This window comes from Mesocricetus auratus, unplaced genomic scaffold (genome assembly GCF_017639785.1).
Source record: "Mesocricetus auratus isolate SY011 unplaced genomic scaffold, BCM_Maur_2.0 Super-Scaffold_100018, whole genome shotgun sequence".
Lineage (NCBI taxonomy): Eukaryota > Metazoa > Chordata > Mammalia > Rodentia > Cricetidae > Mesocricetus > Mesocricetus auratus.
Window position 1 is genome coordinate 22,211,071 of NW_024429199.1, and position 121,896 is coordinate 22,332,966.

The window sequence follows — 121,896 nt, forward strand, 5'->3', positions numbered from 1 at the left end:
CTGTAAATTAGCCAAACCTCTGAAACATACAGACCTGCAAAGATGAAAACAAATGTTTACTGCAAGCTGTTCAAATCTTGAATTTGTAACATAACAGCAATAGACTTATTCAGACAGTGAAACTAGATGTTGGATGTGGGAACACCAGACCTTGAGCAGAGACCCACTTCCCCTTCTGCCTGGGAGTTGGCAGCTGTAAGACAATCTAAAGACATGTTTGCTAAAAACAATACAATGCCTGGGGGCATTAAGTTCCTGGAAAAGGCCTGCCTACAGAAACCACCCTGACCTCGACCTTGTCCAAAGACTAACCGCCCCTTCTGCCACGCCCAGATCAGTTTCTGGGGTCAGGGCAGAACCAGCCAGGGTAGAGGAGAGAGCAGAAGCTTCTCTGGTGGGAGCCTTTCTTAGGAAGTTTTCTTGAACCTTTTTGGAGCCTGCTTAAAGTTTTCTTTACATCGTTGAACGAGTCTCTGTGTTGTCAATCCCCGACACCCTCCGCATGTTCTCGGACACAGGCCGCGCAGCAGACGCGACAATTGGAGGTCCTACCGAGATCATGACAGCGAGGTAAGTGGACGGGGTGGTCCCTTTTGCCATCCAGGGACAGATGGAGGAAAATAGGAAAAGAAACAATGGGAGATAGTCCCTGGAAGTTTAAATTACAGTATCACGTAAAAAAGTTGCTTGAAGAACAGGGGACTACAACCATGGCAGGCTTTTTAAAATGGATTGAACGAGGGAGCCCATGGTTCATTACTGGGGAAGGCTTAAATGTCCCAGATTGGGAGGATGTTTGCTATGATATTCAGAGAGCCGGGTGTTGGTGGCATACGCCTTTAATCCCAACACTCGGGAGGCAGAGATAGGAAGGAATGAGGCCATCCTGGTCTATAGAGCAAGTTCCAGGACAGCCTCCAAAAGGATAGAGAGAAACCCAGTCTCAAAAAAAAAAAAAAAAAAAAAAAAAGAAAAAAAAAAAAAAGAAATGAAAAAAAAAAAGGGGTAAAATAAGAAATAAAATAAAAAATCTCCAGTCTTTTACCTGATCCACTGAGGTCAGGAAAGTAAAGGGGAACTGAGAGATCTAAAAGGCTAGCCAGTAAGGCTATGTGGATGTGTTAAAAAGGGGTACCAAGCTAGGGGTACCGGATGAAATCTCCAGGCCTTCGCCTGACAAAGGTCAGGAAAGTAAGGGGACCCTGAGAGATCGCCCTCAGTTGGAGGGGGGATTGGATTAAATCTCTAGGCCTTAGCCTGACACTAAGGTGGGGGGGGAGGGGAGCCCAGAGATTGCCCTCAATTGGAGGGTGGATTGTGTAAATCTTAAGGCTTTTTGCAGGAGGGAATATCCTGGGTTGAAAGTTGGATTGAAAATGGGTGAATAGCCGGGCGTTGGCGGCACACGCCTTTAATCCCAGTACTCGGGAGACACAGGCAGGCAGATCTCTTGAGTTCAAGGCCAGCCTGGTTTATAGAGCAAGTTCCAAGACAGCCTCCAAATAATACAGAAAAAAAAAAATTGGTAACAAGCTGGGCGGTGGTGGCACACGCCTTTAATCCCAGCACTTGGGGAGGCAGAGGCAGGCGTATCTCTGTGAGTTCGAGGCCAGGCTGGACTGACAGCCTCAAACAATACAGAGAAACCCTGATTTAAAAAAAAAAATGGGTGAAACAAAAAATTTGTAACAGTAAAATGTTGGAGCCCCGGAGACCTTTAAGTTGTAGCAGAACTAAGTGGCAGTTTGAATTGAAACAATTGGAATTGAAAAGTTATTATGAACAAACTGGTCATGCATACATTGGTTCCTGGAACAGGCTAAACATAAGGTGTTCTATAAGAAATATTTCCTTCTGTACCCGGGCCCGGTACTTTCCATTGCCCCTGTCCTCATCCCCCGCCCTGCCTAAACTGCTTTATAAAAATGAGACCTTGCTAGCTAATAAACGAAGCCTTGACGCAACTCAGACTGACTCTTTCTTTACGCGCTTGGCTTCCACTTCTCTCTCCCCCCCGTTTGACTCCTACAGGTGACACCCGCTCGAGACCCAGTAAATAACCTGGCCTGCTGGACGGGACAGTAAAAAGGTACTGGTATTAAGTAAAGAAAAAGAAAAAGGCAAAGGTATATAGAATGGAAAATTTTGTTTACATTTAAGTTCTATTTTGTGAGTCATTTCTAAAAACTTTTGGCCAAAAGCTTGGCCTCTCTACCTTGCATCTACAGTTACAAGGAGTAGGTACAGCTGTACCCCATGACTGTAGCTCAAATGGAGGAATGATAAAGAACATACAGGACTTTTTAACCTTTTAGTTCAAGGATTGGCTGGAGTTGTTCTTTTACATAGATTTCAATTAAGGTAGCTTCATTGCAACAGACTAATCATGACCTAGGGAAAAAGGATGACTGAAAGATGCATGTATGTTCTGAATGTATGGTGTGGCCACACCGGTATGTATGAAATGTGATTGTGAATGCATGAGTGTGAACTGCTTATATGATTAAAAGGATACTTAAATCCCTTCAAAAATAGTTAAGAAGCTACCTAGATTGCTTGAAATATAGACAAAAGGAACATCCAGCCAGTCTGTTAATGTTTTAACAGAAAAATTTAAGATACAAATAAGGCCTTGTCAGCTAGTGAGAGCTCTATAGGTTAGATTGGGAAAGACTGCTCACAGACTTCAAATAATTTTCAAAAGTTATTTGGACACAGTATAGTTTACAATCTTTGAGTGATTTTCAGAAGTTTTTGGGAAATATTTAATGGATATGTCCTTTTTAATGGGCATCTACAAATAATCTAAGTAGTAATCCCAATTTACCTAGATAGTTAACCAAGGAGGGTAGACAAATCCTTCTACTGTTATGGTTCAGCTTCAACAGTTCAAAAAAGAAAATTTTTTAGAAAATAAAAAGGGGGAATAATGTCCCCAGTCCCCACATGACTCATCAAATAATACACTCCTCATTTAAAAATTTTATAATGTGAATGCCAGTGAGCTTCAGACAGATTCTGGCATGATGGAACTTGAGCAACCATTGCTCAGGTCAAATGGAGACATCCATGCACTAAACAGTGGAGAAGACCCTAATTTGGGGTCGAGGGCATGTTTGTGTTTTCTTGTAGGAAAAGAATAAAAGCTTCGACATGGAGCAGAGAAAAACTGGACCTGAGTCCATGGGAGCCTACCTAAGCCAGTTTGAGTGAGATCTCCTAAATCAGTGTTCCTGACCCTTGCTGTCATCGAATCTAGAGCCCAAGAAAGAAAGAAAACAGTCGGTTCGATATTTCCAGTTTCTCAACAGACCTGCTGCATCAACCTTCCGGACCCATGAGTTTTCATCATGAAGCCAATAGAGAAAAAAGGACCCATTTAAAACCTTTGGACATTGGTATGGACTGTGATGAGGGGCAAAAGCCTCTTTTAAGTAATTGAACAGGACATGGTCACTTGAAATATCAGACTTGATGGTTCCTGTTTCTGGAATCACGACTAGGCCAGTGTATTTTTCTAGAGAGGTGCAACTTGTCCTAATGCGACAAAAAGGAGACTTTGACTCAAGTCGCATAATCAGCTGACGTTAAATCAACAAACTGCATCACCACAGGAACAAATTGGTGCTCTGTGGATAGTGCAACAAGCCTATTGTTCATATTTTTCATAATGCTACATGTGTAACATCAATGATTGTACCTAATGTATCTGTGCAAGTGCACTTTCTAAATGCTTTCCTGAGCAGATCTTGGAACAATTGTAAACTTTATCAAATTGTAAATCTAAGTCACATGCGGGTTACCCTTGTAACAGAATGTAAATCACGGACATGTTACCCTTGTAACAGACGAAGGCTGGTAGAATGTTATGGCCCAGATCTGGTGATGGGTACGGTGATGGAGAGGCGCTATGTCAATGGGGGTCCTGGAAATGGTGGCAGTGGCGGTAGGCATTCTGGCTTTATGCCGGGCTCAAACGTGCCTTGTTCCAGAGGCAAGAGATCCGTAACCAAGTATTGCTTAGCCTAGCCCATGGCAATCCCGATAGCCATGAAGGTTGGTTACAGATGATTTAAAGTTGGGGTGCTCTGATGACGGGCCACCTGTGGGGAAGACCCCTCCCGCCTAAGACAGGGGTCAAGGTCCCCCAATGACGGGAAAGGGAGGGTGACCCTACTTGACCTAAGCCAGGAGTGCCTCATTTAAAAATAAAAAGGGGTGAATTGTGGGAACACCAGACCTTGAGTAGAGACCCACTTCCCCTTCTGCCTGGGAGTTGGCAGCTGTAAGACAATCTAAAGACATGTTTGCTAAAAACAATACAATGCCTGGGGGCATTAAGTTCCTGGAAAAGGTCTGCCTACAGAAACCACCCTGACCTCGACCTTGTCCAAAGACTAACCGCCCCTTCTGCCACGCCCAGATCAGTTTCTGGGGTCAGGGCAGAACCAGCCAGGGTAGAGGAGAGAGCAGAAGCTTCTCTGGTGGGAGCCTTTCTTAGGAAGTTTTCTTGAACCTTTTTGGAGCCTGCTTAAAGTTTTCTTTACATCGTTGAACGAGTCTCTGTGTTGTCAATCCCCGACACCCTCCGCATGTTCTCGGACACAGGCCGCGCAGCAGACGCGACAGTTGGATACCACTTATGTGTGTGTACAGATGCACACATATACACAAATCCACACATCCTACTAATAAAATGAGATTGAAGTTAACACATTGCCAAGTGGTATATTCTAGAGGACAGGGAGAACATCAGAGGAACTTGTGTCATCATAAAGATGTCAAAGAAGAATACTGGTAGCAATGAGCATGTTGCAAGAAAGAAATGGGCTCAGAAAAGGTCAAGTAAGTTTGCAACAGAAAGGAAATGACGATAGCTCAGACCATACAGTATTGAGGAGTGAAACTGCTTCTTGCAAAATCACAGCTGTGGTCATGTAGAAGTAGGAAAACAGCCACATTAAAGTTCAGATTTATAGCAAAAAGACCTGTAGCATCATGAAACACACACACACACACACACACACACACACACACACACACACGAAAAACTATGACTGTCAGAATTGTTCAGTGAGTAAACATACCCTCCATTAAGGCTGATGATGTGTATGATTTCGGGAAGCACATGATGGAAAGAGATAAGCGGTCCTCATTAGTTGTCCCCTGACATCTACATATACACTACATGGCATGCATGTATATACAGGCATGTGTGAATGCACACACACAGTGTATTTCCTCAACTTTGCCTTTGTTCTTTAGACTGTCAAAATTGTTTGGGGTCTTTTTTGCTATACACATGCTAAAACCTGTTTAACAATATCTAGAAGAAGTGACAGCACTTTGGTATTATAATCAACAATTTATCAATATTCAGCACTGATTCATCTTTCTATTTATTTAATTAAGGCTTCAATTTTCCCATTGGTATGTCCCTCATTTTCAGTACAAAAGAATATTTTGTTTTGGTAAAATTACTCCTAGGTATTTTCTGGTTTTAAACTGTTGTAATGGAGTATTTTAAGTTATATATATGGAACTGTCATTTACATTTTATATTGATTTGTATCTGGTAACTTCGCTAAAATCATGTGCTGCATAGCACTAGGAGTATGTAGATTAGCTTGAATATCTTCTGTATACAATCAAATCATCCACAAATAATGGTAGTCATATTCATATCTTCCCAATGTTTGTAAATTATATGGCTTTATTGTATTTTCTGTGAGTTATGAGTGGAGATCCTTGCCTTTCTCTTGATCTTATTTTTACAGCATATTAGTTGCAGATATTTGATAGATGTGTTTTATCAGTTCGAGAAAGCTTTATTCTTGACCTAGTCTGTTGAGGGGTTTGTTTTCACTGCTGAGGTATTAACTTTTTTAGCTCTGTTTTGATGGTTATCCTTGTTTCCCCTTTATTAATATGATAAATTACAATCTGTGATGTTCGCATGGAAATGTCACCAAATTGATCAATTTTCTAAAGTTAAGCCAAGTTTGATTTTCTTGGGCAAATGCCATTAGGTTATAGTCGAATATTTCTTTTATGAATCACTGCATTCCAACAATATATGTTTATGAGAGATAAGAGTCTAATATTCTTTTAAAATAATATCTTCACCAGATTTGGGGGACAGTTTTGTGCCACAAAGTCTAGCCAGCTTTAAGAACCAAGGACACACACTCCATCCTTACAGAAGGAGAGTTCCAAGAGATAGTGTGGTCTGGGCCTGGTGAACACAATCCCAGCTCTCCTGGTGAACACAATCCCAGGTCTTTGGAATGGGAGGAAGGAAGATCAAGAGTTAGGGTGCTGTTGTTGGATGCACAGAAAGTCCAAGGCCTTCTTGGGCTAAATTGAGACTTTAAACAAGAACAAAGATCATATGTGATCAGCTAGTTTGTCCCTGGCTCAATGGGCTTCAAAGTCTGTATTGCACATTGTAACTATGACATGATTTGTGTGTGTGTGTGTGTGTGTGTGTGTATATGTATGTGTGTGTGTGTGTGTGTGTGTATTCTGCATATCTGTTAATCTGTCTACTACTTGATCAGTCTATTGACACCTCTGATCTTGGGTAATTTTGAACTTGAAAAAATCTTCCTCTTTCCCATTTGAAGCAATTCTGGTCAGTTTCATCTGAGTTTGTGTAAATTACATTTTCTGAAAATGATTGCAAATAGGTTGCGTCAGACCACGGAGCAATCACTGACTTGACCACTGTGTCATGCAAGCCCAGGGACAGAATTGTCCAGAGTGAAAACCGCAAATGACTCCCAATGAACAGTTGTCTCTAGATAACACATTGAAGACAAACCTTAACCACCTGGGTTGACTCTGGGAGGGAGCTAGCATGCCACAGAACACCATTGTTTCTAAAGCTTGGCTATGGTTATCTGTGACTCATTCGTTAACATCTCAGAACTCATTTTATAGCTACATTTTACCTTTTGTCCTCGTCTTCCATCCATTAGTAATTTAAAGTGAAGTTCCAAATTCCTTTTCTGTTCTTTTGACTTTCACACTCCAGCATGGGAACATGGAACTTATGAGGACAGAGCAAGGAGCCTGGAGTTATTTAGCATGGCAATTCTGTTTCATGGTTTAAGGAAGCTATGGGAGTGGGAATCAAGATTCACTAGCTCTGTTCAGGGGAAGAAATTTTATTCTGGGAGAATGCACTTACACAGGAAACAGATGACTGCTATGGATTCCCGCTACAAGGATGCTGACCCTGCCAGCCGGGTGCTCTCCGTGACCGGAGCAGAAAGCGAGAGAGAGAGCTCAGAGCCTCACATCTAATCTTTATCACCAGTGACTTCCACACCTGTGACCACGCCTAAGAGAGCATGGTAGTGCTACAGGTGTGGAGGTGGATATCACTACAGGTAGCACCAAATTCATTGATGAAATCTATGTTTTATTTCTTTTATGCTATCTGTATCAGTTTTGGTGTAAGAAAATTTCAAAAATTTTCAAAAAAAAGGAATTGAAAATACTTTCCTCTTTTTAGGTTCAGCAATCACTTCAACAGCGCAGGAATCGTTGAGCCTTTGAAAGTCAAATAGAAGCAACCTGTGTATAAAATCACCCGGGCAAAATCATTAGAAGTAGAACTTGAGCAGTTTTCTTAAATTTTTCTTCAGTGATTACTGTTCTATTCAACTTTCCTACTGCAGTTGATTTTTTTGTATTCCTATCTCCAAGCAAATCAGCAGTTTTACCTTGGTTGGTAAAATGCTAGCCACTCGCAGTGTTTCTTGTACAAGGTAATGAATAATTTAATGATGCTTAGAGTAAGTCAAATGTGAAGGACAGGGAGGGTAAAATGAATGCACTTTAATGGCACTTAGGCAGACAGAACCTGCCCTGACTTCTGGTCAAATTGTTTTAGAGCAATTTTGAGCTTTCTGACTTCTAGGGGAAAATTACATGGAAGGTCGTATCTTAAAAATCGAGTTTGTGAAGTATCTTGTTATGCAGTGATCCCAGCACTCTGCACTTCGACTTCTGAAATGCAATCTCCTTTGTCCTGAAACAAAGGCAGATTCCTAATGGGCAGAAAGATGGTTATTGTCATGGGGGGAAGCCACTAGTCTGCAATTGTGTTTACAATTTAGGGAGAATAAGTGGGATTGAATTCTGTCTCAGGCCTCAAATGTTTTCTTGGTTTCAGATTCCTCTGGGAGCATAACATCTCTACGAATATGAACTCAGACAAAATAACACTTTTCTGGTATTTTATATACGGATAATGATTTATCTGCAGGTATGGCTGTCAGTTGTACTGACCCATGCTGCTTACATCGTGGCCACAAGCTTTAATTCTATCACCCACTTCAGTCTTCTGAGTTTATTCACATCGTTCTTTGCCAATCTGCCAATGTGTTTCTCATGAGACAACCAACTTCCTGGTCAGTCCCAGTTTTGCCCTCTCTGGGCCTCACCATCTTTGACTAAAGGCAGAAAAAGTAGGATTCATAGAGAGTAATATGCTAGGCACCAGCAGACTTTGCATCCTCCACTTAGCTGTTCATATTAATATACTTAGATTGCCTTAATAAAGAACCAGAGACTGGGGCAGGGTGGGGGGTGTGCTTCCATAGCACGCATATATTTTCTCATTGTTCCACTGATTACTCTGCTGAGGCTATTTGCCACTTCCTGCTGTGACAGACTTCTAAACGCTGACTCTTCTGAGAGCAGCATGGCTTATCTTCATCCCCTTCCCCACCGGCCAGCAATGACCTTTCCGTGATGATGCATGGCTACAGCATGGCTACATCATTCATGACATGTCCTGCTCAAGCCATTGTTGCATTACTCACACTGGACTTGAGGTCAGCCTTCTGGGGTTTTCTAAGATGAGGCTCATAGATGCAGGTACAGAAGCCACATGTGTCTGGTCCTGCAGTTTGTTTCTTCAGTTGAATACATCCCACCTTCTTCCTTATCATCAGAAGTGACTCCAACCAGTCTCTTTCTTCCTCTCATATACCTTTCCCCAATTTCATGGGAGCATATCTCAGCATCTGCAAGGAACTCTGTGTGTTCTGTTCTAGGGGGACAGAGAGGCACAGGACCATGGGCTTGTAGTGACAAAAGGTTGACATGTTTCTGTAGAGCACTGAGCTCCGCTTAGGCAGTAAGGGTCAGAGCTCTTTCTGAGCAGGATTTCTTGTCTGTAAAGATCTCTTTGGGGCTCCTTATTGAACTTGGGGTGGACATGAAAGGGAAACAGCCAGTGCTGTTCTTTAACATGGACCAAATGTTAGATCAGGAAAAGTCCCAACAAAACTTCTTAAAACTTGAAATCATGTAATTGATCTTTTCAAATGATGATAGAGCAGCATTTAAGATCCATAGGAAAAGGAACTTCAGAAGTCGTACAATTAGGACCAGCAAGATGGTTCATTAGGTAACTGAATTGGATTCCTCCGTTGCACACAGTAGAAAGGGAGAACTGACTACTATGAGTTGACCTCTGACCTCCATAAAACTCACAATACATAATACATAAATACTGAAAAATGTAGTTTAAAATATTTTACAAACAAAATTATGCAACCATGTGTAAATTAAACAATGCCCACCTAAAAATCCAAGTGGGTCAATAAAAAAATAAAACATTTAAAGTGTCCTGAAACAAATAAAAAATTGAATCATATAAAGCTTATGGCATATAGCAAATCAATTCTTAGGAGGTATTTTATAGTAATAATAGATTATACTTTAAAATTAGGAAGATTTCAAATTTCAAATAACTTGCTAATGTAATGCAAGGTGATACAAAATCATCTACATATCACATTCAAGTTGGTAGAAGAAAGTATAAATATCAAAGCAGAAATAAGTGAAATTGAAACTTAAAACATTTACAAAAGATCAATGAAATAATAACTTGTCCTTTGGAAAATAAAGTCAACAGACCTTTTCCTAGGCCAAGAAAAGGAGACAACCCAATCAAATAATATCAGAAGTGATAGCAGTCATTCAGCTGAATCCCACAGAAACATTGAGGATCATTTGGGATCATTAGGAGAAACTATTTTCTAGTAAATTGGAAACTATAGAATGAAAGGATAGTTTTCTGAGCATATATCACCTATCAAAAATTGAGCTATAAGAAAATATAAGACTTTTACTGGCTCATAGTGAGTAAAGAGTTTATAGCAGAATTAAGTTTCCCTCCAAAAGAAAAATCTAGGAAAAGATGGTTTCGATGCTGAATTTTAATCAACTTTTAAAGAATACCAATCCCAACCATTCCCAAACTATCATTTAAAAAAATTAAAGAAAAGATTTCTTCCACATTTATTCTATGAAGCCAGCATTATCAAAATACTCAAAGCTGGTAATGACAAATCAAAAAAGGGAGGCGGGGAGATTGCTGCCTCATGTTCCCTATTAGGATAGATTAAAAACAAAACAAAACAAAACAAAAACTCTCAATAAGAAACAATCCAATCCAATCAAATAGCAAACTAAAAACACAATACACAACGATCAAGTAAGACTTTTCCTAGGGATGCAAGGATGGTTCAAACTATGCAAATCAATAAATGTGTTGTGTTACATAAGCAGAGTGAAGGACAAAAGGTGTGATTTTGTCAACAGATGCAGAAGGTGTTCAATAGAAGTCAATGCATTTCCATGATGAAAACTCAATAAAGTAGCTACAGAAGTAATAGACTTCAACATGATAAAGGGAGTATATTCAAAAGCACAATCAACATTATAACAAATGAGGAACCCTGTAAGCATTTTCTTTAAAATTTGGAGCTGATGTCTTCTTTCATAGTTATTGAAGAGAATCCTGGAATCCTAACTATAACAACTGAGAGTGATAAATAAATAAATAAATAAATAAATAATCAAACAAACAAATATTAGTTGAGTCTGAGGTTCACAAGCTTAAAGTTCAGGCCTCAAGGGGCAAGGTCATCCAAGGTTTAAGATCAAGTCTGTTTTATATAGCAAGTGTCAGGTCATTCATGTCTACTTAGTGAAAACCTGTCTAAAGTAAAAACAGATGAACAAACAATGTGTACGACCAAGATATGAAGGAAAGAAGTCAGATTGTTCTTGTTTTCAGTTGACATGATTTGTACTTAGAAAAGCTTAGACTCCAGTAGACAAATGTTAGATTTGATAATGAATTCATTAGACATAAGCCCATATGTAAGAAAGTATTGCTGGCCCTTTCTCTTTGCTGGCAGTACAGAGATCACAAGATGCCTACAGTTACTGTGCAAGACATAAAGTAGTAGGAGTTCATTCTAGCTCTGGAAGCCTTTGTCACAAAGTCCAGAGAGCTGAGAGTGGGTGAACATAGTCAGGCTGGTCAAGCATAAAGAACTTGCTCTCTAGGATGAGAACTGGTTCTTCACAAGAGAGGCTAGATAACAAAATGAGCCCAAAGAGGGATGAATGGATTTCCTTGGGAAGGGGAAATAGAAGAGATCTCCTGGGTAAACAGGGGATGGGGGAATGGGAACTTGAGAGAGCAGGTTGGGCAGGCTGGGTGCAGGAGGCCGTTTGGGGATAGGATGGAGGGCTAGGGAGAAACCTGGTGCCAGGGAAACTCCCAGGGATCCACAAGGATGGCCCCAGCTAAGACCCCCTAGCAGTAGTGGAGAGGGTGTCTGACCTGGTCTTCTACTGTAATCAGATTGGTGACTGCCCTAATTATCACAGAGTCTTTATCTAGTAACTGATGGAAGCAGATGCAAAGATCCACAGCCACGCACTGAGCCAAGCTCCAGATGTCCTCCTGAAGAAAGGGAGGAGGGATTGTATGAGCCAGGGGCATCAAGGTCATGATAGAGGAACCAACAGAGACAGCTGACCTAAACTTATGAGAGTACATGGACTCTGGAACAACAGTTAAAGAGCCTGCAAGGGACCGACCTAGGCCCTCTGCATGTGTGTAACCATTGTGTAGCTTGATTTGTTTGTAAGGCTCCTAGAAGTGATATCTGGACTGGTCCCTGGCACTTAGCTGGCTTTTGGGAACCTGTTCCCCATGCTGGATTACCTTGCCCAACCTTTATACAGGGGAGGAGCTTGGTCCTACCCCAACTTGATGTGCCATGCCATGTTCAAGCCCATGGGAGGCCTTCCCCTTTCTGAATGGAGATGGATGGGGAGTGGGTGGGTGGGAAGGGAAGCAGATGAAAGGCAGGGGAAAAGGACAGATTTACAAACTGGTTGGTAATAAAGGGAAAAAATTCATATGTAAAAGAGGTGCATGCACTCTCAGATTTATTGCAGCGATAGTCAGAGTAGCCAGAGTCATCCTAGGTGCTCATGGAGGGCTGAATGGGCTAAAAGGAAAAAGGCATGGTACATATTTTGCCATGCAATATTCAGTCATAAAAATGAAGGAAATTTTGTCACTGTTGTCACTTGAAGCAGCATGAATGGAATAAAGTAAATTATGTTAAGTAAAACAAGCTAGGCAAAGAAAGACAAATGCTATGTATCTGTATTTATAAGTGGAAGTTAAAAAACAAAACAAGCAAAAACCTTAATCTCATGAAAGTAGGGAATGGAACAGTGGCCAGTAGAAGTTGGGAAGGGTGAAGGGAAAAGGAATAGAGAGATTTATTAAACAGTGGGCACCCAAACACAGTTAGATTAGTCATAAGTTCTGAGATGTGAGAGCACAGATGCTTGAAAAGTTTCCCAAAAAAAGTTCAGTATTTCTAGTTAATAAGATTGTCGAGGCCCGAATATGATATTTCAATATAGGCCTCAGCTCAATTCCAGGAGCTCGAATCTCCTGTGTCTTTTAGATGTGCAGCTGGTTACCTTCCGATGGCCTGGCCACAGTGGGGAATGACTTCTAGTTTGTGTAACAATAGACCTAGGCCCCACACCCTTTATGCATGTGTACATGCATTCTAGGACCATCTCAAGGGTTAAAGGAACTATTTCCTAGTCAGCCCTATATACATGATAATAGATGTCTCCTTCCAGTACCACCCATGACCACCCTCACCCCCAATCCCACTTTTAAAAAGCTATTTAAAAGGATGCTTGAATAAACTGGTGTCTCCAGTATAGACTGAGAGCCTCCTGAAATGACAACATCTCTGTGTTATTCTTATCTTCATTGGGTAGCTAGGACTTCCCTGATCCACATTCCCCCACTCAGGGTTGGACCGGGGCCGTTCGGCTGATTCTGAACACAGGCCCAAAGACATCAGTCCAGGATAGATAACTCTTGCAGCGTAAGACTGATACAGGTCAGACCCTGGCATAAGATGATTAAAAGTTTGTCACTACAATGAACTGTATGAAGATCTGGAAGTTTTAGAATTTGGATTTGATCATTGCATACTATACACATGTATCAGTTAATATACTGTAAATCATACATATGTACATATGTATATATAGTTATGCTTCATTTTGAAATTTAAAAAGTATGCTGTCAGGAAAGACATGTGAGAGCTAAAGATTCAGTGGTCACCATTAAAGTTTCTTCTCAGATTTTATTTTTATTATTTTTTAATTGTCTGCATATAGGGGGGTTTATGTGTATATATGTATACTACATGTAAGCAGTGTCCATGGAGTCTAGAAGTAGGTACTGGGGACCCTGAAATTGGAGATACTTCTGGTAATGAGCAGCCACGTGTGTGCTTGGAACTGAACTTCAGCCCTCTGGAAGAGCAGCAAGTGCTCTTAACCACTGAGCCATCTCTCTAGGCCCTTTGTGTGTGTGTGTGTGTGTGTGTGTGTGTGTGTGTGTGTGTGTGTGTGTGTGTGTGTGTGATGTACATATGGGCATTCACAGAAGCCAGAAGAGGATTCAGATCCCATAGAGCTTGAGTTATAGGCAGTTGTGAGGTCTCCTATGAGTGCTGAGATCTGAACTTGGGTCCTCTGGAAGAGTAGGAAGTGCTACTGAACCATTTCTCCAGCTCCAATACGTAAAGCTTTAAGATTGTATAAGATCACTAGAGAGTGTAGATATAACGGAATCCCCATGACCACGGTGTCATTCAATCACCATTAGTTTATGTGCATCCACAGTGAAGAAAGGGTGAGGATGGATATCTTACAAGAATGCTTTGTAGTTGTTTTTCAATGGAGTCACAAGTATGGTTGGCAAAATATTTCTTTCAGAGTTGAAAAGAGTTGGGGATCTGAGCCATTTCATATAATTGAAGAACTTGGAGGCCCATTTCCAGATGTCACACTGTGGCGGCATCTCTGCTCACTCCCATCCATCTCACAGGACCCATCTGACCAATGGCTACACTCTTTCCTAGCAGTAAAGTAAACAGGTCAGGCTTTGGGCATTCTGGTCAAGGAAAAACAAGCTACCAGTGCTACTGAAATATAGAAAGTTCACAGAAGACTGTGGGAAGGAAGTTTATGTTACTGAAGGTCCTCCCATTATGAAAATGATTGTAACCAACCCTGGAGAAAGACTGACATCATAGGTATCACAGGAGAGATCTGGTTCCTGTTTGGTATCCTTGAGATGTGGTGTTAACCAACACAGAAAACCACCCTGCTGTGGGAGCTAGATAAACATCCTTGTTCTATTCACAATTCTTGCACTCAATGGATGTATCATGAGTATGGTGTCCGGTGGGGTGTTCTTGGCCTTTGCTTGTTCTATGAGGCAGAGTTTCTCTGTGTAGCAATGGCTACCCTTGAACTCACTCTGTAGACCAGACTGGCCTTGTACTCACAGAGATCTGCCCCCCTCTGCCTCTTGAGTGCTGGGATTAAAGGCATTTGCCACCACGGCCTTTTTAAAACTATAGGGGGAGTGTTGTTGCATCTAAGTTTAAACTAACTACAATATTAGTAAGAGGCTATGACAACCTGCTCAAAAGATGAATGGCGATTGCTTGACTTCAGAACACATTTATAAACCAGCAACTTAGGTTAAATTCAAAGTGGAAAAAACTGCATAGAATTTTCCAGCAATTATAACACTCACATATGATAAATAACAAAGGACAAAAAGTAAAAAGAAAGTGCTTCCAAAATAAAGTAGATAATAAATGCTAGGGAGTAACTTAGTCAAAGTAGATGACTGTAACATCTGGCCATGACTTTATCAGACTCCATTGTCCCTGAACTCTGATTGTTCATTTAGTTGGCTTTGTGCATTTGAGCATTAGGTATCATATTCACAAAGCCATGTGTGCTTATTAATTCTTACCATGTGTTCCTTCTTACCATGCTTCCTGTTGTAGGTATAATTAATTATATGACAGATGAGTAGACCAAGGGTCAAAGAAGCCAGAAAGCATTCCAATGTTAACTCTTAGATTACAAGTAAGGAACTTTATATACAGTAGTAAATCCTAGCTATTTTGTCCCAACTGTATACAGTACCTAGCTTAAAGAGGTTTTCATTAAGTACTTATTGGGCGACGGGAGTAACTGAGTCCTCCTCAGTTCTACTGTAGAGCCACAACATACAGACCTATATTTAAATCCTAGGCCAGTTCAACACATTGTCATCACCTGAGATGATGGTTATTAGGACCTGTGTACAAAAGAAGAGGAACAGGGTATTTCTCCATATAATGTCTAATATACTGTCATTGGCTTTGTGCATAATAACCCTGGATATTGTCACTATGACAACACACTGTCCTTAGTCCTATTCAGACCATTAGGCATATGTTATAAATAGAATATTCAGTCTCCTATCCAATTGTGTCTTTACTTTTATTATAATAAGAGAAATAATAAATGACATTAACTTTTTGCTCTGAAACTCATGAATTTCATAAAGTTCTTATTTAATAAGTAACATAGACACAAGAGGCATATGTAATTATAATTATTTCATATTTTTCCTTAAGAATTTCAAACATCCATACAATGTGTTTTTTACTGTATTTACTATTCATTATTTCTTCTATCCCCTCTGCTAATCTTTTCTTAAAAAGTCCTCTCCCACTTTCATTAATTTTTTTGGTGTCTCACTAAATTTAATTGCAGTTGCTTGCATGATTGTGAGTGGGAATTTATTTACTGAAACATAAGTAGCTTGCCAGTGGTTACATTACTAAAGAAAATGACTCCCAGCATCAATTAACTGGCAACAGCTCTTCTGTCCCATGGTGGAATGCTGCTAGGCTCAGTCCTTGGCAGGTGTCCTACAGGTAACCACAGCTTCTGTAAATTCATGTGTACAATTCCCACTTTATGTTCTGGCTCTTACGTTCTTTCTGTCTCCTCTTACACAATGTTTCTGAGTCTGGGAGAGGGATTATTTCACATTTAAAACTTTTCACAGTCCCTTAATGAATGCATAATCCATTATCTATTCAGTGAAAAATTATTTGCCCAAAACACAAAGATAAGTACAAATGCCTTTGTAGTCATCAGGATATTGACAACATACAAGCCTGTGTTCCTATATATGGACTGTGAATCCCTAAACTTAAAATTAGAGATCATGTGGTCACATAGCATTATAACCATTCCCTGTAATGCTGACAAAACCAGTTATCAGCTTCTCTTTACATTTGTAGTTTGTTTTAGATCTCATTCAGAGAATCTCAGCCTGTCACAACAGTGAAGAGTTTGTAACGTATCAAACGACAAGCTGGCTAATTTAGGCAGGAAGAACAGTCTTAGTTCGAGTTTCTATGGCTGTGAAGAGACACCATGACCACAACAACTCTTATAAAGGAAATACAAACATTTAATTGAGGTGGCTTACATTTTTAGAGGTTCAGTCCATTACCATCATGGCAGGTGGCATGGTGGCATGCAGGCAGACATGGTGCTGGCTACATCTTGATAAGCAGGCAATAGGAAGTAGACTGTGACACTGGAGTAGCTTGAACGTATGAGACCTCAAAGCCCACCCCCACAGTGTTACACTTCCTCCAACAAGGCCATGCCTATTCCAACAACCACATCTCCTAATAGGGGGCCATTTTCTTTCAAACCACCACAAGCCCATTAACTCTGACTAGCAAATTGTCTTTGTTTCATATTTCAAAAATTAATTTGATAAGGAAACACCTTTATTTTTTAGTGAGATGTGCTCCAGGAGAGTGTTTGTGAGATTTTATTTTTAATTTTAATTATGTGTATGGATGTGTTTCTGTGTTGGATTTATGCACATGGGTACAAAGAGCATCAGATATCCCAGAACTGGAGTGCTTGTGAATCATGCACTGTGGATGCTGGGAACAGAACTGTAGTTCCCTGCAAAAACAATGTGTGAGCCATCTCTCTAGTTCCTAGGAATGACTTAAGAGGACAAAATAATATCAGTTACATTTTCTATTTACTATTGATCATCACCTTTCTAATTTTTCTAGGAATATCGAAGGTGAGAGCTGGGTAGAAGTGGTGAATAACAATTATTGTTGATGCATTGGCATGCATTAGGCATGATTATCTGTATGTTTATACTCATTAATCCTTGTAAATTGTCTACTGAGGAATGAATTATCACCTGGTTCATCTTGACAATGAAGAACCCAGAGTCAAAAAAGACTCGGTCACTCGGCAGGTTCCTAAGTGAAGAGGCAAAACAGGAAATCCTGGACTTTACTGATATTCATCTTCATTGATTTAAAAGTCTGTTTTTATTCAATTTCAAGATACAGACCATTTCTAGAACAATGTTTACAGGTGAATATTAAACAAGGACGTTTTGAATTATCTGTCGGATGTCTTGGATTATTTGCTTGTATGTTGGCATGAGTAAAGCCTGTTTCCTCTTATTCCGGGGAACCAAATGTCTGTGCCAGCCTCTGCATGGGAACCAGAGGTTATTGCTATGTTTCAGCGTAGGTTCTCTGGATCCCTGCTCTGCACATGACACAGTGTGTGCTAAAGGCTTCAGGTGGCAGTGATGCAATGGGCTTTGCTTAATGAGCCCATTAGTAGTCAGTACTGCTGTGGTGAATGCAAAAACAGCTCTCAGTTTGGGATTAAATCAAGATGCTCACTGTACATGAAGGCAATGGAAAGAATCAAGAATATTACTCTAAAAGGCACCGTTAAATTCCCTTAGAGACTCCCTATTGTATAAAGCTCATTAAAATATTCTATTCTCAACTTTCCATGACTGTGGCACACTTCTTAATGTTAAAATCTGAATCAAAAACCCCAAATCTAACCCGACAGCTAGTGGAAAGAAGTTTCGCTCAGAGTCTTGCTGATAGGGAAAGAATAACGATTAAAATTTTTCAAAATATTAAAAAGCAAAGGTCTTTAGGATTTCAGAGTAAAGGGTGAATTGCCAGAATTCTGACCACTGGAGAGTGACTAAGATGAACATGGCTAGAGGCAAGGCCAAGCATTCTGATCCATGATGATGCTGTAAGGGGCAGAAAGCAGACTGTACAACAGCATCTTCTCTTCCAACACATAGCCTAAACCAGGATTTCTCAACCATGGCTCCATGATAGTTTAGCTAAATAACCTTTGTGTGTGTGTGTGTGTGTGTGTGTGTGTGTGTGTGTGTGTGTGTGTGTGTGTGTATCCACATGTATGTTTGCACATCAGTGTGGAGGTTAGGGATCAACCTTGGGTATCATTCGTAAGAAACATCATCCACCTTGGTTTTGAGTCAAGAACTCTTACTGAACCTAGAATTTGCCCGCTAGACTAGACTGGCTGCCCTCCCAAGAGACTTTCTACATGGGTTCTGAAAATCTAACTGGAGTCCTCATGCTTTCAAGGCAAGCAGTTTACCAACTGAGCTCTCTCCTTAGCCCTAGGCCAGAGAATTTTTATTGATGGGTTGATGTTTAACATTATCCCTGGGTTTTGTCCAATAGATGCCAGGGGCATGCTCCTTTCTCTAGCCATGACATTCCACAATTCCCTTCTGACACTGTCAAATGTCCCCTCTGTGTCAGAAATTACCTCCAGTGGAAAACCACTGAGTCTAGTACCTAGGCTGACCCTACTTAGGAGACCTTGCTTTCCAGCAGCAGTCCAGTCGTGTCTCTCCCCTCCTGCATGTGGCTTGAATTTCAGCCCTTTTACATTCTGGCTGTGCAGCCTTAATCAAATCATAAAATAATAATATTGTCCCTCATTGACTGATTATTTGTTCACTAATTCAACCAAAATGTATGAAAAGAGCCAGGAAATATACAAGGTTTGGAGGGGCACAGTATTGAGCAAAAACAATGCTGACCACTCTGATTTCAACAACTTACAGTCTGTGGTAGTTTGGATGAGAATGACCCCAATAAGCTCATATTGCAGGGATTAGTCCTTAGTAGGTGGAACTATTTGGGAAGGATAAGGTGTTGAATAAGGTTTCAAAAGCCCACCCCAACTCCCAGTTAGCTCTCACCTGCCTCCTATTTTCAGATAAGGATGTGCATTCTCGACTACCACTATGGTTTCACACCTGCCTATCTACCGTATTGCTCCCAGTCATAATGGGGGACTCATTCAGGGAACTCACCCACTGAAACTGCAATCAAGGCCCCCAGTTAAATGTTTTCTTTCATAAACTGCCTTGGTCATGGTGAAGACACAGCTTAACAGTGAAAAGGATGTAAATGGAGTTCTTAATTGTTCTAAGTAATAAAATCCCAGAGTCAGATATAGAGGAAAAAAGCTGAGTGATGAGAGGGAAGGAGCAAGCCACAGCACACCCTACTTCCTTATCATCTCAGCAGACAAGAGAGTGAGTTCCTTTCTCCCTGCTTATATCTTGTTTCTGTCCATCTACCCCACTTCCTGTCTGTCTGTACAGACCTCCAGAACTCTATGGTTAGCTAGTGGCAAGCTCCTTTCTCTTACATTCAGACAGGCTTTATTTGTGCAAGCAAGATGTCACCACAGAAGGATACTAATCAAATAATTGTTCACCTAAGTGTACAATAGTTAGTCAGATGAGCTCTGTAAAGTGGGTGGTATTTCTAGTTGGAGAAAAAAGCAGAACAGCCAGCATTCTGAAGCATGAACATGGCATCTCCCCTTTGAGATGGTAGTTTTATATGAGATACAGTAAGGATATAATTTCATATTTTCCATATGACTACTTGTTATAGATTCCCTCCAGTCCCACTGATTATCACCACCTCTGTCATATAATCAGTAATAAGATATGTGGGGATCTGTGTCTAGACTACGTTTTTTTCTACTCTATGTCTTATCTTTTGTAACTTTGGCTTAATTATTCTAATTTTATAATAAGTCTTGATATCAGGTTGTGTATTTATTTATCTAAATCAGTATTCTGTAGGGTTATTTTTAATAACTCCTTTCAATGCATTTGATCCACGTTTCTTTTGTTGTTGTTAGATATGTTTTATTGAATATAATTTTTATACAATATATTCTGACCATGGCTTCTTTTCTCTCATCTCCTCCTTGTTCTGTAGTTCTTGGCTGTTTCTTTAATGTATATTTTAAGGTAGACTCTCAGTTTCTACCAAACAGGACTGGTATTCCTACTGAAATTATCATAAACTTCAGGATTAACTGAGAGGAGCTATATTTTAATAACCCACATGTGAACATGTATATCTTTCTTCTCACTGTTGCTAGCATATAAAAATAACTTAAGTTTTACATAGGATTTTAAGCATACTGGATGAACTCGCGTCTACTAAGATCCATAAGTTGCTGGTAGATTTTCTTGGGGTTACTCTGTAAACAGCCATCAATATCTGTAGAGTGAAAAAATTCACATCTCAGTCCTTTTGTGATATTGTAACAAAATGCCACAGGTTGTGTTATTTATGAGGAACAGAAACTTATTGCCTGTGGTTTAGGAGGCTCAGGTGTGAATCTTCTGATCCACGCTTTCCATGCTGGGAGGAGGAAAAGCCGTGGATATCAATATTGCATTTTTTTCAGGGTGGAACATAGACTGGCCACTTCCCTAAAGAGGGTTGAGCTAGACTATTCATTTCGCCGTTGTCTTACGTCCTTTTCTCAGTGCGTGGACAAACATGCCTGGCAGTAAGGAAGCATTGAGGGGATACAGTCCATCATGGTGAGGTGCTGGGATGAGAGATGGATGCTCACATTGCAGACACGCTCAGACAGCAGAGGAGGATGAGGGCTCAGCTCTCCATCTCCTCTTCCCTTTTTATTCAGTATAGGGTCCCAGCTTATAGTCCAGCTCCACCCCTGCTCAGGGTGAGTCTTCCCTCCTCAGTAAAACCTCTTCACAAGGAACATCTGAGACATGCCCTGAGGTGTTTGTCACAGGTGATTCTGAATACAGAAAGCTGACTGTGAATAGTAACCCTCACAGCCTGTCTTTGTCTTGCCAGACCACGGCAGATGGCCTTCATCCTTACCACAAATGTCACCTCCCATCCCATAGCCCTTTCCTCACAGCTTCCTGATGGAGAGAATTCTGCTAAGCATCACCACACTGCTCTTCCTGAGCAGGTGACAGCCCTCCCCTCCCATGCACGGTTACCAGCTTTTGATTGCTGTTCTAATTTGTATTGATTCTTGACTCCCATTCCTTTGGCTCACTGTCCTCAAATCATTAATTGGTGCTTTTACTTTGTCTGGGAACCCGACCAAGGCAGAAGTATATAAATTATCCATGCCATCCTACTATAACCTGGGTATGGATGGCAATCGCTTTAAATCAAGAATTTGTGCTCAGTGGAACATCTAGTAACTGTCCTAAGTGATTGAAATAATTGAGCTAATAATTACCACCTCTGATGGTATCAGAACTGTTTGTTCTGTTTTGAATTTTGGATTGCCTGCAGGGTCCAAGTGGGCACTAAATATGCAGCATAGTAAGAACCTCGAACGATGCTTGGGGGCTCTATAAATGTTCTGTAACACTTGCTTTGTTTAAAAGGGAAAATGAAAGAAAGGGTTGGGAAAGGGTTTCTGAAATACAGATCTTTTTTTGCTATCGCAATAATTCTCAAGCCCGCTGTGCTCTGCAAACTCAATATTACTGCCAGTCTGTTATATTGTGATGGAAATTACACCCCAGAAGCCAGATCTGGTCTGCAAAGATACGGGAAATTATTTAATGCACAGAAAGGAGCGCCTACCCACTGTACTGTTCCTCTTGGTTGTGTCAGCAATCTTTCTCATGAGTAATGCCTTCTCAGTTCATAGGCTGGGCTAGGGATGAAGCTTAGCAGTTGCCCATTTGCCCGGCATGCCCACCTGGGCTGGAGCCCAGAGACTACCATGGTGCCCAGAGAGAGGATAAGCAGGAACTTGAGACTCACTCATTAGCCAAGTGAGGAAACAAAGTAATCATTCATTCAGTGATGATCCGATGATCCTGATTCTGGTACCTTGTAGAAAAAGGATGAGGAAGAGGAGGAGGAGGAGGAGGAAGAGGAGCAGGAGGAGGAGAAGGAGAAGAAGAAGAAGAAGAAGAAGAAGAAGAAGAAGAAGAAGAAGAAGAAGAAGAAGAAGAAGAAGAAGAAGAAGAAGAAGAAGAAGAAGAAGAAGAAGAAGAAGAACTCCCTGCAAATTTTCAAGTCCAAAGTCCCAGACACTGTTATCAGGTTTGTCTCAGGAGTCAAAGTTCTCTGGAGAATAGGCTAGATGAAGATAATGACTGTGAAATGGTCACTTAACTTTTTAAAATTCTGCTTTTAATTACCAAATAGTATAATAAAGAATCTAGTTCAAGCCAGGCAGTGGTGGCACACGTCTTTAATCCCAGCACTCGGGAGGCAGAGGCAGGCGGATCTCTGTGAGTTTGAGACCAGCTTGGTCTACAAGAGTGAGTTCCAGGATAGCCTCCAAAGCCACAGAGAAACCCTGTCTCGGAAAAAAAATCTAGTTCAGAGAAAAAATAGCATATTATCAAATTTGGTAGTTTGCAGAAGTATTCAAGACACATAGATTCAAAACAGACAGAAAATAGTTTCACAACAGTTAAATTGATAGTTTTAAAAAGTCATAACAGCTAGTTTCAAATAGATCTTAGATATGGGGTCACTCAATTAGATCTCCGCGTGGACCACCTTCTTGGCCAGTATTGTCAGTTAATTACAGGGAACGTCTGATATTTCGCAAAATAACCAAACAGGGAAAAAGGTAGAGATTCCCTGGATGGCTTATTAAATATTACTTAAGGAACTGGTGGAGATGGCTCAATAGTTATTAATCACTGGCTGCTCTTCCAGAGGACCCAAGTTCAATTCCCAGCACCCTCCTGGCTGGAGGCTCACCACTCTCTATCTTCAGTTCCAAGGGATCCAATGCCCTCTTCTGGCCTCCAAAGGCACAGGCATGCAAGTGGTGCACAGACATACATACAGCAACACCTACACACAGACACATACACACACAATGATAAGACAACTCTGCCTAAAACAAAAGACTATAGTATAACATTGCACCCTCAGCAGAGCTGTGCAACAGATTATTAGTGTGACACTGCACCCTTTGCAGGGCTGTACAACAGATTATAGTGTAACATTGTACCCTTAGCAGAGCTGAAATGAACATGAACAGGAAATTAATATGTCTTTGAAAGCTACCCCTATGAATGGTCAGTGCACCTACTGTGTATGAGTCACCACATTTATCTTCTCCACATGCCACTGTCATAGAGCAGCTCATAAGAGTTGGCAAAAATAAGAACAGGGAGTGGGGTGATCAAGGGAGACACCAAGAGTAGTTGACAGAGTGAAAAGACTTAATATTAAGTAGAACTGGAATCAGATACTTTTGAAAACCAATTAAAGAGAAAGTAAAGAGATAGAGAGAAGCTAAAAAAATGAAAGACTAAAAAGAACAGAAAATATTTCATACTTTATAAATATCATTTGATTTGTATAAACTACAAACACTGTCTCATCAGATAGGAATATTGATCCTACTGCAGAGGTGGGATAATTGCAGCTTTAAGGTTTGGAATTTAGACTCATGTCCACTTAGTCCACCATCCACACAGTATAACAAAAGAGAAGAGCTAATAAAAATCCTGGTTATTGGGCTGATAAGATGGCTCATCAGTGAGAGGTGCTAGGTGCTAAGCCTGATGGCCTGAGTTCAATCCCCAGAAACCAAATGGTGGAAGAAGAAAACTGACTCCCACAGCCTGCTATCTATATGCTGCATGCATGCTGTGACATGTACATGTATACCACACACACACACACACACACACACACACACACACACCATACATACACGCATACTACCACATCACATATACACACACATAACACACACCATATCCCATCATACACATACAACAACACAACACACACACCATATACACATTCACACCCCACACATCTAATTTTAAAAATTAATTCTGCGTTATCTTTGAAAAGTTATTCATTCATCCAATGAAGGATGTGACTAGAGTAATGGAATATATTATCACTGTGACCATGTTTTCCTTTACGGTTTATCAATTTTTTCTCTACATAAATGCAAATCTTTATATTTTGAGTGCTTAACTAGACAAAAGATGCCTAGTTAAAAGATGCCATGGATGTTTCCATACATTTGTTCTGATTCCTAAAATTTTTGTGAGGATGAGCCTTTCAAGAGGCAGTGTATACTACCCACAGTTCCTGTCCATACTTAAACCGAGCCACCATGGAAATTAATAACCTTTTTAAGGACATGCTGCACCACCAGTAAAGTTTACTTGATTTATTTTGATAACTGCCTCTAATTGCCTAATAACACACATTATATGGGTAATAAAAGGCTTAATAACTTGAGACCTTATTGCTATTTCAGATGAAGTTATAGGAGTGTGTTTGTCAGGCATTTATGGGTTGGTGTGTGTGTGTGTGTATGTGTGTTTGTCAAGCATTTATGTATGTGTGTGTGTGTGTGTTGATCTTTCTGGCCTCCGCTTGCATGCATGCATATATATATGCATATATATATGTGCACACATCCATGAAAGCATAAAAACCCATACAAAATAAATTCAATGGGTTTCAATAAACTATAATTCATGTACACAAATTCTATCAGTTGTTTCTCTAGAGAGCCCTGACTGATACCAAGGGCATTTGTGAAGATGAAGACCAGATTGGTGTGATTGATGCTTCTGTAAACTATGGTGCTCCAAAGCCTCCAGCACACCCCCAGAAGCTGGAGAGAAGTGTTGAAGAATCTCCACAGCATCTCTGACAACGCTTTTCCAAGTCGTGTATATGTTGGGGATGTATTCAAGGATACTGGGGTTTTCAGATGTGAAGAGGTTATATGAGCACTCTGTGAAATAGTCTCCAGCAAGTAAATATTTCCAATTGTCAGTTGTGAAACACAAACAACGACTAAAATGTATTTTAGACTAGTCTTAATTTGTGCATTGGTCTTTTTGTGGGGATGTCTTATTATATGTTAATCTAGCGCCCTCTTGTGCAGTAGGTTTTAATAATAAAGTTTGAAAAGTTGTGTATTATGTTTCCGCATCCATTTACTAGAGGAGCATAATCATTAGACAATATTCTTCTGTCTTCTTTTTTTATTTTCAACATTATCATAACAAAAATACAAAAGTAAGCAAGACCAAAGTTTACCAAGTCACCTTCCTTGAATGAATTGAGACCAAAAGCCACTTTTCAGAATTAACACACTTTTCTCTTTAAAAAAACAGTTATTTTTGATATTATAATATAATGACATCAGTTTTCCCTTCCCTTTCTTCTCTCTAGCTCCCCCACATGCCCTGCCTCACCCTTCAAGGGAAGTTCTCTTTGCAATAGGCAAAGACCATCGCAGAAAGCAACAACCAATCAAAACGCAGAGTTGTGGAGCCAAGTCCTGAGGGATGCATCAAAACTTTTCTTAAGAAAATCTCTCACTCTCAAGAGAAACAGGGAGAGTTTTTTATAGTGCAATATAATTAGTTCTGATGGACTCTTGGAATTTCAGGGCAAAAGAAGGAAAATGTATTGCTCCAGTGAGAGGCAAGAAATGATTGGCACTTACCTTTCTTGTGTGCAGTTGCTGCGTGGGGCCAGCGCCAGCTATATTGCTTTGTTAGAGCTCCCTGCTTCTATACCATAGTGCCTAGCCAGAGTACCAGTTTCAGCAAATGTGATAAGTAATAGGAGGAATAACATGGCTGTCATCAAAGACAGGGTGAGCTCCTGTGTGCAGCACCCTCTTCTGGGTAATGACTGAGGATTGCGAGGTTTGTGAACCCTGGGGTTTTTCCCCATGTCACAACTTTAGCTTTTCCCTCCCATACTACCACAGGTTTGTCACATGAATGTTTCTTTGTCCCGGCAGGGTCCTGCAGCCCTTGAGCCCCAAATGAACACAGGGACACTATATTAATTATAAATCTTGCCGGTGACTGGGGCTTCTTATTGGCTAGCTCTGTCTTAATTATTAACCCATAACTACTAATCTACGTATTTTCACCTGGTCTTGGCTTACTGGAGAATGACGGACCTGCAACTCCTTTGCCTGCTACATCGAGACTGACTCTGCCGGTTATCCTGCCTTCCTTTGCCAGACTTCTCCTCCTCTCCTAGTCCCGCCTGTTTTACTGCCTCATTTGTCATTGGCCCAACAGTGTTTTATTCATCAACCAATAAGAGAAACATATACAAAAGGACATCCCCCCCTTCGTGGGTTGAACATGTGAAGTCCTAAAATGGAGTGTGATACTGCATTTTGTTTTGTTTTGAGACCATGTCAGACCATCTAACCCAAGCTACCCCAAACTCTTTGTTATCCTGCCTTAGCTTGCTAGAACTGCAGGAAATGGCCACTACAGCCTTATTTGAAGACAGGGTGTTTATTGGTGTAGTGAAGTTAAAATGAGGTCATTTGGATGTGCTTCAATCCAATACGGTTTATTAATAAATCTGACCTGAGTATGGCCAAGCATGCCTGTAATCCCAGCATCTGGAAGTGGAAGCGTAAAGATCAAGAGTTCAAGGTCATCCTTCAAGGTCATCTGCATTATAAGAGACCCCTTGTTGTGGGATATTTACCAGAGAACACTGCTCACACATTGGGTTAAGCCAATAGAAAGTGTTTATTAGCTGACCAAAGACTACACTGGGTGTTCAGGATCCCAGTGTAGCCCTGAGCTTTTCAGAGGATGACGTTCTAATCACAAAAACCATGTTCTGGGTTGACATACTTCAGTTAGCCAGAACAGTTAGCCAGAAGAGGAACTACAGAAGCCAAAAAAGCAAGGTTAGTACATTTAGAGACTTTCCCATAACTATGGACTTTGATGGATTAGGTCTTTGTTTTCATTTTGGAGGGTGGTGTTATCTATGTACTGAGTTTTACAACCCAAATGGTACTTCCGTCATGGTAAAGTCTGGGAGCCTACCAAGGTCTGGGTTCCTGTTATACCTGCCCCATAAAAAGGAGTAGGGGGATGTGATGGCTCTTCTTGGGTTGTCAACTTGACTACATCTGGAAAGAACTAAAGCCCAAGTGACTGGGCAAACTTGTGAGGGATTTTTCTTGACTAGATCATTTGCAGGCAAAAATCCACCTTTAATCTGGCCACGCCTTCTGCTGACAGGGGCATATTAGAAAGAAGCTTTTGCTCTTTTCCTGCTTGCTTTTACTCTCACTGGCAAGTTCATTTCTTCACTGGCATTAGCGCCTACTTCTTTGGAATTCCAACATATACTGAAGACCAGATGAGACACTTAGCCTCGAGACTAAACAACTATTGGATTTTGGAAGTTTCTGTTGGGAGACAGCAATTGTTAGACTAGCTGAACCATAACCTGTAAGCCACTCTAATAAATCTCTCTCTCTCTCTCTCTCTCTCTCTCTCTCTCTCTCTCTCTCTCTCTCTCTCTCTCTCTCTCTCTCTCCCTCTCTCTCTCTCTCTCTCCCTCTCTCCCTGCTTCAACCCCCTCTCTCCCTCTCAGTCGTTTCTCTAGAGAACCCTAATACAGAGACATCTGTGAAGATGAAGTCAGGGCTGGTATGACTGATGCTTCTGTAAACTTAGGTACCCTGAAGTTACCAACACACTCCCAGAAGCCGAAGAGAGGCACTGAACAGTCTCCAGCACCTGCTGAAGGAAGCATCTCTGCCAACCCTCGCTCTTGAACTCAAGCCTGCAGAACTGTGAGAAGGTGCATCTCTGCTGCTACAGGTCTCTCAGTGTGTGGCACCGAAGGGGGGAAATGTAAGGAATGAGGTGACGTCATGAAGGGCTCACCAGTAAACTCACTTTGAAAATATTAAGTTACACAAAAGTAAGATTTAGCTAAAGGAGCACTGTCTCTATCAGTTTAGAGCTGTCAACAATGGCTGACAGCCACTGATTAAATCTGCAACCTCTTATCAGGGAGAGCATAATTCTGCCAGGAGGGCAGGGTGACCCTGGCTAATAGCTGCCCTGGGAAAAGCAGCTGTGGTCTGTCTCAGAGATAACTATGGTAGTACTTTTACATCGTATATCACTCCATTTGTCCAAACAACTAAGCTGTGGAATTACTGTCCCTGTAAAACATGTTTGATTGCTCACAGTATAAGTTGGGGCTGTGGAACTACATACATATATTGTTCCAAGGTAGGTCCCCTTTTGTGCATTAGCCTTAGCCAACGGTGCCATATTATTAAAGAGATTTTCCTTTATTAGTCTCCGAGTTCTTGGAGTGATTCACTGGGAAAGTACAATAACACCTAACAGCACTTAGTTAAACAAATACATCACTTTGCCATTAGTGGCATAGTGTTTCCTCACTGCTAGGTGGAATAGCACAGCCATCCCAGAGTTAGGTTGAGCAATGAGAAGTCCCCGTAGATCCAGCTACGGAAATACTGGGGTATCTTCCAGAAAGACAGAGACTTTCTTGGCTCTTGCTGGGCTTTTGCTTGGGGAACTAGGGTGTCAGAAAATTCGACAGTGTCCAAAGCTAACTGAAGCTCGTAGGCTCTTATCTCTTGAATCTGAAAAATGAAATTCACGGAGCACAGAGGGAGAAGGGGCAGAGGGTGAGCAGCACCCCTGCTCCCACCCCTACATAGCGGGTAGCTAAATAGGAGGGCACTGTTGAGCAGCTGGTCTGGGGGCTTCTTAAAGGACTTATGGTAGAAACTGGGCAGAGGCCCGGGAAAGGAGATGAGCTGGTGTGTCCAGTTGGCCCAACCATGAGGGAGCCTTGCTCACTTTTAGTCATCATCCCACGCAGCCTCCAGGCAGGCAGAGAAGCTGGAATGGAAACAAGGCATTGCCATTCCTGGCCTCCAGCAAGGACATCCTCACTTGGAACTGTTGCTCTGGGATCCCTGCCCAGCCTGACCAGTTCCTTTCTCAATTTCTCATCAGCAAGGAAGCTTTCCAATACAATGCAAAGACTACAGTGTTCTGTTATAAAAATAACTCATTGACAAAATATTTTTTTCTAATTGCCTACTAGAATTCTTAAATTTATATGTGTAACACATTGTTTTAAAGGGACATAGGGCCATCAGTGCATTTCACCATTAATGTTTTTGGTTATTTCTTTTTAAAATGAAAGTGTTTTTCCTATGTATAGGTAAATCAATATTTTCTCTAATTTTAAATGAATTAGTATTGCATAATAATCAATCCAATGTCTTCCAAATGCTGTATATTTGGCTTGTTCAAACGATTACCTGTTTTAAGACACACCACATCTGTTTGTTGAGACCCTTTGACGTGGCTGACGCCTTGCAAAGAGAGTTGGCTCCCATGAAGAAAATATTACCACCACTGTTTTATTCTAGAATTGTTCAGCTTATTTCTGTAAACGAGACAGAAAGTCTGTATTCTGTTTAAATGTTTGAGACTAGTATGAGTCCTGCCTCGTGTGCTTCACTTCAGTGTCAGATGGTATCTGCCAACCCGGAGACATCTAGAGAAGCCACTGTGGTGGGGTGACATGTTCTTCATTGCACCCGGAAACCAGTCTTGGGGTATGGTGGTCCCAAACAGATGCCCAGTTCCCCAGAGTCACTTATTGAAGTGTCACCATTAGGCAAGAATGAAGTGTTGTCAAGATAGCGCTGACTGGGGGTCAAGCCGAGCCCTTTGGGTTGACCCAAGGTACAGTCTTTCTCAAAAGCGATTGAAGGGTAGTTGTGAGTTTAGTAATTGTTTCAATTAGCCAACAGTGAGGCCTCCCCTCAACCCTATGTCATTCCTTCTCATTGCTATCATTACAGACTCACAAGTTCTCAGCACACATTCTACGAACTTCAGAGGCTCCGGAAACAGGCCAGTTGGTAGAGTGCTTGCCAAACAAATACGCGTCACTGAATTCTATCCCCCATACTCCTGGGGGGGGGGGAGATGAAAAGGCCAGTTGTAGCTCTCGGGAGAGGAGAACTGGGGAATCTCTGAGATTTGCTGGTCAGTCAGCCAGCCTAGCCTAATCTATGATACATTATCCCCTAACCAGTAATAGACAAATCACATGGCTCCCGAGGAATGACCTCTGGTCTCCACTTGAGTGTATATATACACACAGGCACATGCATACACACGAATGCAGACAAACCCATACAAAATGAAATTCAATGGGTTTCAACAAACTATAGCCACAAAATATGAGTGTTGGCTCAAATTGTCTCCAATGGGAGACTCATTAAACTGGCTCCTTTCTATACAATTCCATTAATTTTTGGAAGTTTACTTTTGGTGAACAAGGAATACTACAAAAGTCCAAAATCCAGATTCTAAGAGAGGAAATTGTTAATGTGGTGACAATATTATCTTAGATGATTGCATGCACAAAATTAGAAAAACACATGTGTTTCATAGAAATATGAGATCATATCAATGTAACTTCCAATTCACATTTATAACTACAGTATTGCTTTTGAGATAGGGTCTCATTATGTAGCCTCGGATGGCCTGGAGCTTGCTATATAGACCAGGTTGGCCTTGAATTCACAGAGCAATCCTTGCCTCTGTCACTTGAGTGCTAGGACTAAGGGTGTGTAGCATCACATCTGATATTTTTTTCTTAATTTTATACATTATCACTTACTCCATGCATATTTGCCTAAAATATAAGGAAAACTCATTTTAAAAAAAACTGTATCAGGGCCTAGGGAAATGGCAAATTAGTGAAAGAGTTCATTGTGTGTCCCTAAAAGCTGCAAAAAAGAATATGTAATAACACACGTCTGTAATGCCAGTGCTTCTACACAGACATGAGAGTCAGGGATGGAAGATTTTCCAGAGGCTTGTGGGTCAGGTTGCCTGGTACATAGCAATGGACAACTAGAGACCCAGTCTTGCAAAGTGAAGGCAGGACTGACATTCCAGGTTGTTCTCTTACCTACCATATTGTCCTGGGAATCATGCAGGATTACTCATGCATGTGTGTGCATACACACACACACACACACACACACACTCATGAATGTACACACGCAGGCATGCGTATGATTAAAAAATGGGGTTATCCCTTGCAAATTTCTGTCATTGGCAATACATACTAAAGATATTTGATTTTAAAGTTACTTGAAGTTCCCCTAACAATTTATTATTACAACCAGGTTTGTTTGGTTTGTTTTCATTTTAGCAATGGTAATTTTAGTTAACTGGTACTAGTTAGTAGGCAACGACATGGCAGCAAAACCTAGATAGAAAAACTTTCTTCTACTTCTCCCGCCTCTGCCTCATGGCACCCTAACAAAGAGACCTACGTCTAACACTTTCTTCCTTCTCCTCCCTGTTAATGTTCCTCTTGGTTTACATCCCCCCCGCCCCAAGAACAACATATTATGCATTTATTTGTTAATATTTATTGTTTTTCCTTGTTTACATCCTGGCCACCTCTCCTTGACAGTTTACCATCTCATCTGCTCTTTTATGACTGCAAGTACAAATTTGTCTCACACAACCACTTCTCAATACTCTAGCTATGTTTAGAGAGTGCATGATTCCGAAAAAATAGAATCCAGAAAAAATAGATTCTCGTGCTGCCTCTTGCAACAGAGGCACACAGCAACCCTTAGTGCTCATTAAAAGGGGGTTCCCAGACCCCCACGTGTATGAGATCTACTTAGTGCTCATTAAAAGGGGGTTCCTAGATCCCCACGTGTATGAGATCTACTTAGTGCTCATTAAAAGGGGGTTCCTAGACCCCCACGTGTATGAGATCTACTTAGTGCTCATTAAAAGGGGGTTCCTAGACCCCCACGTGTATGAGATCTACTTAGTGCTCATTAAAAGGGGGTTCCTAGACCCCCACGTGTATGAGATCTACTTAGTGCTCATTAAAAGGGGGTTCCTAGACCCCACGTGTATGAGATCTACTTAGTGCTCATTAAAAGGGGTTCCTAGACCCCCACGTGTATGAGATCTACTTAGTGCTCATTAAAAGGGGGTTCCTAGACCCCCACGTGTATGAGATCTACTTAGTGCTCATTAAAAGGGGGTTCCTAGACCCCCACGTGTATGAGACCTACTTAGTGCTCATTAAAAGGGGGTTCCTAGACCCCCACGTGTATGAGATCTACTTAGTGCTCATTAAAAGGGGGTTCCTAGACCCCCACGTGTATGAGACCTACTTAGTGCTCATTAAAAGGGGGTTCCTAGACCCCCACGTGTATGAGATCTACTTAGTGCTCATTAAAGGGGGTTCCTAGACCCCCACGTGTATGAGATCTACTTAGTGCTCATTAAAGGGGGGTTCCCAGACCCCCACGTGTATGAGATCTACTTAGTGCTCATTAAAAGGGGGCTCCCAGACCCCCACGTGTATGAGATCTACTTAGTGCTCATTAAAAGGGGGTTCCTAGACCCCCACGTGTATGAGACCTACTTAGTGCTCATTAAAAGGGGGTTCCTAGACCCCCACGTGTATGAGATCTACTTAGTGCTCATTAAAAGGGGGTTCCTAGACCCCCACGTGTATGAGATCTACTTAGTGCTCATTAAAAGGGGGTTCCTAGACCCCCACGTGCATGAGATCTACTTAGTGCTCATTAAAAGGGGGTTCCTAGACCCCCACGTGTATGAGACCTACTTAGTGCTCATTAAAAGGGGGTTCCTAGACCCCCACGTGTATGAGATCTACTTAGTGCTCATTAAAAGGGGGTTCCTAGACCCCCACGTGTATGAGATCTACTTAGTGCTCATTAAAGGGGGTTCCCAGACCCCCACGTGTATGAGATCTACTTAGTGCTCATTAAAGGGGGTTCCCAGACCCCCACGTGTATGAGATCTACTTAGTGCTCATTAAAAGGGGGTTCCTAGACCCCCACGTGTATGAGACCTACTGATTCTCAAGTCTTTCAAATCAAACGGCATGAGATTTTCATACGAGTTGAACACATTATCGTGTATGCTTTACATCACCTCTTGATTACGACTACTTGAAGTACCTAACACAATGTGACGTCAGTGGTTGCTACACTGTGTTGTTTGGTCAACAGAGATTTTTGAAAAATCTGTGGATGGATGTTCAGTACAAAGATTTTTTTTCAAATATTTTCCCTCTACAGCAGGCTGCATCTGAAGAGGCAGAACCCATGGAGACACAAGGCGAATACAACATTCATTTCTTTGGTTCATCCAAACACTCTGAGTAGTAAGTGAAGTAGTAAGTGAAGTGTGTACTTGGTTCAGAAGGCTCTGCCTGATTCTGCTGTATCCTGTGTTGGTGGCAGCGGGATGTTTGGCTTTTGATCTGATCAGGTATACTTCCTGGCAACAAAGTAAACAGCAGCATCTGGTCCCCTGTGGGCAGTGGTTGCAGAGAGCGCCTCCTACTCAAACTTCAGGAGTGACATTTGGGTCCCTGAACTTGATTTTCCAGTCCACCTACTGTTTCTCTGAGCTTCCTGTGATCCCTCTAGTAAACTATTTTTTCCTGCTTGACTAAGTGTAGAACTCTGACCTACATCCTCTTTATGAAAAAGTTAGTCAATGGCTCAACAATACTAAAACTAGGGAGTAAGAAAAGGAAAGGAACACCCGCCCTTACTTCCTTGGTAATAAATTGACTTTGACCCACACTTGGTCTTTCCCTGACATTTCTTTTGTCCTCATTCTTCTGCTTAAAAACAAAGAAACAAAAACCCAAACCACCAACGGTATCATGACTTTCTTCTGTGCATGAAGATGGCAGCTGGAGATGTAAAAGGAGCTTTGGGCCTCTGTGCCCCCCCCCCCCCCCGTGTGTGTGTGCGCGCGCAAACACGCGCGCACATGTGCACACACATGCATCGATCAGATCCCTGGTCCCATGTATCTCCCCTGTTAAGCAGCAGAGATGGCCTTGCGTGGCACTGCATTCAAGAGAGGGCTTGCATGGAGAAGAGTTGCATGCTTGAGTTAGCATTCCTAAGAGAGTCTTATAAGTCTTCTGTCCCGCGCTACCGTCTCGCCAGCAAGAACGACGCGGCACACTTAGGATCCTTCTGCAGAACAGCTTTAATGCGTCTTGAGAGGGAGAGCATAAGCTTACAGAGCGGAGACCCGGGGAGCGAAAAGCCCAACCCTTATATAGCTCAGCAGTCCCCGCCTCGGACGTGTCATCTCCTGACTGGCTCCTGCTTGTCAGCCCATATGACGCCACGGGAGAGGCAGAGAGTAAGGGATAGAAAAGTAGCAGGCACATGCGCACCAAGGTTGTTTACTCCAACTGACAACGGATGTCGGCGCCATCTTGTAACGGAGAATGTGGGGGCGGCTCCCCACATCCTTCAGTAACTGATAATTCAGTCTTTAAAACATGACTTTTTGTGCCCTAAGCTAGATAATTGAGGCTACCAAGAAATTTGCTTGGCTAATTTCATAATTAGAAGTTGGAAGCAAAGCTAGGAGAATTCCCAAACTCACTGATGCTCCACTAAGATGTTGTGAGGACTGGGGGATGCCATAGGAAGGGGTTGGGTTTCCTCTTCCCTCTAGAGGAGACCTTGCTAGGGTGCTTGTGGCCTGGCTTCTTAAGATATGTGGAAGGATAGAGGAGAACTCTGTCCACCTGGATGCCCAAGGCCAGAATAGAAACAATCATCAAGAGATTAAAGAAAGATGCTCCTGATCCACCATATTTGTCATGGTTCACTCAGCCCCTTTCCTGGCTTGACAGAGCTTTGTGAAACTTCCTTTTTCTTTGTTATTGTAACTATTATTACTATGAAAACTCAGGATCAAGCCTTGGCCAGCACTAAAGTTAAGTACTAGCCTAATTAGGCTTCTGGAAAGACCAGTCACTAACTCCCCAGATTGCATCAGTGCAAAGTATCCTGGACAAATGCAGATGTGTTGGGAGGAGCAAAGTTTGAAATGAAACAGAACCTGGATTCTGGAGACCAAGAACTCCATATCCTAATAATGACTCTATTAGTCTCTGGTGCTGAGGGAACTTTCACTAGCCTGGATACGTTCAGGAAGAGAGAACAATAGAAAGTCCCATGATGCTTATGGTGCAGAGAGATTGGACATTTCTGAACCCCAGGTTCAGACCTGGGTAAAGCCTGATGTAATTTCAACAAGGATACATATCACCTGCTTTGTTCCTCTCCTATACCATATGGATGATCTAGGATGCTTGCTAATATCTCTACTCTCTATCCACTAACTCTTCCCTTGGGTTTAGGAATGCCCAAATCTGGGGTCCTCCAATTTGCACCTTGAACCTCAACTCTGAGTTTTCATCTCTTGATTCTTGTTATTAATCTGTAGAGATTGAACCACTTTTGGAGATCAACATACATGTTTATGAATGACAATGTCTGGGAACTTGTATTCCTTGTGAAGGGATTGCAGATCTCATGAGATGGGGAATCCCCCACCTATGACACACCTTACACTACATATTACACAGATTGATACTCTTTAAATGCTAACTGACGTCTATGCCTCTCAGTTCTGATACTCTGTTCTCAGTGTCAAAGGTGGAAAAATCAAATAGCACTAGATGTTCCAAATCTATTTGTTTTGCTTTCCCAAGAGAATCACCTTGCACTTCCACGGCAGTTTCAGCGGGTGGTTCAGCAAATCATAACCTGATCCAACAAAGTTTTCTGGCAAAGGACATTCTAGAGCTGAAGTTAATAACCGTTAGGACAAACCAGGGTCTCTGACTTCATCTACTAGGTCAAAGATTCAAGAATGCTTGTTCACATTTTCTTGTCTTTTTCCCACACTTGGTTTCATGACAGACTTTGCATTGATTGATGAAGTGGTAAGGCTTATATGACATACATATAAAATAATGAGCACAGCTTTGGTACCAAGAAGAAACTCTCGGTGTGAACAAGTCTTACTGTTTGATCTTGGAGAGGGCATTTTATTCATTGTTCCTTGATGTAATCCTATCCTTCTCTATTGGAGAAAAGAGAAATAGTTGTATATGCCATGATTAGGATTTTTATATGCCTCTCTATTTTTTCCCTGCACTACTTATATTTTAACACAATTGAAAATATTAACTCAGTAAGACCTACGGGAGAAGTAGGCACATTCTCTATGCATTATTCACAGCCTTCATCACCCGGGAAGAGATGGCCTAGTTTTTCTCTTCCTTAGGGACAGCCTGCAAAGTTCCTGTTCAGTTTGACTGATAGCAACTATGGCAGGTAGTATTTTTTCAGCCAAACCCACACAACCGTAATTTAGTGAGCAAGTAGGAGGCTCTTGGGAACTGCTTTGTAAGAAATGAACCGTCTGTTTGGGAAGACTGACATTTGGAGATGACTCTCTAAGGAGTGTGTGATGTGATTCAAACCAGGAAAATGTTCAAGGAACACTTCTTTGTATCACACTTGCTTATCCTTTAGTCAAGTAGAAAATGGTACCTTTTCTCACTAAAGAACTTTGAGGGAGACTGGACCAATCTAGTGATGCTCAAATTTTACCGGCACTAAAGCCACTTGGAAAGTTTGGGAAATCACATCATCAGGTCTTCTTGGGTAAAGAAGATTCACTGGGTAGGGGAGATGAAGGTCCTAGGAATCTGCCTTTTAAATCAGCACATCAAGCAATTCGTGACAGGTAGTCCACAAGCCCAATTGTGAGATACACTGGCCAGCTACAGCCACAGTTGTGATAATCACTGAGTGCCCAGGAGAAAGTGACACCACAAGTAACAAACAGTGTAAGCAGGGCAGCAGATACGAATTGATAACAGCAATAGTAATACCATCTTGCATTTGTTCAGCATGGAGTAGTTTTCAAAGCATCTCACCTGTGTTGTCTCTCTGTTCCAACTGTGTGAGATAGGCAGGGTGGTGACTGGCATTCCATGTTGTGTAAAAAGAGAAAGGGGAATGGGGAGAGGGAAAGAGAGAAAGAGAGAGAGGGGGGACAGAGATAGGAGAGAGAGAGAGAGAGAGAGAGAGAGATCAACTTTCCCAAGTTCTTATGTCTACTACATGAAAAACATGAATTGTACACAAGACCTTTCAAAGCACTTGCTGGGAGGCAGGAAACTATAGTTATAATTACACACATGTCCTGAGAAACAGGGCTGAAAGCTGTCCTGGGGGAACACTTATTGCTGTCTTTATCATACAGAAAAACTAGGGACACATTGTATGTGCACGCACAGGTCCCTGATTAAAGAAGAAGAAACAAAGTGACTATCATGCAGCCCGAAGTTCTGAAAGGTCATTTTTTTTGCACTGAGCGAAAGAGAGAAAAAAGAGGCTAGAATGAGATACAGAGTGTGGAGGGGAGGATCAAAAACAGGACAGAAGGAGAGAATGAAGGGTACTATTACTTGCTATTTTCTTTAGTAAATAAGTACCTTGAACACATCCTTCAACAGAACCTTCACTGGATCCTAAATAGAATATAAAATCTGGAAGATGATGTCTCCAAACAAAATTGTATGTGATTTTGAGACATAACTGATCTAGAAAAGGAAACTAAATCCCTCAATGTTTTTGTGAACATCCCAATGCTGTCTTACCTATAATTGTACTGCTTGCTATATCCTATTTCATGTATGTACCTAACAATAGCATAGTAAAGGTATTAGTTTATATACATTTTATATTATATAATATAAATAAAAATGTATGAATATAAAATATAATATACAATAGTTTTATATTATATAGTTTTATATTATAAAATAAAATACAATTTAAAATGATAAATAGTCTACATTATATCTTGAGATATAACACATTTAGAGAGAAGTTTTTTCCTCAATATGTTTTTATTTAAATTAGAAACATGAATTCTTCACATGTCAATCCCAGCTCCCTTTCCCACCCCTCCCCTGTCCTTCCCCCAGCCTCCCCCACCCCCCCACCCAATCCCCACATCATTCCCCAGTGAGGGTGAGGCCCTCCTTGGGGGGGATCTCCAGAATCTTCCATTTCATCCAGGGCAGGACCTAGGCTCTTCCCCATGTATCCAGGCTGAGAGAGCATCCTAGAGAGAAGATTTTTGTCTCATAGACGTTGACTCTTTGTGTGTTGAAACAGGATTTAGAGTGGAAGGAAGGAAATAATACGTATTTCCTTGGTAAACAACCCAGAAAACATTTCTAACTGATCACTACCATGCACCACGGTGTTGAGTCTCATTAATATTTACTGTAGGATTTGTCAAAATTGAGTGACATTCAGCTTTCAACCAAGCATTGTGTACCTGTGCTGGGTAAGCCATGGTAAGAAAGCGAGGTCTCCAGCCAGGGGAAGCTGGCAGACTTACCCTTTACTTTTCAAACTGCAACCAATTCTGTTCATACTAAAACAAGCATGGAAGCCCTCCTCAGTCTCTGGAACTTCATTTGAAAAGAGGCCCTGAGGTGACAAGGCCGTGTCTGTAGAGGCTCATTCATCACCATCATCATTATCATCGTCATTGTCATCGTCATCATAGTCATCATCATTTGTTTTGGGCACAGGGTCTCATGTATCCCTGGCTGGTCTCAAACCCATTGTGTAGCTGAGAATGACCTTGAGTCACAGGTGTACCATGATCAACCTTGAACCATTTATTGTTTTTAGCAAAAATGAAAACTGGGAGTGGTGGTATATGCCTGCCAACCCCACTCTTTGGAAGTAGATGCAGAAGAATCAGGAATTCAAAGCCAAAGCTAGCCTCAACCACATGGTGAGTTTGAGGCTAGCCTAGGTTACATGAGATCCTATCTCAGAAAACACAGACCAAACCAAAACACAAAACAAAGAGTTCTCTGTGAGTGATTGTCATTACTGAATTTTTTGAGAAGGGATTGTCAGCAAAAAGATACTATCTCACCTTCATTTATTTTACATAGACAAAACCAGGAGGAAAATGGCAGTCTAATTCCACATAGGTGACCATTTCTTAGCCATAAAGTCTGCTTAGGAAGCTGATGAAGGTGAGGAGAGTCCTTTGGAAGCACCTTCCAGTGGAGTGGTGGCTTCAGGAGCTCCTAAACCATCAACTGCATCAGTGGCCATCAGTAAATTAACCTTGTTCTAGAAGTTTGTTCTTGTCAAATGCAGATGAGGCAATATTTACTCAGCAAATATTTTTAGAGCACCTACCCTGCCCAAAAGCTCTGTGTTAGAACACACTTGCGTGTTTCAGTCAACCCTCCAGGCAATTCTGCTTGCTTGCACACATGGGTTTAACAACATACTGGTTTAAACAAAAAAATGTGTTACACTCAGTCTCTGTCCCCAGAAGTTCTGATTTATTTCATCAGATGTTGACGTTCAAACATGAGTGCATTGGAAACTTCTCTTGCACGTTCTTATAGACAGGCATAGTAGGGACTCTGTGGTTTGAAGACAGGAGGTGTATGGTCTTGGATAAACATTTCCAGTCTTACAAGGGGGAAATTCTTTTATTCACACTTACATGTCTACAGCTCTCAGCATGTATGATGCACTAGAATAGGACTCTAAATGTATGTAGTCCACATGGCAACTTCACCTCAATCACCAGGTTAATGTGGAAATAGGTACCAGGCCATTTCCTCCAATTAATATACTGAATAATAGAAGGATTTTCAAAGTTTTGGTGTTGTTGTTAATGTCTCCTTTATAGTTGTGGAGTTTTTAATGGAAAAAACTAAAACACAATATCTGAATGCTTCTTATGAAGCTACAGGATAGGAAATCCATTTTTGGGGCGGCGTCTTCTAACTTCCAATTGCTGCCCTGAGTGGAGTTAGATCAATATTTTGTTACTAAACAGCCACTCTGCTAACAATTTCTCTGAGACACATTTATTTCACAACTCATAGAGAAATCTTTGCTCTGAAGGGTCTCTAGGCTTTGGATTCACATGAGAAGCAGTTTTTTTTTTTTTGCAAGTCACTGCTATCTGGAATATTTACCTGCATGGGGCCACTAAGTCAGCCACACTGCTCACACACACACACACACACAGACACACACACACACACACTTTAGATAGCAGTCATTATTTTATTGAGCATTCATCATAGATGGGTACTGGATTATACATATTAGCTAATATATTCTTCACAAGAATCAAGTTATTGTTGCGGCCATCATTTTATAGGCAACTGTCTCATGTTACATACCTCACTTGCACTATATGATAAAACCCTCTATCCTATGCTGATGCTCAGAGTCCTGACATTAATATTCTACTCCTGCCATTGCTTTGGGTGAAGACTCGTGTGGCAGAACTTGTACTCCTGCAAGTGAGCAAATCTTCATTCTCTCTCTGTCTCTAAACCCTGTGGAGGCAGCCTCTGCTTTAAGCCAGCAATTTACTCTCATGGAACAGCTGTTGCATGAGAGCCCGTACAGTGTATTGATGCATGCATGTGTGGGACACTACTGGATTCAAGTAGCATAATGCTGGTTTAAGGATCCTATGCTTCCCTTGGCAAATTGAGGGAAAGTTAATCATATTTATAAAGAAACTACCCATTAAGGCCTGATGAATGTGATGTGTCTTCACATTATCTCTACAAGGCAGTTTTACTTCCTTCATGATTTAGGAATTGGGAATTTAGCTCGTGAATGGTAATTTACAAACTTTCAGTCTTACAGTGTTTAATTATACAGGTCCTTTTTGTTCATTACAGGAAAAATATAAAGTAAGTAAGTGACCAGTTTCTGGCATAAGAAAAGTATCAAGCAAAAATGATAACATAATTCCCATCTGGGATTCTTGCTTCTTTCCTCCCCTCCCTCCTCCCTTCCCTTTCCCTGCTTTCCTGAGGCAAAGTCTTACTGAGGAGTCCTGGCTGGCCTAGAACTTGCTATGTGTATCATGCTGGCCTCAAACTCAGAGAGAGTCTCCTGCCTTGGCTTCCCAAATTCTGAGGTTAAAGGCATGCATCATCACACCTAGCCTGTGATCCTATTAACTTATAACTCAAACTAGCTTGGAAATGCCAAATCCTTGGGAAAAGGTTATATTATCATTGTTAGCAATGTTGCTTTTCATTTATTTCACAAATAAATATCTATTTCTTACCTCAAAGAGTCTTTTCAGAAAATTAGAACTTTAATCCATTCAGTATTGCTTAAGCTACTAAATATTTTTTGATTGAAATTGCAAATATTTAGTCATAATTTTCTCTAAGCAATCTCTCAGACGATAGCCCCAATAAGCTTAAGACAACAATATGAGTTCACTATTAATGATGGTGTCAACTTACTTTTTTCCAGTCAATAGAAATTATTACATCTTGAGTTTGTATGAAATTGTTTGAAAACATAAAAAAGACTCTCTTCTCCAAGCACAAGCATTTCCTGATAATTATTTGTCATAGATTGGGAGCCAAATTCATGACCATTGCATAATAGACAATACTCAGAATTTTGTATTCAACTGCTTTCTTGGCAAAAGGTGTGAAACTCTTAGGATTCTATGCTCAGAAGCTAGGTCTCAGAGAAATATTAAACAATGAAGACTCTTAAATCTAGGAAAAGAAAGTGGTTTGGAAAATCACTTCTGTCTTTCACAGAAGTTACAGCTTTACCCATTTGGTTCATACTCGGGGTGTCAACTTCTTTCCCCAAATCTCTTTCTCCCCTGGAAAGGTAGCCCTTTTCAATAGATGCAAGCTAATTAGTTTATGATATCTCAAAGTAAAAAGTATCCTTTAAACACTTATAACTTGTTATTTGTTTACTTTTTGCACGTTTTTAGGCTAAGAAGAATTTGAGATTAATTTGGGGCCAATGTAAATATGATAACTAAAACAATAACCAGTTTAAAACTCAAAGTAAAATGTACACACATGTGCATACATATAAACACACACACATAACCCCCTTTACATACATAAATACATACAAACAAACACACACACACAAGTTCATCCAACAAATATACAAGCAATGTTGTCTATTGTCTAATTGTCTACAGGTAAAAATTAATACAAATTTTGGTTTTCCTGGAAAATAAGGCCAGGAGAACAGTTGGTTCCATATCATTTACTGTTAAAAAAAGAGAATGTAAGGAGTCTCCAAAGCCTGCCGTCCTGACCAAAATCACGCAGTGGCCTCCAGCCAGGAGCACTGATGTTGGGTGTGTATGACCTCAGTAATAATATACAGAGGATGCAGACAGAGTTTGCACAAGACTTCTTCCAAACAAGTCAGTTTTATGATATTGAAAAATAACCCAGGGATATCAGTCTCCATTGAATCAAGAGTCCAAGAGTGTAAGTTTTTAGGTTTGGACATAAACCACAACTGCATTAAACAATAGAAAGACGGGGTGTTTCATTGTTGGTTATTCATCTAACAATAGATGCTGAAATGAAAAGCTTTTTTTATGAAAGGAGATTCCAGATGAATACTGAAAAAAATCAATCATGCAGTGGGTTTAACATTTTTTATTTAGCCAATCTTATACGTAAAACCTGATTTTGCTCAAGGAAAGTGTGGGACTACTGTTGGCTGACTTACTTTTGGTGAATTTCTCTAAGGGTCAATTTGTACGCTTGGTGATTATACAGTTACCTACAACTAAATAGGTAATTTGAAAATATCTGTAAAATAACATTTGAACTGAACATAATTCTATTCAAGCTGCACTTCAGTTAAAAATCAGGTATGGGAGAGTTAACCAGTGTTGCTGAGCTTAGGAAAATGATATGTGATTGGATATCAAATAACATCCATAATTTGAAGGACATTTTAATACCAGCAAAACTCTAAGCAGGCACCAGGGACTGTGATCATGCTTGTTGCTGTTTTTCAAGATGACCATAGAACTTTGTTTACCTACAGTGATGGGTAATTTATGTGTCAACTTGATTGACAAAACCATTGCAGTGTTGAGCAAGAGTGAGTGAGAAAGACCTCACCAACGTGGATGGACATCATTCAGTCCCTTGTGAGCAAGAGCAGAGCTGAAAAGAGGGAGAGGTCAAGTTTCTTCCCAAGTCCATCTTCTCTGCCCTTGGACTTTGTGTTTTGGAATATCAGGCCTTTAGGCTTGGACTGGGTCTCAAATCATCACTTCCATAGTCCTCAGATTTTGAGTTTGGCTGCGAACTATGCTGTTTTTTCCCAACTTGCAGGTGGAGAAGCACTGATCTTCTCGATATCTAATCTTGTGATCCAATCTTTGTAATAAATGTTTTCCATATGTATATGAGTGCACACAGACATGTTTGGCCTGCATGCATGTTTTGTACCAGATGTAAGACAGAAAGACGCTGGCTTCCCTGAAACTGGAGCTATGGACGGTTGTGAACGAGCATGTGGGTGCTGGGAATCGAATCAGGATCCTCTGGGAGAGTAGCCAGTGCTCCTAACTGCCGAGCCATGTCTTCAGCCCCTTGGAAGAGTTTTTTTAAGTTTTGCTTAGATTCAAATGTAATTCAAGATATTGTTTCTGAATTCCAAAAGGTAATTTATAAAAGGCAGAATCTTCAGTAAAACATAAGGGTATGCCCAAGGTCTAACAGAGACTCTTATTCAAAACATTCGTGTGTATGTGTGTGTGTGCGTGCGTGTGCGTGCGTGCGTGTGTGTGTGTGTGTGTGTGTGTGTGTGTGTGTGTGTGTGTGTACATGTGCAAGCACTTGTGTGGAGGACAGAGGAGGATTATTTTCTACCATATGCCCTTGAAACAGGATCTCTCCCTTAACCCTGAGCTCACCCTTTTGGGTAGGCTGGCTGGCCGGTGAGTTTCTAAGAGTGGGGGTGACCAGCCTTGTGGTCATAGCCTAGCTTTTAAGTGGGTTTTGAATTCAGGTCCTCATGCTTGCATAGCAATAGCTGTTACTCACTGAGTTATCTCCACAGCCCCGCAAAAAAAAAAAAAAAAAAAAAGTCTTAACAGCTCTTCCTATGTGATATTAACATATTTTTGTTTGTGAAGTTTACTCCTGACTGGGAAGACATTTGGTCAACAATGGAGTTGCCTCTTGAGCAGAAATTCCTGAGTTCCAGTTTCCCAGAAAACACGCACAAAGCTGGGTGTGGTGGTGTGCCCTTGTATCCCCAGTAGGGGATGGCAAAATGGGAGCTGAGACAGGAGGTGAAGACAGGTGACTCACTGGAAGCTTACGGGCTAGCTAGCCTGACTGACACGGAGTTCCAGGTCAGTGAGAGACTCTGCCTCAAAAGATAGGCTCCTGATGAGCAATGCCAGAGGTAATCCCCTGACCTCCACATACGCCACACACGTACATCAGCACCCACATCCGAAACCCTCATACATTAGCACATCCTCCATCATGTCTCCTGTGGACTCTCCAGACAGAATTCCCCTGTCCCTTACTCTTAATTCCAGCTTGGATTTTGAGAGACACAACATCGAAGAGCTTCAGTAATTGCCTGATAAAAGTGGAATTCCCCAGAATCTTACCTTTTAATTTCTTTTTTTTATAAAATCAAGGCATTTTAGTAAATGGTTTTATTTTTAAAATCACAAATAAATGATATCATCAGTATTTCTGTTCACCTCTATCAAGTTTATAAAAATAGGATTTATTTTATTGAAGCCTCCTAAAATTCTGTGTCACAACCCTTTACCTGCCAGCCAAGAGAGAGTCTCAGTCATTTATTGGCAGCTCCATTCCCTACCCAATGCTTGCTCCAGGCCAATTGTGATTTCACGTGGTTGCCTATCTGGTTGTTGGTCCACACTGGTTACCATCATTCTGTCTGAATCAATGTTAGAGTTGCTGTGGGCTCAGAAGTTTCCATCTGTTGCCAACCTGTACTGGGAAGAAATTTTTCTGCTTTCAGTTGTGCCAAAACATCTCCCTTGTCTCTGGGCTCTTGACAGGAGAAGCTAGGAAGAGAAAAGAACTTGTTGTCCAAGAAACAAGACATCACCATCTCCATCCCGTGTTGCAGAACCCTATCTTCCTGGTCTCCATGTCCCAGAGGAGTTTCTAGGTTTGGGTTTGTTTTTGGTTTTTTTTTTTCCTTGAAAAATTATTTTCACTTTCCATTTCTGGGCCAAAACTCTTTGTCTTGACTCAGATCTTTATTTCAACTACGCAGTCCCTAAACCCACTCTACCCTCCAGACTTAGGAAATGAGTACTGGAAAGGTTTTCAAACACACATGTTCTCTGAGCAGCCACCTCCCTCTGATTCTCACAAAAAGAGAAAAATACAGTATCTCAAAATGCAACTCTCCCTCATCTGTGCCCGATTTTGCAGAGACTTCCTGGTTTGTTCTAACAATTTTTTTGTCCTATCAAAAATGTTGAAAGTGGTAAGCCTGAGTTCTGGTGCTTCCTGCTGTTCAAGGGTGATCTTTTCAAAGGTTTGCTAAAACGATCCTGTTCAACATAGGTTATTTTCAGCATCCCTAGGTCTTTCCCTCTCTCCCCAGCAGAACATTGATGTCTGTCATCCTGCCAATGCATAGGACTACTTGAACCAGCAGTTTATGATATTAATTTTAAATGACAATACTAATTAATTATAAGTTGTTTAATGTTGATTTATGCATATCCACAATCAGCCATTAAAAGTGAGCATTAATTGGGATGTTAGAATTACATGAAGTCTGACTGAAAGCAATGTTTTTACACTCCCATTTTTTCCAGCAAGCTTTTCCTGAACGACATTGAGAGACTAAAACTTTTAATTGAAAAGGACTAGGTGATAATTATTGCATTAAAATATCACACTTATGATAGGCTCTGAATAACTAAAATAACAACTGATGGTCAGTAAGCTACTTCAAAAATTCTAAGCAGTAGGACTAAATAAACTGATCACCAATAAGAACATATAATCAATAAATACCTTTAAATGTATTTCTCATTTAACACGTTTGTGTTTATTAACAATTGAACAATTGGTAATGAAAAAATAAACAAAAATCTTGCTGTTAGAAATTTAGAAGTTGTGGGAAATGCGACCTACATTGGACATGACCATCATCCTTTTGGGTCAGGATGACCAACAAGACACCTTGGCCCATAGCCAAGACAAGAATGTAAATAAAATGGCACATTAAGCTGATGGATATGGACACTAAGACTTAACCCTTCCTCTGGGACGCAGGGGCATGCTCTCTTTAAGCAAGGGCATCTCTCCATGGAGAGATGCTAATCTTTAGTTAGTCTCTGTTTGCTGGGTACCCCTTTCTTACCTACTGCCAGTTATTGAGAAAAAAATATACAAACAAGGAATGGCATTTGTCCAGTGTCACCCACCACTCTTCTAGGAACCATGGAGCAAACTGGAGTTGACGGAGTCATTCTCTGGGCTGTTGCGCCATGTTCATTTACAAGAAAGTTCCCCTTTTACATCTGTCTGGGAAATTCACACTTCCGAAATAATCACCATCTGAAAGGGGGCTTGATCTTAGGAACTTGCTCCCCAGGTCAGAGGCCACACCCCCAGCACCCCAACCTCAGCATCTCAGGACATACTTGGAGCACTCGATTGCACCCTACATCAAAAGCCATGCCTATAGACAAACATGTAGCCCATAAATGCCACTATTTGGGACAGATGAACTTAGACATTTGTCAACACAGGCAAATGCTGCAAGCATTAGTTTACACAATATGGGGTGGCTACCTCTGAAAGCCACAATGGAGTGTTACAGGTATGGGGAAATGCATGAGCAAACAAAATATTGTTTTTCACACAGGGCTTTCTGTCTCCCTACATGGCAGATTGATCTCTCAGAATGCATTGTGTCCATGCCTTCTATATGACTGTACTAGAAGGTGCACTATTGGCTGCCTTTTCAGCCAGCTGAACTTTTCCACACCATCAGCCAATTTCTTATTATCTTTCATCATCTAAGAACCACTTCCAAGAAGCCTATCTTAGGAGGAATGCACATTCATTTTATTCTGTCCCCAAGTGAGAACTCTAGATACATTAATGCAAATAGAAGCCCTGGTCAACTTTATTGACAACTCTCTACAGCAGACACATATGAGTACATTAATATTAAGACAAAAAACCATACAGATTGTTTTTTATTTGCTTTTTTTTGTTGTTTTTTGTTTTTTTGTTTTTTGTTTTTGGTTTTACGAGACAGGGTTTCTCTGTATTGTTTTGGAGGCTGTCGATCCAGCCTGGCCCCGAACTCACAGAGATCCGCCTGCCTCTGCCTCCCGAGTGCTGGGATTAAAGGCGTGCGCCACCACCGCCCGGCTCAGATTGTTTTTTTAAGACCAAGTGTAAGACCAAGTGACTCTACATCTGCTCACACCCTGGCCGTGGACACTTAACACTCGGCACTGCTTACTGTGTATACATAGCCAACAAGACAAACACAATGAATGCAAACTATTTAGATGTATGTGGTCCACCAACTTGAGCCACTAACCAACAACCAATGCCAAACTTTTCAAATCTAACATTTGTGTCATTTTAGAAATAAGTGGTTGTTGCTGCAGTCTATACTGTTATGACACAACAGCTCAATGCTTGCCTCTTAACACACAAAAACAGCCTTAAAGTCTTCATCTCCGACCCCAAAAAGTCCTTCTTAGAAGGCGGAAAAAAAAACAAAAACCCTGCACACACAAACTCCAAAGAGTGTAAAAGCTATGTGACAGAGTGGAAGGTAGGAAACTGGCCTTGAGAGTTTAACATGTTTGTCTGTCACTATTTGGATGCAAAAGCCATCAACATAACCAACAAGAGACTGTGACCCATAGGCAAGGCCGGAACGTAAATAACACTGTATGTGTGTAAGTGATAAGCTCTCGGTAATGAGCTTATTAACATCTGTGTCTCTGAAGGGGTGTGGCTACTTAGATACAGGATTCTGGAGGAGCCAGATATAAACTACCTCTGCCTGCCGCCTACTGCTGTGTAATAAACAAACATAGAAACAAGCAAGGGATGGCGGAGTGGTGTCCTGATATCACACTCCTCTATAAGGAACCTACTTGAAACTCACTCAGTAGGCAGCCTGGATTTGCTGGGCTCTTGGCACTCTCTCTGTAGAAGACATTTTTTACGTCTCCCCAGGAATCTACATTTACACAGCAGAAACCTAGCCAGCATGACACATATGACGATCATTTAGTCCAGTTAAGATGACGTAATATGTGTACTACTGTAGCATCACTTTGCTTATATTTGGAATGGCGGAGTCTACCGTTTTCACAATGTGTGCCCATCAGCTGCTACTTTATTTGAAGAACATAAAGCAGCATTTTCTTGAATGAATTCATGGTTCAGACATCTAGTTCAGACTACCCTTCCTATAAATTAGTGTCAATTGATAAGCTTTCTCTTAGTATACTTTCTCCAGTTATGAGAGGACCCTTCTTCCTAATTGAAGAGAGACACCGGGCTCACAGGCATGGTGGAATGCAGTTCAAGTCAATGAAGACTCCTGATTGAGGCACAGGTGCAACCTGTCAGTGTGCAGGGACAGGGCTTTCCACAGTTTATACTTGGTTTTAAGGAATTCAATAAGTTGAAAACTTTGGTAAGTCCAATTTTATAGGAAAAAAATTAAGAAAATGGAAGTTTATTAATATGCTACTACATATTAAATGCACATATTCAACATATACATTTTGATGAGTTTGAGTGTAAGCTATGGATCTGTGATGCCACACCAGTCAGGAGAGTAGAGAAGGCTTGGAATACAGCTTTGTGGTAGAGCAGCTGCTTGGCATGCAGAGGAGCCTGGCCGGGATCCCCAGGACCATGCATATGCAAGTTTTTAAAGGTAGTTAACACATCTACCACACCCACAGAGAGAATATTTTTAACTACTGTAGAGCAAAAACAAAGCAAAGAAAAATATTTACAACACGTTCAAGCAACAAAGTGTGCATAGCTTTAATGTGAAAGGAAGTTTTATTTAATTATTACTATTATTTTCCTATGTGCCTGTGTGTGCTCATACACCTGAAAGAGTGGGAACATACCACTTCCTGAGTTAGGAAGTCAAAGACATCCTTGAGTATTTATCCGTCATTTCCTTCCACCTTGTTTGAGACAGCATCTCTCTTGTTCACTGCTTCGTAGCTGGCTCAAAAGCTCTGGAAGTTCTTTTGTCTCAGTTTACCATTTCCTAGAGGGAGGAGTACTACTGCATTTGCCTTTCATGTGAGTACCAGGAATGTAAACACCAGTCATCCAGCTTGTATCACAAATGCTTACCCACTGAGCTCCTGCAAGGAACTTTTAAATAGTTCATTAAAAGTACAGGGAAACTAGATAAAAGCCTAGATAAAAATTTTGAAGAAGGAATGTACACGTCAAATAAATTACTAATAATTACAGTCAAACTTCCGATGACCAGAAAAGGAGTTAAAGTAAGGAAAAGCAAAAGTCTGTGATGTTTAGCTGTAAGGTCAGTATGAATTCACAAATTTAATATCTTTGCAGATGAACAGATACAGAAATAGAAATAGGGTGTGTGTGTGTGTGTGTGTGTACCTGCACAAGAGTGTCCATACATATATTTCTTAGCCTTATGTGCTGAAAGAGCACAGAAACAACAATTTACTGGATATTCTGGCACAGAGATCTGGCTTCAGCACTTCTTTTTCAAATGAAAGAGAGGAGCCAGCCTTCCTTAGACAAATGGATGCTTGAAGAATTATCTGGAGGAGGGATGCTGTAGATAAATTTGGACTACCTTGTAGTACTGGAAAGAAAAATATTACCAGATAGATATATTTGTTGTAATTTATGAAAAGCAGCTCAAGCGAAAGACACCATGTAACAGGGTTCAAACAGGGTTTTTTTTTTTTAAATTAGGGAAAGGGATCATAAAAAGGGCAGCGGGAGACAGCTTCTAGGAACAGGGGCAGCAGGAGAGAGGAAAGAGGGCCAGAGAGAGAAGGGGGAGGGAGAGAGAGGGAGGGAGATAGAGAGGGAGGAAGAGGAAAAGAGAGAGGGGGAGGAGGAGGGAAAGGAGGGTAGTAGGTGGGCAGAGCCCTTTTAAAAGGGAACATAGTGAATGCACACGGGTGACATTCTTAGTGGCTGCAGCTTAGGGCATATTCTGTCAGAACCCCAAGGACAGGCCAGTACAGGTACCTGAATACTAACAATGTGTATATCATATAAAAAGAAAGTCAGTTTAAATATTGGTGGGGGGCTGGAAAGATTGTTCAGTCATTAAGAGCCAACTCTGCTCTAGCAGGGAACCCAGTTTCAGTTCCCAGCACCCACATCACAACAAATACCACCACTTGCACTCCAGCCTTGGAGGGGAAATGACATCTCTGGCAATTGTATTCATGTGCACTTCCCCTACTCCCAACACAAAAAAACCTAACAAGTGAACATAACTTAAAAACAATGAACACTTTAAAACTTGATAAAATCTGGGACAATTGGAAAAGCAAAAGAAATGGGAGTAATTATTACTCATGCGGTAAAGCAAGCATGTACAAGTCCACAGTGATATAAATCATTGAACAGGTAAACAAATGGAAGAAAATAGGAGCTCTTCTTACTGTAGAAATCCAGGCAATCTATGTAAAAAATGATTGAAACAGACAACTGGCATTTGGCAAACACAGTAATAATCATTAGCGTTGAGAACTGTCAACAGATGCAGAGCCCAGGAGGTCAAACAGTAATGAGAACCAGAATAATCGCACATATTAAATCATTGGTCTGACACATATTAATCACTAAGATAAATATAGTAAACGTGAAGTAAAGAAACTTGTCAGGTCCTGCTTTAGCCAAGCGACTGAAGCTGGAAGTCAACATTAGCTGGCCTAATCAACACCTCACACTGCGTGTGCTGCAGTGAGTTCACCATGTTGCTTTTCTTCTGTCCTTTAAAACATGACGAAAGCTGCATTTAATTAAAGGAAACATCCGTGGCACTTTCGTTGGGAGATTCTTCCAAAGTCTGAAATACATATAAGACAGCAAACACAAAACAAGGCAAAACCAAAAAATAAAATGAGCAAACTGTGCCAGATTAAAAGGGACTAAAGGAATATGATGGTTTTGTACAAAGTGAGTTAAGGGTTTAATATATGCTAAAAGTCATAGAGACAAGCCCTGTGTAAACATCTTAGTGATGTTTTACATGCTATCATATTTTAAAAAATAAAAGAAGGCTAGGAAGATGGCTTTGGTGGGTAAGATGCTTGTTGTGAAAGCAAGAGGGACTGAGTTCAAATCCCTGGCACCCACATAAAGGCTGAGCATGGCCATAAGTGCCTGTAACACCAACATTGTGTATATGGGAAGGGGTGCTGTAGAGAAAGGTGGATCCTAGGAGCTCATCTGCCATCCAGCCTACCTGGAACACAGAGCACCAGGTTCAGTGAGAGACCCTGTCTCAAAAAAAAAATAGTTAGGATAGAATAAATAAGATTGAATAAGAGGACCATATCTGACATCTTCCTCTGGCTTCTGCATGGCCAAGGATGTGCCCTCGCCACTCAACCCCACATACCTGCGCATCCATCTCTCTCTCTCTCTCTCTCTCTCTCTCTCTCTCTCTCTCTCTCTCTCTCTCTCTCTCTCTCTCTCTCTCTCTCTCTCTTCACACACACACACACACAGGGGAAAGAAAGACAAATATAACAACTACTGGGAGAAGGAACTATACAAAGGTATAAACAATAATCGAAATAAAGAATTCATCAAATAGGCTTAACCAAAGAAAAATTAGTGAACTGGGAAACAAGTTATGAGGTGTTGTTCAGGATATGACATCAAATGACAAAGGTATTAAAAAAAAAAGTAAATGAGATTCATGTATAAATATAGAGGCTCTAACTAAATCTAAATACATATTTATGTATTTATTAATATTTATTTTAAGCATATATTTTATTTATATTATTTTAAACATATTTTATTTAAATAATTTAAATAACTTATTTAAAATACATATTTATATGTACATATGGAGAACAGAAGAAATAGAATATACTTTTGGCTTCCTTTAACAATTATAAATTTATGATAAGCACCAATCAATACATAGATACACTGAAAACCTCTTCAAAAAGAAAAGCTTGTATTAGCTTGTCAAATTTCCCCCAAAAGTAGAGTCTAGTGTATTTATCACTTAATTGACCAAACACACACACACACGGTTTTTCTCTCTTGGTTTGGGTAGAAAAATGATTACTTTTTCTGCAGAACATATAACCCACTATTCATTAGTTTTTATTTCTGAGTCTTCAAATCCCTTGAATCTCTTAAAAGCTGCAGAACTAACGTATAAGAGTCTTTCAAGTCTTGTGAGTATGGAGAGAGTAGACAAGAGAAAATAAACACTACACAGAAGAAGCCCAAACTGTGTTTCCCATTGTCAGTTCTAGGCTCAATTGGCTTGTGTGATTTGGTCAAGCCATTCCTCCTTAGTAGCCACAGCTATTTCCTGTCTGTGATTCTATGTCCCAGGCTGCATTTAATGATAGAGTAAATCTGACCGCCAGCAAAGGTCACTTGAGGTAGTCCTACAGCTCCAGTCCCTGCTCAAACGTGCAAGGGAATGAGTTTTTCTGTCATTTCCTGGAACACATCAAGGCGACTCTTTATCTGCTCATGAGTCTAGTGCTTTTAGTTGCCTTTCTCCATCTTGCTATTGCCAATCCCTCCTGAGGATCTGCAGTTGAAACCTCCAAAATGAGGAACTATCGTATGCAGACACCAAGGCCGTGTTTCAGGGTCTTCCTGGGCTATGAGCGGTCGTGTTTGCAGACCTCTGTCACCTGGTCAGGTCATATATGGCTGTCCCGGGAAAGCTTGGCTCCCAGAGATACAGGGGTGTTGACCTTCCATGTCCTTCACTCCTCGTGTGGGTGAGTCTGGAAAAGAGAGAAGAGGAGTCTGCAGTCATGTGGTTATGAAACCACCATGAGTCAGACGTCCAGAGCGAGCCTTCTGGTAGCCACTCATTCTGCTCTGGCTGCTACTGTGCCTCATGATTGGGAGAGTCCCTACCAGACACTCGACGAGATCCGAAACATTTCCACAGACCCATTGTTTCAGGGACTGCCTGTCCTTGCTGCATTGTGTTTCAGGAGTCCACACACCAAGTAGAACATGTCCCTTGAAATCACCCCGCTTTGCTGTATCTTCCAGCTCTCGGGGTTTCATCTTTGAAAGGTCTCATTTGCCAGCTGGCTGATAAAAATACAATGCTGGTATGGGCCACAGTTTGGAGCATCGGAGGGAAGCATGCAGGCTGCAAGAATGTTTCTCTTTTAGTCACTCAAATCATGAAAGTTTAAAATCCATGTATTGCGACTGATGTCCTTATGAGATAAGGTGAAGAAACAGAAATAGATGCAGGGAGAATGCCAGGGAAGGTAGAGGGTTAGAATGGTATACTTGTAAGCCAAACAGCACAGAAGATGGCCAGAAAAACACCAAAAGCTGAGGATAGGCAAGAGACTCCTCTAGAAACATGCCGGAGGCTTCAAATGTCAACAATTTTTAAACTCTGGTTTGTGGTACAGAGCAGGTGAGGAGATGCGAGGTCTGTGCCCTTAGGAAATGAGCTTTTAAAGCCCAGTGTGCATTCTCTACACTAAGGAAAGACTTGAGCTTGGGAACATAGGCTCTGATAGGAGGACCTTGCCTTCTTCCTTGCAGTGGTTCTTAAAGCCTTCTTAAAGCTGCCACCCTTTAATTCAGTTCCTCATGTTGTGTGACTCCCCCCCAAAAAACCAAATTATTTTTGTTGCTACTTCACAACTGTGGTTTTATTACCGCTATGAATCGTAATGTAAATATCTGTGTTTTCCGATGGTCTTAGGTGACCCCTGTGAAAGGGTCATTTGACTCCAAAGGGGTTGTGACCCACAGGTTGAGAACCACTGCTGTAGATGTTCTGGGAACACAGCTTTTGAGAATGCAAAGATAGTCCTTAGTGGAGGGTGGAGGATCTTAGGTAAAGGTACTCGTTGCCAAGACAACCTGAGTCTGATTCCCTGAACCTTTATGGTGGGACAGAATCTCTACAGGGGCACCATGGCATGTATTTATCAACACACACACACACACACACACACACACACACAATTACACACACATACACATATACACACATCACACACACACATACGCACATCATACACACCACATACACAATCACACACACCACACACATACAAATACACACACCCATAGACACATACCACACACACATACACACATCACACACACGACACACAATCACACACACACACAATTACACACATACACCACACACACATCACACATACACCACACACACAATCACACACACCACAAACACAATCACACACACCACAAACACAATCACACACACCACACACATACACATACACCACATACACACATCACACACACAATCACACACACCACACATACACACCTCCTACATATTACACACACACCACACACACACATGCACATACACACAATTACACACACCATACATACACACCACACATATACACACACCACATACACACACAATCACACACCACACCACACACACACATACACATACCCCCACATACCACACATACACCATACACACTACAGATACCACGCACACCACACCACACACAGCACACCCACACATACCACACATATACCATGCACACACCATACACACTACACATACCACACATATACCATGCACACACCATACACACTACACATACCACACATATACCATGCACACACCATACACACTACACACACCACACACACCACACACACACAATCACACACACCACACACACCACACACACACTCACCACACACGCACACAACACAATATACCCCCCACATAGCACACATACACCATACACACACCACACACACAACACAATACACCCCCACACACCACACATGCACCATACACACTACACACAACATACAACACACACACATACCACATACACACACACACCACACTATATACACTCACTCAGAGTAAATGAATATAAAAAGTTTTAAACTAAACAAAAAAGTACAGTTTGTGTTTATGACAGGAAGGAAGTGGTAATCATTGCGTGTCTGCATGAGGTCACCCAGGGTAGGACATGTCAGGGTCAGCTCATCTTGGGGAAGTCAGAGGACAAAACATAACTGACTAAGCCCAGCAAGACTGTATTGTTAGGAAATCAGACATTTCCAGACTTCCTTCTGTTGCTGGATGAACACGTTGTATTAGTCAACAAGCCTGAGATGGGTGACTGATTCGGGAGTTGGGCCACTTCAGGCTGAGGGTATCTGTGGAGTGACATGGCTCTTATTTAAGTACTTCCCTGCCCTTGGATTCCTCCAGGATCTAGAAAAGACAAGCAACACCAAATCTCTGTTTGATGGACTCGATGACTCCATCTACAACTGGACCTATGTGCTGAGTTCTGGATGGTCTACTTGAGGAGAACACAGGGAGGCCAGGGGATGTTTGAAAGGCAGTGATTGTGATGGCAAATTGTGCACTATGAGAAGCTGGTGATGTTTAGAAAGATACAATAAAGACCCAAGAAAAACAGGATAGAAAAGAAATCACGAGTTTTTCTTTATCAGAGAGTTAGTGTTGATCAATCAATCAGGAGATAAAAGGTTCTCTCAATCTGCCTAAGGAAAGACTTCCAAGAAAAGCCCTGCTGATGAGGCTTGACAGCTAAGCTCTATGAATTAATGTATGAAGTTAGCAAAAGCATACTCACCAACTCCTTGTACAAAAACCAGATATAAACATACGATCAACCAATTTTGAAAGGGAAGAGCACATGTTCCTTTTGTCCAACTATAATATCCACCATGAAGCCATACTGACAAGGCGTTATGGATTGGGGTAGCCACGGATGAGCAACCCAGAGAAAACTGGATAGAACAATGCTGACTTTTCAACTGATCTGTCCAGATCTTGTCTGCTGGACATGGGATTTGAGGACCTAAACATATGTGATGCCATAGACAATGTTACTTCAGTTCCAATGTACTTCTGCACTCAAATGGAAGAAAGCCAACAATGATACAAGGATGGTTGTTGGAGTTCAGAAAAACACATACTAAACATTATCAAGCACACACTAAACATTAACAGAACAGTCCTTTCGCAGAACATTCTCAAGACAGAGCAATTGAAACACAGTTGCCTGGCAAGTACTGTAGATTATATCTGAGAAAGCGTGAAAGAAAGGCAAAAGGCCATATCCAGATTCAGGGCACACTGGCCACCCTGGGTTCTACAGCTATATTCTGAAACCCAGCAAGAACAAACATGTCTTATAAATTGACAGTAAATGTTTAACACAGGAGGCACCAAGGCATGTCCAAGAACAATCCTGGGAACAAAATGCACCCGAGGTAAAAGGCCCTCGCCTTTCTGTCTGGAGCCTCTCACAGCTCCCCCGGGCATTGCGCACCATGCATCAATTCTTTTCACCATGTTCTGACAGAGAAGCACATCATTTATGACAGAGAACGTGGCATGTGATGGACAGTTCAGTGGTAACATGGGGAAGCTGTCTTGAGTTGAAGGGGAGATGTAGTTGGAAGATTTAAACGATACAAAAGAGTGGACAAAGACAACACTAAACTCTAAGTGTTTCTAAGGCTCAAACCTAGCATATCTCTGGTAGGCAAACAAATCCACACTGAACAGCTTTTTCCCCCTTTTCTTTTAACTTTGGAGAAAGGTTCTAAATTGGCCATGCTGGCTTCGAACTAGCTTTATGGCTCAGGCAGGCTGTGAACCTGTGGTCCCCCTGCCTCATCCTCCCAAATAGCTGGGATTCCAGGCCAGCACCAAGAGGCTCAAAGAAAGATACAATTTAAATCAAACAGAAGAAAATGTATATCGTACTTGTGATCTGGGGAGCAGGTGCAACTTGAACCCCCAAAACTTATTAGGAAAATTACCCAGATGCCCATTTGTAAATTAAGGATTTTGAATGACAGCATGCACAAAGCTATCCAGTTCTTGACAGATTAAAAAAAGTGGCTGGACGGTGATGGCATATGCCTTTAATCCCGGGCAGATTCCTGTGAGTTCCAGGACAGCCAGAGCTACTGTTACACAGAGAAACCTTGTCTTGATAAACCAAAACAGAAGGAGGAGGAAGAGAAGGAGGACAAGGAGGAGGAGGAGAAAAGAAGGAAGAAAGAAGGAAGAAAGGAAGGAAGGAAGGAAGGAAGGAAGGAAGGAAGGAAGGAAGATCAACATCTTTAGAGGCTAATACTTAGGTCATATAAAGAATACCATATCCAGGTGCAGTGCTAACACCAGGATTCAAGAGCTTGAGGCACGAGAACCAAGAGTTCAAGGCCAGTTTAGAGTATATTCCGAGATTCTGCCTCAAATAAATAAATTTTAAAAACCCTGTAACTATATATTTAGATTATATCAGCAAAACATAGTAAATATTGAAAATATGCTTGGAAAGGAGGCATCAAAATGGTTCTGAGAGACTCTGGCTTTCAGTAAGTATAATATATTTATTCAATTAATAAAATCAGTGTTTATCTCATATTGGACTACTCTAAGTATTGAAGGTAGAGGGAGAAAGAGTCTCTGCCTTGAGACTTTTTGTCTTCAGAAGGACAAAAAAATTTACTTCTCGTACGCGGGTTTTCTTTTTAAAATTATAATCACGTAATTTTATAGCTGGGAGAATACTTGGTAGTATTTCTTCTGGATTCACACTTTTGAAAGTATTTATTTAGTGTTGGGGGTGGGTAACGCATGCACTAAATCACTCATGTGGAGGTCAGAGGTCAGTTTGCTGGAGTCGATTCTCTCCTTCTACCATATGGGTTCTGAGGGTCAAACCTGGGTCGCCAGGCTTGGTGTGGGTGTTTCTCCAGCTGGCTGTCTCATCTGGCATAGGTCCGTGCTTTTCCCAATTGACAAACAACATCTCAGGGGGACCCGCTGACGTTGCTGGGGCTTCCATCAGAAGCCGAGCACCTAGGTGTATCCAGAATGCCCAGGACTGGGCTTCTGTTCTCCTTCTGCAACCTGTGTATGACTGGCAACCTCCCATGCTGCAATTTCTTCACCAGTAAAGCCACAGGGAGAATGACGTTCAGCCTAAAGTTGGTTTAAAGATGAAATGAAGAAACATTATCTGGAACAGCAGCTTGGCACATGACGAAATTGCAAGCTAGCTGTTTTGCTTTCTCTACCTTGGTTCTAACACGATCGCAAAGATGAGACTTTCCTGTATTTCAAAACTGAAACTGTTTTGGGTTATCAGGGAAGTAACTGACGGCTTCCAGTAAATACTAACACTAATACTAGTACTAGTACTAGTGATAGTGATAGTGATAGTGATAAAGCCACATACTTTCCCAGACAATGTGACCTGGCACCCATGAAATATGTCTTCCACATTAACTGTTTCCCCCAGCACTTTTTGCCTTGACTCAGGATGCTCAGTGGAAGAGCAGTAAGAGACTCTTCTAACCTCACCTTGCGATTCCTTGGTGGACTTAAATCCTGGAAAGGGTGAGTACCCTGCCCTGAGGCTGTACAGGCTACAAACCTAGTACTTCACATGCAGTTTCGAAACCACACATAATTGTCAATTGTCTGAGGAATGATTAATGTCACCTGGCTGACTTTTTCAAAAGGGTGTGAACTGCATGGATGAATAATGCTCACTTAGCTAGGGACCTGAGAGGTTCAGAGGAAATGGGGCGATCCTACCGATGGGGAGGATGGGGAGTTTCTGTTGACTCTGTCATTCTTCCACTCAGGGGGCGGAGCCAGCTGCTGGATAAACAGATCCAACCCAGTTATAAGGGGGGGAGAAAAGATGTGCCCTCTATCTTTCAGGGTTTCAGCTGGTGGCAAGCAGCTGGACAGTACGGGTGCAGCAGAAGGAATCCAGAGAGAGGATGAGCTCCAAACCAAAGCCCATCGGGATTATCGGGGCGCCGTTCTCCAAAGGACAGGTGAGTGCCAGCCTGCCTTTGAATGACTGGGACTTATTGGCAAATGTTTCATTTTAGAACTTGCCTGGCGTTGCCATCTGGCTGGAAGTTTCCCAGCACCATGTGGACCCCAGGTGTGTGCACTCAAGTCTTCTAGCCACTGTGTGGCATGGCACACCTGAGGACTTGAACCCACTTCCTCTTTAGGCTCCTGACAGAGTCTGTTTCATTTAAGCCCAAGTCGTGACTATGTTGAGGCAAAGTCACGTGGGTGGAGATCGCCTGCACTGCAGCGCCTTTACTAGTTGCTGTGTTTCTCGGTGTCTCTAATGTTTTCTGAGTATAGAGTGAGAGACTGTGAGAACACACATTGGCCTGGTTTCATAACTAATGCCTAGAACACTGTAATGGGTTGGTGGCAACCTTCAGCCTTTTTCAAATTTGGATTAATGAAATAATAGAGCTTTTGCAAGTTTGTGAAGAATTCATGCTATCTGGAGCTTTAATGACCTTATGACTATTAGCTCATAAGTTAGGGGCCTTTACATGGTTCTTTAAGAAGAGAGAACAAGGACAAAATACTTGAGGGTGGCACTCCTGTCAGGACGACTGGATCTATTAACGTCCACTTGTTTAGACCACCTAAGTATGAATTACACGTGTAGCAGTGCCTAAATGGGCCATTGCTCCCCCTCCCTCCTCCCCAACTTGGATACACTCACTCTGCTCATTGTAACAACAGAATGCCTTAGACTCAATATGGTCTGGTTTAAAAAGTCCAAGTCAAACAAGAGAGTCAGTGGGTTGGAACTCCTACAGTCCTTCTGTGTTTAAATGGGGTCTTCCTCCTGGCTTTTAGAATCTAGACAGCCTTTTTAATTGTGAAGCCTCAAGGTGCACACTGGCTTTTTGTCAGACCCTAATACAAATTGTGGGAGGTCAGAGGCCCAGATTGTATTTGGTGTCAGTAAACAGCTCTTCACCATCCCTGGAAACCCACCAAAGAACACCCCCAGAGCACCAGAACACGGGGTATTTCATTGGCACATATTCCCTTTAAAATGCACAATATGGGTCTGGGGAAATGGCTTAGTGGTTAAGTATCACTTGATACTCTTCAGGAAGACCAGGGTTCAGTTCCCAGCACCTACATCAGGTGCTCACAGTTGCCTATAACTCAAGCTCTGGGGTATCCAATACCCTCTTCTCGTCGTTGTGAGCACCACCCCTACCCCCACACAAATAATGAGGAAAATTATTTAAATAAATTAAATTATTTTAAAAATCCATTGTATGCTCATGTGGTCTTTAGGTTTAGAGGATTTTACTTTGCTTTTTAATTGTGTATATATTAGTTCATTTCTGCAAGAACAGTAAGCATTGTTAACCACCAAGCCATCTCTCCAGCCCTACATCTACTGCTGGGATGGTTTGTAAAACAGACTTGAAAATGACAAAGAAAAAAGAAGGCAAAGAAGGAGGCAAACAGAAGAGAAAGGAGGAAGGAAGGAAGGAAGGAAGGAAGGAAGGAAGGAAGGAAGGAAGGAAGGAAGGAAGGAAGGAACTGGGTATAGTAGAATATGCTCTAGGGAGGTAGTAAGTTCAAAGCCAATTGGAATTTCATGAAAACCCTTCTCAGGAAGGAAGGAAGCAAGGAAGGAAGGAAGGAAGGAAGGAAGGAAGGAAGGAAGGAAGGAAGGAAGGAAGGAAGGAAGGAAGGAAGGAAGGAAGGGAGGGAAGGAGGGAGGGAGGGAGGGAGGGAGGGAGGAAGGAAGGAAGGAAGGAAGGAACAAATGAACAAGGGAAGGGAAACATACCTTGGCCTCTGGGCTTAGGCAGAGAGCTGACCTCCAGGCCCTTCTAGGCGAGAATACGGTAAAACACCATCTGCTGCACTGTCTCATCCTTAGTAACGCTCCTCTGTCAGAGATTCTCCTTCAACATGGGCGTGAATCTGCAGCTCATTGTCTCAAGAGTAGAGACAGAGTCCCCTGTTGTAAGCCATGTATCAGAGGGTGACACTGCCAGCATATCCGTGCAGTTGGCCTTCCTAAGTGTGGCAGGAGTCTGACACGCTGGCAAAAAGGAGAAGGTTAGAGGGAAGTGGTTAGAAGTTTGAGAAACAGCCCCATTCTCTGCCTCACCTCATTCCAAGACAGTGAATAAAGATGAGGTTGCTAGGTATTGTTTTCATGGGATGACTGAGTTAATTACGGCTTGCAGTGACTCTCAACTTTCCTAATGCTGTGACCCTTTATTCCTCATGTTGTGGTGACGCCCAGCAACACAACACAATTATCTTATTGCTACTTCATAACTTTAATTTTGCTACTGTGTTATGAATTGTAATGTAAATATCTGATATGCGACCCCAAAGAGGTCCACAGGTAGACGGCTTAGAGTGATCTGTTAGTTTACTCATAGTCATGGAATCTTCACTGTGTGCTTCCAGACAGGATTGTTTGCTTCCAAAGCTTGTATCCCTGGTCTACACTGATGCTGATTTAGAAGGTTCAGCTCTATAGCAAATCTTTGCTTTGTGGCCAGTTAAGGGGCTGGACAGGACACTTTTAATGGCCAGGCTTGCTGTCAAAGCAGTTTCTAAAGTGGGCAAAGAAATGAAGCAATGAGCATACAGCAATCATGAGAAGTCATTTTAATCAAAGCAATAAAATGGAATGCTAGAAAATGCTATTGTGAGGGGCTAGGGATGTGGTTGGTAAAGGGTTGTGCAAGCTTGATGACACAAAACCCTAGGTTAGACCGCCCAACTACATAAACTGAGTATGGTGACAGACCCTTGTAGTTCCCAAACTGAAGAGGTAAGGAGACGAGGATCTGAAGTTCAAGGTTATCCTTAGCTATGCAGTGAGTTTGAGGCTAGCCTGGGCTATGTGAGAACATGTATTAACAAGACAAAACAAACCCAATCACTCCGTGGAGAAACCTACTGACTGTCAACTGAGAGGTCTATGCAGGGTTGTTATGATGCCTGGAGAGGAGAAGAGGAGAGACTGTGAGTCACATTAAGTTGTACTTCGGGTACCATCTATATGTCAGTCCTCTACTGCACCACACAGAGCCCTACTGGTAAAAACATTTCCGTTGAAATCTGCCGGTAAGACCAAAGGCTATGAAACTGTAAGCCAATAGAACCCATGGTGAGCACAGTTAGGAATAGTTCACCAGGGCTGGGAAGACAAATAAACTGGTAAAGAGCTTGCTACACAGGCATGAGGACTTGAGTTTGAGTCCCCAAATCAGTCTTAAAAATAAAACAAACAAACAAAAACCCAAAATACCTGGTGGTATATATATCTATAATTCCAGGGCTGGGAAGGTAGAGAGAGTTGAAACTCTGGTTAGTCAGGCCAGCCTATTTGTGTAATTTGTGTATTCCAGGCTAGTGAGAGACACACACCCCCAACACACACGCGCGCGCGTGCGCGCACACACACACACACACACACACACACACAGCATCATTTATTAAAGGGCTGGACAGAGTCTGTAAAATGGAAATTCTTTTTAAGATGGGGTTTCACTGGATAGCATGAAGCTGTTCTCTGTCTCTGTCCCTTTCTCCCTCCCTCCCTCTCTCTCTCCACATATATGTGGAGTTAAAATCAGGGTGGCCTAGATCACATTCGTCTCTCTCTCCCAAGTGGTGAAATTAAAAGGGTGCACCATTTCTCTGTGGAAGGGGAAAGCATAATTAAGTTAATGCACTTCTTTTCCTAGCTCCAAAGTCACTGTGATGTATATTTTTAATGGAATTTAGAAAACTTGTTTTCTCAATTGTAAATTAGTTTAAATGCTGCTTTTCTTATTAGTCTCGTAAATGTTGGACTGTTTTCTGTAAATGGCATTTTACAGAATCTAAACTTCAAAACTGTACTAACTTTTATAGTTAAACATTGTATTAAATAAAATATACTATAATAAACAAAAAAGTGTACACCATTATACCTGATGGAATGACATCTTGAGTTTGTCTTCTGGTCTGCACACACACAAACATGCATGGTGCACCTGCACACTCATATGTACATGTTCACAAAAACACACACACACACATACACACTCACCAAAACAGAAAAACATTTAATATTCTTATTACAAAGAAATAATAAGCATTTAAGGTGCTGAATATATTACCAGTGTCTACATGGATCCAGACATCACTCTAAACCTCATGAATATATATATATATGTATATACATATATATATATCAATTGAAAAAATGACATTTAAACAATTTAGGAGATGTAAAGGAACAGAACCTTGTTAGGTAAAGTATTCAAGGTTCTTGGTAGCCAGCAGTAGAAATTTGACACCAGGATTTGCCTAGCACCTGGGGAAGATCATCTGTCATTTGACCAGAGAGGAAGTATTTGCTTAGTTTAGGGTTACAGTCCCAATCCTTAGGATAAACACATGTGACTTTTGACACCAATCTGCTGGCCAAGATCACTTTCTGTGTGTCTTTAAATGGAAAAAAAAATGGGTGTGTCTTAAAGTGTTTGAAATGAAGATCAGAAAGACTTCTATCAACCACCAGGCTGCAGAAGAATTTTTTCAAAGAGAAAGATGGATGGCTAGCTCTCTGGATGTTATCTCAGCAAGGCAGGATTTCTCACATCAGGTTTAAACAGGTCAGAATTTGAAGTTACTATGCTGGTCTTTGTGGCTTCAGGTCTCGGTTGACAATTTTTGCCTGGTTTCTCCTCAGAGTCCTAAACTACTCTCCATTTACCAGTTAGGGTACTTCATTGTTTCATTTTTTATTATTATAAATACTGCTGTCACTCACTTAAGTACAGGTCTCGTAGGTTGACTTTGCATGGAGGTCTTTTCAGGCCATACTCTTAGCCTGCTGATGCTTTTGCCCTAGATTTTCCCAAGGTAGCAAAGTTTCTCCATCACCCCGTCACCTTTCCTGACCATCTACCGATGTTGCAAGACCCAGCCCAAAGATCACATGTTGTAGCCAGCATTTATGGCATGCCCTGTTCTAGACTCAATCAAAAGCATCCTGTTTTCGTATCAGTATTGGAACTGATACGAATTGTGTTCAAAAGTTGTGATTAAATGTCCAAACTTAGCCATTTTACACAGAATGTGTGGACAGTGTAGCATGCTGGGAAGAGGCAAGCATGGAATCCCTAGACCAACTTACAAACCTAGTTCCGCCTCTCGTCTGCTATTTGCCAGGATGAAAACGACTTTGTGGATCTAGTCCCTTCTGTTGGGATAGGTGCAATTCACTCCACAGTACTGTGAAGATTAGGTGAGAAACTATATGGTCCTGGATCATGGGAGCTGAAAAACTCGTGGTTAATGATTCAATCGATAAAATAAGGGGCAAGTTTCTCTTGTGGGCATTGGGTAGTCACAGTCACGACTGAAGTACTGTTCTTCTTGCATTGTTCAGCCTCGAGGAGGGGTAGAGAAAGGCCCTGCAGCACTGAGGAATGCTGGTCTGGTGGAGAAACTTAAAGAGACAGGTAATTTTAAAGTTGAAAGGCGGTCAGGTAATGTCCTCGTCACTCTGAAGAAAGGACAGGCTTCTAAGAAGGGAGGATGTATCTGCAGTGACACTGACAATACTGAATCAGGTATTAAATCATTAGAACCGTGTTCAGTGGAAGAAGAAGAGCCTGGGAAGGGTACCCCATAGACACTGCTGGTTTGCAATATTCCCATTTCTTTACTTGGTTTGATGTTTCTGGCCAAACTATTGTACAAAAGGTTGTACGATACAACAAAGAGGTTTGGGTGGATGATTGGGGAGCTGGGGGGGGGTTGAAAATGAGAAATAAAAGCTGCAAGAAGTACACCTTATTATTGCAAGAGGATTCCTACCTTGTTAAAGTAAAATGAAACAGTAATAACAGAAACCATAACTGCATCTAGTGCGCATGTATGTGGGCAGACATGTAGCATGTTGGGAGGTAGAGCATCTAGAACCTGTATGTATTTCAGGGGAAAAGTAAGACAACACTATCAATTTAGAAAGCATTTGTCAACACACAAGACCTGTACTTGAATGAGTAACAGTGGTATAATAACAAGCAAATGAAACAATAAAGTACCCCAACTGGTTAACGGATGAAATAAAGTGGTGCCTCCATGTAGAGACATGCAAAGATCAGACTGCAGCATAGACAAGGACATTCATGGGTCTCAGCAATAGCATGTTAAGTGAGAGAGGCTGACACAAGTGGCCACATGGCTCAGTCCGTGTAAGGTTCTCGGAAGACAGAAACATAGCTAAAGACAGCAATCAACACTCGTTGGGAGTTGGGGCAGGCACTGCCTATGGAGGAACGGAAGTGCTTACTTGATGGCGGTTGCAAGGTTGTAGCTATTTCCTGTACTTGCTGACCTGTACATTCAGAATTATGAGTTTTAATGGATAAGCGTCACTTCATCAAGCTGGAAAGGAGAGTGAGGACGTGCATGGAGCTAGGGCATGAAGGAGTAGGGAAGGGGGCAGGGAAGAAGAGGGAGGGAGAAGGGAGGGAGACAGGAACGGAGGGAAGAAAAGAGGGAGGTTACTCATTGGAGAACAGAAAGTCCAAGTATGTTGTCTCGTCCTTAGTTAACGAGAAGAAACTGATTACATATTATATCAGGTGAAATGTCTTGAGAGCGTTGCTAAATTTTAAGTACACAGAGATATAATGACTACTTCGGCAGTGGCTAGTTCAGAACACTGAGCAGATCCTGTATCACAGTGCTAAGGGATGCTCTCCAGTTTAGAAACTCATGTCAGGGCTTTTAACTGAAAGCACAGTCAGGTCCTTAGGAACATTGGATTCCCTGCAATTTTTTTTTTAATGTGAAAAGATATAACAAAAGATTGCATATCCTGGACTCTCTGACCTGGGAGGTTTGGTACTAACCACGCACAGCATTTACATTTTCAGCACACAGGCAGGTGAGATATGGGAAGATGATGGGGGTTTCAGTGGGTGACGGTATGGGTGGAAAACCGGGATTCTTGAAGTGGGGTCAGGAACTTAGAAAATGCTACTGTATTTCACTACTGCATGTTAACAAATTCTGATGTATCTTATTTGAGATATATAAAGTACGTATTTAAAAGCCAAACATGATCATCACAGAGAGATCAAAAGCGTTTAACACACATGTATACACACACACACATGGGATGGGGGTGGGATGGGGTGAAGGGCGGGGCACGGAACCAGATGCTGTTCCCTATTGGATCAAGACCACAAAGTTGTCACTGTCGCCTTTTCACCATCCAGTCTCCATAGACTGATTCAGGAAATAGGGAGGCCCTGGTATTTGGCAAGCTCCACAGCAAGAAGGTAGTTAGAGGGCTGATTTGCAATGTTTCTATTTAGTAACGTCAAACTTTTAATTGCAGTGTATGATGTGAAGGACTATGGGGACCTGGCCTTTGCTGATGTCCCTAATGACAGCCCCTTTCAAATTGTGAAGAACCCACGATCTGTGGGCAAAGCCAATGAGCAGCTGGCTGGTGTGGTGGCAGAGGCCCAGAAGAATGGAAGAGTCAGTGTGGTGCTGGGTGGAGACCACAGGTCTTGTGAACTGCTAATTCATGGGGGTTGGGCACGGATGGTATAAAGGGACCCAAGGACTACAGGATATTTTATATTTTTTGCCTTTAGAGACATTGTACATGTTAGTTTATTATGGAAACATAGACCAAGCTCTACTTGAAGTCTTAAAATATCTTTATCCATTACAACAGGAAATATGCCAACTGTGAATTTCAGCATAGCCTTAAATTTTATAGTGACAAGCCACTGGGGAAAGTCATACCTTATTAGACTTGAATCCTGACGATACACACAATTCATTTAGGTGAACAATTTAGAAATGTGTGCTTTCCATTATAAAAGTTCTGTAAAACTTCTGAAAGAACATGCACGAATACATGAGTTATTTTGTGTCATTTCTCATGTTATGTTCTAAACCAACAGTTTAGATTTCCTTATGTTCCTACTTGGTATGCACAAAAGTACTATTTTTGCCTCCTGAGTAATTTTTCATCATGGAATGACACCACCTTGTGTGTGTATCTATACCTGTACCTATATCTATGTATCTATATACATGTCCATATTGCCAGATGATTAGTTGGCTGTTTTCACTCAGGGATCATGTCCTGGCGATGAGTTGGAGTGAGAACACCCCTGCTGCTCTTGAAGCAAGAGCTGCTTTCTGTCCTGCATTCGTTTCCTCACTGGCCTGTGAACAGGGCTCCTATGGCAATGCTGCAGTTTAGACTGGGCTTGCTTCCCTTTCTTAGAAACCTAAGTGGAAACATTGGAAGTAGAAATGTTAGGAGTGAAGATGGCCCAAAGTGAGAGACCTAAAGTAAAGCAGACATCAAGCCAAATGAATAAGCAATACCTGGACATGAGGGCACGTTTTCTTCTACTTAGAGAATATGACTGCTCATGGCTTTGAGTGCTATTTATATATTTGCAAGTGTGATGACACAGGCATGCCATGTGACCTACTGTTAATACCTTCTGTTCCAGGTATCACTTAGCTCTCCCATTCTAGCCTAATGGAGGATTTGGGGATGGGCTTTTATGTATCTCAACGTGATGAGACTGGGTCCTTGCATGGAGAGAATAGGTGGCTAAAGTAGAGGCGTTGAGGACTGACGGGACAGACAGACCCTGGCTGTAAGCGATGAAGGAACTGTCTAGTGATTCTCTCTGATTATGAAAATGCTGACTTTTGAGAAAAAGATGAAAGACTGTGCTATAATTGAACACAGAGAATCAAGTACCTAACAAGAGAGAGTCCAGAAAAGGAGCCAGTCAATCCTAAGAACTAAAGAGAGTCCATATCTTTCTTAGTGTTGTTATCAAGGTAACTAACTGGTGACTGCTAGCCCTTCTCTATTGTTCAGTTAACCAGCACCCTTAGGGTCTCTGCAAAGGCTAAATGTACTTCAAGGATATTCAAATAGGCACAGTATATGAGCTAACAATATGATGCATGTGATGACATTGTAAGCCTGATGTTAACTTTGCTCCCTCCCCTGCAGTATGGCAGTTGGAAGCATCTCTGGCCATGCCAGGGTCCACCCTGACCTATGTGTCATTTGGGTGGATGCTCACACTGATATCAACACTCCGCTGACAACAGGCACTGGGAATTTGCATGGGCAACCTGTGTCCTTTCTCCTGAAGGAACTAAAAGGAACGGTAAGAGGCCCCTTAGCTGACATGAAAGAATTCTGTAGTAGTTCAGGAGGCGGAAGGCAAACAGGAGTGCCTTCCTGCCTTTCATTCTTGGTATAACCTCAGGCTATCTTCTGTGTAGTAAATAAGCAAAAGGTGAGTTGATAAAGAAGGATGGCTCTCACTGGACAGACTGCAAACTTATTATATCTGGAGTTGTCCCTCTGTATCCATGAGGGATTGACTGATGACCTCACAGATACCAAAACCACGGGTGCTCAAGTCTCTCAAACAATACGACACACGTTGCATATAACCTATGTGTGTCCTCGCACATACATCAGATCAGCTCTAGATTATTTATATTCCCAAATGAAATATAAATGCTATGAAAACAGCGTTCCAATGGTTCCAATAAAGGGGGAAAGCTTGTATATGTTCAGTGCAGACCAAACCAGTGCAAGCTTAAGTACATTCTCAGCCGTGGCTGGTGGAAACATAGATGCAAAGGGCTTATGGCTTTTTATTTGGAATTTCTTTGGGGGGGGGTATGTGTTCCAAGATAGGGTTTCTCTATGTAACCGTCCTGGAATGCCCCAGTGTTGGGATTAAAGGAGTGTACCACCACACCTGGTCTCTTTGGCTTCTTAAACTACCCTTCTGAGGAGATGGGCAGACTAACCCTTTCTAAACAGGCCTACAGAGATTCAGAGGATAAACAATTTGCCCAGAATCATGCCCAGTTATTGTGAGGCAAGGGCAACCAGGTCTCCTGACTTCTACCTCTATGTACATGTTAGGGTTTTCCTTTGTTACCACGTGACCCCTTCACATCAGAGTCTAGTCAGAAACTCAGCTTTGCCATGCAGATTACTTTTTTTTTCTTGCAATAGAGTCTTGCTAGGTAGTTGAGGCTGGCCTTGAACTTTCTGCCTGCCTTCTGAGTGCCAAGACAGGAGTGTGCCACCATGCCTGGTTTTCAGTGGCTTCAGATCTCCATTGTGAGAAGCACTCATCTGAGCCCCAAGAGGAAGAATCCCCCCTCCTCATTCCTGAGAAACCTGACTTAAGTCCTTTTGAGAAAGGAAAGGAACGATGGGAGCTATTGAAGTAACGGAAGCACATATTTCTTGGTGTTAGAGCCCTGGGAAAGAATCTGCGCACTGCAGAAATGGGGCACAGAGCATGACACTATTGATGGGAGCCCAGGGTATGGCTAGGCCACCGGGCAAAGTTGTTGAGGCGAAAGCAATCAAGAGTATACAAAGGGAGGCAGGCAACCGTCCTAAGTTCACAGGATTTTATAATCACTTCCAAGTTTATACTCTAATGCTAGATATATACAGTCAAATGTGCTAACCATTAAATGCAGATCTGTTCAAGAGAAACATATTTATCTAAATGGAAATGCTGTTGTTTTTAGTTCCCTGACATACCAGGATTCTCCTGGGTGACTCCCTGCATATCTGCCAAGGATATCGTGTACATTGGCTTGCGAGATGTAGACCCTGGGGAACAGTAAGTTTACTCCATGTTCTTTTATATGCTAGGCATACTTTACTGGTCAAGGAGAAGGCTATTTTAAATTGTCAGTATGTATACATGTATGTGTGTATACAACTACATAAACACATGTATTTTCACTTATACACATATGTACTATTCAGGCAATTTATAATGATTCACTATGTGCATATATAACACAGTTCACAGGACTTATTTTATGTATCTTATTATAGTAATCTTTCCATCAAAGGGAACCTAAGAAAAATCAGCCTTATTAATTGGAGATGAACTTAAATCTGTTCTTTTACAGTTACATTATAAAAACTCTGGGAATTAAGTATTTCTCAATGACTGAAGTGGATAAACTAGGAATTGGCAAGGTGATGGAAGAGACGTTCAGCTATCTACTAGGAAGGTATGATGCTTTTGTGTTCATGTGTGCAACCAAGGCTTCCTGCTAACAGTCTTATCCACATATGCGCTTAAAAAAGTGTAGGGAAAAAAGGATTTCCATTGGTTGTTTTTTATAAAGCAGAATAAGGCCTATATTTGCTTACTGATCCCTAAGCCACCACTCTAACGGCAAATCTTTTCTATTCCCTAAAAGAAAGAAAAGGCCCATCCACCTGAGTTTTGATGTTGATGGACTGGACCCAGCGTTCACTCCGGCTACTGGTACACCAGTTGTGGGAGGCCTATCCTATAGAGAAGGTCTCTACATCACAGAAGAAGTTCACAGGACAGGTAGGGAAAAAAGACAATGAAGAGACAGCCATACCCTTGGCTAGTGGATAAGTGGGCCTCTCCTACCTAAAAGCAAGCCTGTTGGTACTTCCAGGATGGCCAACATGTGATGTAATACATCAGGTACTTTCTGTTGGTTCCTGCCTCTTCTCCACTAGATATATTTTGGAATCAGTTGTCAAAGATTTTTAAATGTCAATTACTTTTATCAACTATATCAATACCATTTCCTTTGTTGTTGTAGGGCTACTCTCAGGACTAGATATCATGGAAGTAAACCCAGCTCTGGGGAAGACACCAGAAGAGGTGACAAGTACAGTGAACACGGCAGTAGCATTGACCTTGTCTTGCTTTGGGACTGCTCGGGAGGGAAATCATAAGCCAGGGGTTGACTACCTTAACCCACCTAAGTAAATGTGGGTGTGTCACATGATAGTCAGCTGATACATGACAGCAAACCAAAGAGACCCAAGCAAGTTCTCCCAAAGGCTTGTTCTTTCAGGATTTTTTTTTCCCCAGTTAAGTATTCCGCCAGTTCCTTTATGGTATGAAACTCAGGGTGTGGAAATTTGAACAGCTTTGAAATTAGGACATATAGATATTAGAACATATAGAAGTTAGGACATATGTATTCCTAATTTTAGCAGAAGTTATCCTTAAAAAGCAGTATAAATTAACTTTTAATTAAAAATGCTCTAGCATCTAAAATACGCATTGATGTAAGTGCTGACTTACTAGAGTGGGCTTATGATAGTTGGGGGGAGGTAGCTGTGTTCATGGTGTTCAAAAGATGTGATTTTTTTTTGGTAATAAACTCATTATAAAATTCTGTTGCCTAATCTTTCCAAATACATGTATCATACTTACCCATGTATATACTATACCACACGTACATAACATATACACACACCTTTCTTAAAATCATTTTAAAGATTCCTACAAGATACAGATATAATAATCCCTAAAAGACTGTAAGGCCATTGAAAGCTTGTTTCTGGGACTGGAGACATGGTTCAGGTGTTAAGAGCACTGACTGCTCTTCCAGAGTACCCAGGTTGAATTCCCAGCACCCCCATGGCAGTTCACAATGTGTAACTCCAATTCCAGGGGACCAGACACCCATGGCAAAACACCAAGACACATAAATTAAAAATTAAAAAGGAAAAAAGTTGGTTTCTGCCTTACCTGTAAAATGGATAACCATAGGCTTAGACAATCTCCAAGCTCACTGATAGTAGATGACTCTCTCTTTTTCTAAGCAACCATAATGTTGATATTTTAAGCAGGATTGTTGTGCAGGTACCTGCAAAGGAGTTCACAAACACTATTCAGGAACCAGAGAAATCACTAGTTGATTTTGTTTTTCCAAGAGCTACTAATACATATTGGAAGTCTGCCTAATGTCCCCGAGGCTTTGAGAAGCCCAGCCTCTCATCACGGCAACTGCAGCATGCTTGATTAGCTAAAACTCTTAGGCATTCTAAAAACTCAGCTTGGCTCTGAAATAAGCTGAGGAAAGAGGATACAAATGAAAATAAAGTGTGACTGTCAGAACATGCGCAGCCGTGTGTTTGCCCTCGCTTCCACGGACGTAGCAACTTCAGGGAACTGTGATGCAATCAATCGGCTACACGAAGGGATTTTTATTGTTTCAGCAGCGGCGTGTTAGTGAGGTGTGGCCATCTGATTTTTCATATGTACTCCTCTAAGCCTAATTATCGCCTCTATGGCCTTCAAAGTACGTTTTACTGAATTGATTTTAGATAATTACGAGGTACCTTTAAAGTACCTTGTACAATATAGTAGCCACATGTAAGCTATTTCCACTAAAGCTTAAGAAAAATTTAAAATTCATTTCCAAATTTTAAATGTCTACCAGCCACATGCAGCTATTAACACTGGACCACACAGTAGAGGCAGGGTGCCCAGCACTGGGGTCATGCTGGGAAGTCAGTTTGAAAACAAGGACCTAAACCCTTATTTGAAGATACAATAATGTAGTCATTTTCTTCCCCCAGTTATATACCCAAAATTTCTGCCTCCTATTAATGTCTCTAATAACTTAAGCTAGACAGGGAAAAACTGAATTTTTAACAAATTTACTAGTATGTATATGCCTTTGAGAAAATGGTAAGACTGCAAGTCATTCTTCTGTTCAACATCAAATATATATAGTAATATAATATAAATGCCAGGGTCAAATGTTCCCATCCTAGGATCACCCTGAGGTACAAAGAATACACTGAGACTACGTTAAGAATGACATTTCAAATCATTCCTACTGTAAAATTTCTGAAGATTAAGAATATGTATTAGCCTAGAAACATTAATGACACCATTATATATTTTAAGATAGCCACACATGGCAAATAAAAATTTAGAAATTGCAAGGACATGAACTACAAAATAAAATAAAATAAAGGTCTAGGAGGAACATCATAAGAATCTGAAGTATAGCTGGATAATTTATTATCATAAATTTTTTTTAACAAAGAACAACTCAAGATTTCCAGGTGCAGACACAGAGGGCAGCCTAGGTCTCCAAGCAGCAGGTGCTCACATTAGGTCATTAAAGAAACCATACAATTTGTTTATTCGATTTTACTGGCTTCCAAGGTTTTTGAAGTGGCATTTCCCTTTAAACTAGCACCTCAAAATCACACAAGCCTTAAAGAGCTAAGATGTGTACTAGATTTAAATATGGGCGGTTATTAAAACCCAGCGAAGCTGAAGAGTCCTATCATCTGCCAGGTGAGTACGAACCTGGAAAGGCAGCCAACATATCTCAAAAACAGATCAGGGAATCACACACTCGAGCAGGGCTTTATTGAAATCCATACTCATCAGATGGTCTTTTCTTGCATGTTCTTTTACAAAGAAAGTTCAGAGCAAAAGCAAAACCCTCATCTACTTTGGTAGAAACTTTACATCATTTATTTGGAAATAATTGCAAATTTAAAATATACAGTCAGTTACAAAAGAATATGAAACCTCTTTTGTTCTTGTAAATATAAGGCCCTTTCATTAATAAAAGGCTCTATTCTGAAGACATACCAAAGGACACATCTATAAAAGGGTTTGTAATGTCCACTTTACACGTGTTGTGTCTTTAAAATAATGTACATGAAATGTGAAGACATCACGTACAGTAATTTAAAAAAATGTCTGAAACAAGAAATCTGTGAGTGCCTGGTAAAAGCCATTTAAGTTAGAGGAAGCCCGTGTTCCCAGGGACTTGAATAAATTGTTATAAATTGTTATGAATATGAACATGTATCTTATTTAATCTCTTAGAGACAAAAATATAGACAGGGAGAAGGAAATTATAAGGAGTCAAGAGATCCAGTATTTGAATCAGAATAAACCAATCTGAACATGGCGTCTGCTTCGGTCGGCACAGTGCGCTGTGTTCAGATTTAGGAGGCCTGAGTCACTTTGGCAGGCAGATGCAGTCTTCTGCACCACGGCGTCGCTGGCTTCACTGAGTTACTGGTAGAGACGCTGGCACCTGAGTGGCCTGAGGTGCTGGCGAGCCGCTGTTGAGGGCTTGGGGAGGCGCCGCTGGCTCCATCTTGCTGATGTGTGTGATGAATCGAAGCCGAAGCTTTAAAGCTGGCTTTAGATTACAGATGATCTTCTCCACCTGAGCAGTGAGGGTACAAAGAAGAAACACACTTTTACAGAGGTTTTAAAGCTGGCTTTAGGGTACAGATGATCTTCTCCACCTGAGCAATGAGGGTACAAAGAAGAAACACACTTTTACAGAGGTAACTCCAGTTTTCAACAGTACACCATATATACAGGGGGCTGGCGGATGGGGAAAGACAGGAAATGTACATTATATTGTTGTGGGAAGAGAATACATATGCTTACCTGTGTACGAACAATTGTATCTGCTTTTGTAAAACTTCCTGGAGGGACTCTGGCCAGCTCGATGAGAACAGCTCAGTCAGGCTTTGTCCTTCTCCCCATTCCCTCTGCCTTGTTCAAAACTGTTAGATCACATCCCTAAAGCTGCCACCAAGGTCTGTTCCCTTATTTGGCTGCTTTATATATCTCTGTCTAAGCACACTCTTTGAGAACTTACCATCCATCTTCTCACCCAGTTATCCTGCTATCCACAACTAGAACTGTACCCGTTAGAAGCTGTAGACATCTAACAACTCCATTATCCTTCCCAAATGCTATGTTAGCAGAAGCAGGAAGAATACGTAGACCTTAAGGTTTTTGGATAACTAACATTTACAACATTTATCTCAAAGCTGCTTTCTTGATTTTATGCTTGGGTTCCTCACACATCGGATGGAACCAGCAGCGCCTGCAGTTTCAGGTGCACTCGGTGTATTTTTAGATGAGCGCACCGGTTGGTCTCCCAGCTGTCTTAGCTTTACTGTTCTTTGATCTTAGGAGGAAGGATCAGGTTGTCAGCAATGTTTCCTTCCGCTTTAAACCCTTATCAAAGTTTAAGCCCAAATACAAAGAATACATTTTGGTTTTAAAAAACATTCATCAGTTCTCCCATTTTGTGTGTGTGTGTCTTAACAGAAGCAGACACTAAAAGAAATGTCTGTCTCTCTCTCTTCCTCCCTCCGTCCCTCCGTTTCTCCGCCCCTCCCTCAGAAGGAAAATGTTATCTCCACACCTGCTGTGAAGGCATAAGTAGCCCATATCATGCCAGTCTCCCAAGAGCGAACCCTGCAGACCGGCATGCATACACCAACACAACATACCTTCCTCCCTGCAGACCAGCATGCATACACCAACACAACATACCTTCCTCCCTGCAGACCGGCGTGCATACACCGTCCCAACATACCCTCCTCCCTGCACACCGGCGTGCATACACCGTCACAACATACCCTCCTCCCTGCACACCGGCGTGCATACACCGTCCCAACATACCCTCATCCCTGCACACCGGTGTGCATACACCGTCCCAACATACCCTCCTCCCTGCACACCGGCGTGCATACACCGTCACAACATACCCTCCTCCCTGACACAGGGGTGAGTGTGCTCAAAGAACACCATACACTAGTGTGGAAATGTTACAATGAAACCCGTTGCTCTGTACTGTTCACAGAGCTCATTACAAGAGAAATCCAGCAGAACTCAATCTGAAAACCGCCCTGCCAGAAAGCGAGGGCACAGCAGTCAATATGGAGAAGGGGCTGCGCTTCATCTATCTGCCACTGTCACCCCAAAACTGCGGGGCTGCACTTCACCTATCTGCCACAGTCACCCCAAAACGGCGGGGCTGCATTTCACCTATCTGCCACAGTCACCCCAAAACTGCAGGGCTGCACTTCACCTATCTGCCACAGTCACCCCAAAACGGCGGGGCTGCATTTCACCTATCTGCCACAGTCACCCCAAAACTGCAGGACTGCACTTCACCTATCTGCCACTGTCACCCCAAAACTGCGGGGCTGCACTTCACCTATCTGCCAGTCACCCCAAAACTGCAGGGCTGCATTTCACCTATCTATCTGCCACGCTGTCCCCCAAATCTATTCAGATGGCTTCTTGCACATGGGAAACACATGCATGACCAAGGGGGTCTTTCCCACCTTTTTTTTTTTTTCCAGACAGGGTTTCTCTGTGGCTTTCGAGGCTGTCCTCGAACTAGCTCTTGTAGACCAGGCTGGTCTTGAACTTACAGAGATCTGCCTGCCTCTGCCTCCCAAGTGCTGGGATTAAAGGCATGCGCCACCACCGCCTGGCTTCTTTCCCACTTTCAGCGAGCTCCAGTAGGAAGTGCCTCTTCAGATGCTGAGTTTGTGTGTATCCCTTCCAGTTCACCATAGTTCTGACGCTGTGTCATGGGGTTCCATGTGGAACCCTTCCAAGTGGTGGGAAATATTTCCCTGGGACTTTGTTCTACAGGTTGAGAATCCTCATGTTCTTCAGAAACTCTCCGCACGCCAATCTCTTGACCAGGCCTGGCTTGACTTCTAGCTATGCCACTGTATGTTCAAAGTCCCACAATACACCCTAATCAGTGGGGGACTGGAAGCCTCCTTCACTGAGAGCACACGTCCTCTTGGGTCTTCTAAACACACCACACTGCTTTCCCCACATGAGATGACTACTGAATGAGACTACTATTCACAGGATGCCTTAGGTTTCTTTCATCACCATGAAAAGCCAAAGAGATCTTTTTTTTTTTTTTAATTGCTGTATCTAGAATAATGTTCTCTTCCAGCTTTAGGTTAGATCATGGATACCTCACAAAAATAAACCCAAACTGACATATTCATTCAAACCAAAATGTTTATCACCATGTATTCAAGTTTTGATAGGTCAAACATCATTAAAAAGTTAAAAAAAATTACTTACTTGTTCTTTTACACTGTCACCGGTAAACATGTACTTCACGTGGTACAGGAAGTCACAGATGGGGTCCATGTAATTTAAGTGTGTGCTGCGCTGGTCTACATTCAACAGCATGTCATAAAATGCCACACCAATCTATGCAAATAATGATGACAGGTTACTTAAGTGACCAAAGAACTCAACAGGACACATCTGGTCTCCCACACTGGCACACAGGATGACACGTGTGCAGAGAACAGTCACAGGTCATGCATCTCTATGTACACAGGAGCTAACACAAAGCCTGCATTCAGGATGGAATCATAGTGTTACAGAATGGCCGAATGCGAAATCCTCTTTACAATTTAGTGCCCTTTCTAGATGCTATCTCTGGAATAAATGTGCTCCAGGGATGCTTACGCTTCCAGTGTACCTTCCTAGTTCCGTTTGCTAATTAAAAAAACAAAACAAAACAAACAGATTTGTCTATGTATGTGCACCATGTGCATACCTGGTATCCAAGATGCCAGAGGAGGAAGTCAGATCCCCTGAAACTGGAATTACAGGTGGTTGTGAGCTGCCATGTAGGTTTTGGGAATCGAACCTAGGTCCTCAGCAAGAGCATGACGTGTTCTTAACCACCGACTATCTCTGCAGTCCCTGTGATTCGCTTCTTGTTCATTTTCTCAGAATGCTTGACTTTACCCAGTCTCACAATTTTAAATAATGGCACTAAATTTTCAAATGCATGGCTGTGTCCTTAACTCTGACTTCTTCCTTGATGACAGCTAATTATCCCTGCCATGTCCACTGGACACCAAACTGCTGACAGGTACATTAAACCCCTGAAAGTGGCTCCTAACCTATGAAACTGATGTCACTACTCATGGCTGCCCTCCACTGTGACAAACACTCTTTCAGAATGGCACTTTACCTCAATCATGCAGCGGGTCCTCTCCTGTTGGAATCTTTGTAAGAACGGCCCTACAAGATGATACACATACAGCAACTGGAACTCAGTCTTCACCACAGGAAGAAGCACTTCAGTGAGAAACCTGAAGGGTGAAGATGAAAATAAAAATCTCCTATGAAGTTCAATCAACTGGACTCTTTGAATCATGTTAATACACTACTGATAAAAGTAGTTAAGATTTTCTTAAAAGTTCCATTTAATTGTGGTAACAACATTGTTTCATCTTGTGTACATGTATGTGGGTGCGGTACGTGTATGTCTGTGAGCACACGTGCCTCTGCGTGTAGAGGCCAGAGGAAGACATCAGGTGTCTGCTCTTTCATGCTCCTTATTCCCTTAGAAGGTTCTGTCACTGAAGCTGGAGCTGGGCTGGCATCCAGCGATCCCACTGTTTCCACTCCTCCCCCGCATTGGGGTTGCAGGCATATGGGTAGCCAGGTCTGGCTTTGTGTGTGTGTGTTCTGGAGATGTGAACCCAGGTCTTCATGTCTGCAAAGCACATACTCTTAACAGTCTGAGCCATCTTCCCACCTTGGTGACAATAATACTTGTAATCAATCCTGACTATCCCACTGGCTCTTATTTTCAACTGACGGATCACTAAAAGAAATTACATCAGATTTAAAAGTAATTCTTAAAGGACAGGTATTACATGACAAGTGAATACCTAAAAGGTAAAGAGAATTTATGGGAATGCCATTCTCATGAAATGTAGGTGTAATTGATAGTATTTTATAGTCAACAAAAAGAATCTGAAAACAGACAGCTCAGTTTTTCAGTTCCGAAGGAGATACATCTGGGGAAAGCACAGATTGCACTAAGCCTCTTGACACCACCATGGAAAATGAGACAGTAAATATTCCTTTTACTCATACATAGAAGGAACGAAAACCAACAATTCTGAAATAAAACAGGCTTTCTGATTAACCAAGGTCTCCACTATCTGAAGCACCCTTACTCTGCAATCCTCACGAAAGAGAAACGCACTCTGCCTGTAAACCAGACTTGAGAAAACAAGGCTGCCCCATCTCTTTACGAAATTCCAACTCTTACTTTGGAATGAGTGACAGCTGCCCGATGCTAGAATGGTGCCAGACAGCGTGGGCAAGAGCTAAGGTATAACTGCAGCTCATCTCAGAGTAGGACTGGTGACAAGCCGTGAAGTCGAAGAGGCGGAACGGATAGCCAACCCACTCTGTCTCTGACGTCAGGCTAGGACTGCTGATGACACTCACAATTCGGTCATGGAGCACAATCCAGTACGGTTCCTTTAAAAGCAGAGGGAAGTCTGGTTAAAGAAAAATACCACGTATCCAGTATTTGACCTCAAAGCTCACACGCTCCTAAGCTTTCACACCCACTGAAGGTTTCCTCTTCTCCAGCTTGTGTCTGTGGAGGGACATTCTGAAGCAGAGCCGAGTGGCTTTGCATTGATCAGCCTGACCTGGGAACAAGGCTGACTTGCACCTCTCCAGCGTATCACTTAGTGCTTGATATTTACCATGCAGTAAACTGACTTTACCAATAGTTACTACATAGACAAATCTGGTATACACGTAAAGAACAGAAACAAACACCTATATTATAGATTCACAGGGCTACCCAAAAGTAGAGAGCATGGTGCTCATCAACGTTACTTAAAGCTTAAGAGACAACGAAGAGGTCAGAGAAGGGAGACTTCACATGCCTGGAGTTGTTAGATGGTGGATGGGGGAAAGAACTATGGAACTAACATACTAGACCTAAAACATTTCTCAGAGAGCAGTGTGTAGGAGGGATGGCAGGATATAGAACATGTTAATTGGCCAAAAGTAGATCAGAGTGTGAGACAGCAATGTAGGTTGGCTAGCTAGGTAAGTTGGTAGTGGTAGAGACTGGTAAGTTTAGTAGATATTGAGAACTGAAGTAGAAAGGCAAATGATTATAACTGTGTGTATGTGTTGAGACAGGGTCTCGGGTAGTGCAGGCTAGCCTCAAACAGATGCTATAGCTGAGGGTGACCGGGAAACTTCAATTTTCCTGCCTCCACCTCCCAAGTGCTGGGATTATACGTGTGTGCCTCCCCACCAAGTTTATGTGCTGCTGGTTCTCAGACCCAGGGTTCCTGCATATTAGGCAGGCACTCTACCAGCTGAGCTACATCTCCAGCTTATTATAATATGTTAATAAGTAATGGTATGGAAGGCTGAAGAATGAAACGGTTTATTAACTCACACGATATCCCAGTGTACATCCATTTGTCTGGGTCAACAGCAAATAGTGAGTTACACTGTACCATGCAGTGTACACTAGGATGTACATCCACAGCTAGGAACTTACTGGGAGGGCAGTGATGATCAAACCAATTGCGTTCATCCATGCTGTAATGTTCTCTCTTGGCACCAAGGGCTGACTGCAAACAGACAGAAGAAAATGTAAAATTATTGAAACATTTTATATGATTGACCAAGGATCTTGTTTTGAAAACAAATGTGATTAAGAAGATTCACAACTGATCAATTCCAAACAACAATGGACAATACAAACAAAATAAGTTTTGTGTGTGTGTGTGTGTGTGTGTGTGTGTGTGTGTACTTTAACAACAGTTGTGGGGCTGAAAAGACTATTTGAACTTATTTCTACTTTCTCCCAATTGTTATTCCCTACTTTTTGCTGATCTTCTAAGAAAACTTTTTTGTGTGGGTTGGGGGGTTTAGTTGGGGACTTAACCTACTGTCTAGTACTTACTAGACAAGTGCTCTAAAATCAAGCTATATCCCCTGTCCCTGGGGATCTGTAGAGACTTATTAGTGACAAGTTAACATCAGTCCTAAATGAATTATCAAGCAGGTAATAAGAGGCATCACTGCGAACAAACCTCACTCCTCCTAATCTGAGCAGTATTCATTCTCTTACATTTACACCATGGAGATGAGACTGGGAACCAAAGATGGGTATTATGCACAGTGCTCAATTTGGGGACAGGTCTACCCGACAATAACAGCTTCAGAAATAAACAGACTCTTACGACATGAAAAAAGACACAGACCTTTTCAGGACGACATTTAGAAGGGCATTTCCAACATCTTTGCCTGGAACTGCCAAGGCCATGAGTTCCACACAAGTGACATGCAGGGCATGGGCAGCAGGGTTGGGGAACTCATTGAATCTCCAGTCACAGTTTGGGAAGGGCCCAGGAGACTTGCCAGCCATGGGTGCAAACAATTAAGGAAAAACATTTAGAATATTCTGAGACTAACGACACAATTATATAATGTTTACCTATCTCACAATGTTTTAAATGAAGGCATCTCATTTGATTATCCACTTATCTGATATGGGCTGTCAAGAAGTAACTTAACTGTAATTAATACATAACAGGAAAAACAGCACAAACTAAACACAAGACACGTATGACATGACTGAAGCACACTGAGCAATACCCACAAAACACGAGTGGTTGCTCTTACAGATGGCTCTTAAAACAGACACTATGCCAGCAGGAGACAGGATCATGGTGTCCCCAGGCTTCTTCAGGCTATTTCTTTTACAGTTATAGGACAATTTCACATGAAAATTACTTTTAAATGTGTAATTCTTTTACCTTAGGAAATACAGTCCCCTGTTTAGGAAAACAACACTGGTATGGTATACAGACATGTTATGTAGACTTGCTGATAACTGTACACATGAAATCAAACTGAAGAAATAAAAACATCAACACTACAGCTACTTAGTCAAAGTTTAACTACTGTCTATTAACAGCAGTATGTTTTTAAAGTATTCAAGGATTTAGTTTTTATTTAATTCATTAACTGAGGTAGGGTCTTGCTATGCATTGTAGGCCAGCCTTGAACTTTTAGAAATCTTCCTGCCTCTGCCTCCCAAGTGACAGGATTAGAGGGTATGTGCCACTACAGCTGGTTCTAAAGGATTTTTTTTAAAGTAACAAGACTAATGCTCTCCAGGAGCAAATGGACACCTGTGCTGTGGAATGATCTTTTTGTACAACTGAATATGTATTATTCTCATTGGTTAATAAAGAACTGGCATGCCAATAGCTAGGCAGGATTTTTGGGGCAGAGGAATTCTGGGAAGAAGGGCAGGTCTGGGGAGTCACTAGCCAGATACAAAGAAGCAACATGGGAGCTTCATAGATGAGGTAAACGAGCCTCGGGACAGCACACAGATGAATAGATATGGGCTAATTTAAGTTTCAAGAGCTGGCTGGAGACAAGCCTAAGCTACCAGCCAAGCATTTGTAATTAATAATAAGTCTCTGTGTGCTTATTTAGGAGTGGCTTCCATGGCACAGAAAAACTCTACCTACATACCTGCACTGTAAGACATAGGAAATAGAAGTAAGATTTCCTACTTTGAAACAAATGTCTATAAAGTCCACTCTTAAGTGTGAATAGCAACAGAGAAAATTCCCACCTATCTAGCATGATGATGCAATTTAAGATTCCAAAATTTTTAGAGATAACAATCATCAGGGCCACTTTAATCCCAGCACTTGGGAGGCAGACCTGTGAATCCAAGCCAGCCTGGTCCACACAGCAAGTTCCAAGCCAACCATAACTACATAGTTAGGCTCTGTCTCAGAAAACACAAACACACACACACACACACACACACACAAGAACTGAAGGTGAGTGCAGTGGTGTGCACTCGCAGGTGTAGATCTTGGGGGAGCTGAAGCAGGAAGATTGCTTGAGGCGTGGGGTTTGAGGTCAGCCTGAGCAACACAGAGGCTCTGTTCAAAGAAAGAAACTAAAAATGAGGTTTTAAAATACATAAAACATTACCTTAAAAATTCTCACAAGCTAAAGTACTACTCTGTCTAATGAGTGAAGAAACATGACAGAAGAAAGGATATTGTCTACCAGTCGGCCAATCAGTTTGCAATAATAGGAGTCTTCTGGAACCCAAGGATTGTCCTCCCGTGCATTCATAGCATGCTTCAGGTAAGTGTCACTGAGACACCAGCCCTGTGGCCGGTTATCTTTGAGGGAGCCGATGATTGCATGGACAAGTTTTCGTTTGAGATGGTCACGGTTTCTCAGGCACATTTCATAATAGTGCAAAGTATTATACAGATAAGTCACTGGTCGGTCTGCCAAGAAGAAAACAGGTCATCATGCTTATCAGGTATTGACAAGTTTAAAAGTGAACTGGGTGTTTTCAAGACTACATGAAAACAACTAAGAAGACTGTGACGTTACTTCACGTGCTGCCTACAATGAGTACGTAATCCCAGTCAGCCAGAGAGTCCTACTAATATACACAGTATTTAAGAGTCCTACTAATAACCACAGTATTTAAGGATGGTCGTTATTCTGAGTGAACAATTTCATGTCTGTAAATTGATTGTGCAAAAATTGACGTCAGCTACGGCCCTGTTCCCACTTGCAAAAGGTTAGCAACTGCTAAAACAGTCAAAAACAAAAGGACTGGGAAATGGCCACAGTAAGACGCAGGTCTTTGTGCACTGACATTAAGAGTCGACCTTAACGCAGGCAATAGGAGAAAGAACCTGGTACAGAACAGTACCCAGCATTTGTAATCAAAGACAAAGAGCAAGAAACCAGAACAGCATCTAAAGAAGGGGACCCAAGCAACTGCAACAGTGCTTGTGCAGAGACTAGAGCCAGCTCTGGAGACACGGCAGACGTTTACTGCGTACCCATTACACACCACATTCCCATACCCAAAGAGTACCAATTTTAAGGCATTCGTCCTTGAACCCAACACTTATTCTGTATAGTTACATGCTTCCACTTTCAAGGAAGATACTGTAATCAAGGACTAACAACCGCCAAGGGACAGCTTTTCTCTAATGTGGTCACCCTGAGCCTTTCGCATTTGTCATGGCCTGCATCATGATCCAGTGTCCAGCCGTAAGGCACAGTTTCCGTGGTCTCCTAAGCAGGCACCAGCTGAGTGAATCGTGCTCCTGGCTCCTGTTCTCATTCACAGCCCACGGCTTCTGAGAGGCCTCTACACCAGCACTGTGAGGAGGCTTTGAAAGGGCAGTATTCTAAACACTGCTTCCCACGCTCCCACCCTGCTCAGTGACTGCCACATGACCACCATCTTCAGGCTCTAAAACTGTATTTAATGTGAGCATGCAGTCACATATATTTTCCTTTTCCAGCCTCCTTTGAAACTCTTAATTCAGTCCAATGAAGTTATTTTCCTTCAAATATGCCCTTTTTTCTATCCCCAGGGTCTTCCCAAAAAATGCCTTATGATTCATATATTCTTTCACCCTCCTGCTCATACAAATCATTTACATCAAAGCTTCAAGCTATAACTCAGAGGCCTGCCAAGGCGCGTTTTGTTTATATAGTCAACTCGCCCTGTGTGTCTTACCATATCTTTGACATCATTTCACCACACTTATCTTTGAGCTCCTTAGAACCGGCAGAACCACTGTTACCACATGGCAGTGCCCAGCCTATCTGTTCATAAAGGTATTAGATGGAATCAAAACATGAACAAACTCACCGTGGAATTTATATAAGCCCCCTAGGTGATCCAGAAGGGTCTCCAGTGATTTGGACACTGGAAGCAACTCTAAGAATCTGTGGATTACTATATCAAACACTGGAAGGAACCGGAGACACACATTTCCAAAGTAGATGGGCAGATAGGGGGACTGGATTGGTACAGGAGGGTCAACCTGTTCCGCCAGGCCTTCAAAATACAGCTTCTCTGGATATTTCTGTGGGTGAGGGAACAGACATTTAGAGTATCTTAGAAAAGCATGCTTAGACTCTGAAAATCCCTCATGGAAGCCCTTGCCCTCCCTGGGGAGCGGAGGGGGGGATGGAGTGGGATTGAGGGGTTGGGAGGATTGGGGGGCGGGGGAGGAGGGGAGGAAGAGGGAACTGAAAGTTGCATGCGTAAAAAGTTAAAAAAATATATGGAAAAAAAGCATGCTTAAATAGCTATAGAAAAATTAATCTTTTTGTTTTATTTTTGAAGGCAGGGTTTCTCTGTAGCTTTGGAGCCTGACCTGGATCTTGCTCTATAGACCAGGCTGGCCTCCAACTCAGAGATCCTCCTGCCTCTGACTCCCAAGTGCTAGGATCAAGGGGGTGTGTCACCACTGCCTGACTATAAATATTAATTTGATTTTTTTTTTGGTGTGGGGAACCGGCATGTGCTAAGCATATGCCCTCCAAATCAGTGACACCCTACTGTCCCCCAGAGACACACTGTGTCAATTTTATTATAGCTTTCTTCATTTCATATGCAACCATGTGTTAAAGGTGCAGTGACAATTTATCCTTTTCATTAGCAGAACTTTACAGCTAACGAGTGCCCCCGTTTCCTCCCCAGGTGCTTTGCAGAGCAAGGCAGCTCCAATTAGAGGCAGTACCTTGTGGTAGCTCATATGCTTCGTGTGCCAGTCATTCTGGAGCCAGTGCTCTGGGGAGTTCTCCTTCACAAAATCACTGACTCGGTTTCTGAAGTCATTTGGTTTGAGCAGCAGCAACTGAATTATGAAATAACAAACCTGGGCTTCATTTCCTTCATGACTACGCATGGCCTTTGGAAATGAACAGAAAAATTAAGTGAGATTGTTCTATTTATCCAAAACTATGGTCCTGCCACCCAGTAGGCTAAATTTTAAGACAGTGAATCTCAACAGTATTACCATTTCTTCAATGTCTAGTCTACCCCACACCAATTTCCCAGCAATCCTAAAGATGACTTGACCCTTTCTGGTCTGTTTGTGGTTCACTATGCCTCCTGTGCTAGGAATGCCCCCTTACAATAAACCTTCCCTTGACAATGTGTCATTAAGGGTAATGTGATGTCCATTGTTTCCTGACAGGGTTTTCCCTCCATCATACCTTACCTCACTTTACAACAACTGTATGTTTATCTCCACAGAAAGAGGTCAATGTTAATCAACTAAGCCACTGCATATATTACCACCACGCCCTGGCTGGTCTTGAACTTGTGACAATCCCCTTGCATCTGCTGGTATTATAGGCATGTATGTGCCAATGTACCCAGCCACTACTGTATTTTTTGAAAGTGTATATATAATTTTCCAGTCTAATTCTCTAATCCAGTCTTTTCTTAAAATTTTCCTTTAAGGGCTGGAGAGATGGCTCAGGTTAGGAGCACTGGCTACTTGTCAAGAGGATGTGGGTTCAATCCCCAGCAACTACATGGCTTCTTAGAACTTCCTGTAGATTACGTTCCAGGGGATCTAACACCCCCTTCTGGCCTCCATGGGCACTGCACACAACGTGGTACCCAAAAACAAAAACCCTTTGCTTGAAATACACTAACAGGCAGAAGCCAAGAAGCATTTGGGGCATGCTGGGTATAAATGGGAAACTGTCTGAATTCTGGCTGCTGGAGTGAATGGTTACATTAGCTAGCATGCTACAAAGAAACACAATGGCTTTTTACTATTTCCTGACCTCAGTGAGAGCCTCTGAGAATCAACCACATTTCAAAGCATCACAAGGCCAGAAGAATCTGTTTCATTCACTTTTGTACCTTTGTGAATATAATACTAAGTACTGAATATATACTGAGGGAAGAATTCAGAAATTTCTTTTTCTTTAAGGATGCCTGAGGGCAGCATAAATCCTTTAGTCTTTGAAGCCAAAGAGAGGAAATCAGCATGAGGTCTCCCATTCACACAGACTGATCAAAGGGTAATAAGAAGGCTTAGAAACGTGTTTATTCTTACCAGGCAGAGAATTAATCTGTCCAATGTAACAATGTTATACTTCCATACCATGTCATTAAGAATTTCAATGCACTTATTGAGCTGCTGACCTCCTGCTGATGTAGAGAACTCATACACCAAGAAATCCGCAAATGTTCTCACATGGGCTACCAGGGCCCTGGCCCCAATTCTCTCCAATACTCTACAAGACAAAGAGTGAGAATTAAACTCTCTTCATACGTGGATAACACTTTTGTCAAGCAGACTGACAGCCTAGGCTTCAGCTTACCTATAGCCAATCTGGCTTATGTGATCTGTTTCCAGGAGCATCTTCCAGAGCAGACAGAGGAACAAGGGAGGAAAGCCTTGCACAGAGAACTGGGTAATAATTTCATTTTCATCAGTCATTGACTTCCACTTCCTGTATTCTTCTTCCACATTTTTTTTCAGATTAAAGCGACTTTCCTGGGGTACATTATTTTGCTTGAAGAATGCCTAAAAGGAAGAGCAGAAGTTTATGTCACTGGATACAGTAAAAGACACAGTGGACATATGGAGGTGAGAAACCTGTTCTGCCATTAAAAAACTGGAGTGAGTCAGTAATGAAGGCCTGAATGTCTACACTAGGAAATGTACAGTTTGGCCTACTGGCAACTCAAAAGTTTCTTTTCTGTACTTCCTAAACAGAAATTCCAAGCAAGCTTGAATTCAAAGTCTCTTCAATCATATTTTTCTAATCTTTGAAAGGAGGGAGAGAGTGAAGAAAAAGAAATGTGTCTACTTCTTGGGTTACACATTTTAGTGTCTCTATAGCGAAAACCAATTACAATAACCCAATGCTTCTGATTACGTCCCCAGATCAACAGTTCTAGCCAGTCCTCAAGCCTTATCCCAGATCCAGTCAACCAGAAGCTCTAGGGCTGGGACCCACAAATCTGTAGCTTGGAAAGCTGTGCAGAGCAATCAGATATGTGAGAACCACTGCTGTAGTTTCACTAGAAGTCATGGAAACACCCTTGGCTACCATGTCATACATTTTCTCTAAGAAACACAAGATATGTGAGGCCTTTCACTTTATTATGAAGCCACGCTATAATTTTGTTGTATGGTTAAAAAAATATCCCAACACAATCAATTTTAGTATCTATATACTTTATGAAGTTCTTTAAAGTATATTTTTCTCCATTTTAGTGACAGGAAAGAATTTTTCAGGGCATGTGTTAACTCTTGTGAGATTCTAAAACTGTTCATTTTTAAAAATGAAACTATAATAATTATGTTTTCAGAAATACATGTAATCTTCAGTAGGACAAGAAGAAATTTAAAAGATTTTGGAAGTAAAAGCAAGTATTTTCAAAAATGAAATGAAAACCAATTTTCTTTAGCTGTCATCAAGACTAACTCCCTAGAAGCCACTGTGATTGGAAGATTCAGTGTGTATTTAATATGTAATTCAGAACCAGATTACCTGCAGAGGGGCTGGGAAACAGCTAAGGGTGTGTGAAGCCCAATTATGAGGAGTAAAATTCATGATGGTCTGAAGGATATCTTTACACCAAGTTCCCTGTATGGAGTCCGAGCCTGTAAAAAAATCTAAACAAACATATGTGAGTCAGCCATCTATGATCACAAATGCACAATGTCAAGAAAGCAGAAAGCAGCTATGTACACAGAGGGGTTTCTGTGCCCTACAGTCATTGTTATTTACTCAGGACCCAAACGTGCTTACCCTGGAAACAACCAGGAGTGACTTAGACTTTTTATTAAAAAACATGAGCACTATTAGTGAAGAGACAACAAAGGACTTTTGATTCCTTTTTACATTTTATATGATCTTTACTGGGCCAAGAAAATGGAACTGAGGAAGTAGAGGTCTGGTTTTGGTGACTGAAAACAACCATATTCTCTGTACGTCACAAGCATAAATCTCTAAATTAGAGATGTTTGCTTATGCAAAGTAGCAGTTTACAAAAATGTAGCTGAGATGGACGCATTTGGTGTCTGTCCCTTCTTTCCTTTTTAAACAGCAGCTCTCAAAGTGTGGACCTCTGGTCGGCAGCTGCAGTGCCTGCCCATCAGTCCTTCCTTCCTTTTTTGAGACAGGGTTTTGAAAAAATGTGTAGGTTGACCTCAACCTTGCAATCCTCCTGCCTCAACCTTTTACATGCTAGGATCACAGACTTGTGTTACTAGACCTGGCCCTGCTGTCCTTTCAAGGATTTGATGTATTCGGAGCTACTGAAATCACAATACCAAAGACATCGTTAGAATTTTCTCAGAGGTATGCAGGTATGCAGGTATGCCTGGCTCTCTGCACGATTCAAAGAAGGCACCGGACTACACTTGTATACTCTTCTATACCACCTGATTTCAACAAGGACAAGAAGTACCAGTCTTGGCTAGGATTACTGCTAACATACTATAACTTAAAAATACGAGAGTTACCAGAAAGGACTCTGAATGTTTTTATCACAAAGAAACAAGCATTCCACAGTGCAGGGAGTCTGAAGGGAATGCGCTTGCATGACTGAATCCTGAGGCACAATGGTTGCTTTTTTAAATGGATTTTCAACTTTAGGTAAAAGCATCTGATAAAAGCCCGTAATTATGGAGATAAACATTTAGCACATACTTTCTTGAAAATTAAGACAACCTGTTGCTTTAAGTGAAACAAGTGATGAGATCTTTTAGGAATGATAAAATTGATGTTTCAGGTGAGAATTAGAAACTGGAAGAATACATCTCCACCATAAATGTGATTGTTGATGTAAAGATTTTCTTAGGAAATTTATAGTGGTATCAATAAATACGATTTTATGAAACTATAACGAGATGTGTTGACATTTGCTAGAACTACTTAATTCAGGAAATATTCTCCAAATGATAAATTCATAAAGGAACACTGCACACATACATTAAAAATGTATTCAGTGAAAGATATGTCAGAGGATCCTGTGTGGTGATGTGTGTAAAATCCAGTGACAGGATGGGATTTCACACTGTGCCTCGTCTTTAAGCAAATTTCCAACTCTAGACAAAGGGCACTCACAACTTTCTGAAAAGCCAGCTAACATAACTCTTTTTCCCTCATCTCATGTCAGTGAGAGGCCATACTTTCTTCATTTACTTTTTTTTTGTTTTTTGTTTTTTTTTTTTTACAAGACAGGGTTTCTCTGTATTGTTTCGGAGGCTATCGGTCCAGCCCAGCCTCGAACTCACAGAGATCCGCCTGCCTCTGCCTCCCGAGTGCTGGGATTAAAGGCGTGCGCCACCACCGCCCGGCTTCTTCATTTACTTTAACCAAAGCAACATCACCATATTGTAATAGATAACTACTACCAGAAGTAGACTGGAGAAGACACCTATGTTCCTTTTACGAGGTATGGAAGGGCAATAAAACACCAAAACAAAAGCAACCCTTCTCATTAAAGTTTTGTTGTAGAAAATACTTTTTTTTTCCATAAATGTTACTTACGGTAATGTCACATGCAACATTATTTTTAAATGAATTATTTTTTCAAATTTCTCCATTTTAATTACTAATATACTTTATAGATAGAAATCATAGAGAAAGAAAATCTTTGGGAATTTCAAATTATTTGTAAAGCAGTTATGAAACAAAACCCTTAGAATGATGGTGCCATGAGCTTCCATTATTAACTGATCACATGGAGACGGCAGAACCGGCTCCTCCTGAGTACACTCTGCCACTGTGTCTGAGAGGAGCAGGACACTTGGTCAGTCATGTGGCTCTCAGAGTCTCTACCTGTGACATGGTTGTTCTGGCTAAGGTCAGGATCACGGTCTCTACCTGTGACATGGTTGTTCTGGCTAAGGTCAGGATCACAGTCTCTACCTGTGACATGAGTTGCTCTGGCTAAGGTCAGGATTATGGTCTCTACCTGTGACATGAGTTGCTCTGGCTAAGGTCAGGATCAAAGCTCTGTTCAGTTCTTCAGATTCTGCTGACAGCACTGTTTTAGGATCACTGAGGAAACGCGTGAACTGCGGCTGGACCTCCGAGCTCCCTAGTGCTGTGATGAGCCTCAGCGCAGTGCTCTCCACACTGAAAGCAGCAAGAAAGCACAGTCCCATTTATACAGCTAGATCCAATTGTAGAATTATTAATCCGAAAAGACAAAGATTACATATTTCCTTTCTTTGATATAAAAAATCTCCCGTTTTGGTGCTAAATTTTACAAGGAGAAGTGGCTGACCTTTACACACTTGACAAGAGAGAGCTTATAGACTAGATGAACTCCCCTAAACAAACAGCACGTCAGTAACTGGACTTTTACTAGGTAAATAGCACACCTGCAAGGTCAGCACTTAGGAAGCACAGGCAGGAGGATCAGGAATTTAAATCTTGCCTTGGCTACAAAAATGAATTCAAGGTCAGCTTACGATACACAAGACCCTGTGTTACCTCCCCCATCAAATTGTAGATTTCCATCTGAAACATATTCATTTAAATCAAAATTAAAAGGACACTTTAACCATGACTTGAAGCTTATTTAAATCCAACTTCTATTAAAAATTTGTATCCCGCTACTGTGTTGGAACTATGGTATCTTAGAAACAGAATTTTAATTTTACAGCAAGTAAGAAAAAAAAGAAGGTGGGGGATTAAGTCCCCCACTTGAAAGCACAGGCGTTCCAAAGCCAAGGAAGGGCAGTGTGCAGCACTCACCACAGATGGAGTTGGTTCTGGTTGGTTTGTGCAACCGCAGCCAGTGTGTGGAGATGGCTCAGGAGCTGGACTCTGTAATGGGGCTGAATGTGGTGCATGCGGTAGCTGAACATCTCCAGAAGCGTGTGCAGGATGCCCCAAGCGTGGGACTTGAAGACAGTAGGCAAGAGCTGACCTAGAGGAACAAGAATTCCAGGCACCACTACTAAAGGGACATACTTGGGTATATCTGAAGAATATCAACTCAGAGCATGTATGTAAAAATATGACTATAAAAACACAAACACACAAGTACACACATAGTTCTACTTGTAGGGGTGAAAAATTCAGAGCCTACAAACACATTGAATTATCTTTCCTTTCTAGAGTTTGAAAAGTCAGGCTCGAGCTAACATGGGAAAATTAAATGAAAGCAACCACACACAAAAAATCAAAACCAAACAAACAAAAGCATAAAATAATGTCAACTTGCCTCAGTTCTTAGTTATTTTTACAATATTTTCATAGAGTCAAGATTTCTAAGTTTTGAGTATGAGAGTCATTCCTTTCTCTTTTTATAGTGCTGGCAATTAAACCCAAGGGCTCCATTAACTAGGCTGGCAGTGAACTCTTACACTCAAGTAATTTTCCTGCCTCAACCTCCTCAGCAGAGACTTGCAACTAGCACAATTATAACAATCATTTTTTTTTCTGGAGACAGGGTGTCTACATAGACCAGGCTGACCTTGAACCCAGAGATCCACCTACCTCTGCCTCCCAAGTGCTGGCAGGTGTATGTCCCACTACTGCCTGGCCAGATTCAATTTTTAATTAAAAAAAAAGGCAAGGTATGGCAGCAGGCACCTTTAATCCTAGCACTTGTGAGGTAGAGGCAAGAATCAAGAGTTCAGAGCCAGGTTCACCAACATAAAAAGTGAGACGCCGGCTTGCACTAGACTATGAAGGAGACACTGTCTCAAAAAAGCCAAAAAACAAATCAGAAGAAAAAAGCTAACGTCTTTCCTTGTTCATTCTTTCTTCCATCCAAAGAAAGTTGGATTCACGTCTAAGGGAAAAAGAGTCACTATGGTTAAAATTCAGGCTACTGGTGAAATGAATCACAAAATGTTTCCCTTAGAGAGTACCTACACACTAGCACTGTCTTCTCCAGTGTCTGAAAGCCTTCTCTGCTGCCAGCCTTAGCAATCACCTCACCCAGCTCTACGGCCTCTAAGAACTCATTTGCATGGGAGAGGACCCTAAGCTGACAGCCGATCTGAGCACCTAGCTTATGGCTGTTTTCCTGCCATGCTACCTCCCAACACGCTTCTTTCCCCACAGACATTCAGGAGCTCGCCTGCTGGCACGTTTTGCTTTCCTCTCTAGCACACGCTGTCCGTCACAGGGCATCTCTCGTTTGCTTGCTTTACTCCCTGTCCCCTGCCTGTCCTAATGACTGCTGCATCCTCAGCACTTGAAGAGTACTCCTTGAGTTAAGGAACATGTTAGTCATCAGAAACAGCAGCGAAGCTTGTCTTACTGATAAATCCTTTGATGCCCAAAGACTCTATTTCCATGTAGACCAGTAAGCGACTGTATGTTTCCACCAGAGCTGGAGCTAAGGCGACACTGGATTTCGCATGAGCAAGTTTTATCACTCTGGTTGCAATGCTGTGTATAAGGCTGAGGAGGAAAAAAGAACAAAATGAAAAATGGTGTCTTTGTAAACACAGGGTATTCTAGTCAGCGGCAACTTATAAATAAACTTATAAATCTGAAATGAAACGGTTCCAATGGACTTGGCTCTCTTAACATATCTAAGCTATGTAGGACACTTGGAAATGATGGCCTGAACTACTGGAAATGAACTATGGTTTCTCCGGTGCTTTAGACTAATTTCAAAACACAGAGGGATTCCTCTGCTCCGGGAAGACCAACCTCTCCGTATAAGACCTAAGAGCATGCTTGAGTGCCTTTAGTCTGTTTCTCCTCTCAAATAGGTAACTACGCATTGCTGAGGAATAAGAAAACATTTATCACCAAATTATTTAATAAATTACTGCTAAGACAGTTCTAGCAGGGTTCTGCTCAAATTTGTCACATATCCAAGTAAGACAACGTATGGTCTGTTAACAATGTTTACCATTTGAGAGAAAAAAAGCATGGCTCTTGTAGAGCTGATATACAGACATATTTTCTTTGGTCTACACAGTATTGTCTTAGGTTTGCACCAATACTTGAAATGAAAGAACAGACATTTCATGTTGAAAACCTAGACTAGGCAGCACTCTACTACCCACGTCAGCTAAGCTGTGGCTCAGATGAGTTCCCATAATTGCCTGGCTTGCCCCCACACACCCTGCTTTTGTGTGCGCTAACTAACACCTGCTTCCCACCGTGCTGGGCCAGCTTCACCACAGTCCAGTCTGGCTGCTCTGGGCACTTGAGTTCTGGTGCCAACAGAAGCTTTTCTGCCTCTGTCCTGCCTTTGTTTCCAGGAAACAAACACAACTCTAAAAGTGTCCCTGTGTATAACTCAATAAGGTAAAAGCCTAACATTTTAATTCCAGGACTCAGCCGGGCAGTGGTGCATGCCTTTAATCACAGCACTCAGGAGGCAGAGGCAGGTATATCTCTGTGACTTTGAGGCCAGCCTGGTCTACTGAGCAAGTTTCAAGCCAGCTTCCAAAGCTAAAGAGAAACCCTGTCTCGAAAAAGCAAAAATTAGCAAGCCAATAAAAAAAATAAATAAATACAGATAAAAAAATGAAAAAGATTCCAAAGCTCAGCAACTGTCCTTTCAGAAAATTGTTTAATAAAAAAAGTAAGAAAAATCTCTGTGAGTTCCAGACCAGCCTGGACTACCACGCGAGTTCCAGGACAGCCTCCAAAGCCACAGAGAAACCCTGTCTCGAAAAACCAAAAAGAAAAAAGAAAAAAAGAAAAAACTGGAAGCAAATGTACCTATAGACAGTACAATGATCATTATAAAGGCCATCTCCATCAATATCTTCTTGATAAAGATGACACTACCAAAACCTCAATGCCCAGCAACATAGAGTGGCTACTTATAGCCTCATAAGAAACTTGGTTGTAGCAATCCAAGTGTTTGGGGGAAGAAAATCATGTGAAAAGGTATTTATTATAGGAAAAAATAAGATGAACAGCACAGTTTTTAGAACAATACATAATAAATTCACAAATCTACTTATTGAAGAAAAGATGGAAAAATGTTTTCCATGCTCATTTCTTATGAAAAGGGTAAACATATAGACTATATACTCCTCTGTAGCTAAAGCACTCATTTTTGTAAAGAATTTCTTAAATGCATTGATCATACGCATATATGTATACATACACACTTATAATTACAAAAAATGTTAATACCAGATTTGTATCAATTCTCAAATATGGGACAAATAAATAAATAAGAGAGCACACCTCATCTTAGCATGAACTGTCAGTGAATCCAGGAGGTTCATTGGTAAGGGGGTTATAGATGCTGAAGCCAAGCAGCTTGTTCCAGGGAGAGGTACTCTCATAATTCCATTTCCATAGATAGTTTCTACTAGCGCCCCCATAGGGAGTGTAAAACACTCTGAATTTGTGGAATATGCATTACACAACAGAGCAATCTTGTAGTCATTCATCTGTAAACTTTTATTTCTCAGACTCTGCTGTAGGAACCTAAAATATCACATTTTTTAAATAGAAAAACACAAATAACAACCAGAAAGTTAGCTTGCATTTTACAAAATTCAATCATATACAGTTATTACAACTATTTTTATTCTTATAGATAGTACAGTTTCTGGTGAGATAAAGAATGATTTTGCATATTAAAGTTTGGATAATATTGCAGATGAAACTTTGTCATAAGTTAACAATTAATGGTTATTTGTCAAGACATTATGCATAATGTACTATATTAGACTAGGTTTCAGAGAATAAGAAATAATTCACAAATTAATGAAAAATATTTCTATTCTATTTTGCTATCTACTTAAATATAACATTTATCTTTATTATTGGTTTCACTATGAAAAGACTGATTACGGGTATTCCATTAAACAAAAGCCAATGAAACATGGATCTGAGCTGGAACAGACTGCTATGAAGAGAACTGGGAAGGGAGATCAGCCATTCCTAACACCCCTTGACTGAAGCACAATCCCATCTAAGCAGGGCATTTCCTTGGGTCAGCACAGATTTGGAACACACGAGGGAGCCATGGCAGCCAAATCAGCTCACCCGCCTTAGCCATCCCAGGGGGGAAAGACGCCTAAATCAAACCATGTTCAAATCATGAGCACTTGGGAAATCATGAAATATTTTTATGCTGATAAAAGATAATTTAAGTTACAATTTTAAAGTGTAACACATACAAACAAAGGTCAGTCTTGAAGAACAGAAAAATATCTAGCCACATAGCCAGACTCATCAGGTTGTTTTCTGATGCTGCCTTGGTCAATTTCTTTACTGTGGCATACATATTAAGTATCAGCCTTCTGGGTGGTGTGAGGAGATAACATCACATGAATAATGAAGCCACTATTAATGAAATAAGGAAATGAGATGTAAGTAACAGATAACTTACTCATGGTGAAGCTTCAAGGAATGGGGTATTGGGATCTGGAGATTGGAGTCATCGTTTTGAGCTTTTCTATTAAGATGAATCCAAATACAAGTCATTGCAAAGGCGTGCGTTGACTGGGGTTTGTTAATATCAGGAACTGGAATACACTGGAAAATAGTAATTAGCTTCCATATGAATGAGAATTAAATGGTCACATGCATTTTAGAATCCTTTACAGCATAACTCTTCAAAGTGCCTATCTTAGTTTAGCCCCAATGGTTCTTTGACTATTCAACATTACAATGAGACCTTACAGTGTAAGAATTTTAAAAAGACGGTCTAGTTGGTATGTTTCTACTTGTCAATCAAAAACAAAAGATGCTTAGTTAAGCTTTCCCTATCACAGAACTATTGAACAAAAGTTGTTTAAAGTTTAATTCTGAAAAATTAAACAAATCCCCAAATCATAACAAATCGAGATAAATATATCAAAAATAAAATTTCACAAATGCATCTTAATTTTTAACACACATAAAAACACACAATTGTACATGTTTATGTGGTATCACATAATGTACACATTGTGTAATCAGGTTAAACACACATACTCCTCCAATATTTATTACTTCTTTGTGGAAAAATCCTCAAACACCTTGTAGCTTCTGGCACACAATAGCTATGGATAGCCACTCTACTGTGCAACAGCACACTAAGTCTTTCTCCTGCCCAACTGAAACTTAGTCCCCATCATTCAATCCGTTAATCTCCTCAAAGAATATTTCCCAAGATATAAAATTAAAAAAAAAAAGATAAGCATAGTCACACAATCCTAAAATCCCAGCACTTAGGTGGATGAAGCAGGCAGAGCACACAATGGCTATAGCCTGAGCTATACGGAGACACTGTTTCACAACAAAAAACACACAATTTCAGTGACTATCAAAACGATGTCTCAGTTGGTAAAGACACCCGCCACCAAGCCTGACAACCTGAGTGGATCCCTGAGATCTACATGGTGGAAGCAGAAAACTGATCCCAACAGATAGTCCTAAACTTCCACATGGGAGTTGTGGCATGTGCGGCCCCACCCCGACAAAGACATAATGCAATTAGTTTTGAAGATTAAAAAAGGGGTGAAGGCAGAAGAGATGGCTCAGAGATTACGGGTACTTACTGCTCATGAAGAGGACCCAATAAGTTGGGTTCCCAGCACACATACTCACAACACAAAACTACCAATATTCAGCGTCAGGGGATCTGTTGCTTTCTTTGGCTTGTGCAGTTATCTGAATTCATATGTACATGACTCCCCCAGTCCCCAGAAACATGTAATTAAAAAAAATAAAATAAAATCTTGAAGACAATGAAACACTAGGAAAATACGAGAATCGTGAAGTTTAGGACTGCCTGGAGCACATGGCAAGGTCTGGATTATATAGTGAGACTCTACCTCAAAAAACAAACAACAAACAAATCAAAACCAAAACCAAAATATGCTGGATATTGAAAACAATATAGATAGCTGGAATCTGCTTTAAAGTTAAAATTAGCCAGCATTAATAACAACAACAAAACCAATAAAAGAAAGGGGTACGATGAAACAGGAGTTTTCCTAGGTGACAGGTACATAAATGTTTATTCTACTTTATGTTTAAAATTTCCATTAAGTGCTTCTTGGAAATGGCAATCATCAAAATAAACTATGCCTTCCTCTAGCACTCTGACAGAAAACTAGGTTAGGGAAGCCTGAGACCTAGCCAACATCAAACACTAGACACCAACCACACGGATCTGACCATTCAGTGACGTGTGCAGATTAAAAGGAGATGATGGCATTTTAAAAGTATACAGCTACTTAGAATGTACGGAAAGAGCTTTCTACACCAGACAGATACTCAACTGTGATTTAGGACAGATGTCAGAAATAACCTTGTTTAATTTCTTTCATTTTACATACAAGAAAACAAATATCAAAAGAGACTGCCCAGACCACTGATCAGAGTGAGCCACAGAATTAGGAAACAAAGTCCCAGTGACCCAGTCGGCTTTCCACAAATGCACATCAATTGGCTAAGCTTAACTTCTCTGTTAATTGCTAAGTAAACTTACTTCCTTTTCTGGATACAGCAGATCAAAGAGCTTCATGACAGGAAGAAAATCAGCAAGTGCATTTTTCTGAATACTTCCAGAGATGAACTGGAGCAGAACCCACATCAGATGGTCTCTGCCTTTTATCAGTCCTCGCCCTGCTAACTGTAAAAAAATGTTAAAGTACAAATGCACACACAGCTTTGAAGTAGTATGGTTAGGAAAGTTCTTTGCTGTGTTTTGCTCTTGGGAAACTTCTATTCATCTTTGAAGCATTAAAGCTAGTTATGTTGTCTTCATTTAGGGACTATACCCTGTGTCTCACACAGTAGGGACACATGCTTCAATGGTGTGCTGGCTATTTTTTGTCAATGTGACACAAGCCAGAGTCATCTGGGAAGAGGAACTTTCAACTGACAAAATGCCTCACTATTTGACAAAATACTCGTAGGTAACTCTGGATATCTTGACTAATGATGGATATGGAATGTACTAGCCTACCAGGGGCAGCACCCTGGGCAAACGGTCCTCAGCTATGTAAGAAAACAGGCTGAGAAAGCCATGGGAAGTACGCCTGTAAGTTGCATACATCCATGGACTCTGCATCTATTTCTAGCTACAGTTTCCTGACTTGAGTTCCCTTCATGGTAGACTATAAGCTGAAATAAACCTTTCCTTCCCAAGCTGCTTTTGGCTGTGTTTTATCACAGCTATAGGCACCTAACTAGGACACATGGTAACAGCTATTATAGTAAAGGTTTTCTTTTGTTGTTTTGTGTGTGTGTGTGTGTGTGTGTGTGTGTGTGTGTGTGTGTGTGTGTGTATACACACATATTCCCCTTTATTGTAGGACTCATTGGTATACTACAGTGTCTTTCTATTTTGTATCATGTGGTCCTGGCATTGTGACTATGTAGAATAAATGACAAATCAGTTTTTATAGTTAGAAAGAAAACTGAAAAGTTCAAAAACCATAATAGTTTTAAACAGAAACCAGTTATAGGAGTTCATGCCTTTAATCCCAGCACTTGGATGACAGAGACACGTCAACCAAGTTTCAAGCCAACCTGGTCTACATAGTGAGTTCTAGACCAGTTGGGCAATATGTGAGACACTGCCTTTAAAAAAAAAAAGAAAGAAAAAAGGAAGCTAAATAAAACAAAATCCAGGTCCTGACCTCTGCCCCATCTGAAGCCACTATACTGGCGGAGCTCAACGCAGTCTAAGGTAATGAGCAGGTTAAGCGGCTCTGCGCGAAGCACGCTTTGGTACATACCTTCTGATGGAGAGAAAGGACCATATGTGGGAAACTGGCAAACTGGAAAAGCACAAAGAAAATGAGCTGACTGGAGAGATGCTGCCACAGGAGTTGGCTTGTTCCCCCATCGTCAAACTTCTCCTCGGTCTCAGACCTCTCCATGGCATACACCACCAGGTCCACCAACTGGTCCTCCAGCACAGGGCAGCGCTGCTTGTGCTGTAGGGCAGAGATTAAATACAGTATTCCAAAAGCCTCCTGGTTAGTTTCAGAAGTCACCAGTTAATGGGCATTCATTGTAACAAGAGGCTGAGAAGCATGGAATGGAGTTGAAGTTAAGGTTAGAGCTAGTCTATTAAAGCTGCATCATGTCGTATTACCATGGAACAGGATGAGTTTCATGACAAACATTTTTCATGTCTACTGCTTCCAATTAATTTTGATTTTGACTACAGAATTATTTCAATTTGACAAAAGGCCATCAAAGCACAGTTACTACTTTGTTAAGATAACAGATTAAAGTGGACATGGCAGGAAGATATCATCATATTTGCAATCTAACTGGAAGAAACGAAAGGCCTAAATTTCCAGAGATTAAATACTTAGAAAAAGTAAATGAAGCAATATGTAAACCTGTGGGTTTTAGAGTGACAACTCCAAGTTTACAGTTCCATCGCTTACAGAAGTAAACCAGTCAACAGAATGTCTATTCTTCACCGTGTAGCAATAATCCTAATATTAAATGGAAACTTCTTTTATAACCAGAAAGAAACTGATTTGAGTTAACCTCTGCTCTTGCCTTCTTTGAAAGTCAAACATAATGCAGCTTTAATTTTTAAATTAGGCCACTTTCAAATCTAAAACAAGAAAAGGAGCTGATTTTAACACTAACAATGAAAATGCAACTTCCCTTTCTAGAGGCAAAAAGATTTGTGCTTTTAAAAGTGATTTAAAAGATACTTTTACCAGAAGAATGAAGCCATATTTTAAAAGAAACTTCATTTTTTTTTAACAAATGTTGTATTATATAGTAGCAGGCAGTTGACAGCCTTTCTAAAGAACACAATTACTGAAATATAGATGATTTTCCCTATACTTTAGATTTAATTATTCGTGTCTTTTGCCATGAAAAAGGGACATGATTTCTTGGGTTTATAGAAAAATGCAAAATGGGGACAAATTTGGAAAGAAACCAAACAATGCACCGGACCCCTCCTTGCATGCTTTGTCAGCCCCACATCGTAAGCTCCAACACGGCTGCACTTTCTCGAGGCATGCAAATAAAACAAACGTCTACCCCAAACAGTAAGCATCAATGGTTGGTTCATATATTTCTCCAAAAACACAAGGCCATGATCACAGTTCAACCACGTTACAGGTTTACAAATAGCAATAGTAACACCACCAGTTGAGACTCCAGTACTTCTCCTCGAGATGTCGTTATCAGTATGAAGCAGAGCAGAGTGCAACAGACAACACTACAGACTAGGTCTCAAGTCAGCATGCAACTACTGTGTACAGGGCTTGAAATTCACTAGTTCTGCCAACCACCAACAACCTAGGAAATGTGCCAGACAACACGAATTTAGAACGAGATCATTCAAAGTTTACAAGAGTCAGAAAAATCTGTGAAAAGAAGGAAAGGCAGGGTTTCCAGTAGGAATTTTTTTTACTAGTGAGAAGAATTTGCTTATAGTTTGGAGAGTAGCCAATTTGTCAACTATTCCTCCCTGCAAGGTGGTCTCCCATCAATCTACTTCAGGAAAAAAAGAACAGACTAAATAAAATTGGTGTGGAGCAACTGAGCCACTCTGGAATTGCCCTTTCTTGTATTAGCTAATTGTTTGTTTGTTTTTTTTTTTAAGACTGGATGTTTACCTACAAGTTTTCAGGCATGTTGTGATGGTCACACAGTTAATGGTTTAAAGAGGAATGCCAAAAATATTAGAATTTTGACAAAATAAGAGCAATTGGGAAACTCATAGTTAAAGCTGATAGTCTTTTAGCACATGGCATGTCTCATGTTTACACCCCAGCTTTCCAGGTAAGAATCAAATCCACTGGAATCCCTCTGCCACCTCAGGCCCTGCCATCCAACAGAAGAAAAAAAAATATGTATTAGATTAATTATTTTGGATAAAATCAAGTACTTTCCTTAAAACTAACATAAAGGTGGGATTGAGCATATTGATTTACTTGCCAATTTGACAGTATCAAAAAAAGAAAGGCCTGAGAAATAAAATGACCTGTACGTCTACTTTTAGGAAAATTTCATGCCAGGCTAGCATTCAGGAGGCAGGCCAGCACAACTGACAAGGGCAGGACTCTGTGAATGTGGCAAAGACAGCCCGTTGTATGCAGAGTGTTCCAGGTCAGCCAAAGGTACCCAAGCAAGACCCTATGTCAAAAAACAAGCTTAAACAAATAGGCTTTAGTTTTCTGCTTTGTGTGTGTGTGTGTGTGTGTGTGTGTGTGTGTGTGTGTTGTAAAGACAAAGTTTTGCTATATAGCTCTGGCTGACCTGGTACTCACTGTGAAGCCTAGGCTGAACTCAAGCTTGTGGTAATCTTCCTGCCTCTACCTCTGGAGTACTGCGATTACAGATATGACACCACAATTAAGTTTGTTTTAGTTTTCAATTACTATAAAACAGGTGGATTAAAATGAAAAGTCTTCGTCATACTTCAGATGGTCTCATAACGTGGGCCAAGTGAACATTTTAAAAGTACTTTAATAATTTCATTTATAAATCACTAGACTGGCATAAATGTTGAACCTTTAGTTTATGGTGTATCTCTACGCATATTTATTTTAAACTTCTTTTCAACAATGAGAATATTCAAGTTTGGTATTTTAAAGTTATTTTTCTACATAACAGTTCCAACTGTACTAGACCCTATTTTAGCCCTCAACCCCAGCATGCCTTGCTTCCATCCTCCTCTAGGACAACTGGTAAATGGTGCTGCCTTTCAACCTTCACTCATATTCACTACTGAGTGGCATGTGACACTTTTTAAGTAACAGCTCCCTTTTGCATTAAACATTTCAGATACTTTACTTACAAGGGTTCGAGTTAATTCTAGATAGTAATCTATTCAGAGCAAGTTGGGAGGAGTAAATCTCTCTCAAGGCTATTAATGCCCTACTCTAACCCAGGAGGCTGCCAATCAGAACCAGATCACTGTGTTAGTAAGTAGCTCCCAGAGGCCTTTCAGAGATGGTAGCCAGAGCCTACACACAGCAGACAAAAGCTTAAGAAGTGTAAGTGATTTGTGATGCTTTTAATTGTAAGAAAAAAAGATAGAAACTCTGACATAAACACAGAACACAACATTTCTCTTTTTCTACTGTGTTTGGAACTCAACATTCTACCTTGCTGTGGCTGTGGAACTGGGCTATTTATGACCTGTCTGTGACCAATTTTAGGGTTAACCATAGCCCAATTCCTACTGGAAAATGCAATATGGACAGGTCATAAAGTCTCCAAGCTTTAATTACCACACTGTTAGAGAAAGAACAAGAGAGTACAGCAGAGGGTATGTAGCTCTGTAATGATAAAGATGCAGTAAGATGGTTTGATCCTTTCTATTCATATGGATTTATGCTGTGTTCTCCTTTTATACCCTACTCTCCATATGTAAAATAATACACCAAGGCATTTCGGCATATTATCTTGCATCTGTAGATCCCTTCACTACAGAGTTAGTTGCCTATGACAACAATTACTGATGAATTGTGATTTTTTGACAATGTTTACACTATGATGGGACCAAAACTAATAATAATGTTCTGTCAGCATTTCCATTATAAACTTTATTTTTAATGGATCTATGTCTTAGTCATAAACTTTTTATAGGTTGAAACTTCTTATTAAAATGATCAGATCATAAACACTCGTCTTGGAATTTATATTTTGAGGGTAGCTGCCTCCTTCCCCCAAAGGGGGGGCACAGATAGCTAGATATCTGGGGGTGTACTTGCAGCTCCCATGACATTTAGCCACCAAACTATAAAAAAGTTGAGTCAAGTATGACTTTAACTTTCACTGCAAAATTAGTTTTAAGACAAAGTGTGAAGCATTTTTGCAAAGTCAGCTAATACTTACCTCTAGCTCAAGTGCAAGTGGATCAGAGTTAATGACTTGTATTAAAATGTTACTGTGACAGATTATAGGAGGTAACTGTCAGGTACTTTAATGGTCAAGGAGTTTCAGTTTCTCATGTACAAAGGCTCTTCCAAACAAGGACACTTGGTAAAATTTTTAGGAGGAAAAAAACTGAAAATAATAAAGGAGATACTACTACTGGCGTGAGTTTGGCATGCAGTTTCAACACTGAGCAAGTTTTATGGCCAAGCCGTATGTCCGTAAAAATAGGGCTTTATCAATGGAAGCACTGGTACAACCTTCACTATGGTATTGCAAACAGCAACGCTACTTTACAGAGCCTAGACAAGAGCGTCTTTTTAAAATCAAAAATCTGGTCTCTTTTAATATGCTGGGCTCAAAAATTGTTAACAAAAATAATTGGAACCACTATTTTGCTTAAAATGTCAAAGGTGCAAAGTTCTGGAGCAGACGGGGACTGCATAAAAGTTTGGCTTCTCAAAAGTAGCCACAGAGGTTTTCTCCTGCCACAGGGGGCTTCAACTGAGGAGCCCACTCTAAGAGAAGGGCTGACAAAGAAGGGTGTTTGTCAAGAGGTGTGGGGTCACCTAAGAGTGTGACATTTCTTAGTTAATCCCCATATTTCCAAAAAAGCCTTCCCTGTTTAAAGCTCACCACTCCAACTTTTAAAAGCAATGTATCTTTATGAAAATGGTTTTCTTTCCTTTTTAAAACTGTTTTGGTTTTAAGGCAAATCAACACAGTATTTTTGTTGTTGTGATTTGTTTTTCTTAATAGTCTGGAAAGACAAGAGGCGACCACCAATCTTTCCAACTTCGAAAATTCCATCAGGCTAACTTTAGCCCTAAAATGAAAACAGTAAAATGGAGTGGGGGGAAAATTCCATCAAAAAGTGACAGGCTTTACTGAGTGCCAAGTGTTGTCTCTTTCTTAAAAAACAAGAAACCAAAAAATATTTATATTAAAAAAAAACCACCAAAAACAAAAACAAAAACCATCCACCAAAAAGAACTCTCACATCCCAAGAAGGTTTTTCAGTGGCCTTGGTCTCAGCATGGTCCCGCCAATTTCAAGCCCCGACCATACACGTATTGTCTAAATGAATCAGTGGCTACAAAGCGGCCAGCGTATCGTTAGTCACAATACAACAGTAAGGTTGTGAACATACCTGAGCAATGTTCAAGGTCTAGAGCATTGGAGGATGGGCAGGACAAGACAGGACAGAACAAAAATAAAGGAAGAAAAAAAAGAAAAGACAAAACAGTGACTATGAGGCCAGCCTCAAGAAACCCAGAGTCAGCACAAACCCGCCCACATGTCAAACCACCAAAACTAAACAAACGCACACCAAAAAAAAAAAAAAAAAAGATAGAAAGAAAGAAAGAAAAAGTCAGCAAGGCGGCCACTCTGAAGATATCAAGGGTTATAAAAAGACACCCAAACAACAACAACAACAAAAAGGTCAAAAAATATGGTTAAGTCATGTGTAGGTTTCTCTGGCAAAAGGTAACTTGAAACTGGCCTTATAGAAAAAAAGCAATGCAAAACAAACCAACTTTAAAATACCTCCCTTTAAATTTAAACATTCTTAATGCAATATATAAATGACAGAAGAAAACATTGTTGAGTAAGCTATATAATAAAAAGGTCATTGAAGAGTTCTTAACTGTTTTGCTCGGTCAACTACAGCAAAGAAAACAGAAAGGAACAGAGCAGATCTACAGATTGTATTGGCTTCTAGCACAGTACAGTACCTGCTTATTTAAACCTAGCATATTGCAGACCATATCCCTGGAATAAGGCTGCTCCAGTACATATCTCAACAAAGCAGTCTGTGGTTCAAACAGATCCTTTAAAGGAAATAAAAGAGAAATTACTGATTCAAGATTAACAATTATTTGGAAATAAGAGTAAAACCTTGTAAGGCATTTGTTACCTCCCCAGTACTTGAATTTAGAGTGGAAAAAAAATATATATTTAGTGCTTAAGGTTATGTGTTCCCACCTCTCATTTGGAAATCAGGGTGAAAGGCTTGGGTGAGGTCTTGTAAGGGTTAAAAGTCAAGACAATGCTAGCATCAGATCTTTTCATTTCCCTCTTTTGCTGAAAACAAAACATTTACAGGTTTCCATTTTAGAGTCTCTACTTAAATTGTCAATTTCATATTTTCAGTTTAGATAGGCTTTGTCCTTGGTGATATTTTTTAAACATATTGAAGCATCACTAAGATTTTTGCTTCCTTTCTATGCAAAGCTGACAATTTTCCAGAATACTCTGTATCTACGCATACAATTTCCTATAACTAAATCCAGTTTATACAACTACTACTATGAAGGTATATCTTCTGTGCTTGCAGCTATATTTCCAAACGATCACCTGGCAGCTCTAGTGGTCCTTCAGTATAAGTTGGGTCCTGTGTCCCTAGTGAAACATATACCGTTTCAGGAAAGGAGCAGGTTTATGCCTGTGTCACTTAGTGAACCTGACTTCCGTGCACTGGTTCTAATAGAGCCAGTACTTGATAAACGTATACAGAAAGATTCAGTTTCTAGCACAAGGAGCATCTTTACTTCTGTTGGTGCTGTCAGAGCCGTCACTCTGACTGTCACTGCAAAGTTTACTTCAAATACTATTTGTGTAATGGTTGCTCAATTATATTTTCTTGTAGATCTCTTAGATGGTACTCTGAAATGAATGGGAGGCAATTAATGAACAGATTTTTAAGATATGCTTTAATAAACTATCCAAGTGGAATTGTGAGGTAAAACTGAAGAAATGTTATCGCCTCAATAAACACTTTTCCTTTTAAGTGGATCCCCACCCCCCAGTTCACTCCAGTTCCATACTGGTTTGCTGCTCCTTTCCTCACTAATGCTGGATCTGCAAAAGTGATAGGAGACATCCACATCCCTTCAAGTAGTCACTTTAAGGACTCCTTGCGAGGCTGGAGGGATGGCTTGGCAGGTAAGGGCAGTGGCTGCTCTTCCAGAGGATCAGGGTTCGATTCCTAGAACCCAAAGTGCAGCTAGCTCACAACCACTTACAACTCCAGTTCTGATGCCCCCTTATGACCGCCACAGGAATTGCATTCACAGCATATGCACACACGTATGAAACACTCATATACATAAAATAAAAACAAAAATCTCAAAAATTAAAAAAAAAGAATTCTCTGGGCCATTTAAAAACAGAATAATCAGTCAGCTTTACACAGAAACTTTTATAGTAAGGGTTGGTTTGTAGATACAAGTTGTTTTTTGTTTGCTTGGTTTTGTTTTCCTTTTCTGAGACAGGGTGTCACTCTGGTCCAGAACTTACTGTGAAGCCTAGGATGGCTAGAACTCGTAGTGTCCTCTTGCCTCTAGGGTTACAGACATGGCTAACAACAAGTGGCTTTGTGGATGCAGTTTTAAGGACAACTGGACTACAGAGCCCGTGCAATCTGCAAGACTGCTCATTAATGAACTTAGTGGGACTGTTCTTCCTTAACAGAAAAATCCCCAGTGATTACAAAAAACACACCCTTTTTACTTTGGTATTAAACTCAGAAACAGGACTTCAGACAGTCCACATTTGTCATAAATACCACTGTAAAGAAAAGAGTCTTCTGCTTACAAGTCTAACCAAAGAGGATGGATATAGTTTTCAAACGTTCTCTTCAAGTTAACCACTATTGCCAAATTTGAAAAGGGTAAATGCCAAAAGAACAACAGTAATGTGTGTAGGTCCTGAGTTCAAATCCTGAATCTTTTACATCTTTGAATGTAGAGCCTTAGATAAGAACCCTACTTGAGAGTTTTCTATATCTAAGTACTACTAAAGGAAAATCCACAGAGTATATCTGGGTATCAGAATGACATAGCACCCATAGCCAGATGTGGCAGGACATAGCTGTCATCTCAGCACTAGGAGGCAAAGGCAAGGGGAGTACTGCAAGCTCAGACTACAGTACAGAGTTCTAGGCCAGCCAAGGCTACGTAGCAAAACCTTAGCAAAAGCAGTGGAAACCAAAGACAAAACAAAACACACACCGTAACATACAGTGAGCTATAAGCTATCTTCCTTTAAGCTATTTACTTTCCAGACTGTTAAAAGGCATCTGGCATTGAACACTAGACAATATGGGATGGTGACTCTTAGATGGCTAAAAGTTACACTGGATTTAACACATACCTTATCATATGGCAAAAGGCCTTTCAAAGGAAAGCGAAGGGTTGCAGGGTCCAGTTTCCATGAGTTACAGATGGCTCCCGAGTTGTTCACAACTGGCAGAAGACTGCAGCGGCCTGTATACATTACAAAAACATTTCTATGAAAATCTGGCTGAGGCAATGCCAGGTTCTTCATACCTCTTTCATAGTAATGAATACGCATGCTGGGGCAGACACAGGTTTAAATGCCTTTAACAATGCTGTCAGGAGACTAAAGTGTGAGAATTTTTATTAGCTGTATTTCTTTCAGATGGCTGAACAATCAGTTTGTACAAGGCTTCCAAATTCAAAACTGGTGAGTTTTGTTTTAGTGTCTAAGGCAGAGGTCAGCAAAGCACAGTCCCTGAGCCAAAAACGAGCTGGCTGGCTGCTTTTGCAAAGCCGTAATGGCACGCAGCCACCTTTGCAGTCCGGCAGCAAAGCTGCTACAGACTACAACACAAAGCCTCTGATGCTTATGAGATGGGCCTGCACAGATACAGTCTGAGATCTCTGCTCTAGGGTTAACGCCTTTTGGGGTTTTGTTTTTTTGCAGGATGTCTCTAGAAGACTTTGATGTGACATATGCTGACTGCCTAAACAACAGTGTCACTTAGCTATTCCAAAGATACTTCAAGCTCAACCTATCTGAAATGAACTCACCATCATCTTTGTTAAGACTTGTTTCACTTCTGTAATTCATTTAAGGATATTATTGTCCGATCAGTTACAAAATGTAGGGCTCAGGATTTTTAGTCTAGAATTTATGTAGTTTATGTTTACATTCCCAGTGTCTAAAACTGCACTGACCCTTAAGAAATGTTCAACAGCTGATCATTAAAAAAAGGTCTGTATCCCAGACAGTTATGTGGCTGTCATGATTTCTAAAACTATACTTGGGCATTAAAGAGAGTATCAAATGAGAGAATTAAACCAAACATAAAAAAGTAGACAGTTAAAATAGCCAACGAAGAGCTAGGATGTGAAATCCAATGGACTGAGAGAGTCTGGTATTCCCAGTACTATCGCCACAGCAGAACAGGCTTGCTGGCATTTCCAGCTGCCTGGCATTTAAAAAGAATTTCCAGGTGCTACAGATGTAGCTCAGTTGGGGGCTGGTCAGCAGGCATGAAGCCCTGGCATACATTGTTTGAGGCCTGTGTGGGTTACACAGACCTTGTTTTAAAAATTCAAAACACAAGGAAAGTTTTACCAAACTAATTAAAATATACAAAATAAAAAGTGTTCTAGGATGGTCTTATGTGAAAGTTACACAGCTCTATGATTTCTGTCTTTGCCTATCCAAAACACCTGAAAATAAACACTATTATTAGTTTCCTCAAGTGTTACAAAGTGGCAAGCCACTCATAAGAGGCCATCTTTCAGCTTTGTCCAACAGGTCTCATACTCACTAAAGATCAGGTATTATGTAATACACTAAGCATACTTCAAATTGTAATCTTACCGCAAATGGAGTTTATCCTTGCTGTGGGCCTAAAGGTGTCCACAAAATCTGATACCAAGTTTCCTAGTAACTAAAAGAAAAGAAAACAAATAAATACAAAAGTAAAACCAAGATTACCCAGAATAGAGTGATCATCTATTGAAATTTAGATAATACACATAAAGAATTAGTACAAGCTTGGCACAGAGTAATTACTCAAAGACAAGTGTACTCTTTTCTCCCAGACACTTGTCACTCAATGTGTCCCTAAGTTAAGCCAAGCCACTACATCCTTACATAGTCAATGAAGCTGTGTGCTTTTTAAGCACATAAGAACTGTCTCAATGGGTTAACAGAAATGTGAAACAAATATATTATGCTAAAAATATATTTACTGGGCCAGTGATACGGCTCAACAACAAGTCAAGATGCTTGACACCAAGCCTGATGGCATCAGTATGATCCCTGGGACACACAGACAGAAGAGAGAATGACTTGTGCAGGTTAGCCTATGGCCTCCAGCCACATGCATGGTGTACACAGTCCACACACACACAAATATAAGTAGTAAGTATAAAAATATATACTCTTAGCCGGGCGTTGGTGGTGCACGCCTTTAATCCCAGCACTCGGGAGGCAGAGGCAGGCGGATCCCTGTGAGTTCAAGGCCAGCCTGGTCTACAGAGCGAGTAGTTCCAAGACAGCCTCCAAAACAATACAGAGAAACCCTTTCGAAAAGCAAAAAACAAACAAACAAAAAATATATATGTAATATATAACATATATATACTCTTCAAGCATAACATAACCATTTTTAAATATGCATATGGCACTATTCTTCCTTTGGAACCCCTCCCACTCTAGGGAGTTGAGTTTACTTTCCCTATGTTCACTCTGATACATAAATCATTATCTTGTTTCAAAGGGGCCAGTGAGATGAAATGACTCAGTAGGTAAAATTACTTGCCGTGTAACCTGATGATCTAACTTTCAATACTGGATTCCACTGACAAGGGAGAAAACCAGTTCCCAAAGCTGTCCTGACTCCATATGCATGGTACGGCATGTGAACTGATATACATACTGTACCGGTTAATTTTATGTCAACTTAACACAAGCTAGAGTCATCTAAGAGGAGGGAACTCCAATTGAGACAATGCCTCCATAAGATTAGGCTACGGTGGGGCCATTCCTAGGCTGGTGGTCCTGGGTCCTACAAGAAAGCAGGCTGAGCAAGTCATGGGCAAGCAAGTCAGTAAGCAGCTCCCCTCCATGGCCTCTGCATCAGCTCCTGCTTCCAGGATCTTGCCCTGTTGGAGTTCCTGTCCTGGCTTCCTTCAGCGATGAACAGCAATAAGGAAGTGTAAGCCAAATAGACCCTTTCCTCCCAAGTTGCTTTGGTCACGGTATTTCATCACAGCAACAGTAACTAAGATACATAAATACACACACACACACACACACACACACACACACAAGAGTACATATATGAATTCAAGCAATACAATTAACATAGATTTGATAAAATTTTGTTAAGAATTTAAAGTTTTAGAAAATCAAAATTTACCCAGTGTGGAAGTTTTCCCTCAGGATATAGTTTTCTGATCTCTGTGACTGCAAAGTAGGCTGGCAACAGGCAGGCATTTCGTTCTAAGATATAAGCTATAACCTAAAAGAAATAAAAAGGTAACATTCTTGACTAGTCTCACATGTAAGTCCTTTAAATACAACAATGGCAATAACAAAAAAGCACTTAAAAATCAGTAAGTAGGGCTGGGAGATAGCTCAGTTGGTGAAGTGTTTGCATCTGCAGACAGCTGCAAATGCTGATAAAGACAACCTTCTGGTAATTAGACAGGAGGAATAAACTCGAGAGGTCTGTTAAACATCATGACTCCAGTTAGTCAGAAAATATTATACACTTGAGAACAGCTAAGTAGATCTCAACTGTTTTATCAAGAAGAAAGTGTAAGGAAAGCATGTCTGAAATTCCAACGTGGGGAGGTGGAGACAGGAGAATCAGGAGTCAAACCTGTCCTCACCTCAGCTGCAAATTAGTTCAGAGTCAGTCCAGGTTACATGATACCCTACCTCAAAAAATAAGACAACAAACTGTGAGGTAAACTATGCTGAATTTCTAGAATTAACCATTCTACAATTTAAAAAGCAGAATTATTATTTTAAAATTTACTATTAACAGAGTTCCCTTAGGACACGTATAAAAATGAAAGCTAATTTACAATACAATGGATTGTTAGTAGTAATACCTTAAAAATGTTTTAAATATTCATAGACATAAGACAGTAACAGAGCCGGGTGTTGGTGGCGCACGCCTTTAATCCCAGCACTCGGGAGGCAGAGGCAGGCGGATCTCTGTGAGTTCCAGGCCAGCCTGGTCTACAGAGCGAGTTCCAGGACAGCCTCCAAAGCCACAGAGAAACCCTGTCTCGAAAAACCAAAAAAAAAAAAAAAAAAAAAAAAAAAAAAGAAAGAAAAGAAAAAAGACAGTAACAGAACAAGTCTTACAGTATTATTAGTAATTTAAAAAGATAAAAGTGACCACTATCTTACAATGGTTTAAAAATACTTTAGTATCTATACTCCTATCATAACTAGATAGCAGAAATTCAAATTTTAAAATTTCCTTCTGAAATACAGTAGCAATGAAACAAAAATGACCTGGGCTACAGATGAAGCTCAGTGTGACAGAGCACTTGATCAAAACCAGAACTGACTTTATTTCGGTAGAAGGATAGAATGTTCTACAACTACTGCGATTTACTTGTGTGAGTGCTGTTTGAGTTATGTGCCCACGTGTGCAGTTGTCCCTGCCTGTGTTCGTGCAGTCAGAGGCCAGAGCTGAGTATCAGGAATCTCCTTGCTGGTTTTTGCCAGGCTCACTCACCAGTAAGCTCTTGGGAATCTGTCTACCTCTGTCCCACAGCAATGGGGCTATCGACATGGGGGACAAGGCACATGCCTGGCTTCTTTACACAGGCACTGGGTATCTGAACTCTACTTCTCTGTTTAACATCAAGTGCTCTTTCCCACTGAGCTGTCTCCCCAGCTCCAGACACTATAGGTTTAAAAGCATACATCTAAACAAACCTAGACACGGAAACTATTCCCACGGATTTCAGGGATGTTTAAACTTAAGTTACCTCTCGAGCTGCCAGAAGCTGTTGGACAACAGCAGAGCTTACTGTATTTGGAATTGTCAAGATTTTCTCCAAAATCACTTTCAGGAGGTCTCGAACACCCTAATAAGGAGAAACAGGACGGCATGTGTTAATATGTACAGTTCTCTATGTGAGATGAAAACAACCAAGTTTCTGGAGTATACACTGCTTGAAGGTCACACTGTAATCAGACGTAACACATTCCTAACACTAACCTAAGAACAGAATAAGGACAGAATTCTGCATAACATCTTGTAATGAAAAACAAAAATCACTGAAGAATAAAAATGGAACTTCCTATACTCTGCCAGTCTTTTCTGGTCCTCAAAACAGTCGAAGGGTTCCTACTGTTGCAAAGGTTAAAAAGCACAGCTTTGCTATGAATGGAGATGCGCATGAACAACACTCTGGAAACCAGGGTCACCATACTCAGTTTGAGTAGAGAAAATAACCGGAGACGTCTTCTGTGATTAACTTTAAGGTAAGCTATGATTTAACAATAACTATCTACCTGGTCATTATTGGGTCATTTCAGATTGAAGAACATGAACCATAAAGCTTAAGGTCATGTACTGGCAGCTCCTTGACAAAGGACAGCAACAACAGTGGGTGAACCTGAATGGCTGCTGCAGCTGCGGAGCTGAGCCAGGCTGTGAAACACAAGAAGAGACTGTTGCTTTTGCTCAGGGGCAGAATTCTAAAGGGGTCAAGATAGAATGCTCGCTCCACAAACCCCTGCTCTGGGTTACTCATTTCATGAAAAACTTCTGGCATCCAACATGGATTCTGCCTTGTGACCTCCCATTTCTTCATAAAAACATCAGTCCTGTGTATGTTTTCAAACGCTGGGAGCAAAGAAGCTGTAATCCAACTGAGTAATTTTAAGTTCCTTGAGCACATGTGCAGAAAAAGTCAAACTAAGACTACTCTCTATTTTGTTTCTCTCACATGAAATAAGATGCACATCCTGTAAAATCATCATGTCTGAAAGCAATCACTTCTTACAATGAGGAAATAATACCTTGTAATCCACTCCTCCAATGATTTTCCGAACGAGTTTAAACGTTAAGGCCCAAAGCTGTGTTCTTTCCCATTCAAGAGTGTCAGAATTTATCAAAGATTCACAGACCATCCTAGGAAAAAAAAGAACACTCTAGTTCCAACAGAGAAGCCTAGAGATTCTCTAAGGGCTGTGGTCTGTGGGTGTCGGGTACGGTAAGTGCCATAGCAAGCATCTTCCCAACACTGCACTGTTAAGTGTTTCAGGCATATGTAACACTTCCTGTTTTTAGTTAGAAGAGAGTTAGAACATTAAGTAGAAATAAATGAATTTCACTGTGCTATATTTTCATTAGAAAAAAAAATCTATCAAAAGCTTCTGGTTAAATATTTATCATCTACCAGGTAGTGGCAACTGCATTTTCATTTCCAGATTTCTGTGAAATATATATGCCCAGGAGAATTAGAGGGGTGGTCTGTATTGTCTGAGCAGGTTTATGACAAGGATGCAAGGCGACTCGTTGACTATATTCTTTTGCAAACTTTGGAACTCCACCAAGCTATGAGAAAGCCCAGCTCATGGCAGACGATACCTGTAGTCCCTGGATGACAGCCCACTTACAGGTCCCAGTAGATGAATGAGTGTAGAAAGCTTTTTTAAGGACTTCGGCCCTTGCTATACTGGGCTGTAAGTATGAAGCACTATGAGAATTAAACAACAAGCTGGAGAGATGACTCAGCAGGTCAGAGCTCACACTGCTCTTGCAGAAGCCCTGAGTTCAGTTCCCAGAACCCATGCCAGATGGCTCCCATTACCTGGTAACTCTAGCTCTACAGGATCTGACACCCTCTTTGACCTCCTCAGGCATTCCTATATGCATAGCAACTAGTAACACAAATGCATATACGTAAAAAACAAAATAAATTTAAAACCAAAAATAGATGTCTCTTAAACCGACTTACTTATGAGCTCCATGTCCCTCTCCACCCCTTATCTCTGTACAACAACCTCAAATCAATTCTGCCTCTTTACAATGAAACGTCTTTGTACCGCTCATCCCTACCCAAACATACCTGGGTGGCAGGAGGCCAGTCTCAACTGCCATTGCCAAGCAGTCATAAAGGAAAGAAATTCTTTTGGGGCTGTGTTGGCCATGAATAAATTTTACAATCCACTGGATGCATTGTTCATGAGAATCCTAAATATTAGAAAATGTTTTTACTTTAGGCCTGAAGTTATATTTTCCAAAAACACAAATTGCTAACATCACACCTGGGAATATATCAGTACTGTAAAGTAAATATTGGACTGTGAGCCCAGCAGTGGTGGTGCATAATCCCAGCACTTGAGAGGCAGAGGCAGGTGAATCTCTGTGAGTTTGAGACCAGCCTGGTCTACAAGAGCTAGTTCCAGAACAGCCTCCAAAGCCACAGAGAAACCCTGTCTCGAAAAACCAACAACAACAACAACAAAAAATTAAATAAATAAAAAGAAAATATTGGACTGTGAACATCAGTAAATCAAGATGACTCCTAAAAGACGAAGATTCAAGTGAGATTCAACTGTGGACATGGTAGTACATGCCAGTAAACCTAGTACTTGAGGGGATGAGGTATATATAAGTTCATCCTGGGCTAAATATAGAGTTCTATGTCAGCCTGAGCTATATCTAGCCAGACTTTGACCACAAATAAATAGATTGAATTTAGTATTTGTTATATTAATTTTTAAATATTTCAATTACTCCTACCATGAGACCTCCAAAAGCTGTTAAGATTATATTAACAAATTCATGGCAAATAGAAACTCACCTAAGTTACTCTAAGCAGCATCTTTATGGGGTGATATAAAGATTCCACTTGCTGGAGGAAGAAACCTAACATGGGTGGACACCTCAGTCTCATCAAAATTTAAATGAATACAGTCCCCATGAAGCAAACCAGAGTCCACCATGATTCCAAACACAAATCAAATTTCTGGGTCTTCATAATTAAAATCTGACACTAAAAGTCAGGCTGATATCAAGACCATCTTCCAGGTATATACAAATGGTATATGGTGATTCTATAAAATACAAATATAATTCTGAGGCTGGGGACGCGGTTTGGAGATGAGCATGTGCCTGGCATGTGTGAAGATGCCCTGTATTCAATCCTTAGCACTGTTAAAAGAGAAAAGCAATGTGATGGCCGATGAGTCTGTAATCCCAGAACTCAGGAGACAAAGGCGGGTGGCACAGAGAGACAGTCTTGTAGATAAACAGTTCAGGGAACACCAACTGTGACTCTGGCTTCAGACACAGGACGTTGGGGGCTAAGCTAGGAAAGGAAGGAGACCAGCCTTTGAGCCAGTCTGCTGCCTTATGTACATCAAAGTACTACCTTTTGAAAATAAAATTTAGAACATACTGTCTTGAGGGTGGCAAATTTATCAATGGCTCACAGGCAAGGGGAGCCCGTAGCTCACTTCCCTATCTTTAGGGCACCATGAGAAGATAATGTACTATTCTAACAGGGACTCTATAAGGGGATACTCTTAAACTCTGGGTAATTTTTTGAAGAAATGTTTAACATTATCTGTTTCCACGTGGAAAGCAAATACATCAAAATAGAATAAAATATCTTATATAATCTAACGTGGAAGAAATTTTTTAAAACATCTCCCCCTGGGATCTTCTTACATTGAACTTTCAATGAAGGTTCTCCAGTAAAAATATGAATGTAGCTAGGTGGTGGTGGTGCATGACTTTGATCCCAGTACTTGGGAAGAAGGGGCAGGTGGATCTCTGTGAGTTTGAGGTCAGTGTGGTCTACAGGGCAAGTTCCAGGACAGGCTCCAAAGTTACACAGAGAAACCTTGTCGGGGGGGGGGGGTAATATATGAACGTAAAATGATAGCAATTTTATTTTTCCCATTCCTAAATGATCTTAAGAAAAAGGTCAATGCAGACGTAAAACGGAAGAGGGAACCAGAAAGTCATCAACCAGCTGTTACACATGTAACATCTCACCTGAGAAAGCCCATTCCAAAACTGTCGGAAGGCAGCCAAACAGCTAATTAGCTTTGTTTTTTCATCCTCGGGAGTATCCATAAACATGCTGAAAAAACAAAAATCACATGACTTGCAACTAGTTTCAAAAGGGTACGCAGCAAGGCAGAGTTTGTAACTCTCCCAAACCAACATAAGTAATATCTTGCAAAGTCACATCTCACAAAACAATGCCGGCCTCATACTCACCCTGGGAAAGCCTCTTCTATAATTTCTGTTTTCTGCAAACAAACGAAACATAGTAAAGGATCTGAATTATACAAAGGGGGGTGGGAGGTGTTCCCTGGAGAAATAATTTAGGGCAACACAGGACAAGTCACTTTGCTCAGGAACGCGCGGGAACTAACGATGCTTCCTTTGAATGTGACAGCCGCCCAGGGATCACCAACCCCAGTATGGATTCCAATGTCAAAACAAAGGGGGCGGGAAAGGAGGCTGCCCAGGTCCAGGCCCAGAGCCCGGCCTGCAGTCTTCCCCCTACTCCCCCTACCCCCGTTTCCCCTGGGTTACGGACATTTGCACTCACCACCACCTCCTCGAAAATGCTCTGCAGCTGCGTCTCCATCGGTACCATCGAGCCCCGGGCTCCCGGGGTGCCCGTCAAGGCACGGGTAAGCCCCTCGATCCGGGAAGAATGGTGCCAAGGGGTGGAACCACAGGAAGGAAGCCCTACTTTCTCCGTCGCTTCCTTCAGAGGTCCGCAATTAAACAGAGCCCGCCCGGAAGCTCGGAAGGGCCCGGTGCGTTGTCGTTACAATCCCTCCAGATATCTGTAGCCCTGCCCGATGGTTCCGCGCGCCGAGGTGGCCCGCAGGCTGATAAGCGCTCCTTGCTTGATACCAGACCTGTCGCCTTGGACTACAGGTCACCACCTCCTGGCCGGAGACGGGGCTGCGTCATATTTTAAGTTCATTTGTGGCCAAACCAAGTGATTCCTGTCAAGGACTGACCTTCTGAAAGAGTTGATACCACTTTATTCTTGCCCGCGTGCACAATATCTTCTTTATGGCAGCCTCAGTTGCTAGCAGACAGGCACATCACCATCTTTCAGTGAACGTTGAAAAAAAAACACAACAAAACAAAAGACAGGGAATAAACGCATTATTATTAGTTTATTTAATTTTGATTGGTGATGTTAAGCATATGATTAGAAAAAAAAGACTATTTTGCATCGCCCTAGAAAATTTCTGACATCCTGTGCAGCCAGGGGCTCAGTCACACTGCCCTACATCCAGAAAGCACTCTCCATTTATACTACGATTCATCTTTCACATCCTTGGTGTTTATGATTGGACTGCTTACATCTTCTGTCTACTGTCAATCAGGCAGTTTATCATAAGCTTATTTGTGGTTCTACTACATCCTGCATTCAAGTTTTTCATCTTATATAGCCAACATTTTTCTGTGCTTTAGACAAGGTTTAATATAGTCCAGCCTAACCAGAGATCACTATATAGCCCAGGTTAGCCTGGAACTCAAAATCCTCCTTCCTCAACAACCTGAGTCCTGGAATGCTTTCTTACTTTACCAAGCAGCTTCTTTCATTGCAGATTAATTATAATGAATACTTTTAATTTGTTGTTGTTGTTGTTGTCTTGTTATCAAGAAATTATCCTTTATTCTAAGATCATGATGTTTTCTTCCAGAAACTTAATAGTTTTAGTTTTGATATTAAAGTTCATGATTCTTAAAAATTATATACCGTGGCTGGTGATAACTTGTCACATGATTTTTCCTGGGGGAGATGTAAATAAATGTTTACATACCCTCAACGGAGGTCACTGACAGATTAAAGAAAGGATTCCATTCAAGTCCAGCTTGGTGAACCAATGAGTTTATTATAGTTACTTATGGCATCATGGTGACATGGGCAGCCTCATTACTGGAAACTCCTACTCCAAGTATGGATGCCTTATAAAAAGATATACCATTAGAGAGTACCCTCCTAATAAATTACGTACTTGTAATACAACATTGGGGAATTTAATACAACAGTGAGGGAATTTCTGGGGATCTTATAAAGACTTCGTTGAATTTCTGTATAGTCTTTATTTTATTTTATAGTTTTGAGACAGGGTATTTCACAGTCCAGGGTGACCATGGACTCACTATGTAGCAGAGCATGGCCTTGAATATTTAATCCTTCTATTATTGTCAAATTCTCATGCAGAGAGATGGGGCACCACTGAGGGTCTCTGCCTTGAAAAAGTGTTTATTCATGCCAGTACTAGCTCAGTGGATTTACACCCAAAGGTTCAGCTCCTAGCACAGCAGGGTGTAGCCTTATAGAGGCTTCCTTAGTTCCCCTTTACATTCTATACCCTTTGTCTCCTTTACATGGAAACATATGTTCAGATCAGGCAATCCAAGTTACAGGGTCATGACAGTCACGAACAGTCAAATAGATATTAATTATTCCATATTGCCATCCTTAGTTATGAGGAGACCTTTACCACACTGTCTCCTCCTTATAAATGCTGAGATTACAAATTTGTGCTGCCACACCTGGTTTATGTGGTGCTAATGATTGAACCCAGGATTTCCTGCTTGCTAGACAAGTAGTCTACCAACAAAGACACATCCCCAGCCCACATGTGGGCTTCGTGCTGGCAACTGACACTGCTCTGCTTTAACAGTGATGATAACCCAAGCTAGTCTCAAACTCTTAACCCTCCTGCCTCAGCCTTCTGAATGCTGAGATTGCAAACACGCATCACCATGCCTGACTTCATTACTAAGAATTTATTGTTAGAAGATGTGAAAAGTTGTCAAAAGTTTTCATTTTTGTCTTTTAGATGATCACTGGTTGAGTGATAGGCTTCTAAAATTCGTTTAAACTTTTTTGTAGGCATAGTACAGACTGCTAAATATGCCCTACCCCCTGAAAGCTGCTAGGCAGGAGGCTGGTGAATCCCCAGTGTAGCCAAGCAGAATCTTAGTTTCCCAGCAGATGTAATGGGCACATACAACCACTGAGAATCATTTTTACTGTGCCACAGCTCCTAAACACTGAAATGAACTATTTAAGTTCCCTGTTGGGGAGTAGCCTGAAGACTCATGTCCAGTGTGGCGTTTGCTAGGGACGTAATCAGAAAGATGGCCAAGTTTAAGCCATAGAAAATTATGGTGTCACAATTCTGGAGGCTAGAAGTCTAAGATGAAGGTGCACTGGGGACTGGCTTCTTTTCTTGTCTTTTAACCTTTCATTGTATTTATTCTATGTGTCTTTTACATCATGCATCTTTGATCCCATTCATTTCTCCATCCTTTTGCATCTGCCCCTGCACACCACCTCCTGAATAAAACTAAATTTAAGAGGTACACAAAAGGACAAAAGTTTTTTAAAATCTCGTTATAGAAGCTGCAGTGTGACACAATGAGACACCCTCTTTGTCCGTACATTGTTACTTGATAATGTTCATTGCATAGAGTCGTTGGTCTGGTTCTAGACCTCTGGGTTCTACTACACTATCAGTTCCAGGTCCTCACTGAGTCTCTTCTTGGACATCCCTCTGGCACCTGTGTTGTGAATATCCTACAGCTTTGGGTCTGGGGGTCAGAAGCCTTCCTGTGCTACACTAGATCATAGATGGGATGGTTGTTAGAGAAGATGCTGGGGCCTCGGCAACTACAGGTGGTGCACCTCCAGTTCTCCCCTGTCCTCACCACCAGGGTGAGCTCTCCAGCATCGTCCCAGCTAATTCACCTAGCAATGAGTGAAGGGTGGGGCCAGTTCTCCTGCTTCCACACCCTCAGGCTCGGCTCTTGCATCCTTACAGCATCAGGGCCAGGTGTATCATGTTGGCCGGGTGAGGTATAGGGGCCATTTTCTGCGGCTGGTGAGGCACAGGGACAGCTCTCCTGCTCTTATGACCCCAGGGCCAGCTCCTCCACCTGTCTCTGACATTGATGGGCAGGGTTGGGGCATTTCTCCTCCACCCATGCTGCCACGTGTCAGATGAGTAATGGCGACATCTCTCCCTTGCTCTCAGCACCGATCAGGCTGGGTCACCCTCACCTCTGATCACCAGACAGCTGTGCTGTGCTGCCTAGGCTCACTTTTCTGAGTGCTGCAGCTGATAAGGGTGGTCAGCTCCCCCTCCCACATTGCTGCATGACAGATGAGTAGTAGGGGAAGTTCTCCCACACTTACAACTTCTGGGCTGGCTTATCCACACCTCCACCAACAAGGTTGGCTCTAATATGTTACCCAGGTGAGGTGCAGGACCTGCTTTCCCAAGTGTTGCAGCTGATGGGGGACAGGGACAGCTCTCCCCCTCTTGTGACCTCAGGGCCGGTTCTCACACGTGCCTCAGGTGGGCACATGGAGGGGAGGCAACTCTCCCCAGCCCATGCTGCCACAGGGCAGATGGGTGACGGGGGCAGCTCTCCCTTGCTCACTCACATCTGTGCCAACAGCAGCACTGGTTTGTTCTGTGGCCTCTCTACTCGACGTCTTCTTGAGTTTTCTCATTGTCTTCCTTTTGTGTGGACACTGGTGTTACTGCTCCTCCATCTTCTCCTCTCCCTTCTTCCAATTTCAATAAGGTCTCATGTCTCCTGGGCTGACCTTGAACTAGTCAAGTTGCCTTCTATATGTATCTGCTTATACTTACAGACCTATGCTGCTGTCAGCCTCAACCAGAGAAGATTCTCTTTGCAATGAGCATCGGTCAATGGAGAAAAGTACAAATGGTTGAAGCACTGAGAATAAGAGGCCGAGAGTCTGGTCCTATCAGGACATCTATCACCAAAGCTGTGGAGGAGGCAGAAAGAATTTAAGAGCCAGAATAATGCGAAACGTGTCTTCCGATAGTGAAATGGATATCACCATAATGAACTCATAGCATTTATGGATGCCACAAGACCACAGCAATATCAAGCCAACAAATGTCCTGCCATAAACAGGCTAAATGATCTTCAGGTCCCACCCTGGACTAAGTGGCTGTATGTGGTGGATAGTTTTGAGGGAAGAAAGAATCCTTCCTTTTTGAAGATATGGTCATTGGGAGGTTTTCCATGCTCTAGTGGATTGCGCTATATCCATGCACGTATGATCAGTCCTAACTAGATCTAGTGAGTTATAAAAAGAATAAGACATGAAATAGGGAGGGGGCATGTTGAGGTAATATGGGGGAAATTCTAGGGGCAAATGGGGATAAGTAGGATCATATTTCAGTGTATACATATATGAAATTCTCAAAAATAGAAAATTAAAGATAAAATTGTACGTTTATCTATGTATCCATGTGAAAGTGCTATGACATGGGTGTGGAGGTCAGAGGATATCATGTGGGTCCCAGGGATTGAACGCAGATCATGAACATTTGCCTTTACCTACTGAGCCATCTTGCTGGCCCTCTATTTAAAATAAACCCCAACTCCACTTCATGCTTATTCCTTCTGAAAGTATTTTCTGAGTTAAATCCAAGGATCCAGTTTTATCTCAGTCAATGTTCCTAAAAGATTAAGGGAAATACTCAAGTTGCTGAGGGTGACAACGTGAAGATGTCTCCATCCCTGCCACCACTGAAAATTGTGTACAATCATTCTGTCCCAGCCTCCTTTAATTTCTTCTAGGTTTCTTTCTTATGTAGCTTACTGCTAGTAGGTCCCACAACAGAGATCCAGACACTCATGAACATTGTCCTGGCCATGTCTGGCAGCATAATACTCAAACAGTACTTCTTAATACAAAAGGACAAAAATAAATTTCAAGGCTGAGGATGTATCTCAGTGGTTGAGCATCAAGTATACTCAAGGTCCCGGGTTCAATCACCAATGCTTTCAGAAAGGACAACA

General features: G+C 41.3%; 2 protein-coding genes and 2 long non-coding RNA genes across 5 annotated transcripts; 2 read left to right on the top strand and 2 right to left on the bottom strand.

Annotated features, from left to right (window-relative positions):
• The first annotated feature begins 508 nt into the window (after positions 1–508).
• On the top strand, positions 509–2,107 carry LOC121132852. Its single transcript, XR_005869524.1, has 2 exons — positions 509–570; positions 2,032–2,107. It is a non-coding gene; the product is annotated as an uncharacterized LOC121132852 (long non-coding RNA).
• A 50,034-nt stretch (positions 2,108–52,141) lies between these two features.
• Positions 52,142–66,501, bottom strand: LOC121144459. Its single transcript, XR_005881814.1, has 2 exons — positions 60,917–66,501; positions 52,142–53,017 (listed from the first exon to the last, which is right to left on the bottom strand). It is a non-coding gene; the product is annotated as an uncharacterized LOC121144459 (long non-coding RNA).
• Positions 59,064–70,961, top strand: Arg1 (arginase 1). Its single transcript, NM_001281645.1, has 8 exons — positions 59,064–59,120; positions 64,535–64,607; positions 66,500–66,674; positions 68,162–68,321; positions 69,721–69,815; positions 70,114–70,218; positions 70,411–70,547; positions 70,792–70,961. The coding sequence occupies exons 1-8, from the start codon at positions 59,064–59,066 to the stop codon at positions 70,959–70,961; spliced, it is 972 nt and encodes a 323-aa protein (NP_001268574.1).
• Positions 70,962–72,994: 2,033 nt separating this feature from the next.
• Positions 72,995–116,770, bottom strand: Med23 (mediator complex subunit 23). 2 transcript variants are annotated; one of them, XM_005065801.4, is made up of 30 exons: positions 116,621–116,770; positions 116,284–116,315; positions 116,056–116,143; positions 114,119–114,243; positions 113,067–113,178; positions 112,028–112,126; positions 110,434–110,535; positions 108,888–108,957; positions 107,406–107,518; positions 104,987–105,082; positions 104,401–104,418; positions 99,125–99,325; positions 97,870–98,013; positions 95,782–95,927; positions 94,626–94,871; positions 92,725–92,867; positions 91,206–91,380; positions 90,418–90,581; positions 87,984–88,108; positions 86,805–87,010; positions 86,537–86,717; positions 85,202–85,372; positions 84,325–84,541; positions 82,694–82,930; positions 80,864–81,029; positions 80,155–80,227; positions 78,889–79,103; positions 77,797–77,917; positions 76,887–77,018; positions 72,995–74,190 (listed from the first exon to the last, which is right to left on the bottom strand). In XM_005065801.4, the coding sequence occupies exons 1-30, from the start codon at positions 116,666–116,668 to the stop codon at positions 74,026–74,028; spliced, it is 4,131 nt and encodes a 1,376-aa protein (XP_005065858.1). In that variant the 5' UTR covers positions 116,669–116,770; the 3' UTR covers positions 72,995–74,025. The 2 variants fall into 2 exon arrangements, with proteins under 2 accessions (XP_005065858.1, XP_005065859.1); XM_005065802.4 differs by lacking the exon at positions 104,401–104,418.
• Positions 116,771–121,896: the final 5,126 nt, after the last annotated feature.

Excerpts from the sequence above, each read along its gene's own strand:
- Arg1 (NM_001281645.1), top strand. The coding sequence starts at position 59,064 with ATGAGCTCCAAACCAAAGCCCATCGGGATTATCGGGGCGCCGTTCTCC. Across the intron at positions 66,675-68,161 it reads GTGCTGGGTGGAGACCACAG|TATGGCAGTTGGAAGCATCT; the intron begins GTCTTGTGAACT and ends CCTCCCCTGCAG. Across the intron at positions 70,219-70,410 it reads TTCAGCTATCTACTAGGAAG|AAAGAAAAGGCCCATCCACC; the intron begins GTATGATGCTTT and ends ATTCCCTAAAAG.
- Med23 (XM_005065801.4), bottom strand. The coding sequence starts at position 116,668 with ATGGTACCGATGGAGACGCAGCTGCAGAGCATTTTCGAGGAGGTGGTG. Across the intron at positions 108,958-110,433 it reads AGGGAAAACTTCCACACTGG|TTACTAGGAAACTTGGTATC; the intron begins GTAAATTTTGAT and ends CTTTTCTTTTAG. Across the intron at positions 74,191-76,886 it reads GTGACAGTGTAAAAGAACAA|GTGGAGAAGATCATCTGTAA; the intron begins GTAAGTAATTTT and ends CTCACTGCTCAG.